A 144,179-nucleotide genomic window follows, 5' to 3' on the forward strand; every position below is an offset into this window, starting at 1 on the left:
AGAACATTCTTTGTACAAATCTTTTGGTGCACTTTGATGATGTTGTTGAGGCTACAGAAGCTCATGCTTGAATGATGTCCCTATGGACATGCTTGCTCGTTCGTTGATTTGCAATTAGTTCTTGTTTCTTCTCAGATTCTCTTCTTGCTATTCCCATCAGAAGTAACCATCAATAGGATCTTCAAGTTCACCACTATTTTGGTGATTGCCAAAATTTTCATCTTTATTGACGAGGTTGATGAGTCAGAAAAGAAAGATGCAATTCGGAGTGATTTGATAACGAATTGGAGGATTAAGGGAGCTTATCATCAATTTTTTTTTTTCGCTTCAATTTCTTTTTTTTTTTTTTTGCGTGCCTGCTTTTCGAAATTTCAAATAATCTCCTATTTGAGTTGAGGAATGACATCTTTTTAAATCGGAAGAAGTCTGAGCAGATGTAGACTTTGCCTTCTATTGAAAGGATGACGAGAGTCCAAAGCCTAGTAGGCCTCTTTAGTGTGTGCACACGATTCTTGTACTTTAGAATGTTCTCCTTTCTCAAAAATCTTTACATACTATGTGTCTTCCATTTTCTAATGAATGTATATGCTAAACTAAAAGATGCATGATATTTGTTTTCTGCCTAAACTTTATCATTCATTTTTTTTACTAAAAGGAAATGATGCATGATTTTTGCTATATATTTATCTTTTTTTTTTTAAATAAACTATCCTATATGATGCTTTGAATTTTGGGTATATAGAAGGGAATTAAAATTTTATCATATTTTTTATTAATATTTATTTGTTTGTAATTCTTATCTATTTGAAATAAATAAACACAAACAAATGCAACACACATATGCTCAAACAAATGTACACCCGCGAACAATCACGTTTAAATTCTTGGTCTGTGGTCTCTGCAAGAAAAGTGCATTGTATAGGATAGTTCTAATCTCGCTGGTCTTAAGGCCCCCAAGGTGCCCCCATTATAGGGACCCAGTATCTCTGTCGCCGTCACCTGGCAAACTCTAAGGTTTGTCGCAGTATTTCGGGCTAGAGTAACCGGTTATCACCTTGAGTGTGATTTCCGACAAGGCTCGCAGGCTCCAAGGCCAAACTTGGGCCGGTCGTACATCAACCACTCCCTATGTTTATTACCCTCATGCCCCCGGGTGTAGGGGGAACTGTTGCGTGCAAAGGATTGTGTATAATTTTTATTTCAAACAAATGCTGAATTTAAATAGGCAAACAAATATTAAAGCCAAACAAATAAAGCAAACAAAGTAAAGGGGAAAATATTTAAATTATTATTTTTATTTTATTAACTTCATCAATTAAATGGGCTTGACCCTCTTTAAACTTCCCCAGCGGAGTCGCCATCTGTCGCAACCCGAAAATTTCCGATCTTGCGACTAATGGTTTAAACATCCTTTTAAAGATCTCATCAATTAAGGAATGCCCGGACACCAGACTAATCCTTAATCAATGGTTTTGAAAATAGGTTCTATGGAGTCGCCACCAATGTTTTACTCAAAACATTGGAAAAAGAAAAGATTTTTAAAAGATCCAATAATGGCCTTGATAACCAGAATTGGGTTCGGGGGTCGGTTACGTGTAAGGAAGGTATTAAGCACCCTTACAACGCCCTAAATCGGTACCCTATGATGAAGTTAATGCGATAAGAAATAATAAATTAAATATTATATCCCCTTTTATTGATGATTATTTACATGATTTAAAATTTAAATTAACAATTGACTCTAAAATATCTACATGATTGTTCTTATTATAAACAATATTTATCAAATGTAAGAAATAAAATAGAGAGAAGAAAATTGATTTGAATACCTCTTGAACGAGCTCTATTAATCTTCAAAGATGGAGATTTGGATGCTTTTTGGCAACCCTTCACACTACAATGCCTCACAAAAGTCTCAAGAAATACAAAAAGATAGGGGAAGAGAGAAAAAGAGAGAAATTTCGAGCTATAGGAAGTTTGGACGAAATTTTGGAGTCCGGAGAAATGAGCCCCAGCTGTCTATTTATAGACTTCAGGAAGGGGGTCCAGAACGGCCCGTTCCAAAACCGGAACGGCCGTTCTGGATATGGCCGTTGTGCCTAAATTTTGTACCCCAGAACGACCCATTCTGAAATCGGAACGGCCTGTTCTAGGGGGACCAGAACGGCCCGTTCTGGATTCAGAACGGCCCATTCCGGGGCCAGAACGGCCCGTTCCAAAATCGGAACGGCCCGTTCCAGGGTAACCAGAACGACCCGTTCTGAAATCGGAACGGCCCGTTCCGGGGGAACCAGAACAGCCCGTTTTGAATTCGGAACGGCCCGTTCCGGGCCCCTAAAAAATCCCTAATTTGTCTTTTGGGTCCCTGACATCCTATATTGTTGTTTTGTACCTCCCGGACGAAATTGGGTGTCTACACTCCAGTATCAAAAAGAGCTGTGGTTTCTAAGACAAAATCTTCAACAACAATCTTGATATTGATGAAGAATTTTTGAATGGTTAACCGATTTATGAGACCTAAGAAATCACTCCAATCAACTTCATTATTTTGCTCCATGGTTAACCAATTTCCTCCATGGATTGATTTTGAATGGTTAACCGATTTCCTCCATGGATTGATTTTGCTCAGTGAGCAGATTTTTTGAAGGAGATGAGGAAGAAGAGGATGCCTTAACAGTAAGACGACGAGAAAGGGAATGGAGGAAACTACTCATGGTGTACTAGTATCTAGTATCATTACCCTCATTTTAATCCTTATACAAGCTTTGCCATTGTCTATATTTGTCCGTACTATTAAGCAAAATGGCTTAGCAGTATCAAGCTCAAAAATTAGTCTTTTCCAAACAAAGATCTGGTTTTTGGGTCACATTATCCATCAGGGAAAAATTACTCCTATTAGTAGATCCATAGAATTTGCTGATAAATTCCCTGACAAAATTACTGATAAGACTCAACTCCAGAGGTTCTTAGGGTGTTTGAATTATGTGGGAGATTTCATTCCCAATTTAAATAATATTATCAAACCTCTGCATGATCGTTTAAAGAAAAATCCTCCTTCTTGGAACAATGATCATACTACTTCAGTCAAACATGTCAAACAATTGGTCAAAAATCTTCCTTGTCTTTCTTTACCAATCCCTCATGCCTTTAAGATCGTTGAAACAGATGCATCTGACTTAGGCTATAGGGGTATCCTCAAACAAAAATTAGGAGAAAAAGAGCATAATGTTGCTTATACTTCTAAACATTGGAACCCTGCACAGCAGAATTATTCAACTGTTAAAAAAGAAGTTTTAGCCATTGTGCTTTGTGTTTCAAAATTTCAATCCAATCTTTTAAATCAAATTTTTTTAATTAGGGTTGATTGCAAATCAGCCAGAGAAATTCTACAAAAAGATGTCAAAAACCTTGCATCAAAACAAATTTTTGCCAGATGGCAAGCAATTTTAATTGTTTTTGATTTTGACATTGAGTATCTCAAAGGCACTTCTAACTCTCTACCTGACTATCTAACTCGTGAATATTTATAGAATACAACAAATGCCTAAAAAGGCAATTTTGGCCTCAGCCAGAGGTTGAGGTAGAGGAAAACAGGCGACTTCTCCCAGGAAGGAACAACCTATGGAACCATCATCTCTGGTTCTCAAACTTTTAGAGTCACTGACTCAACAAAATCAAGTTGCCGAGTCATCTACTCAGCATACCAATCAACCAGTTCTCAAGCTTTTAGAGTCACTGACTCAGCCAAACCAAACTGCCGAGTCATCTACTCAGCAAACCAATCAACCACAAAAACAAACTAAGCTTGATTATGCCATACCAATTTCAATCTCAACCCTCATGGGTCTTCAAAACCAAAGTCTTACTTCAATCCCAAATAAGACTTGGGCTGACATCATGTCAGAGGAAGAAGATGAAAAAGAATCAAAAGCTTTGGATCTCCTTATTGGGAAAACTCTAGAGAAACAGATCCAATCCACCTCCCAAAGTCAAATTGCAATCCAAACCAAATCTCAAAAAGCTCAATCCCATTATATTCCCAAGAATAAATTCTGGGTTATCACTCAAATGGAGTCTGAATTTTGGGATAAAAACCCAAACAAAATTTCACAAAAAATTTTCCCTGAGGGTTTTCATTTTAAACCTCTAGCCCTCAACAAAACAAGAAAGTTCTATGAGTTTATCCTAGTTGATACAGATTCTGTAGCGATCAAGCATTATAAGGATCCCAAAGATCCTTCTAATGTAACTCATACAACCTTCCAAATTTTAAAGGTTTTAACACCAAGCCAGTTTGGCCAAAACCCGAGTACTACTTGGAAATTTTCAATGCTTTTTGACCCCATTGGGTATAACTACTGGGATTATATTGATGCCTGGAGTAAAACATTCTGGTATCAAAATAAGACCAACCGTCATTCATGGCTTATATATTTCAAACGAAACGTCCAATATAAGTTCCCTAGTTGGTTTCTCCAATGGTGGGACTTCTTTGGTCCAATTGAAGAAATCCTTCCATCACCAGCAGATGAAGGGTTTAAGATCTTCAAATCCATGTATGATAACCAAAGTACATGGATCCCAATAGATCTTCAATTCTTTTCAAGCTTCTCACTATCATGGATACATTCATGGCAGTACAAATTCGGAAAAGCTCAACATCCATTGCAACCTCCTCCATTGCAAATAAATTCTTATGTCAAATGGTGGAATTTATTTGATGCAAGTAAGGCAAACCCACAAGAAGTGAAAAACTGGTTTGTCTCTAATACAAAGTATTTAAAATTGGCTGATCCAGAAACATCATTGTTTCTCAATCAAAAGGCAAGAATCACAGCGTCATTGGCGTCTGCAAAAACAAAAGAAAGTTTTGCTAAGAACCTTGAAGAAATCTTGGCTCTACTAAAAAATGAAGGAGAAACTTCAAAATCCTCCTTACCCAGTTCATCAGAGTATACAACTTCTCTAGATGAATTTTATCAAAATGAAGATGACTGCTTTGGTATAAACCTAGCAGAAATCTGATAATTATCAAATCGTTTAAAATTAATCATGATAATTTTATTTAATGGTGGACATATTCACATTACATATTGTGAATACCCTGCACCGTATATCATTGTGGCTATCTACAAATATCATTCCAACCCAGCAATGTATGTAGATATCTACCCTATCTGAAGAAATCAACAGTTCTAGTCAAGATACCGGCACTGTAGCTCACTTATGAACAGTTCAGGTCAAGTTACTTGTTCTGTAGAAACAGTGAATTTTTAGTCTTTAAAAAGGAGGCCTCGACCATGTTGTGAGGTACCCTTTCATTTTGTAACATCCTAGAGAGAGAGATTAGAGAGAGAAGCTCTGAGATATTTCTTTGTAAGCTTTTCTGTTAATAAAATCTTTCTTTCTTCATTTGCTTTCTTTACTTTCTTGCATCATCTGAAGAGTTTGCGAAAACCTGGGATTTGTAAGCCTGATTCGTCAGGTGTGCCCTTGATACCCAGTATTGTGCGGACTACCGCCGTGTAAATCTGGTTCATTTGTTGCATCTTTCCTTTTTCCCCTTTACCCTCCTAGATCCACTTCGGGACTTCTGGTATATATATATATATATATATATATATATATATATATATATATATATATATATATATATATATATATATATATATATATATATAAATTATTGAATTACATGACACATTGATTATTGACGTGGATTATTGATATAACACACATATAATGACACGATATAATATGACACATCAATAGTCAATATATCATATCAACAATCAACATACTATGTTAGTAGTCAATATGTTATGTCAAGTAGTTAATGGTCAACCAACAACATTAAAAGGTCAATTATCAAAAGTCTTGTGAATTTTAAAAGACTTTGCAAGATTTTCATAACTTTTAAGACTTTGTAGAATTCTACAAGATTTTAAATCAAGATTTTAATAAATTCTGCAAGACTTTTAAGTCAAGATTTTAATGAATTCTGCGAGACTTTATAGACTTTGCAGAACTTTGTGAATTTTTAACATATGATAAAAGTTCAAGATTTTTTTTATACATTTAAATTTAAAAAGAGTCAAAGATAAATTTTTTTAATTTTTAATTATTTTCAATTATTCACTCGCAAAGAAATATTTTTAGTATTAAATTCTAGCACAATGTCTTATGTTAATTTCCTTTTAAAAATATAAAAAAAAACCCTAATTTTACAATATAAAAATTTAAAAAAAAATAAAATTCATAGTAAAAAAGAAAAAAAATAATTGTTGAGTCATAAAAGGATGAAGGATAACAGTAATAGTAACAAACTCAAGGGAGGAAAATAGATTGTTGTTTTTTTGCTAAGAGGGTTCTTTCCCCAACTAAGATCCTTTCTCATCTCATTCTACTCACATAAAACCTAACTCAAATTCATCTTTTATATATATATATATATATATATATATATATATATATATATATATATATATATATATTATAATAAATCTAAATTAATTACAAGGTCTTGAAGATCTACAATATATCAATTTCAGCTTTTACCTTTCCTTTTTCTTGACATGTGTTATAAAAAAATTACTATTTAAAAGTTGAAATTTCTAACATTTTTTTGTTATATATCTAAGGAACAAATTCAACTAAATAGAGCAAAATAAAAGCAACTCAATTAAAGAGAATGGAGAGAAAAATAGAGCAAGTCAATGACACTGTCATTTACATACTAGAAATTCACCAAATAGGGGAATGAAAATGGAAACAGTAGTACAATATTATATATGAACAGTAATGCAGTATTATTAGTAGCTAGAGAAAAAATGGAGAAGACAAGAGCATAAAAAAAAAGATGAAAAACTCACTTGGAAATTTTAGAAGCACTTGAAAAATCATTTCAAACAATCCTCCAAATTCTGATGGATTTGAATGAGATTGTTTTATGAAATTGGTATTAACAGAAACTACTAAAAAGTCCTTTAAAATCTGTCTAATAGAACAATCTTTTAAAATACTTATATTTTTTAATACAATGCATTATTTTTAAGTTGTAAAAAGTCTCAAATGAATATCAATAAATTTTAGTGAACACTTTAAAAATTCTTGAAAATTCATATTGAATACCATTGGATTATTTTTAAGTGACATAAAATCTTGATTAAATACCAATAGACTTTTTTACTTAAATTTTTTTTTTTACAATCCTATGAAACCCTAAACCAATACACCTCTTAAATGATAAAATTTATAAAATATTATAAAAGATAAACGATGAAAAATACAATTAAACCTAAATTATTAATACCATTTTAGTTTAATGGTGCCTTCGCCGACTTGCACCAACTCCTTAAAGTTAAGTTGTTTTGGTGATCCTTCGTTACAAACAAAACTTGCGTATAAGCTAAAGTCATTTCCCTTTGATTTTTCACTTGCCATTCTTTTTTATTTGTTATAATATTAGTATAGATCTTTTTTTAAGGGAAATAGAGGTGCACTACAAAATCAAAGAGTGTACTATTAGAATTGGAGTAGTATAAACAAGATTTTAAGTTCAAACTCTAATATTGTTAATATAATTTTAATAAATAAAAAAATCATAAAGTGTGTCATAATTTATAATTTCTATGAAGGATTAAAGAGTAGTATTTATGTAACATCCAAATTTTTACAAAATGTAACATAAGTATTTTATTAATAATTTTTATATTTTATTTTTTTATTAATAAGAGCTATTTAATATTTATTTAATTATTTGATACATATCAAAATATAATATAAGGTATTTTATTAAATATTTTATTTAATTAGTTAAGAGGAAAGGGAGTTAGTAATTAAGTTTAACTATTTTAACTAACTGAGGGTTAAGGAAACGTTAAATTTTAACAGAAGGGGTTTCTGATCAGTTTGTACGTTATCTTATTTTCATGTACGCGCTTATGCTTCAGAGCTTGAAGAACCTGAAGGAGAAGGAAACTATCTCGGAGTTGAAAGACCACCGTCCAGTGCTTATCAAGACAAATGAGTAGTAAAAAACCTCGTTCTAGGTATGCGAATGTATGTTTGGTAGTGGGATTGACCTTCAATCTTGTCTCTATTGTATATCTATGTGTAAGAGATTTTTCCTAAATGTGTCTTTTTCTCCTGTGTTTCTCCTTGTAGGTTCTTATTGATGTAATTAGTATATATGTATGAGTAATGTTTGAATTTGGCTTGTAATTGCAGATTCTGGTGTTCGTATGGGTTTCTAAGGGAAACCATAAGAGAATGGATTGGTAGTTGTATGAGAAAATTGTTTGAAGATATAATTGTATGAGTAAGTTGTATTATGTTGAATTTTTATTACATGATTTAGAACAATTTCACCAATTGTATAAATAAATTGATGATTTGGGATGAAAATACAAAAATTGCACATTGTAGAGTTTTTGATTGTAGAAATCATGTTGAGCACCATTTTTGGCATTGAGAGTTCCGTTGGTAGAGAGCTAGAGGTGTTGTTGGTGACCCCTATGCCAAACGTGAGTCGCACACTGAGCATGACTCAACCACACCAAGTGCCACTTTTGATGTTGAGTGTTTTGGTGGTAGAGAGCTAGAGGTATTATCTATGACGCCATGTTGAGTGTGAGTTTAACATTGAGTGTGGCTCAACCAGAGAGTCAGAGTTACTCTTTGGAAGCCTACGTTGAGCACCCAATTAGGCATTGAGGGCCAGTTGTGTTTCTTTGCTTATTTGTTTAATGAATTCTACTGGTGTGATGTGAATCTTATGCTACTTCTCTCGTGTGATCTATGAATGGTAGTAATGTGATTTCTTGAGCTATTCATTGTTAACCTTTAATGAATATAGTTGCATTGTTGATTGCTATATCGAGATAGTTGATGATTATGTGATATGAGATAAATTTATATAGCTAAAATGACATGATGAATTCATATGATAATAACACATGATAATGTGATATGATAATGCATAAAGTTTTGATTTACATGCATCATATGCATAAACTTTTTTAAGGGTATGATATGGAATATCCTACTAGGGAAAACTCCTGTATGTAAAAGCTTGGGGATTAGTCCTTAGGAATAACTTGGTTTGTAAGTCTAAAACTCACCCATTGTATGCATAGGATGTATCTTGTATAGCTCAACTATCTTGTGTTAAGTCAGACGAAGCAATTCCCAACAAGGTTTTGAACATGACAAATATAATATATATTGTTATTTCTAACATGTGTGTTAGTGTTTCAGATAAATATAAGAACAGACAAAACTAAAAAATGAAGTACGTGTTATTACAAAAACTATGATCAAACCAAACGAAGCCTAGTTGAGCTATACAAAACATCAGACGATGGTTGATCAAGCATCAAGACTAAGCATGATCAAAAGCCAGATGAAAATACAACAAATACAAGACAAGGCGTACTACTAGGCAAAGTCTTGAAGTATCATACGAAAGGCCAAAACAAGTATCAAATAAGGCTAAATCAAGAACAAGACAAAAGTTGGTTAAGCACCGGATGAAGTCCGTACAAACATCAGATGAAGCTTAATGGTCAACCAGACAAAGGTCAACAAAGTATCAGACAATGGATAACACAAGACGAAGAAACGTTCTAGACGGAATTAAAGTCTTCCATCTTCACAATTGACCAGACAGAAGGAAAAGTCAAAGTCTACTTCTCAAACGAAGACTCAAATTTGAGATGCATTACCAGACACAGACGAAGAATACTGAAAAGCGTCTGAAGTCCACTATTCACAACAAGAGATATCAAATATCGTCTACACTCAAAAAAGAGCACACAAAGTCATAAAATTTGTGAGAAGAAAGAAGAAAGATAGACAAGCGCGTATCCACAAGTCAAAGCATGCGTGTGTCAGAAAAAGTACACCTACTTTTCAGAAAAAGACAACACCTCTGCAGCTACAATGACGGAGAGAGAACAGAAATACCTAGGTTATGATTGATGTCAGAAATAGAAGTGAATTAACTACACAAAAGACTTCACGTAACACAGATTTAGTAAGCAAACATTTAATGCAAGAACAAATGCATTAAATGAAAGATCTATATGGCCATGAATGAACTACTATCTACGCCAATGGGAAGCTCCGCTCCAACGAACACTTTCAAACTTAATCAACGGGCAAATTTATCACGAGACTATAAATATCAAGACTTAACAAGAGAAGAAAGAAGAAGAGAAGCAACGAGCAATAAGCAAAAGCGAACGTTAAAATGAACTTACATCTCTTCCTGTACAATCTTGTATATTTGTGTAAATCTAAGATAGTTTATCTTAGCGAGTGTAGAAACCATCATATCCTCTTTGTGAGAGTAATACACACACTCAAAACACATATCTCTGTAAAACTAAGGTTGCATACCTTAACGAGTGTAGAAACCATTCTATCCTCTCACACTATACACACACTTAAAACATCTATCTGTTGTAAGCCTAAAGAGGCTAGTTGAAAGAATACTTGGGGAACCAAAAGTGGTTTAAGAATACTAGTGCTGATGAGTGAAGTTGGCGAACCATGAGTGGTTGATAATACTTGATGAACCAGAAGTGGTTTAAGAATACTAGCGCTGACGAGTGAAGTTGTCGAATCAGAAGTGGTTGATAATACTTGTAATCTGTTGTGATTAGTGGAACCCTTCGGTTGAAGTAGACTGGACGTAGCTTAGGTTGAGCGAACCAGTATAAAACTCTTTGCACCTTTTATCTATTTCTCAGACGTAATTTTTTTTAGCTGATATATCATACTGAAAATTTTGTCCACTGCTTAATCTTCACTGCAACTATCTTCAGACAGAAAATACATTTGCTTAACTTATTATTTTAAGAAATATTTTCCTTGTGCAGACGATAAACTCTCAAACGCAAAATCTTTTGTTGAGCCAACCTTGCACAGGTTTTAAGTGTTCTAAATAATATTTTTATTAGACAAAAAAGAGTCTTTTTGCGAAAATGATTTTAAAATTCCTTCGTTCACACACACATTCAACCCCCTTTTGTGTGTTTTTTCCGCTAACTTGAATTGGTAACAAAGCTTGACCCCTTGGGTTGAGCATCTAACACTGCAGGGTAACATAACGATCGATGGAAAATGAAGGACAGGCTGTGAACCGCCCACCTCTCTTTAGAGGAACAAAGTACGACTACTGGAAACAAAGAATGATCCCATTCTTTGACGCATGTCATATAGACATCTGGGATGTCGTAGAACAAGGAGACTACATTCCACTTGACGAGGCTGGTAAGGAGATACCTAAAGCACGTTGGAATGAAGAACAAAAACAAAGATTCGTGTTGAACTCCAAAGCCCGAAATGCACTCATGTGTGCTCTGTTTGAGGAAAAGTACACCAAAGTACATAGCTTCAAGAGTGCCAAGCAGATGTGGGATACCCTAGCTCTAACCTATGAGGGATCATTGGAGGTAAAATGCAACAAGCTAAGCTTGTTGGCTCGTAAGTATGAACTCTTTGAAATGGAAGAGAACGAGTCTATCCAAACTATGTTTGGAAGATTCCAAACTATTGTAAATGAACTCTCTTTTCTTGGTAGAACTTATGATAATTTTGATCACATTAACAAGCTGCTTCATAGTTTACCCAGGAAGTGGAGACCACAGGTTATAACCTTAAAAGCGTCCAAGAACCTCGAAAAGCTCTCGTTGGAAGAACTCATAGGGCTACTCAAAGTCCATGAGCTGGAGCTACAAGAAGATGACGCTGGAAGAAAACACAAGTCCATTGCACTGAATGTGCAAAAGACAAAATCTACACCATCATCTTCAAAAGCCTTAAAGGCGGAAGAAGCGTCTAATGAGAGCTGTGGTGAAGAAACATGTGATTCAGACAACGAGATATGCTTCTTATCAAGAAGGATCCACTCTATGATGAAGAAAAAAGGAGGGTCACGATGGAGAAAATTCAATAGAACTCCAAGAGATAAGGCACAACTAGTATGCTTTCAATGCAAGAAACTAGGACATTACAAAATAGAATGTCCATAACTGGAGAAAGAGAAGGAGAAAAAAAAAGAAGAAGCCGACCTTTCACAAAAAGAAGAAGGCCATGATGGCCACCTGGGAAGATTTAGACACGTCATCGTCTGAAGATGATGAAGAAGCAAATATATGTCTCATGGCAGACATAGACTCATCATTGGAATTTGATGATGAAGAGGTTAGTAAATCTGACTTTAAATCTCTTCAGCATGCATATAATCAACTTATGTCTGATCCGGTAAAAATTTCTACAGCTTATAAAGAACAGAAGAAAAGGATTTCTGAATTACTTGAGGAAAACCTTTTACTTAAGAATGAAAATGAAAAATTATTGAAAAAGTCATAAAAAGGTTTTGAAAAATGTAATACAACTTCAGAAGAATTAAACATGCTTAACAAAGAGATTGATTTACTAAAATCAGATTTATCAAATTTCACCCTAGGAACTAAGAATCTTGAACAAATTTTAAAATACTCTAGGAGCAGCGATGATAAATCAGGAATAGGATATGTTGAACCTAAACCTGAAAATAAATCAAGTACATCTGCATGTTCTACTTATGGGAAGCATGGACATTCTACGTTCAAGTGCAGTCACATGCACAAGAAGAGGTATTCCAAAACCTCAAACGCTAACACTCATGGACCCAAATCCATTTGGGTACCAAAGACTGAAATAATACCTGTCGCAGATCTATTTAACAAAGAAAAGAAGTGTCCATTCATGGTACTTGGATAGTGGTTGCTCGCGACATATGACGGGTGAAAGGTCTATGTTACTAGACCTTAAATCTAAGAAAGGAGGCCAAGTCACATTCGGCGGAGGGAAGAAAGGACAAATCATGGGGATAGGTAAAATAGGTATCAGCTCCTCTATTTCCATTGATAATGTCTTATATGTTAAAGGATTAACACATAACTTGCTAAGCATAAGCCAATTGTGTGACAGTGGTTATGAAGTATCCTTCAAAAAAAAAAATGTATTGTTAGTTAAATTGATTCATCCATATTATTTACGACTAACAGATGTAACAACTTGTATAAAATAATGCTTAATGAGCTAGAACATCAAAATGTTGATTGTCTAGTCTCATATGAAAACTAGTGGCTTTGAGACAAGAAGCTTGGTCATGCAAGCTTGAGATTAATCTCAAAGATGAAAAGCATAACCTCGTAAGAGGTCTACAGAGTTTTGTCTACTAGACGAGTAGTTTATGTGAAGCATATCAAAAGAAGAAACAAATTAAGAGTTCATTCGAAAGTAAAAATCATGTATACACCTCAAGACCCCTTGAACTGCTCCACATAGATCTATTCCCACCAGGACTGCATCTGTTAGTGGTAAACGATATAGACTAGTCATTGTTGATGACTACACCAGATGAACATGAGTATTGTTCATAACCCACAAGGATGAGTCCTTCAAGGTATTTTATGTATTTTGTAAAAGGATTCAAAACGAAAAAGGAATATCAATTGCATCTATAAGAAGAGATCATGGGGGAGAGTTTGAAAATGAATAGTTTCAAGTTTTTTGTGAAGAAAATGGAATTAAACATAATTTTTCAACACCCAAAACTCCACAACAAAATGGAGTTGTAGAGAGAAAGAATCGATCTTTACAAGAAATGGCCATAACTTTATTAACTGATTTTTCAACCCCAAACACTTATGGGCAGAAGTAGTTAATACCTCCTACTACATTCAAAATAGTATATATATTAGGCCTATTTTGAAGAAAACTCCCTATGAATTGTGGAAGGGATGAGCACCCAACATTTCGTATTTTCATCCATTTGGATGCAAATGCTTCATTTTAAACACTAAAGATAATTTAGGTAAATTTGACTCAAAAACCAACGATGGTATTCTACTTGGATACTCTGAAAGGTCAAGAGCCTATAGAGTCTTCAACAACAGAACCAGAACTATTGAGGAAGCTATTCACGTAAAGTTTGATGAAAACAAGCATGATAAAGAAATATCAAAGCTAGGAAATTTCTTTGAAAACATGCAGGTGAATAAAGACCAGACGAAGAAGCTTGAGTCTGAAGAAACTGTAGTTCAACAGGATGAAAAAGAGGAAAGAGAACCACTCAATCGAAACTAGCAGATGAAAACTCATCATCCACAAGAGTAGATCATTGGTCAAGCAAAGGATGCAGTAAGGACTAGGAGCTCATTCAAAACACATGCACAAATTGCACTGTTGTCCCAGGTTGAACCAATAACCACAGACGAAGCTTTGTTAGACGAAAGTTAGGTTCAAGCCATGCAAGAAGAACTCAACCAATTCCAGAAAAATGATGTCTGGAAACTCGTTCTAGTACCAAAGGATATGATGGAATCATACTTGGGAATGCAAGAGCTGACACACTCAAAGATCCAAGAGGAGTTGGCTAGACATGAAGGTTTGGGCCAGTCAGGGCCCAATGGGCCTGATGGGCCTGGGAAGGCCCAAGTTGAACTTTTCATGGGCCATATTTTGTTATAGCTATTTTCATATGTTTTGTATACATCATGTTAGTATAGGTATCATATATTTTGGTCTTGTATTTTGGACCACATAGAGTAGCATTTTAGGTTTTAGGCTTGTTGGGCCTAGTTTTGGGCTTCATGGGCCTTTGGGCTTTTGGTACCCAATATTGGGCTCATTTTCATTCTTGTAATTTTTCCTTTCCATTGTAATTGCTGGACCAATGTATTTAGGTCATTAGAATAGGAAAATACAAGGAATACTAAAGTAGGCTAATTAGGTTAAACTAGGTTTAATTTGGAAGTCATTTAAGTTACATTTGAGTCACATGTTTTGCACCATTGGTGGCTGAACATGTGACACTCAAATTAACCCTAAATGACTCTCAAATCAGACCTAGATACACATTAGGTACCTAAAATTTCGGAGTAACACATGGGAGCCAAAATTTGAATTCAAATTTCAAATTTGAATTCAAATTTTGGGCGCCACATGTCACCTTTGAGTTAGGCGCCCAAAAATGTGCAAAACCGGTTGCTACTTAAGCTATTCCTTCACCTATTGTATTCACTTTTGAATATATGAGATTTCTGAATTGAATTCAGCCATCTTCAAGAGTCACCGAAATTCCAAGAGAGAGCCATAGAGAGTGCCTTCAAATTTCCTTAGGAAAACCTAGTTTCCTTCTCTTTGAAGTGTGCAATCCCTTGAGTGCTTGAGCTTGGATACTTCCTTCAAGGCTTAGGCCTTCCTACCTACGAGTTCTCCTATTTCTTTGGTTCCTCAATTCGTGGTCAACCTCCATTGAAGAAGATCCGTGCATAAGGAGAGCTAAGGAGAAGTCATCTTCCACTCCTCCTAACCTCTTCCATCAATTTTGGTATCAAGAGCAAGGTTCTTCAAGGAGATAAGTGCTTCATCTTTTTGTGTATGAAATTTGTTTTCAATGTGTTCCTCTTGTCTTGATTGAGTTTCTTTTTGGATCTATATGCTTTGAATCACATTTTTGTTCCATAGATCCATTGGTTGATTGTTTTTGAATTTTCTTCCACAATCAACATGTTTAGGACCTATTAGCTTGTGCTTATTTTGATTTTCTGAGTTTTCTCCATTCTAGTATGTGTCCGTGATTGGACTCCATGCATTGCATTAGATTTTGGTTTTGAATCTATGTTTTGTCTTAGAATGTTTGTTTAGTCCTTATATGTTCAAAAACTCCTTGAATAGCATGTTGACCTAATTTCTCTTTTAAGTGCATTGTTCATTTGTTTCTTTCGGTTTTGCTTTCTCTTTTGCCTACCTATATGTGCTTTTCCTTTTACCTTTTTGAGTTCATAATTTGCTATTAGTTCTAGCAAATTTCTTTAGAGTTAGGTTTCCATTGTGTACTTAAGTTTTCAATTCACTTTCCATTGAAAAATCTTATAAAAATTTGTGTTACCTAAAAAAATTTCAAGTGTTTAACCCTATTTCTAGTGCACTAATTTTGTGGATTCAAATTTAAAAAAAAAAAAGAGTTAAGAGACTGAAAAACAGAGGCAAAAACAGAGCCTAAGGTTCAAAAAGTTCAAAAAGAAAGAATACAAAAGGAATCCAAATACAAAACCTAAAACTAGTGCACTAGTTTCATCATTTTCACTTGAATTTTTGGTTAACTTGTAGTCTCGGTTTCTATAGCTTGGAATCATAGAAAAATTTGAAACAAAAGGCAATTACCTTCTCTGGAATCTTAATTTGAATCTAGAAAAAGAAAGAATAAAAAAAATTATATAAAACAAATTAAAAGGAAAAAGCCGAGAGGTGTACAATCTGAAAAATCTACTTGATTCCTTGTTATTATTTTGACTACTATTTGTTCTATACTTATCCAATTGCTTTCAAAAAAAATTTGTTTTGTTCATCTACTCTAGTACCTATCTAGGAACCTTCCTAACTGTGTGCTAGCTTTATTTGGAGTCTTAATTTTTAGTTTTACTTGTTGAACCTCTTTGAGTCTTGTCTTACACATATTACTCTTTATTTTGGTATAAGCTTTTCAAATTGTGCTTTTGTTGCTTGTCTTGTTTTCTTTCCTTAAATTCCCTGTGCTGGAAGTGGCCTCAAATCCTTGCTCAAGGATCAAGCATTGCTCAACAAAGAGTAGGAAAAGTTTGGACACTAAGACTACAAAATTTTGACCTAATCTAGTGACCTAGCTTTTCCTAAACTTCCTTCACTTGAGTGACCATTCCTTTCACCTTGTGAGGCAGCCACCATTAATCTCTTTTGTTGTGTTTCTTTTGCAGGTCCAGGAGCATCATATTTGAAGGATTAGTGGCGGATTAAACACTTCAATAAGTGTTAGAAAATTTGAACATCAAATCCGTCACTAATTGGTTACCAAAGCCGCCATTTATTGCTTTCTAGGCTAGTTTAAATTTTGCAATCTCTCTTGTATTTTTAAACCAATTTGTAAAGCTTGGAGGGAGTATTAAGAAGCTGGTCAGGTATATCTAACTCCTTGTTAGCATTTTCACGTGTAGTACTAGTGGAAGTGGCTTGGAAATTTCATATGTTTCAAGCTTCCACGTAGGGCAAACCGACTAGTTGATTATCCTTGCTTCCTTCAAGTGTTTGAACTTTAATTTTGTTTACTTTGCTGCCTTATTACATCTAGAATTGTGTAGATTTATTTGCTCACGTTTAGTTAGCTTCAAAAACAAACCAAATGTGAAAAGCATTCAAAAAAAAAATTTGTGAAAAGTTTTGGGGAATTAAAAGTACCACAAAAGAGTTTAGTGATTTCCACTTGAAAAGGCTTGGTTATTAAGTGGCTCTTTGTAGCTCACCTCCCTTGATAGTGCAACTTGTACACTGAGACTTCCAAGTGCTATTTTCATTTCTAGAAAATATCAAAAATATTTTATATCTTTTGCATAGCATATAACATTCTTATTGCTTAATCATGAGTCATCATTCTCCAAGTAGTAGTGACTTTGATACTCCTAAAAGTTTTAAAAGAATTGTCAAGGAGGTTGAAGCACTAAAACTTTGGAAGCATGAAGAGGTACTTCAAAAACAAAAAGAAAAGATTGAAAGAGAAGTACAACTTCTTGCTTTAGAGGAAGAGATACAAAAGATTAAGCAACAAGAAGCAAAACTTTTAAAAAAAATACATAAAAACAAAAGTCCAAAAAGTTCTTCAAAAAGTTCCACTAAGAGTTCCAATGACTCTCAAAGCCAAGAGTATGATGGTAGTTTGAATATGGATGCATACTACCAACCTAGACCTAGGAAAGTCATTAAGGAACCCAAAGTGAGGGAATCAAGGGTTGATCTCCCTTACTTTCATGGAAAAGAAAATGTGGACGCCTACTTGGATTGGGAGATGAAAGTGGAGCAAATCTTCACTTGTCATCAAGTAGGTGAGGAAAGAAAAGTTCCTTTGGCCACCCTAGCTTTCCAAGGACAAGCCGTGTATTGGTGGACATCCTTGGAAAGAGAGAAAAGACTTCACAATGATCCTCCCATCACTTATTGGAATGAATTGAGGAGTGCTATGAGAAGACGGCACATTCCTTCTTATTATAGTAGGGAGCTTATGGATAAGCTCCAAAGACTCCAACAAAAGAACATGAGTGTAGAGGAATATAGACAAAAAATGGAGTTGTATCTCATGACGGCTGGGATAAGGGAAGAAGAAAGATTGACCATTGCTAGATTTCTAAGTGGTCTCAATTTTGACATGAGAGATAGGGTTGAGTTACTCCCTTATAGGGACCTTGATGATTTGGTCCAACTTTGTATAAGGGTGGAACAACAAAATTTGAGGAAAAATCCTTTCAAAGGCAAAACTCAAACTAGCTCTTACATCAAGAAAGAAGACAAGAGGGAGGGTCAACATGACTCTTCTACAAACTCTAGTAAGGGTCAAGAAAAAGAAATAAAAAAAGAAAATGATAAAAATAAAAATGTTGTCACTTCTAGTAGTAAAACTAGTGACATCAAATGCTTTAAATGTCTTGGGAGAGGCCATATAGCTTCTCAATGTCCAACTAAAAAGGTCATGATTTTGAGAGGACAAGACATTTATAGTAGTATTGATGAATCTAGTTCTACCACTTCAAGTGATAGTGAGAATAGTGAGGAAGATCCTAAAATTGAAAAGTTATATCCTGTTGATGGTGATCTTCTTATGATCAAAAGGCTTCTTGGAAGTCAACCTTGTCCCACTTCACTATCTCAAAGAGAGAACATCTTTCATACAAGATGTTTGGTTTACAAAAGAACTTGTTCTCTCATTGTTGATAGTGGTTCTTGTTCTAATTGTTGTAGTACAAGGTTGGTTAACAAGTTAGCCCTTACCACTATTCCTCACCCACACCCTTATAAACTTCATTGGCTCAATGAAGGTGAGGAATTGGAGGTGAATCAACAAGTGAAGGTCAAGTTTTCTATAGGGGATTATAAAGACAAAGTTCTATGTGATGTGATCCCTATGGAAGCTTGTCATATTTTGCTTGGTAGGCTATGGCAATTTGATAAACAAACTATACATGATGGCCTTACTAACAAAATAACCTTCACTCATAAAAAAAAAAAGGAAATTGTTTTTAATCCTTTAACACCACCCCAAGTGTTTGAGGATCAAAGGAAAATGAAAAGAAAAAGAAATAAAGAAAGAAAAGAAGGAAAGAGTGTGGAAGAAGGGGATTCCACTAAAACCTTTGTGACTAAGGAGAGTTATTTTATGACCAAAAAAGACTTGAAAAGAACTCTCTTTATTCATAAAAGTTTTGACTCTTATCCTAATGCTGCCACTAATCTTAAAGTTGAGAATGAGGAACAAAATAAATTTCAAGCAAAGAATTCTCAACTTCGAGATATAGTGAAGAAGGAGTGGACTATTCCTAGTGTTACTCCTTATACTACTTCCTTGAAGGTGCACAAGGAAGGAAGTATTTATTTGAATTTCATAAAGCACCCAATTTTCGATTTACATTATTTAGTAGATACAACTTGTAATAATCTATATTCTATGTTTGATCTTATGGGAAGTTTTTACTCTTTTAAACTTAATATGTTTCCTTCCCTACAAGATAAATATAGCTTATATGATTATGAGTATCTAGTAAACAATCAAATCCAAAATTGTTTAGGGCGTTTTCTAGTAGTTTTTTCTTTATATTTTAGGAAAAGCCTAGGTTACCATTTAGGGTACTTTAGGCAAGATATTGTAGTGTTTAAAAATCATTCTTTTCGTTGTCTTAGTCATAGTGTTATCACATTTTTAGGTTTTACTTCTAGGTTATGCTTAGGAGAGGAGCCTATTTCTCTTTTTAGAGAGTCTAATATTTTATCTTTCTTTGTTAGGTTAGATAGTAGGACTCCTCTTAGGATCCATGATCTTTTCTCTTACCATGTCATTTCTTATTCATTGCATGTTTTACATGTAGGTACTAATTTTTCTTCCATGCATCCTCTAGATTTGAGGACAAATCCTTTTCAAGAGGGAGGGGATGATGGAATCATACTTGGGAATGCAAGAGGTGACACACTCAAAGATCCAGGAGGAGTTGGCTAGACATGAAGGTTTGGGCTAGTCAGGGCCCAATGGGCCTGATGGGCCTGGGAAGGCCCAAGTTGAACTTTTCATGGGCCATATTTTGTTATAGCTATTTTCATATGTTTTGTATACATCATGTTAGTATAGGTATCATATATTTTGGTCTTGTATTTTGGACCACATAGAGTAGCATTTTAGGTTTTAGGCTTGTTGGGCCTAGTTTTGGACTTCATGGGCCTTTGGGCTTTTGGTACCCAATATTGGGCTCATTTTCATTCTTGTAATTTTTCCTTTCCATTGTAATTGTTGGACCAATGTATTTAGGTCATTAGAATAGGAAAATACAAGGAATACTAAAGTAGGCTAATTAGGTTAAACTAGGTTTAATTTGGAAGCCATTTAAGTTACATTTGAGTCACATGTTTTGCACCATTGGTGGCTGAACATGTGACACTCAAATTAACCCTAAATGACTCTCAAATCAGACCTAGATGCACATTAGGTACCTAAAATTTCGGAGTAACACATGGGAGCCAAAATTTGAATTCAAATTTCATATTTGAATTCAAATTTTGGGCGCCACATGTCACCTTTGAGTTAGGCGCCCAAAAATGTGCAAAACCGGTTGCTACTTAAGCTATTCCTTCACCTATTGTATTCACTTTTGAATATATGAGATTTCTGAATTGAATTCAGCCATCTTCAAGAGTCACCGAAATTCCAAGAGAGAGCCATAGAGAGTGCCTTCAAATTTCCTTAGGAAAACCTAGTTTCCTTCTCTTTGAAGTGTGCAATCCCTTGAGTGCTTGAGCTTGGATACTTCCTTCAAGGCTTAGGCCTTCCTACCTATGAGTTCTCCTCTTTCTTTGGTTCCTCAATTTGTGGTCAACCTCCATTGAAGAAGATCCGTGCATAAAGAGAGCCAAGGAGAAGTCATCTTCCACTCCTCCTAACCTCTTTCATCAGGATAGAACGATCATTGGTATGAAATGGGTGTACAGAAACAAACTAGACGAATCAGGAAATGTCGTAAGGAACAAAGTCAGGTTAGTTGCAAAAGGCTACTCACAACAAGAAGGTATTGACTTTACCGAAACTTTTGCACCAGTTGCTAGGATAGAGGCAATTAGAATATTGCTTGCTTTTGCTGCATTTATAGGCATGAAATTATATCAAATGGGCGTTAAAAGTGCATTTTTAAATGGAACAATTTTAGAAGAGGTTTATGTAAGCCAACCCCCTGGTTTTGAAAACGACTTGCTACCATCACATGTTTTCAAATTAAACAAAGCATTGTATGGACTAAAACAGGCACCACGAGCGTGGTACGATAAACTAAGCTCTTTTTTAATAAGTAACAATTTTATAAGAGGTAAAATTGACAACACCCTGTTTAGGAAAGAACTAAAAGCATTGTGTCTGCGCTAGATTTCAAGTAAGACCTAAGGAGATACACTTACAAGCTGTTAAACGTATTTTAAGATATCTTAAAGGAACAAATAACCTATGAATCAGCTTATATAGAAGCCATAATTTTTCTCTATTAGGATATTGTGATGCAGATTACGCAGGGGACAAATGGGAGAGAAAAAACACTAGCGAAGGATGTCATTTTCTTGGATGATGCTTAGTATCATGGACTAGCAAAAGGCAAAGTACGGTTGCCTTATCGACTTGCGAAGTTGAGTATATCGCCGCAGGATAGTGCCTCACGCAATTGCTTTGGATTAAACATCAGTTGGAGGACTACGACATCTATGAGAATAGTATTCCTGTACTTTGTGATAACATTGCTGCAATTAGCATCTCTAAAAATCCTGTTTTGCATTATAGGACTAAACACATAGAGATAAAACACCATTTCATTAGAGATAATGTACAAAAAGGAACCTTCAAACTAATATATGTTAAAATAGAAGAACAACTAGCAGATATATTTACCAAGCCCCTTCAAGAAGATAAATACATCTGGATGAGAGATAGGCTAGGAACAATAAACTGTTGTTTTGTCTACACCTCTTTCTTTTTTATAATTACAAAGGGGGAGAAGTAGGAAAAGATCTATCAAACTTGTCTAAGGGATAATCAAGTGAGGGGGAGAGCATATACTAAGGGGGAGAGCCTTAGAACCCTAAACCCTTAAATGCTTAATGATTGCTCTAATGTATGATATGAAATGCATGAACTTGATAAATTGTTTGATATGCATAAACTTGTATGTATGTTATATTGTATATGAAACAAATTGATAGATTATATTAGTCATCATAAAAAAGAGGGAGATTGTTAAGTCAGACGAAGCAATTCCTAACAAGGTTTTGAACATGACAAATATAATACATATTGTTATTTCTAACATGTGTGTTAATGTTTCAGATAAATATAAGAACAGACAAAACTGAAAAATGAAGTACGTGTTATTACACATACTATGGTCAAACCAAATGAAGCCTGGTTGAGTTGTACAAAACATCAGACGATGGTTGATCAAGCATCAAGACTAAGCATAATCAAAAGCCAGACGAAAATACAACAAATACAAGATAAGGAGTACTACCAGGCAAAGTCTTGAAGTATCAGATGAAAGGCCAACAAAATCAAACAAGGCTAAATCAAGAACAAGATAAAAGTTGGTTAAGCATCGGATAAAGTCCGTATAGACATCAGATGAAGCTTAATGGTAAACTAGAAGAAGGTCAACAAAGTATCAGACAATGGATAACACAAGACGAAGAAACGCTCTAGACAGAATTAAAGTCTTCCATCTTCACAACTGATTAGATGGAAGGAAAAGTCAAAGTCTACTTCTCAAACGAAGACTCAAATTTGAGATGCATTACCAGACATAGACGAAGAATACTAAAAAGCATCTGAAGTCCACTATTCACAACAAGAGATATCAAATATCATCTACACTCATAGAAGAGCACACGAAGTCATCAAATTTGTGAGAAGAAAGAAGAAAGATAGATAAGCGCGTATCCACAAGTCAAAGCATGCGTGTGTCAGAGAAAGTACACTTACTTTTCATAAAAATACAATGTCTCTACAGCTACAATGACGAAGAGAGAATAGAAATACCTAGGTTATGATTGAAGTCAGAAATAGAAGTGAACGAACTACACAAAAGACTTCACGTAACATAGATACAGTAAGCAAACATTTAATGTAAGAACAAATGCATTAAATGAAAGATCTATATGGCCATGAACGAACTACTATCTATGCCAACGGGAAGCTCCGCTCCAACGGACACTTTCAAATTTAAACAACAGGCAGATTTATCATGAGGCTATAAATATCAAGACCTAACAAGAGAAGAAAAAAGAAGAGAAGCAACGAGCAATAAGCAAAAATGAACGTTAAAGCGAACTTACATCTCTTCCTATACAGTCTTGTATATTTGTGTAAATCTAAGATAGCTTATCTTAGCGAGTATAGAAACCATCTTATCCTCTCTGTGAGAGTAATACACACACTCAAAACACATATCTCTGTGAAACTAAGGTTGCTTACCTTAGCGAGTGTAGAAACCATCCTATCCTCTTTGTGAGAGTTATACACACACTCAAAATATCTATCTGCTGTAAAGCCTGAAGAGGCTAGTTGAAAGAATACTCGGGGAAGCAGGAGTGGTTTAAGAATACTAGCATTAACGAGTGAAGTTGGCGAACCAGGAGTGGTTGATAATACTTGGGGAACCAGAAGTGGTTTAAGAATACTAGCGCTGATGAGTGAAGTTGGTAAACCAGAAGTGGTTGATAATACTTGTAATCCGTTGTGATTAGTGGAACCCTTCGATTGAAGGAGACTAGACATAGCTCAGGTCGAGCGAACCAGTATAAAACTCTTTGCACCATTTATCTATTTCTCAGACGCAATTTTTTTTAGCTGATATATCATACTGAAAATTTCGTCCACTGCTTATTCTTCACTACAACTATCTTTAGCGGAAAATACACTTGTTTAACTTATTATTTTAAGAAACATTTTCCTTGTGTAGACGATAAACTCTCAAACGCAAAATCTTTTGTTGAGCCAACCTTGCACAGTTTTTAAGTGTTCTAAATAATATTTTTATTAGACGAAAAAGAGTCTCTTTGCGAAAACGGTTTTAAAATTCCTTCGTTCACACAACATGTATTCTTAGACTACTCTGTATTGCTAGCGATAATATATCATGTAATGTTTGACTGATGCCACATGCATGATACTAAGTAGTCTTTTTCCATTACATGTGCATTGAAATGTTATATATTAATTAATTATTATGTCATGGATGAGTGAATAGTGATATTGTTACTAACCTATCCATGTTATGTACATTTGTATGCCTTGTTTGTGTTTGACTATCAGGTGTGCATTTCTACACCGTGAGCTAAAGTGAGATATTTCTCACTCCCTTTCTTTTTGTGTTATTTTCCTTTGGATGTTGTGAAAGTGATCACTAACATGAGACTAAGGACATTGGTGATGAGACTTAGATATTAATGTTGGATTTTGCTCTGATAGGACATGCGACATTAGAACACAAATAAGATTAGATTAGGATTCAATTATTGTTAAATTATTTTGGAAATATTAGTTTTATTCATTTTGTTATTTCTATTAAATATGCTATTTTGCTCAAGTTATGAATGTGATACTCTCTACTTGAACATGTTGTGGTTTTAATTTTAAAGAATTGTTATTCGATTTTCATTATATATGTGTTATGGCATGAGGGGTAGAGAGTGTCACAATTTAGGTTGTATGTGCACTAAAAGTTAAATCATTTGTGCTCAAATCAGTGTTATTAAACCTGATTCAACCTAATCGGCTGAACTAAAAACTAGGTATGCTACTGGGTCGATTCAGTTGTTTGATTAGTTATTGTAACAACTTGGACACATCGAAATAAGAGGGATCTAAAAATTTATATAGATGTGAAATTGTGAATTAATTAGAATTATCTATACTAACAAGATGCATCTACTTTTTAGTAGATCATCACTTAAAAATTTCACAGTTAAATGTGCTTGACTTTGAACGATTTAGAAATGTGTGACCTTTTGAGAAGTTTTCCAAAAAGTGTGAGTGGGGGTAAAACATACTGAAAAATATTGTGATAATTTGTGGAGATAATCGATGATCCTAAAGACAGTTGAGAATCTCAAAAGGGCTATCCATGGAGGTTCTGACTAATGCAAAATTGTATGAAATGTCATTATGTGAAATGTCATGGAGTGGAGCTACTAAGACTCAGTTCTTAGGTGTGTCACAATTATGCTATTCACTTGGTGGCTAGTCCCAAATGAACCGATCTCTAACATACCTCCTTATGTTAAGAATTAAACATATCAATTGTGAAGTTTGAAGGGTTAAAATCTACGAATGGTCCAATAACATTGTTATAGTAAATGATTTGATAGATCCATAATAATCATTAAGATAAATTTTAATATCATTTTAAGAAAGTTGATTATAAGTTTAACTCAATTTTACAAAACTAACTTGTAATATGAGAATTGATTCTCACTTATATACTCTATTTCGATTATCTCATTAGTCGATGTGAGATTATAATAAATGGAAAAATTTTGATAAAGAAAATCTCATTAAAAATAATCAGTTAGCTTCTCCACAAAGTTAAAAAAAATGTTAGTAAAAAATTTATTAAAAAAAAGATCATTTTCTTTTGTGTGAACTCTAGTTAACCAAAAAATTAAAATACTTTTTTTTTTCAAAAAAGTTAAAATTAAAATATTCTTTTTTTTTAATTTTTTTTTATACTTTTTACTTTGCATGTCATGCTAAGTTACACACAGTTCCGTTACGCTTAAAATATTCTTTCTTCCCCTTTTTCTTTTCTTTTTTCTTAACATAAATTTATCTTCTCAACTACGGGATGAACCACAACCAGTCGTTGGTATATTAGTTAGGTACATCACAAATGTACGTATAAAATTGATGCCCACTTTGAAATCATATATGCTTTCTTTATTTTGAGAAGAAAAACCAAAAATAGTTACTTAATCAAGAAGGAATAACTTCTCTTTCGGAGACAATATTCATCTTTGAAGAAAATGCAATTATTGGCAACCAATCACATTCTTTAAAGTATATCAATTGTTATTGTATAGTTTTTTTTTTTTTGTGGTTCAGTTATTTTTTTTATATTTAGCTATTTTCTTTTAGTGAGACTTATAAAACAAAACAGATTTTATTTAAGATAAATATCACTGAATTTTTTTCCTCCTATAACTTTTCATGCATATTAATCTTTGGTTATATCTCAAGTCTGTATCTTCTTCAATGAAAATGTGGCTTTGACTTTCTTCACCTCCTGCTGAATACCATATGATGGAAGATTATTATGCTGAAGAGAATTGGTAGGATGGTATATTCCAGAACTCATCGGTCTATAATTTAAAGGATTGTTAAAGGTTTGATAATCATTAATACGTTTATTCTATAGATATAAATCTAATAAAATTAGTATAAATAATAATATGTAGAGAAAAAAAAAAAGAAATATTTTTGTATTTATTATAATATTAATTACATTAATTTATCTAAATTTAAAGACTAATTTAAATGTTAAAATGTCTTTTATTGATATCCTTTATTTTTCTTCCTCGGATAATTATGTTTAGGACTACTTTAATTATTAAATGTAAAAATGATATAAAATAACTTTTTTGAATAAGTGCAACCTAATTTGAAAAGAAAGTTATGAAAGAAGAATAGGAGGATAAAAATTAAAGATAAGGATTAGGGATGGCAACGGAGCGGGTCGGGTACGGGTTTTATGATATCCGTTTCTGTTCTTGCGAGTCAATATCATCCCTGTTTTTTTATCCGTACCTGCCGAGTATGTGATTTTCATCCCTATTCCCGTTCCCGTCGAGTATCGGGTATATCCGTACCCGTACCAGTCAATTTTATTTTATTTTTTAATAAAAAAATAATATTTTTAAATTATTTTTTTATTATATTATAATTATAATTAAGTTATTTCTCTATCTCATATTATAATAAATAATCACACATAAAAAAATATTAAAATTCTTTATAATTAAATTGAAAGTGAGTATTAAATCAAAAATGAAAACGGAGACGGATACGAGGGGATTTGATAATTGAAAGGCTATTTTATTATAACGATTGTTATCTTTAATAATTTTCTTAAGACGTATGTATTAGATTAAATAAAAGCTACAAACTTTTGGAACCAAGATCATGTGATATAATTAATAAATATTTTATATCTCTAAGCACATATATATATATATATATATAAAAGGAGACATGTCGAAAGAAGTTAACATTTTAAATAAATTTCCATACTTTTAACGATTAGTTTTTTATTTTCGGTTGAAAATACATTTTAAAAATTTGAAATAGAGGGAATATTTTAGAAATAGTTAGACAATGGTACGCAAAGTTTGGTCGAATAAAAGAATAAAAAAGAGAATGAAAGTAGGTAATAAGAGAACAAACAATGAACAGAATAAATAATGGGAGGAAAAACATTGTCTTACCTATAATCTCTTTTTCATTTTCATCATCAACCATTAATATTTGCAGAAGAATCAACAACAATAAAAGAACCAACAATTTGAAACACTGAAAAATAGGATCTACAATAGATGGTCGCATAGGAAAAAAAGCTAAAAGAATAATATATAAATATATATATATATATATATATATATATATATATATATATTGGTCCTAATTAGTCTAATTAATATTCAAAATACACATATATTTAAAATATTATTTTAAATATTTTAATTTAAAATAATCTTAATTACCTTAGTTACAAAATACACACATATATATATATTGATCATAATTAATTTAAATATATACTTGTTTTAATCACTTTTATTACCATTAAAATTATTCTCTAAAATTTAATAAACTTATTTACTTAAAATATATCATTTTATGAATTTCAATGAATTTAAAAAATAAAACTAATGTATTTGGACAAAAATAATGAATACGATGATGATACATAGGGATGGCAACGGGGCGGGGCGGGTACGGGTTTCATGATACCCGTCCCCGTCCCCACAAGTAAAACTCATCCCCATCCCCGTCCCCATACCCGTCAGGTATGGATTTTCATCCCCATCCCCATCCCCGTCGGGTATCGGGTATACCCGTACCCGTCAATTTTTTTATTTTTTATTTTTTTTAAAAAAATAATATTTTTAATTTTTTATTTATTTATTATATTATAATTATAATTAGGTTATTTTTTTATCTCACATTATAATAAATAATCATACATAAAAAAATATTAAAATTTTTTAATATAATTAAATTAAAAGTGAATATTAAATTAAAAATGAGAACGGGGACGGGTACGAGTACGGGTACGGGGCGGGTAAGTACGTACCCGTACTCGTACCCGATTCAATATATCGGGTTTTACCCGTACCCGTACCCGTACCCGTACCCGTACCCGGTCAAACCGGGTATTCCCCGTCAAAGTCGGGACGGGTTCGGGTATTACCTACGGGTACGGGTATATTTGCCATCCCTAATGATACATGACATTTGCCTACATGGCAAAAACCTAAATTTTATAATACATAATATAATAATAGATTATTATTATTATTATTATTATTATTATAACAATGATGATGATATATATGATATATGATATACATTTAAAAATTATTTAAAATAATGATCATAAATAAAAATTATCAAATCGTACAAATATTTTCTAAAATTTAATTCAATAAATTAATTATTGTAATCTCGAAGTATTCTCTAATGATTAATAGATTGATTTACATAGAATATATCATTGTTATAATCATCTTAATGACTATAATTAAATATAATAATATATTTTAATAAAATAATGAATTAAAAAATAAAACCAGTGAATTTAAATGGAAAGGAATGAATATGGTGATATCACATAGCCTTAAGGTAAAACCTCTTTTTATAATTTATACTATTAATACAAGTAAAATTTTTTATAATTTTATTAACTATTTTATCCCTTAATTTCTAAAACATGATATTTTTATCTCATACATTTATTTATTTAGTTTTTATTTTTTTATCTACTTTTTTCATAAATTTATTTTTCAAATATCTATATCTTCTAAATAACTATTTAAAATCATCCACATCCTCTAGTAAATAACTACTCACACATATTTAATTTTAATTATTTATTTTATTTTATTTTTCAACAAAATATACAGAGACAGCAACAATTATTTTAGGCTAATATATAATAATAAAAATAGATAATAGATAGGTATGATGATCTGAACTTAGTTGTGTTTTGTCAGGAAAAATACATTATAGATCATTACGATAATTATATATAAATATATAATAATTTCATTAAAAATTAGTTTACACTTTTAGATCTGTATATTTTTAATATTTTAATCATATTGTATTTTAAATATTTTAATTATAAAAATATTTAACAAAATTTAATTAATTGATTATCATATTATATAAAGTTAAAATATATATAAGATTTAATGATTTAATTGATTGATTTAATGAAAATATATATTCATTGTAATTATTTTAGTTATTATAATTGCATATTTTACAAATTAAAAATAATATAATTTTTTTTCTGACATTTAGGCGGGAAAGAAGGATAAGACTAACAAAACTTTTATATTTATTTTTTAATTTATAAATTATTTATTACTTAAATGATTGAAAAAAAAATAAATTAAACAATAATATTTTAAATTTATTTATTACCTAATAACATTTTTTTTAAAGATAGGAAAAATTACAAAGATGGTCGCAATGAAGATTGAACCTAAATTCTCGTGCTTCTAATTACTTCAACCCCTTCCCACCCAACCACTAGGCTAACCCTAGTGGTTCAATAACATTTTTATTTGGTTTTATAATGCGAAATAAGAATTTGTAAGTAGCTATATATTAGGAAATACATTTTATAATTAAAAAATGAAACTGATTATGACTTATATATAAATGTCAATTTTAATGAAATATATTATAATTAATGTTAATTGATTCTTTAATAATATGATTTATATGATACTAATTAAAATTAATTTAATGAAAAATATTTTTCATTTTTGTAATTGTATATTTTAATTAAAGGATTTCAATTTTTAGATATATTGATATATTTTAATCACATAATTATTATAATCAGAAAACATATATAATAATTATTTGTATATTATAAATATTAATTATCATGAAATATATTATCATTAATATTGATTAATTCTTTCATAATATAATTTATATGATTATTAAATTTATTTATTATGTTATTAATATTCAAACATTATAAATGTGATACGTGTCATCCGAATTTCTATAAACATGTAACATCTGAATTATTTATAAATTCGTAAACATATTTATAATAATAGGTGATTTTTTAGATAATTTGCCTAATAAAATTCACAGCATATGATATGATATAGTTTTAAAAGTCATAGGTAATTCTAGATTGTTTGCACAATTAAATTCTTTACCATAATAATATATCCAAATAAAACTCTTATTAATTACTCATAAATAATTACCCATCAATCAGTGCTAACATGTAATATTTTTTGTTTGTCATGTTTTAATCGGAAATATTTTTTAATTATATTGATAATTAATTTCTATTATACAACTTAATTGATTTTCCTTATAATAATTTTTCTAAGGACTTCAATTATGTTTTTTCAAAACAAGAAATTGGTGTAATAAAACAAACACAAAATGAAGAAAATTACAAATTCATCCTTATATATTAAATACGAATAATTATCTCTTCCAATAATGTTTATACAGAATTTTCTTTAATGAAAGAGTTTTTATGAATTTTTTTTAACCTCTTATTTATTTTAATTTATCATAATATAAATTATTTATCATAACCAACTCCTATATATTAAACATGAATCTCTATCTCGTTGTTAGAGTGTTTTTAAGAGATTTTTTCTAGGGATGTAAGCGGGTACGAGTAATCTGTGAATTCGAACTAACCCAAACCAATCCAATTAGTTCATATTGGATTTTTTTCCGTGTTTGAGTCAAAGTCAACCCAAACTGATCAAAACCCAGTAGTGTATGGGTTGGGTAACGGGTTTTATGTTTTCAACATATTAGCAACCCAACCAAACCTAGTAATATATAATAATAATAATAATAATATTTGTGTTATAAAAGGAAGAAAAATAGAGAGAACAAATAAGACAATGTGAGATGGAGAAAAGAATATGATTAGTGTATTATCTTTGGGAGAGGACTAACCTATTTATAAATATACATGTGGTAACTGAATAATTACACAAAAAGGGAATAATATATAACGGAAATATAAATGGTAATGATTGATAATGAATATTGGCATCCACTAATTAAGTCACTAATTATTATTCATAACACTCCTCCTTGGATGTCCAATATTTAGAATGTGCCTCATTAAAACCTTACTAGGAAAAACCCTTTGGGATAAAAACCTAGTGAAGGAAAAAGAGTACATCGTTCATAAATATTTATTTTTCCCCCTCATGCATACAGTCTTTAAGACGATGGAGTCCAATCTTGTGTATCAATTGTTCAAAAACTTTTCTTGGAAGTAACTTTGTAAAGAGATTTGCTAGGTTGTCACTTGAGCGGACTTGTTGAACATTTATATCACCATTCCTTTGAAGATCATGAGTAAAAAAGAATTTCGGTAGAATATGCTTTGTTCTATCCCCTTTGTGTATCCATCTTTCAATTGTGCAATACATGCAACATTATCTTCATATATAACTGTCGATATCATTTTTCCAGAAGATAAATCACAAGTTTCCCATATGTGTTGAATCACAAATCTTAGCCAAACATATTCACGACTTGTCTCATGTAATGCTAAAATTTCAGCATGATTAGATGAAGTGGCTGATATGGTTTGTTTTACAAATTGCCATGAAATGGATGTACCACCACTTGTGAACAAATATCCTGTTTGTGATTTACCATTATGAGGATCTGACAAATAACCTGCGTCTGCATAACCATTTAGTTCTGGTTTGAGAATATTTTAATATAATAACCCCATATCCATTGTACCTCTAAGATAACGAAGGATTTGTTTAACTCCATTCCAATGTCTTCGTGTAGGTGAAGAACTATATATTGCTAACAAATTAACAGCAAATACTATATCAGGTCGTGTATAATTAGCAAGGTACATTATTGCTCCTATAGCACTAAGATATGGTACTTCGGCACCAATTATTTCTTGACCCTTTTCTTGGGGTCTAAATGGATCTTTGTTAACATCTAAAGATCTTACAACCATAGGAGTGCACAATAGATGTGATTTGTCCATATAAAACATTTTAAGTACCCTTGTTATATAAACTTCTTGATGCACAAGAATTCCATTTTCTAAGTATTCAACTTGCAGTCCTAGACAAAACTTTGTCCTTCCTAGATCCTTCATTTCAAATTCTTTCTTTAAGCAATCTATTGCTTTTGAAAGCTCTCCAAGAGTTTCAATAATGTTGATGTCATCTACATAAACTACAATTATGGCAAATCCGTTTTCAGATCTTTTTATAAATATACACGGACAAATTGGATCATTTTTATATCCTTCTTGTAACAAGTATTTACTTAGTCGATTATACCACATACGACCTTATTGCTTTAGCCCATATAGGGACTTATTCAATTTGATCGAATAATCTTCTCTAGAAATTGCATCGTCAGGAAAATTAAATCCTTCTAGGAGTTTTATATAAATGTCAGCATCAAGAGAGCCATATAAATATGTTGTAACTACATCCATTAGATGTAAATTAAGTTTTTCATGTACAACCAAACTAATTAAATATCGAAAAGTGTTTGCATCCACTACAGGTGAATGTCTCTTCAAAATCAATATCGAGTCTTTGTGAAAAACCTTGAGCAACTAGTCTTTCCTTGTATCTCGCAATTTCACCATTGTCATTTCGTTTTTGCACAAAACCCATTTGTATCCAATTGGTTTTACACCTTTTGGTGTACGTAGTACTAGTCCAAAAACTTTTCGCTTAGCAAACGAGTCTAATCTTGCCTCAATTGCATCTTTCTATTTTGGCCAATCATTTCTTTGTCGACAATCATTAATGGACTTTAGTACTTGATCCTCAATATCATTTATTACATTTATCAACATTAATAGTGTTTTAATTTCATCGTATTCCATTCATGACATAATTTATTGAGATCTCTTCATTTTCAATAATTTCAGGTACCTAAGTTTCTTCTAGAACTGAAATATTAGTTATGTCGGAGGAATCTTTTTAAGTTTTTACATCCTCAATTTGGTCATTTTGCTCTTTAGCTTCCTTTTTTATTCGATGATTCTTATCCTTGGAACTAATTGGTCTACTACGCTTCAGGCGTATTTGTGTCTCGTTTGTAGTATTAAATTGTCCAATAGGGACTTCGACTCTTATTGAAGCATTAGCCGCTGGTAAATATGACTTAGTCACCCTTTTTGGATTTGTGAATACATTTGGTAATTAGTTGGCTAGATTTTGTAAATGAATTATCATTTGAACTTCTAGTTCACATTGTTTTGTACGAGGATCAAAATGAGATAGTGATAATTCATTCTAACTAATATCTTTTTCTAGCTATTTGTGTTCTCCCCCTAATGTTGGGAAAATCAATTCATTAAAAGAATGAGATGTGAATTCACCAGCATTATCCAAATGAATTTTCTTAATTGGATAGTCAGGAAAATGAGCTCTTAATCTAATTAGTTGAGCTAATAATCTCGCAAACGTCTGGTTGCGAATTGATAATAAACAAACATGTGACCATCTTGTTGATGCATCAATTTAAATCATAAAATATCTAAATGGTCCACATGGGGGGTGTATTGGTCCACAAATATCACCTTGTATTCGTTCTAAAAATAAGATAGGTTCATCCCCAATTTTTGCTGGAGATGATCTGATTATTAACTTCCTTTGGGAACAAGTAGTACATGAGAAAATATTTAATTGAAGAATCTCCTGGTTCTTCAATAAATGTCCACATGAATTTTCAATTATTTTTCGCATTATAATAGTCTTAGGGTGACCCAACCAGTCATGCCAAACCTCAAAATTATTTTGATTTGTAAACTTCTGGTTTACAATAATATGTGTTTCAACTGTATTAATATACATGCAATACAGTCCATAGGAAAAAACAAATAATTTTTCCAATACTTCCTTTTTATTCAAGTGGGTTTTTGTGATATAAAGATATTCTACATTTCCTTCATTGTTTGTTTCAATATGAAACTCATTTAAACAAATATCCTTGAAACTCAATAAGTTTCTGTAAGACTTAGAAAAATATAATGCATTTTTAATATGAAACTTCGTGTCTTTTAGTAATAATATATTAGCTCTTCTAGAGCCTTCAATTATATTTGTAGTATCATATAACATTAATTTCTCGCATTATTGAATATGAGAAGACAAAAGTTAATACATTAAAACATTCACTTCGAGAAATGAAATAATGCTAGTTAAAATGGTCTCTTGCATAAAAAAAATCTCAATATTTTGTTTGTCTTCAAGAGACAATAAACCAACTAAGGATATTTCTTAATCCTTTTATATATATATATATATATATATATATATATATATATATATATATATATAAAATATTGCTACTTCTAGAGTAAAATAGATGTATGAAAAATATAATACATTTTTCAAATTGAGAAATCATTATAAAAATGACATTCTTGTTATGTATCTTTAGACATCAAGAAAAACTCATGATCTTTTCAAGAAATCACACAAAACCTAAATAGGCTTGAGAACACGCTTTGTTAATCATAATTTTTATAAGTGCCTCAAATATCATTCAACATTATAATTATGACATTACAAAATTATTCCACCCGGTGATGACCTCATTTATATCATAGGATCAAATACAATATAATATATTTATATCAAATTTTTTCAATTCTGGTGAATTTTATTTTATTTTTCACTTTTCATATTATTTTCTCACTTCTAGTGAGAAAATTTATTCTTTCGGTTTCATTTTTTTTTTCACCATTTTCCCACTTCTGGTGAGAAAAAAAAAACTTAATGTATGAAGAATTTTTATTTTCACCATTCTTCTTTGATAGTGTCTTATATACATATTTGAAAAATGTATGAAGAATTTCTTTATTTAATAGTGTCTTCAGGACTACTATAATGTCTTCAATAGTACTTTGATTCATAACAATGTAAACAATACAAATATTTGATAAAATTCTTATTATGAAAAATGAATAGCTAACCTTGAAATTTTGTCTTAAAAAATATGACTTTCTTCAAGAAAATTCTTCACAGCTTTCTCTTGTAGTTGCAACACCAATAGATAAAAGACTATCGTGCTGATAATGTGTTATAAAAGGAAGAAAAATAGAGAGAACAAATAAGACAATGTGAGATGGAGAAAAGAATCTGACTAGTGTATTATCTTTGGGAGAGGACTAACCTATTTATAAATACATGTGGTAACTGAACAATTACACAAAAAGGAAATAATACATAACGGAAATATAAATGGTAATGATTGATAATGAATATTGACATCCACTAATTAAGTCACTAATTATTATTCATAACAGTTTGAATGATTATTATTCAAGATAATTCTCACTATCACTCTTACTTAGTAACAAGTTTTGTATTTTAGATTGATAACATTGTAACGATATGATATATTTATTTTAAATTTTATTTTGTATTAATTAATGTTGATTTTTTGAGTTGATAATAATGTAACAAATTAATAAATTTATTCTAGAATTTAATTTGTATCATTGTTTGTTTTATAGGTTAATAACATTGAATTTGTGACAATGTATCAAATGATTTATATTTATTTTAAAATATTTAAATTTTTATAATAAATAAATAAATATAATTATATTCACTCGATTAATCCAATCCAACACGTTTGTGATTGGATTGGGATGGGTTGGGCTAGATTTTTAAGAAAAATTACACAAATCCAACCAACCCAACCCATTAAATTTTGATTGGGTCGGATAACGTATTTATCTAAACCCGGTCCAACCCAACCCGCTTACACCCCTAATTTTTTTAATGAGAGAGTTTGTAGAGTTTCTTTTAAGTTCTTATCTAATTCGATTTTTATCTATCATAATTATTTATGAATTAAATATTAATATTTTAAATAATTATCTACGAATAAATTTTTTTTACAATATAAATTATTTATCATAACTCTAAAAATATAATGTATATGTTTAAAAATATCTATTTATACAAATTTTAAATATGATTTATATATTCAATTATAGTTTTTATTCATATAATTTATTATAAAATTTAATTATATATAGTAAACTTACTTATTTATTACACATACTAAAATATTAGTTCAAAATATAATTTATCCAACTCTATGACTATACATTAAGCATTTCTAAATATTTTTTTGATGGGAAAATTTTAGAAATTCTTTTAATCTATTATCTATTTTAAAATATAATTTATCCAACTCTATGACTATACAATATAAACTATTTATAATAATTAAAAATATAATTTATTTATTTAAATAATTATTATATAAATTTTTAATATAATATAATTTATATATTTAAATATAACTTTTATTTGAATATATTATTTATGAAATTTTTTAATTATACATAATGAATATTTAACAAGTATAATTTATATATTAAAATATTACTTGTATAGAAATTAGGAAAGCTATATTAATAACTAGTATTTTAACATGTACATATCACATGTTAAATATTTATTATATATAACTAAAATCTATAATAAATTATATACACAAATAAATGCTATATTTGATTTATATATTATATTAAAATTTTTGTTAAATGGATGTTTTAAATATATAAATTAGTTTTTTAGATTTAAAATAAATAATTTATATTGCGGTACAAAATTATTTTTATCTACTCATAATTTATTTAAAAAAATATTAAAATTTAATTTATAAATAAATATAAAATTAATTAAATAAAAAAATTTAAAACCTTTCATGATCTTCAAAAGTATTTTTTGTAAAATAATTATTTACTTTGAATATATAAGAGTTTTTTTTTCTTTATCATAACCCTGACTAATTAAGTTATCAATACAAAATCAAATCAAACTCGTAAACCAAATTCTATAGAATGTCTTTATTAAGAGAAAAATATCAAAGTTCTTTTTTTACAAGCCGATAATGAATATCCTTTGATTTTCTAAAGATCGAGTGATTATTAATCCAAAATTTGAAATTTAGATATTGTAACACTATAAGTTATGATAGTGTTATATTACTCCTAGTTGTTTATGCAGCTAAGTTGACATGTTTGTGTTGAGAGACTCGTGGGCCTGAGGATCCCTTTAGAGTTTCAGTGTTGTTGAGAAGGGGTTCTCTAGGTAGACACCTAGTTTGACCTTGAAAGGAAGATTATATAAGGTTTCTATTTTAAGCAGAGCCTCATAAACTTTTTCTCTTAGCTTTCTAGAAAGAAGATTTTAAAGAGAAGGTCTCTGGTTCATGAGCTCTTTTTCTCCTAAACTTCTTCTCTTCTTCTTCTTCTTCTTCTTCTTCTAATTCTCTTCTAAGTGATGTTGTTATGATTTAGGTAGTGGAAACCTTGAATCAAGTCTTTGAATTTATTATGGAGCCAGTCGTTCTTCTTCTACCTTGAAGCCAAGTTACCTGAGGTAAGGGAAGCTAGATTCTTGCTTTTGTAAGACTTGTTGAGTTGTTGAAAGTTGCGTTGGTTGTATCTTGCATAAATTCATTACAAAGTTGTGACTGAATATGGATCAAAGTAAGGAATGCTGGGTTTTGAGAGTTGAGGTTTTAGGGGTTTTGAGAAGAATGAGGATGATTTGAGTTGATTTTTGGTTGCATGTTGATTTTAAGTGAACTTTTGAGTTTGTTGTGATGTATAATTGTTTTTTTGTGTTGCATGTGTTGGATTTCTACTAGATCTCAGGTTTTGGCTCAAAATCATATTTTGCATATGTAGAATTCTAATGTCGCGCCAGGCGCACCTTCAAGGCACTAGGCACTATTTTTAAATTGAGGCTCCCTGTCTCAATCATGTAAGGTGCAAGATGGGTGGCGTCGGGCGTGAGGAGAGAGACTCGTCTCAAGTTGGAATGACGTTGACCATAGTTGAATGGTGCCAAGCGTAGTTGAATGGTGCCAGTTTTGGATGTCTTGAGAGCTCTCTAACTAGGTGACATCGAGCCTAATGTTGTGTGGCACCTAGCATGGCCAAGCTAGAGCTCTCTGTCTGGATTTTGCTGGGCATCATGGTGATGACGTCAGGCGAGACTCAAGTAGAGACTCTTGGCCTAAGAAGGGGCTAAGCGTGGTGTTTTACCATGCTAGGCGTGATATTTCAAGGGCCTTTACCTTAGTGAGTGCAAGTTATGTAGCTAGCTAGGCATAGGTGAGGTACAGAACTTTGTTCATGGATGACACCGGGCACAAGGTGAGTAGCATCAGGCTTGAGTTGTTGAAGTAAAACATGATGATTGGTTGATAAAGTGTTGATTTCTTGCTGGTTCGAATTGTTATATGATAATATGATGAATGAGTTATTGAGATGAAATAGTATATGATGAGTTAGTTATGAGTTATATGTTGTGTGTTGACCATGTTGTGTGTTGATTGTGTAGTTATGTTGAGAATATGATGTGTTGTTGAGATGCATGTTGATCATAATGTTGTAAATGAGTTGTGATGATGAAGATATAAGTTGAAGAGTTGTGTGTTGATTATGTTGTTATGTTGAAAATATAATGAGTTATTGTGTTGTTGTGTTATGTTGATCACTTAGAATTGGGAGAGATGTTTTCAAAAGTTACATATCCCATGATGGTGTGTTGTGGTGCTTTGAGAGTCCAATTTATTAAAAACCCTTCTTGGAAAGTTGACTCTTGAAGTGAATGTTGTGTTATTTCTCCTCTAAGACTTTGTTAGTATCGTGTGTGGGCAAGGTTGAGGTGCACATGTATGAAGCGACCACAGTATAGGAGCCAGATTGAGCTATATTGATTACAAATGACCAACTGAGTTAAGTACGAAGTCGGGAACTTAGTTCCTAACCGAGTACCGAAAGGTTGTAGTATTTGGTGGGTAGTCAATGGACGAATTCCATAAGAGGCTTGGTTAAGCTAGTTAATGTCGTGATAGGCCTGTACCCAATTGTTCTATTATGACATTAACACTATATTTCCTTGTTTAAGTGGCGACATCCAAGAAACTGAGTTGTTGTGTTGTGGATTTATATCCAATTTGTTGTTGATCTAGCAAGCCCAAAAATATTACCTTGTGTTGTCGATTTGGTAGGATCCAACCACTTAAACTACTCACCCTGTGTTGTAGGAGATCTCCAAATTGGAATGTGTGATGACACATATGCGATGCTGTGTTGACCATATGATGTGTTTGAGTTGGTTGTGTTGTGCTGAAGAAAAGTTGTAGTGTTGATATGTGTTGTATATTGTGATGACTTGTTATTGTGAAGATAAGTTGATGTGATGTTTCTATGTTGTGTGTGTGTGTGTATATATATATATATATATGCATCCATGTTGCTCCTTTTTACTCTAGTTTAAGCATGGCAACGGGGCGGGGCAGGGCAGGGGTGGGTTTTATGCTCCCCGCCCTCGATACTTGTTGAGGGTAAAATTTGGGTACCCATCCTCGTCCCCAACGGGGTTCGAGTTTTCCCGCCTCGCCCTCACCCCCGCTCTTGAACTTTTTTTCTTTCTAATAAATATGAAAAAAAATAAAAATAAAAATAAAAGAAAAGCAAGACAATACAAATTTTTACATATAAAGGTTTCTAATTTTGGTTTATATATATATATATATATAAGGATAATTTTTTAATTATATTATTAAGTCGGGCGGGGGCGGGGCGGGTATTAACATCCCCGTCCCCAATTTTACCAATCGGAGAAAACTGAACCCGGTCGACCCGGGTTTTTCCCGTCCAAATTGGGGCGAGTTCGGGCGGGTGCCCATGAGATTAGGTTAGAATGCCATGCCTACTCTAGTTTATCATTGCATGTTTCCATATGGTGTGGACTGTGATGATCATACATGATATGGTAGTAGGGGAGGGATATAGTTGAAGAGTTGCTGTGGAGGCCACTAGGTGGCATAGGAGTTTGAGAACATTTTGTTGACTACCATACAGTGGTAGTTTTGTATAGAAACAGTAGTCACTTAACCAACAACTTAGGATGTATGGGTAACATTACTATATTCATATTACACCTAAATAATTAGTTGATTTTCCCTATATATGTATATATTTATAATATTATACAGGTTCTAGTATGTGTATATTTATAGTCTTAAGTTAGATGTTTTCCATTGTTAGTAGTTGTATTGTATAGTGTAGAGACTAAATCGAGTCGTTACAAATATATGACTTTTTCGGTAAATGATCACTTCATTTCTTATTAATATTTAAAATTTGAGTAACGATAAATATTATTGTCATTTATTCACTTGATAACAAAATATAAAATATATAATTAAATTTAAAGTAATTTATTAAAATAATAAATAAATGAAATTTACATTATAAATTATACATATATATTAATAAATGTATTAAATTTTATAATAATTATATTTTATTTTTTTAATAATTTTATAATACAAATATATTCATAAAAAAATTGTATGTTTAATATACATATTTTAACATTTATATTATATATTTATAATTATTATTTGTAACTATTAATAAAGAGAATATTTTTTAAATAACCACTTTCTGTAATGACTTACTTTAGTTCCTACACTTAATGACTTAGAATTGGCAGTGTAAAACACAATTAATAACTTAGAGTTATAAGTCTACTGATAATTGAATATGTACCATATATAGGGATGACAAAATGGACCCTGACCCTACAAGCACTCACAAAAATATCCACATGTGGGACACAGAAATACCCACTTATATGGAGATGGGTACGAGACAAATATAGATCCACAAAATTTAGTGGGTACGAGTACTATGATATCTAACCTACCTTGCCTCATAGTTATATATATATATATATATATATATATATATATATATATATATATATATATATATATGAGTGTGTGTGTGTATAATTACTTAATAATAATTTATTTATTTAAATTATATTATGATATTATAACTAAAACCTTGTTTAACCTAATTTTTTCTTCTTGTAATCTTATGTCTTCATCCACCCACTATGTCATCGCTCGTCATTTGCCTCACGTCCCACCTTCCATTGCCATCGCTTACCAACCTTGTATCGTCCTTGCTCTTGTCTCTACCTCGTGTCGCTGCCTTGTGTCATTGCCTTGCAACTTTGCATCACTATCTCATGTCACTATCTCATCACCTCATGTCCTTGTGTCACCACCACGTTGGGTTTGCTAATTGTTGGAAGACTTGTCAGTTGTAACTTCATATAACACCACCTTTAGGCTGTTAATTGTTAGATTTAAAGGTTTCTAATTATTCTCACATATGCTTTATTTTATTTGCTAATAAAAAAATGTTTTGTTTTATTTTAGGAAAGTTTTATGTTCCAACTTCAGCAAAGGTAATGGAATAGAACTAGAGAATGTATGAATAGGTTATTCTATATTTGTATTGTATTATTTGAAGAATGCTAGTAGTTTAATTTGCCAAGAATACATAAGTAAAATGAGGGGTGTGGGTGCGGGTATGGGCACATAGGTACCCAATGGGTATGGGGATGTGGATTAAAATTGCTACCCACCTGGGTATGGGGCGGAGTACGAATATTATTTTTAAACATGGGTATAGGGGTTAGTACTATAAGATCCTACCCAAACCATACTTACTGTCATCCCTAACTATATATCATTTATATGAAAATGAAACAACTATACAACCATATGTGATATAAATACAGTAATCTAGTAAAAGTAAATTATACAATCTAAGTTATTGATCAAACAACTCCCATACAAAGTATTGCATTATGGTAGCATCCAAAAATATAAGCAACCTCACCATCCTCTTGATAGTCACCTCAGCTACAACACCTCATACCTATCCCTTCTTTATTCTCATACCACATATGATCATCATAGTCCAAATTACATGAAAAACACATAAAGGTAAGCTATAATCGAAAGGGACAACATATAAAAACCATGAAACATCAACAATATTAATATATCAACACATCTTCCTTGTACCTTCAACAGTATCAACATATAACATCACAACACAACCGACATATATCAACATGAGCAACTCAGTCTACTATAACATAATATCAACTTGAACATTACTACATTAACATCTTAGATTTTTCATCACAACAACATAGTATATATAACATAGCAACTACATGTGTCATCACGCATTTCGACTAGGAGATCTCCTACAACACAAAATGAGTAGTTTAGGTGGCTTGACCCTACTGAACCAACAACATAGAGTGATATTTTTGGGCTTGATAGATCAACAACAAATTGGATATCGATGCACAACATAACTTGGTTTCCCAGATGTAGCTATTTAAACAAGGAAGTCTAATACTACTATCAGGTAGAATAGTTGGCTATAGGTCTATCATGACATTAGCTAGCTTAACTAAGCCTCCTATGAGATTAGTCCATTGATTAGCCTTCAAATACTATGCCTTCTAATACTTGGTTAGGAAGTAAATTCTCGATTTCGTACTTTACTCGGTTGATCACTTGTAATCAGTATAGTTCAACCTTGCCCTTATACTATGGTCACTTTATACATGTGTACCTTGACCTTGCCTACACTCGATACCAACTAAGGTCTTAGAGGAGACTCATTTTTCCTCTTCATGGATCAACTTCTCAAGAAGGGTTTTATAACAAATTAGAATTTTAGAGCACCACAATACAATATCCACACAATGTGATATGCAACTTTAAAAACAATCTCTCCTCTATTCCTAGGTTGTTCATCACAACTCAACAACACCATGCCTAAATGCTTAAAACATCTCAACATTCATCATCTCAACAACACAGCAATGCCATGCATATAAAATAGGCTTAAATATGTTCAAACTACCCCCAATTAGGTCAGTTTTCAGATTATTACTTATTAATTTTTTTTTGTTTTAAATACTTGACTAATTTTTTTTTTTAATTTAGTACTTGATGTTAATCCTTCTCTGTTAAGTGATAACGTGGCTGACAGACTGCCACATCATCACCCAATAGTGTCTGGCACATCATCTAAAGGACTGCCACATGGACATTTAGATGACGTGGCAGACACTGTTGGGTGATGACGTGGTAGTCCTTCAATCATGTCATCACTTAACAAAGGGGAACCAACGTCAGGTACTAAATTGAAAAAAAAAATTAGTCAAGTATTTAAAATAAAAAATAATAAATTAATAGGTAGTAATATGAAAACTGGTATAATTGGAGGTAGTAATCTAAAAATCGTCACTGAAGGACAACCTATTTTGAGGCTACCATATTTCGATGACATAAATTACACTGAGTGGAAGGAGCGTATGCGATATTCATACAATCCGTCGACTTCAAACTTTGGTTTGTCATAAAAAAATGGACCAAAAATTCCAACAAAGATAGTGAACAATGAAGAAGTGGAGAAAAGTGAAGATGAATACGATGAAGAAGACATGAAGCACTTGTAACTAGAAGCAAAAGCAACAAATGTGTTATTTTGTGCCATGAATTAAGATACTTTTGAAAAAAATTTCAAGTGCGGCTTAAATATGTTTAAACTATCTTCAAGTATGCCATTTTTGTATATATGTGTGTGTGTGTGTATGTATGTATGTATGTATGTATTTATGTATGTATGTATATATGTATGTATGTATGTATGTATGTATGTATATATGTATTTATGTATGTATTTATACCTATATATAAATTATATAACTATTAATAAAGGAAATATATTTTTAAAATAATCGTTTTTGTCTCCATTTTTATTAGACTTTTTTATCCATTATGATTATACTCGTTTTTTCGTCTCTATATTTTTTAAATGATTTTACGCTTAAATCTTTGAATAATAAAAAAATAATATTAAAAATTAACCACTAAAATAAGCTAACTTTTTCTAACTACTCAAATTCTCAAACACCTTTATTATTTAACCTAATTTTTATTTTATTTTTAAATTTTTTAAATAAAATATATTAAAGGGGATACTTCCTTTTTGTTTCTAACTTTTTTTAGACATTTATACTCCTTTGTTATATAATTATTTTTCCACCATCATATCTCTCAAGGGTAAAATGAAAGAAAAAAATATGTATATATAAAAAAATAATTATCCATTTTATCAATAATAACTATCCTCTTATTTTGTAATTGTCTTTAATCTCCAATTTTGTTTAAAATTATTTTACTCTCTTATAATTATATATCATCTCACTTGATTTATATTTTTTAACCTTTATTATTTTTAATTTTATTTTTAAACAAAATACATAATGGCACCAAGTGCCTCTACCCCCACTAATTTATTATAAATTTTAATAATATTAAACACAAATGTCTTTTTTTACTTGAGAGCATTTTTGAGAACCTTTTTTTATGAAAGTATTTTTAAGGGCCTTTTTAACTTTTTATCTTATTGACTAAATTTCACATTTTTGTTCTTCTATTTTTTATGTTATTAAATTTTGACTTTGTCTTGTGATTTGTCATCACTTTTTATTTTTTTTAAAGAGAATAAACTTAAACCCATTTCATTAATGATAATAGAAGCAATAATTAAAATAAAAAAAACATGATGACCAGTGAAAAATCTTAACATCCTAACTAAAGAGTGAACGATACACTAACTTGTCTTTGAATGAACCTAAGTTCTAATGGGTATTGAGTAACAATCTACATTGATTTAGGATAAAACCATATTTAGAGATGTATTTTTGTGGATCTAGATAGATCATCCACGACTTGTTTAAAGTTTGACTCTATGGTTACGTTCCTTTGACCTATGTCAATCATCCATGATTCTAGCCTGATTTATCAGCCACAAAAGCACCATACTCATTTTGAATGCAAAACCCATAGCCAAAACTTGTAGTATCTTGAAAGGTTATTGCGTCTACATTGCATGTGAAAGAGTTTGCCTGGGGCTTAATCCAGCCAGTAATTGGTATGAGATCATTTTTGGAGAATTTGAGATCTCCCTAGCTTTTGCTTGGTTCCACTTGTTAAAACTTTGTCTGATAAGGAAAATTGATAAACCAGGTGGGGTTGTAACTGTGTTCCAAATTTATCATTCCTTCTCCACCAATTGCACCAAAGCATGAATATTAGGTCAACTATATGAGTGTTAGTCATGTTTTTCAGGAGTTTGAATATGAATTCCTTAATACCTTCTCCAGCTTAAGTGACATATAAGAATACAAATTAAAAAATAACATATAAAAGATTTTTATTTGTTTGTATTTTTATGATTAATTCGTATTTCTTTTATTAATAAAAATTTTATTTATATTTTTAAATTTTTTTATTTTTAAATGTAATGTTACAAAATGTTACATCATTTAATGAATAAATATTAAAATTTAACATTAGTAGATGTTAATTTGATAAAACGCTAAAATTCAGTATTTTTAAAATTAGAGGAACTAAATCTCTCTATTTCAAAATAGAGAGATCAAATTGTATATTGATGAAAATAAAGTGATAAAAAATGTAATTTAGTTTTTATATATCATAATTATTTATAAATTACATTTTAATATTTTTAAAACAAATTATCGATTAATAAAAATAATTTTATTTTATCATAAATCTAAAATATAATTTATATATTTAAGAATTTTTTCATATATAAAATTTATATATTTAAATATAATATATTTTTTTTTGTGAGTTTCAAAATAGTAAACCCTTAAAAAAAAAAGTAAAAATGAGTCGTGAATATAAGAACAAGGGATAGGGAGAAAAAGAGAAGAAAAAGAAAAGACTAATTTGGTTGGAGAGGTAAAGTCCGAGAAGAAAAAAGCAAGAGTTAAGTCTCAATAATAGAATAGAATAGAGAGAATATTCAGACGCAAACTCTTTTTCCGCCGGTGGATTTCACATTTCACTCACATATTTTTACCATCTTATTATTTTCAGCGCAAAAAACATTGTCTTGGCAGCGTAGAAAGCGTGAAGAGAAAATAAGGAAAAAGTTTTGATTCAACTTGGAAAAGGCTGAGAAACAAAATCTCCTTTCCTTTCACCGATATCCTCGCTAAGGTGTTCATCCAAAAAAGAAAAAAAAAAGAAGAAAATCTCAATCGAAGTTCGTTTCTTCTCTCATTCCTCCAGGTTCGCTTATTTCTCTCTCTCTCTCTCTCTCTCTCTCTCTCTCAATCTGATTCGCTCATTGCTGCCAGAAATCGCGTGCTTTCGCTTTTCTTCTCGATCTACTGCTTCCGGATTGTGGATTTTTTCATTCTCGGCAAGCGATTTGCAATTTGAAAAGTTGTTCGGTTTTCGGATAATTGTTCCGCAGTCCGTTGTTTTTCTTTGCTCGATTTCGCGTTCGCGGCTCGCGATTTCGGATTTCGAGTTTGAAATTTTAGTTCTCGTTGCGGCGATCTCGGATATTGTGTGATTTGATTTGATTTGGTTTTGTTTTTTTTTTTTTTTTTTTTTGCTGTTTAGCTGATCGTGATTGTGTAATAATAAAAGAGCGTGCACGTAAGAGGATCGTGGATTGGTGTTTCGTTGTTTTGTTTAGTTCTGCATTTGCTTGTTGTGAGAGCAAGGTCACGATTTCTGCAACTATGAGAACTTCATGGGCGGATTCTGCTGACAATTCAGCCAATGGTTCTGGCAATTCCAATGCCTGGGCTCCCCGGGCAGCATATGTGCCTCCGCATCTTCGCAACCGGACAATGTCGTCTGAGGCTCCGGCGGCTGCGGCGGCGGGGACAGCGGTGGCAGCTTCTTTGCCGGCGAATGACCGGGTGAATCATGGTGGTTCAATTCCCCATCATGGGGGTTACTTTAAAGCGGATAACGGGCGGCAGGGTTATGGTTCTGGTTTTCAGAGTGGTGGTGGTGGTGGCTGGAATGGTAGAGGGGCGGGGAGGGACCGAGGGAGGCGTGAGGTAAACCCTTTTGAGAATGATGAAGCTGAGGAACAATCTTTAGGTGAACAAGAGAACACGGGGATTAACTTTGAGGCCTATGATGATATCCCTGTGGAGACTAGTGGGGAAAATGTGCCCCCTCCTGTGAACACATTTGCTGAAATAGATTTGGGTGAGGCATTGAATCAGAATATACAGAGATGCAAGTATGTGAAACCGACCCCAGTTCAGAGGTATGCCATTCCGATTTCCCTTGCGGGGCGAGATTTGATGGCCTGTGCTCAGACTGGGTCTGGGAAAACAGCTGCCTTTTGCTTCCCTATTATAAGTGGGATCATGAGGGAGCAGTATGTTCAAAGACCGCGCGTAGCACGAACTGCTTTTCCGCTGGCGCTCATCCTCTCCCCTACACGGGAGCTTTCATGTCAGGTGCTATTCTGATTTTAGATTCTGGTTTGTACTACTTTCATATGTATACCTGTCTACCCATATCCTCAAGATGCAAAATGATCTTATGCCGCAGATACATGATGAGGCCAAAAAGTTTTCTTATCAAACAGGTGTCAAAGTGGTGGTTGCTTATGGAGGAGCACCAATCAACCAACAGGTTATTTTTACCCATTATTTTAACCTTTGCCTATATACTTTGTTCCGATTGTTTTATTTACTATCATCTCCTTGACATTGGGGTTTTTACCTATCAATATGCATGCAATATTTATATGTGCATAGATTTGTTTTAATTAGGAACATAACTTATTAAATAAAAATCATACCAATTTTCATTTCTAGCACGGACAAGGTTGTGTTGAAATGAACAAATTTGGTTTCTCCGAAGGGAGTAAGGTTGAAGTAATATCAATTGTTGATAAGAAAATTAATGATTGATATTATGTATGTGCACATAATATCAACAATTTCCTGTTGAAATTGTGGCTGCCTTTTCTTTTTCTGTTATTACTTGTATATACTTTATCCATGCCGTCTTACTAATTTCCTGTGCTTTAAATTCATATGAATTCATGTTATGCTTGTGGGATTAACTTACATACCTGCCACCAAATCTGCTTTTTTTTTTCAATGATGGGCCACCTGCTTATATAAGGGCCAGAGTTTTGAGAATTTGTGTAATAGTGTATTTGGAGAAGAGGAGTTCTTTGTCATACGAGTGGGTGGTAGAATGGATAAGAATTAACCAAGTGAACAAGTAGTTAATTATGCTTGTTATTGTCTTCTAAGTCTCATGTTCCCTATAAAAATTTGGTTTTAGCAAGACGGTTTTTTCCATTTTTAGTTTAAGGCTCGCCCCTCTTATTAACCTGGCTTTTCAGTGTTAGTATGATAGTTCCACAAGTATTTGGTAACTTTTTATTGAAACTCTATGGTACTGTTTCTAATGATTTCCAAGACAAAAAATCAGTCTCTTGGCTTGTACTTTTTTCTAAATTCATGTTACAAGATTTTATTTAATGTGGACTGGAAATGTAATTTGTATTAGATTCTTAGTGGTGTTTTTGTTTGGTTTATATAGAGCGGGTAAATGTAGTAATGTTGTTTGTTAATTCTTAACATAGTGAGACCACATCTACTGTTGCTGGGTGGGTATGCACTCCTTGTGCATGTCTTTTTTGGCTATTCTGTTAGTGGTTCTGTACTTTTGCATACGCACTGCATTGACTAGATAATAATGTTCTGTTGCATTGTCCAGCTACGGGAGCTCGAGAGAGGTGTTGATATTCTGGTGGCAACTCCAGGACGATTGGTGGATTTGCTTGAGAGGGCCAGGGTGTCATTGCAGATGATAAGATATTTGGCTCTTGATGAGGCAGATCGGATGCTGGATATGGGTTTTGAGCCTCAAATAAGAAAGATAGTTGAACAAATGGACATGCCTCCTCCAGGCATGAGACAGACACTGCTGTTTAGTGCCACATTTCCCAAAGAGATACAGGTATCTTGTCACTCTAACTTGTGCATTCTCAAATTGATTGTTTCTGAATGAGGAACTCCCCCCTAAAAGAAAGAAAAAGTTTGTCACTCTAAATCGCTCATTCTCAAATTGATTATGTTTTTTCATGAGGAACTCCTCCCCTCCTCCTAAAAAAAGGAAAAAGCTCAAAAGTACTTTTGTAAATAGAAATTTTTTTTCGGGGAAACTTGATTTTTCCATTTTTTCCCTAAAAGCTGGAAACATTTTTTCTTTAAAGATGCTAAAAAATCTGTTTACTCTAAAAATAGGCATTTTTCTGGTATTTTTCTTTTTTGCTGCTGGCGGTATATATAATTTGAAATAAGAAAAGGAAGTGTTTTTAAGTTTTCACTCTTCTTGCACTCATTGAATTTGAATTTCCTTATTTGAGGTGTTTGAGAAACTGCTTCAAAACATAATAATTATACCTCAACAGTAACAAACATTAAAGTGGGGAAAGAAGACAGCATTGGGTTGAACAAAGAGAGAAAAACTTATTGTATATTTCAATTACTTTGTCTCTTTTACATAACTGAAATATTGATCACTTTATGGAAAATTCCTTTACTTGGTATGATGATCAACATGGAACAATTGCGTATAACTTTCATACTTTGCCCTCAAAGAGTGTCTAGGTGTGAATTTGGCAGTTTTCTCCTTTGCCCGAAATTTCTTGTTAATAGCAACCTCTAGAACCTTGATTTGGACATCCTTAATTTGGCAGAAAATCAAACACGTCTCTTTCTTTTTAAATAATTGAATGGTGTTAACAATGCATCCTTAGATTTGATACAATAGTTCATAGAGAATATTCCAAATTCAAATTTTGTTTCATTGGGATTCCATCCCAATGCTATTACAACAGTCTGTTATGTAGATTCATATGTTTCTATAACCAAGCTTTTTTGAAATTTATATCATTGCAAGTGTCGCTTGATTTGGGAAGGTGAAAGTGTTGATGCCTTTAACCAAGATGCGTTGGTTTAGAAAGTGCAATATATATAGCTTTTGGAAAACGTTGGGGAAATGTTGAGTGTGATGCTTTCTAATTGTCACTAAGATACTTAAGTTTGGTTGTCTTTGACTGTGAAATGATTTATTTAGGCTTTGTTGCTGAAGATGATGCCATGTATATGAGATAGAAACTCCAATCAATAGGTTTGAGTTGTTGACAACCATGTTGAAATATGCTAGATGTAATTTTCTTTTAGCTGCATGATATAAATTATAATTGTCATTGTAATGACTTATTGAGATAGCACATGTTACAATCTTCATTTGAATGCAGAGACTTGCATCGGATTTTCTTGCTAGTTATGTGTTTCTGGCTGTTGGAAGGGTCGGTTCAAGTACTGATCTAATTGCTCAAAGAGTAGAGTATGTGCTTGAGTCAGACAAGAGAAGCCACCTCATGGACCTTCTTCATGCTCAAAGGGAAAATGGAATTTCTGGCAAGGTAAATTGTCACCTGTACACACTGCTGCTCTTCTGCCTTGGATTTGTGTATGCCATAAATTCACTATTTTTAAAAAATAATGTTGCACTGGAACAGCTGTTTGCATTAGAGTTATAGGGTAGGTAGATCTGAGTTGCTGATTAAGGATTGTCGGTGGTTTTTTGCAGCAAGGTCTGACATTAGTTTTTGTGGAAACAAAGAAAGGAGCTGATGCATTGGAACACTGCTTGTGTGTTAATGGATTTCCAGCAGCTAGCATTCATGGTGACAGAACACAACAAGTGAGTCTGTTTAACTAATTGAAGTTTATATATAAAATGTAAAACATGTCAGCATTCTGATTACATTAAAATTATCTTTATTTTCTTCATTTATTTTATGTTACTTTGTTGCTTATATAGTGCCCCCAGGGGCTTGAATTGGTTTCGTCTAAATGAATGAAATTAATCAGAGTTTGACTTGTGTGTCATGATGAAGTTTGACATTGCCCATGAGATGTTAAAGGGATTATAAAAATTTAACAGCTCAATTTTTATATAAAAAAAATCTAGGATCAAATTTAATATTTCCCATCCATGACCATAGGAAGGGGATTGGCATCACAAATCTGAATTTTCTCATTCAATAAAAAAAACTACTGTTTTGTTTTTTATTATAATTACGCGAGGGATTTCAAATTAACCATGAAGCTCATCTCTTAAACCCAATTCCTATTTTGAAGGAACTTCTTTAATTTACATTTTAAGATTGCAATTTCTGAGGAAATTCTTTATTCAATTTTTAAATTTAGAAGAGAGGAAATCATCATGCCATCGTCATTTCATTGAATAATATTGAATGGAATTTCTTTAATTTATATTTTAAGTTTGCAATTTCTAAGGAAATTCTTTATTCAATTTTTAAATTTAAAAGGGAGGAAATCATCATTTCCTGGAATAATATTGAATGGTACTTCTGTTTCTCAGTTGACTTTTCTAGTACTTATAATGTCCTCTTTCCATGAACATATAGAATTTATGCTTTGAACTTTCAAATTACCTTTTTCCTTTTTTCGGGCACAGTAAGTTTTTTTGGTTTTTAGTTGTTGGCAATCATATTCTGCTCCATTCTTTTTATGTGAGGATTGAAATCAACGAAGCTTTCCATAGATTCTATTTACAATCAAGTTGTCCTTGTATATATTTCTTTTGTTCTGTGTATTCCTGACAGTAAATGTGTACAATGTAATGGTTTTGTTTGCAGGAAAGAGAACTAGCATTGAGGTCGTTCAAGACTGGAATTACACCAATTCTAGTGGCAACGGATGTTGCAGCCCGAGGTCTTGACATCCCACGTGTAGCACATGTGGTTAATTTTGATCTTCCCAATGACATTGATGATTATGTGCACCGGATAGGAAGAACAGGACGAGCTGGCAAAATGGGATTAGCAACGGCCTTCTTCAATGAAAGCAATTTGTCCTTGGCTAAACCATTGGCTGATCTGATGCAGGAGGCAAATCAAGAAGTACCTGCCTGGCTCACCCGATATGCGGCAAGGGCTGCATACGGTGGTGGCAACAGAAATAGAAGGTCAGGGGGATCCCGTTTTGGTGGCCGCGATTTTAGGAGAGACAACTCCACTAATAAAGGAACAGATTACTATGGGGGAAGTGGTGGCGGTGGATATGGCAATTATGGTGGAGGCTATGGTCAAGGTGTAACAAGTGCTTGGGATTAGATTAGTGTCGCGTCACTAATTCATTCTCACATTGATTGTATATAAATTTCAGACTTTAATGGTGAAAAGCTGTACTCAACCATGTCTTGCCTGAATCCATGCATTCCCTTGTCCTTACTGCATGAAATCTTTTATCATAGGAAAGATTTACAATTGGCTTGGTTTTGCTGGTTTAGTCAAATAAGGTGGAGAAATGCTGCATTTGGAGAAGACAAAATCTGTAAGCAACCCAAAAATTTCTGACTGGATGACTTGTCGGAGAGTCTATAGAAGTGTGTGAGGTTGTAAACAGATTGGATGGAAGAGAACAATGAGCAGATATTACTGAGTTTAAATGGTGAGTAATGCTGTTATGTATTTTGTTAGGGTCCTTAGCCTTTGACAGTTAAGTCAGGAGGAGTTATCCCCAATTAGCATGCACATATTATTGATTTGATTATTCTATCAACTGAACGTTCTGCGCTTAATTACCTAATCTTGTCTTTCCTTTTCTAGAAGTATCCATTAAATCAATTCTCTCTCCGAGTGACTTGACTTAAAGTATTTGGTATACACAAATATTTTAAGCTCATTAATTATATTTTTTTTTTTCTAATGTTTATTACGGAACTTAATCCAACTTCTGAGACCAACTTCTGAGACTGAATAAGGTTTGATGAAAAAAGAAATTGTCATCATGTCTCACACAACTTTTATTTTATTTTTAATTTTTTTTAATCTTGTTTTAACATATTTTCCAATCATTTGTATGTAATTTGAATTTGAATAAGAATTACTTTATAATTAATCAAGATGCTACATTTTTGTCATCAGTCTCCTTGGTCTCAATTTAGAAGTGTTTGTGGGATGAATTTAGAAAAATTTATCCTAAATTTTATCTAATGTTTTGATAGAAATATTTACTTAAACCTGGATTTATCTAACTGAAACTCGATACTATATTAGACAGGCTGCGTTTACTTGATTTGATTAGTCGACATAATATATGTTTAATATCGGGTATAGTGATTTGTAAAATTAATACATAAAAGGTTTTAAGTTTGTTTTTATTTATCAAGTATAGTATTTGTGTGAATTTAGTATCTCAAGTTTTAATTGAATAATTTTAATTTTTCAAGTATTATAATTGTATAATTTTGGCCCTTCAATTTTTATTCGAGTAAATTTAGTCTTAAAATATAATAATTGTATGATTTTGTTTATCAAATATTATAATTATACAAATTCTTACTTATTTAAATTAGATATATTAATAATTTTAGTAATAATATATATATATAATTTAATACATATATGAAAATTATAATATATGTAACTTAAATAGGTCAAAAAAAATTATAAAATTATGATACTTGAGATACTAAAATTGTAAATTGTAATATTTAAGAAATTAAAATTGCTTAATTAAAATTTGAAGATCAAAATCTCACAATTACCGTACTTGAGAAATTAAAATTGATTAAGTAGAATCTTAGGAACCAAAATCACTAAATTGTTATACTAAAGGAATAAAAATACAATTAAGTCTACATAAAATTATAATTAAGGTATAACTTAGACTATATATTCTAAGATAAATAATATTAATATATAAATATATAATATTTTGTTATACAAAATATTGTTCATTAATTCAATTTTTTTTATAACAATGTCCTAAATGTGTCTTTATATCATGTTTAACTTCAAAGACTCAAATATGTTAAAATTAACTTTTGGTTGGATTAGACTAGTAATTCAGCAAATTAAAAGATACCTGTGTGAGAAAGGATTAAGTTATTCCAAGAATCATTTAAAGGATTTACTCTTCATCTTCATCTTTAATTATTAGAATAAAAAAAATGAAAAGTGAGATGAGAAGTAACATTTTTTGAGTTGCTCTTATGATAACTTGACCTTTCCTTTCTCTTTGTATATAACAACCTAAAATTAAATTGAGGATTAGGATTTTCTTTTATCTTAATATTATGAATATGTTTAATATAGCCTTCGGTCAGCTACTTATATTTCAATATAGGTTTTTATTATGCGTATTTAAAATAGACAAAATAAATTGAATTATGACATTTCGTATCTATCTTTGTCAATAATAAAAAAAAACAGACATTTTGTATCGATAGGAGATTGGCTTACTCTTCATTCTGACTACTCTATTTAGTAAAATCTTGAAAACAGAAGAAAAAAAAAAAAAAAAAAGAGCTACTAGAAATGGATTAAAAAGGAAGAAATAATTTAGAAACCTTAATAAAATTCTTTATAATCATTCTAAAAATGTCGTTTCCTGTTCTATAAATGGTTATGACCCATTCTAGCTCCATCTAACTTAGTCCAAAGTTGATTTTGAGAAGTCTAACTTTTGTAATTGAAAGGCTCACAAAATTTTCAATAGTGAGAAAAATTTGTATGTATCAACATCTTTGTAAAGCATGTATTCTCCATGCAAATGGCCACTCAATTTTTTGAAATTCTCCCTCCTTTTGCTACCATTAAGAACAAGTGATCTATTGTGGACCAGTTGGTTTTATCGGTATAAGCATGTTTGTCCAGTTTTTATCTTTTTCTGTTTTTTTTTTTAAGTATTTGTTGGTACATCAACAAGATTCGAGACACACTCCCCACTAACAATGAATCAATATCTTAACACTGTATCCTTTGTATTATGTTGTCACAGGAATGGTTTCACATGGAGTAGAACTAAGAACAACAAAAACGAAATGGGACCTCTTACACATAAAGGTAACTACAAAAATTTAATTTATTAAAAGGTAATTTCGTCTATTTGCTAAAGGGTAAATTTGACAATTCAAATTACATGTAAAAAAAATAAATTTAAAAATTCATTCAACCAGTGTACATCTTAGATATCAGGTGTCTAAAGTTTGCTAAAGAAAATCAATTTGGTGCCTTAACAGATAAGAAATATCCTCTATTTGCTTGTGGTCATTCAGTCTTGCAATAGTTTATACATCCTCTTTCAATATCTATTTCCCTTCACATTTTTCATTAACTACATTTCTACCAATTAATTAATAATACTTGTTTATTTATACTTACACTCCACCTAGGCCTTCCCTTGAAGCAAACAATAACATTCCCCAAGTTGCGATTCCCCAAGAGAAAGTTAGTAAGCTTCTTGGTGATTCAACTTGTCACTCAGCTGAATTAAGAACAAAGATAAAGGAAGCACATCCAAGCCAAGTATTCAAAGATTGTGTCTAAGCTCTCTACAAAGCTCAATCTGGTAGGGGTGGCAAAACAGGCCAGTCCGGCCCGCTAATGGCCTGTCAAAAACAGGTCGGATCGGGCCAACCTGCCAATAAAAAATGAGTTGAAAACGCTGACCTGCCTTGTCTAAGGACGGGCTGGCGAGTAGGCGGGTCAACCCACATACCACAAAAAAATTGCAAAAAAAAATGGAAAAAAATATATTTTATGTTCAAATAAAAAAAACTACTACAAATAAATAAATATAATCATATGAAGTTAAAAATGCATACATATTGTACATAATATATGTTCAACAAAAGTAAATTACAAACTTATAACAAAATCAAATAGAAATTAGTTCACTTACACCAAAATTAAAATCAAATTATAAACTTACAAATTACTAATAATCTAATTTTTTTGATAGCCTACAAAACAAGTCCATTACTTATGCAAACAACTGAAGCCCAATTACTTATGCGGATTGGAGGGTTGTGGCGGGCCAGCCCGCCATTTGGCCCGACAGATTGGCAGGTTTGGCAGGGCGGGTTTGGCGGGTTGAAATGATGGGCCGGGCCCGCCAATTTTTGGCGGCCATAGGGCCAGCCTGTGGGTCAGAGCCCATTTTTCCATCCCTACAATCTGGACATTGATTCCTCAAAATCCACTCAAGACTAATCTTTTTGTTGTTTCCAAAAACGGGAGAACATATATTATGTATTTTTGAATCTTTGAATTTTTTGAACTTTATGCAATGTGTTAAAAGGAGTCTTTTATTTAAGATCATTTATTTCTAAATTAATATAACTCTCATTATGATATAACTTTTTCTTTCGCTATCTTTTATTTAATCTTTTTCAACAAAGAATTGATCTCTTAACTTGTAGATGACTGGTTAATTTTGTTTTCACTATTAAGGAAGCAAATTGTTTCGCTAGTTGTTTAGTTACTCTTATTTATAGGATTTCGACAATTTTTTCCCTCTTTGAGGATTTGCCTTTTTGAAGCCTTGCCACTATTCTGACAAGACTTGATAACCTTTTCGTAGGTTCATATTTTCTCTACCCTGAGCAGGTCTTGGTAATAAAAAAAATATATAACTTTTTTCTATTACACATATATGTTGTGACCATACATTTCATTATATCTTAAAATATTACAATTAAGGGGGAATTATGATCTCTTTGTTAGTTCAAAAGACGATCTTAGATCCCTCAAGTTATAAAGTTTAATGATAACAAACATAGAATTCTTTTTACAGAAAAGTTTTTTAGATCATTTATTAAGACCAATGAGTACAAAATGAATGCACCAAATAAAAAGTCTACTAGACTAATCACTTCATCTATTAGACATTTATTTTGAATTCATATTATTTAAGATGTCTAAAGTAGAAAAGTTTTTTAGATCATTTATTAAGACCAATGAGTATAAAATGAATGCACCAAATAAAAAGTCTGCTAGACTAATCACTTCATCTATAAGACATTTATTTTGAATTCATATTATTTAAGATGTCTAATAACTAAATCAATCTCTATGTATATGATTCCTTAACAGATTGAAAGAAAAAACTTTCTTAGTACACATATTTAGATATCTGGCAGGTACAATTAACCTAAGTGTATTCTATGAGAAAAATAATTATTTCAGGTTAGTAGGATTTTGTGATACATATTATATTGGTGATAGGATTGGAAGCAAAAGCACTGCTAAAAGCTATCACTTCTTGGGTTCTTGTCTCATTTCATGGGCAAGCAAAAAGCAAAACACCATAACTTTGTGTACAACTGAAGCATAATACATCTCTATAGCTAATTGTTGTTCACAATTACTATGGGTAAAGTATCAACTGGAAGACTATTATAGTCTTAAGCATACTATATTTGTTTTCTATGACAACACTAATGCTATTAATTTATCTAAAAATCTCATACAACATTCTAAGGCTAAGCACATAGAGAAAATATATCATTTCATTTGTGATTATGTATAAAAAGGAATTTTTATATAAAATTTACTAATATTGATCACCAATGGATTGATATCTTTACCAAAGCTCTAGTTAAAGAACGTTATAGGTTCATTAGAAAGTATCTTAATCTAAAATGCATATTAGACTAAGGATTGTCTTACTCATATTTTGCTTCATCTATCATGCATCATCTTATGCTTATGTGGACATATTTGCTTCATTTAACTCATTAATCTGATGCATATTATTTTATATATATATATATATTCTCTAATGTATCAATTTTTTTTCTAAAAATGTATATTTGGCATTTAATGTAATGAATGTTTTAAATGATTACAAAATGAGGATTTCAAAAAGGAATGCATGGCATAGTGGGATGGTTAGAAGTGTGTCACATCAGGCTAATTTTCTTCTCTCTCTTTATCCTTTCACCTACCTAACATGTTTTCGACGAAACAAAACCACCTAAACCCACTGACATTCAAATACTTAAATTTTTTTTGCCTTATCACTTTCATGCTCTCATCCCTATCAATTGCTCTGACATTCGAATCAGACACAAACCCTAACAAATAGCTTCCATAACTAACCAGTTTGTGGTAACAAGGTTCCTATCGATGAGTATCTTCAGACTACATTTCTTCTTGGCAAGAGCATCACATTAATGCTATTGCAAGACGAAGGCTACCTAGTGAAGCATTATCTTGACAAAGCCGGATAAGCAAGTTTTACTAAACTCAAGTGCGACTGATACCATGCACCTTATGCCTACTTTTTGGGCATTGACAATGATTGATGGCAATGTCATTGTGGGTCAGGTGGGTGTATACACCCAATTTTGTTTGGACCTATAAATAAGGAAATGAACTTCTATTATGAAAGGAAAAAGCTCCCAATGCATGGAAACAATATGATATGACAACAAAGGGGCTTGAAGCCCAACAAGTTTGGTTTAGTAGCCTAGAACGGGCTATTCCAAAACTGGAACGGGCCGTTCCTAAGCTGAAACGGGTCATTCCTAAACTAGAACAAACCGTTCCAAACTACTAAAAAGACTTGAAAAACCTAGCTGAGAACGGGACAGAACGGGCCGTTCCAACATAGACTGTTATGAGTTATGTGCAAGTTTGGAACGGGTCGTTCTAGAACTAGAATAGGCCGTTCCAAATTCAAATTTAACACACAACAAACTGACTCAGAACGGGCCGTTCCGAAACTGGAACGGGCTATTCCAGTCAGTTCTGACGTCTATAAGTAGAAGACTCGAGCACTGTCCCAGGGCAAAAAAATTCATCCAGAACTCCATATAACTAAAAAATTCTCTCTTTCTCTCTCTCTTCTTTTATATTTCTTGAGATTTGTGAGGTATTTGTGTAGTGTGTAAGGCAGCCAAAAAGCGCCTCAAATCGTCTATATTTGAAGAACATTAATAAAGCTTGCTACTAGGTATTATTCATCAATCTTTTTCTCTATCTTCCGCTTCTTTTATTTTAAATAAGGTTATAATAAAAGTAATCATGTAGATATTCTAGGGTCAATCGTGTTCTTGGTAAAAGGTAGTGAAACTTGATCGAGTTTGATTAAGAACTAGACGTACTCTTCATAATTGAGACGAATCAATATAAAAATATTTTATGTTCTTTTGACTTACTATTTCATTTGCACTCCTATAATTTTGCTACTACTTCGCTGTTTTGAAAAAGTATAAGTTTTTTATTAATATTATTCAACCCTCCTTTCTAATATCTTTTCTTTCTGCACATCTTTTAATGGTTGTATTTTAATTGTAATAAAAAAATACTTTTGAAACAAGAAAGATCAAGTGTATATAGATGAAATGTTTCTATTTATCAAGAAATACATGAAGAAAATGTTTTTATTAAAGAAAGGAACAAATTATATGCATAGTACATATAAATAGACTTAAATGCTTCATTTAATATTCATGAACATTTTATCATTTTTCTTTATTGCCTCTCTTAACAAAATAAGGACTAAAACTTCTTGTGATTAAATTAAAATATATACATTTATATGGTTTTTATTTAGAATTTAAACCATCTAATAGCATAGCTAGTCCGTAGCTTGAATAATTGGAGGAATGGGTAGAGGAAAAGGCGAAGGTAGCGATGGAATGGATGAAGAAGATGTTTGGTGCAGAGAGACAGTGCCAAAGGTTTTGAAACTCGTCTGCTCCACATTGCCTCTCTCTCACACAGACCTCGTTTCTCTCCTCCTCGTCTCTCCCTCTCTCCATCGCACCCTTCTCTCTTCTCAACCCCTTTGCCAGGTTCTCTACCCTTCAACTTTCATTTTCATTTTCATTTTCACTTTTCTTTAATTTCTTTTTTATTTGCTTTTCGCTTTCATTTAGTCGCTCAATTTTCGTGAGTTAAATAACGCGGGGAATCGCCTTCTAGCTGCTCTTTCTCTGGTTAGTTTGTTTATTTAATCAACCTTTGTTTCATCACGTTGCTCGATTTTTCTGTTTTTTCTTCAATTAACGCTGCACTAAGTTAGTTAACTATGTAATAATAAAGGTCTTTGCTTTTAAAAAATAAATTATGGCTTTTGATTTGACCTAAATTTTGTTCTTTGGGGTGAAATTTGATGCATTTTTGTAGCCTAGGTATAGCTCTGTCAAGCACATTAACCTCGAATTTGCAAGAGATGTTGAAGACGCGCATTTCATTGTTATTAAGGATAAGGTAACTTATAGTATACTTTTTTATATATATGTTTTTCTATGAATTTGATGTCCATCTATATATAAGGATGGAAGATAGTGCTGGGGGCTTGGGGTAGTATGGCCTGATCTTAAGTTCAAACTCTGCTGTCGTCATTGTAATTCTCATGGATAAAAAAAAATATAAGGATGGAAGGACCGTGCTGGTTTGACTGGAAAACAATGTCATACAAATTTGTTAGTGTATTGCTCTGAAAAGATGCCTGTATTCTTATATTTTCTGACTTTGTGATATAGAATTTTGCTTCGAACAATTACGAACATCTTAGAGTGCGGAAAATTGGCATATTTGCTAATCTGATGCCTTCAGCTTGATAATGTTGATGCATGAGTTTGAAGGGTGAAACTGATATGGTATAATCTGGTTTTGGATTATTTTTTCTTTTTCTTTTGAAATTTGGTTAGTATATCTTGTTGAGTTGTTAATGCATGTATCAAATGTAACGTGTCATTGTGATTTTATTGAGTAATAATAAGAGAAGAAGATATTCAGGTCAGAATATTCCAGTAATGGGTATACAGATCATGGGTTGAAGTAGAAGCAGGTGTTCATCATACCTAATACAAGATAAAGATATGGGTACGGCCATAGCAGTATCATAGATTATGAATAGGCATCCACTATCTGATTGCAGATTAATGGGGTTAATTGACTTGCTTGTGGCTAAAATTTAGATGTCTTATTTGATTCTTCTCTGTTGTAATAACTTATAATTCCTTTTAGACATTTATAATTTGATTTTATTGATAAAGAACTAAAGAAGGCAATCTTAGTTGACAATGATTGTGCAAAAATTTTATGATGTAGAATATAATTTGACTGCTATTCTAACCAAAGATTTTTAAGCATTTCTAGTGTTTTAATTCTCTTCAAAGCTTGGAGTCTTTAAATCTGAATGGCTGCCAAAAAATATCGGATACAGGAATTGAAGCAATAACCAGTTGTTGCCCCAAACTAAAAAGCTTTTCGATCTACTGGAATGTCAGGTGTTTTAAACTCTTCTTAATGTTTGATGTTTAAGATAGCAGTTGATGATTTTTTTTTGGATTCAAAATCAATCCTTAGTAACATACTGAAATATGAATCATATTACAGGGTAACAGATACAGGATTACTACATATAGTGAGGAACTGCAAATACATAATTGACTTGAACATAAGTGGATGTAAGGTATGATACCTTGGATTTGAAATTTTTTCTTTCAGTATTATTAAGCTAATATATCTGTATGTCTCAAAGGGTTTATGTACACTCAAAGGGTTTTTATGCATGCATAAACAGAAAGAATGGTATCCCATGTATGTACATTTAATTGATGCACCCCTTTGTTGCAAGTCTGCTGGTTTGAAAATGTAATTAAGTGCAGACAGTAGTTTAGTTCTGGCACTTAATATTGATTTAGGGGTTAAATGGCAACCAAAAGGAATTTTAGTGAAAAGTTCTAAAAACATTCTACACAGGTTACTAGATGGATGCATTCAAAAGCAGCTCTTTCCTTATTAAAACTATTGTCTATTGTTTCTGTTAGTGTTGTGGCATCACCTTATTAATATAATTAAATTCTATTTATGTATTACATTTTTAGCATTTTCTATGAAAATATTTTTTAGCTGATATAGGATCTAGGTGGGAAAGAGAAAGAAACAGAATGACAAAGAAAAAAAAAAAAGAAAGAAAGAGGGGAAGAAGGAGAAATAGAACAGAAAAGACACAGAGACAGATGAGAGAAACAGAGATCAAAGAAACTGCACTGCACTGCTATTAATATTCCAGTCTGTCTAAAATACAATAGCCCTACTTTACATATAGGCAGCTACCCAACAGCTATGAAATCCTATCTAACAGCAGTTGAGTAACTAGCATTCTTTTCCTATATATATTTTACATAACACAAACATTGCAGACCAGAGCCTAATTTTTGATCAATCTTGTTAAGATAATTCTATAAGATATAATTTAGATATACTAGTTTATCTTCTCCTAATTTCTAGTTTAGTTTCCTTAGTCAGTTTTATCTAAATCCCTAAACTTTAGAGATTGATTATATTTTATGCCTATTTATTTTATTGTACCCATTCAGATTCAATAATAAAAAATTATTCATATTCAAGTTGGTACCAGAGCACTCTGGTCCAGGAACCCTAATAATCCAGCTGCCAACATCTAGGATTTCTAGGGTTTTCGAGTTTTGTCTGCGGTTGCCGGAGTTGACACCGCCTGCACACTCAGAGGTCGTCGATCGGCCTCTCCGTCGCGAGCCACCGTCAGCCACTGTCTCACATGCTCTCACGCGCGGTTTTTGTTGATGAAGCTCGCCTCACGCGCCGCCCTCCCAGCCTCCGTTTGCGACGCGATTCACTCCGTTGGACTCGCTGGCCCTCCCTCTTCTCGTTTTGGCCCTTTTCAGGTTGTGGGTCACACACTCTAGGTGGTCTGTTGGTAGTCGTTTGGTTGCGGCCTCGGAGTTTCATGGTCATTTGGTTGCGGCCTCGGAGTTTCGTGGTCGTTTGGTTGCTGCCTTGAAGTTCCGTGGTCGTTTGGTTGCTGTCTCGGAGTTCCGTGGCTGTTTGGTTGCTGTCTCGGGGTTCCGTGGCTGTTTGGTTGCTGTCTTGGGGTTCCATGGTGGTTTGGTTGCTATCTCGGAGTTCCGTGGTTGATTGGTTGCTACCTCGGAGTTTCGTGGCTGATTGTTTGCTGTTTTTCTTCTTTTTCTCTTCATGGCAGAGATTCCTAAGGAGAATCCAAAAATTGAATCTTCCAAAAGGGGGCTGGTCTCCTTTGCCTTTTCTGGATCACCTACTATTACATCTGAAAAGCTTAATGGTAAAAATTATTTGGATTGGTCCACTGCGGTTGAAATGTGGTTTTTAGGTCAGGGTCTCTATGATCATCTTACTAAAAGGGCGTCCGAAGTTGATAAAGAGGTGAGAGATGAATGGCAACGGGCAGATTATCAACTTGTATCTCTATTGTGGCAGTCCATTGAGCCTAAATTAATGGTGCATTTTCGTCCGTACAAGACATGCTATGATATTTGGAAGAAGGCTCGAAATGTCTATGCCAATGATATCCAAAGAATATACGAGTTTGTTCATGGTCTGGCAACTCTTCGTATAGTTGATAATGATTTGCCAACGTATTTGAATCTTGCTCAATCCACTATTGATGAGCTCAAGCTAATGTTGGTTAGTGATGATCCTCAACAAATATTAAACAAACTTGATAATATGTTTATGGTGTTTATCCTTCAAGGACTCCACAAAGATTACGGATCTGTTCGAGATCAAATCTTGACAAATCCTGTCATTCCTACAGTAGAAGAACTCATAGATCGACTGATTCGGGTCCCTTCACCAGAGGCAGATCCTCACACAGAATCTGAGTCCTCTGCTTTTATCTCTAGTACAGCTGACCGTGGAAGTCGAGGGCGTGGTCGAGGTCGTGGTCGTGGTAAAGGGGGTAGAGGAAACCTCCATTGTACCTACTGTCAGAGAGATGGACATACACGAGACATGTGTTATTCCTTGCATGGGCTTCCGAGCAAGACAGCTAATGTGGTTCAATTTCCAACTTCAGCTCCAGAGCTCAAGATTGAACCGGAGGGCAATCATCCAATCACATTATCTACCGATGATTATCAAGAGTATCTTCAATTGAAGGCAACTAAACATGCCTCTTCTTCCATCACTGTTGCTCATACTGGTAATTCTACAGTTTGTCTCTCTCATTCTACTTCTATTGGACCTTGGGTTTTGGACTCCGGTGCTTCTGATCACCTAACTGGTAATGCCTCCCTTTTCCCTAACCTATCATCACCTAAAACTCCACATCATATCACTCTTGCAAATGGGTCAAAAGTTCAAGTCACTGGTAATGGCCAAATATCACCTCTCCCATCACTACCATTAAAATCTGTTTTACTAGTTCCTGGATGCTCCTTTAATTTGATTTCTATAAGTAAGTTGACTCGGTCACTAAACTGTGTCATAACCGTCACTTTTGATTCTTTCTTGATACAGGACCGGAGTACGGGACAGACGATTGGAGTCGGATCTGAATCACATGGTCTCTACTACCTTCAGCCTTCTACCTCTACCATATGTGCATCTGTTGAGTCTCCTGGTTTAATCCATCGTCGCGTGGGTCATCCAAGCTTGAATAAATTAAAGAAAATGGTACCTCATCTCTCACGGTTGGTGTCCTTAGAGTGTGAATTGTGTTAATTAGGGAAGCATGTTAGAGCTTCTTTTCCCAATAGTATTAATAGTCGAGCTATGTCTCTTTTTGATGTTATTCATTCTAATGTTTGGGGTCCTAGTCGCATTCCTTCTCTTTTAGGACATAGGTATTACGTCACCTTTATTGATGATTTTTCTAGATGTACTTGGATATTTTTAATGAAAAATCGTTCTGAGTTATTCAATATTTTCCTAAGTTTCTATTCGGAGATCAAAACTCAATTTGGCAAAGTAATTCGGATTTTACGAAGTGATAATGCTAAATAATATTTTTCAAATTGCTTCAAATCATTTATGGCTTCCTATGGCATTCTACATCAATCTAGTTGCCCTCATACACCTCAACAAAATGGTGTAGCTGAGCGAAAACATAGACATATTGTGGACACTGCTCGTACTCTTTTAGTGAATGTCAATGCACCCCCAAAGTTGTGGGGCGATGCTGTCCTCACTGCAGGGTATTTAATAAATCGAATGCCATCGTCTGTCTTGAATGATCAAGTACCTCATTCCCTATTATACCCATTGGATCCCCTTTATTCTGTTCATCCTCGTGTCTTTGGCTGTACTTGTTTTGTCCATGACCTTTTCTCAGGACGTGCTAAGTTGTCTGCTCGGGCCATCAAATGTGTGTTCTTAGGATACTCCCATGTCCAAAAGGGGTACCATTGTTACTCTCCTGCTATGCATCGATTTTATACCAGTGCAGATGTCACTTTCTTTGAAGATACACCATATTTTATTGCCACAGATGTCTCTCCGGTTGACGTAGATCTCCTCTCTCAGGTATTGCCTATTCCTCATTTTGATCATAGTGTGCCTCCTACCACACCTGCTACTTTAGAGGCACCAAATCCTCCCGCACTGCCAGGGTCTGACCATCTTCTACACCGATTTGAGATAACCTATGAGTGTCGATCACATACTGTTGTTCTTCCCAATGATTTTTCAATTGAGCCATGTGATTCTATTCCTACTTCAGTCTCCTCACCTACTCCGGCCCCACCTAACTCAGTTGACTTGCCCATTGCTCTTCGTAAAGGTAGTCGTTCTACTTGTAATCCTCATCCTATTTATAACTTTCTTTCATATCATCGTTTGTCTCCTACCTATTATGCTTTTGTCTCTGCTATTTCCTCTATTACCATTCCCAAGACAGTACAGGAGGCCTTAACCCATCCAGGATGGCGACAAGCAATGATTGATGAGATGATAGCTTTAGACTCCAACCACACTTGGGTACTTGTCCCACCTCCGCTTGAAAAATCTGTTGTTGGTTGTCGGTGGGTATTTAATGTTAAAGTGGGCCCTGATGGATAGGTGGATAGATTGAAAGCTCGTCTTGTGGCTAAGGGATACACGCAAGTATATGGTTTGGATTACAGCGACACCTTCTCTCCAGTTGCGAAGATGGCCTCAGTTCATCTCTTCTTAGCTATGGCTTCTATGAGGCATTGGCCTTTGTTTCAATTAGACATCAAAAATGCCTTCTTACATGGTGATTTGGAGGAGGAGATTTATATGGATCAACCTCCTGGGTTTGTTGCTCAAGGGGGGTCTGGTCTTGTATGTAAATTACAAAAGTCCTTGTATGGCCTCAAACAATCACCTCGTGCTTGGTTTGGTCGGTTTAGCAAAGTTATACAGTAATTTGGAACGATCCGCTGCGAGACAGACCACTCTGTCTTCTTTAGACGCTCATCGACACATAGATTTATCTATCTTGTTTATGTAGATGATATTGTGATTACAGGTGATGATCAGGAGGGCATCAAGGCTTTGAAGCAACACTTATTTAAACACTTTCAAACTAAGGATTTGGGCCCCCTACGTTATTTTATCGGGATTGAGGTCGCTCAGTCAAAGTTTGGTATTGCTATTTCTCAGAGAAAATATGCCCTTGATATTCTAGAAGAGACCGGACTTACAGATTGTAAGCCAGTTGACACTCCCATGGATCCTAATGTGAAGCTTATGCCTAATCAGGGGGAGCCTTATCTTGACCCAGGGAGATATCGGAGATTAGTGGGAAAATTGAATTATCTCACCATGACCAGACCTGATATATCCTTTCCTGTCAGTGTTGTAAGTCAGTTTCTTAACTCTCCCTATGAGAGTCATTGGCTTGCAGTTGTTCGAATCCTTAGATACATTAAAAGATCACCAGGAAAAGGACTTGTTTACAATGATAGAGGACATACAAACATTGTTGGATATTCATATGCAGATTGGGCAGGTGATGCAAGTGATAGGCGGTCAACATCAAGCTATTGTGTCTTCATGGGTGGTAATTTTGTCTCATGGAAGAGTAAAAAGCAAAGTGTTGTTGCACGATCAAGTACAGAAGCAGAATATCGTGCTATGGCTCACACCACAAGTGAGCTCTTGTGGCTAAAATTCTTAATTCAAGAGTTGTAGTTTTGCAAGGTTGGTCATATGGAACTAGTTTGTGATAACCAATCAGCTTTATACCTCTCCTCTAATCCAGTTTTTCATGAGAGAACAAAGCATATAGAGGTTGACTGCCATTTCATCAGGGAAAAGATCCTCTCTGGTATCATCAAGACCTCCTCAGTTTGTTCCAAGGATCAACTTGCAGATATCTTTACTAAATCTTTACGAGGTCCTAGGATAACATATATATGTAACAAGCTAGATGCATATGATATATATGCTCCAGCTTGAGGGGGAGTGTTAAGATAATTCTATAAGATATAGTTTAGATATACTAGTTTATCTTCTCCTAATTTCTAGTTTAGTTTCCTTAGAGCATCTCCAGTCGGAGTTGCTTATAAGCAACTCCCAACCACTTTAAATGGGTCCCACTGTGCCATGTCACTCATAAGCAACTCATACTATATTTTTACAACTTTTGCTCAAATGGCAATTGCTTATAAGCACCTCAACTTTTTTACAACTCATATTACACTTTTTACACCTCAATTTTTTTACAACTCATATTTCAATAATAATAAAAATTACATAATAAAAAATATAACAAAAATTTTAATAATAAAAAGAAATTACATAATAAAAAAATACAAAAAATTACAATAATAAAAATAAATTTATTAATAAAACGAAATACCAAAAATTACAATAATAAAAAAAATTACATAATAAAGAGAAATTACATAATAAAAAGAAATACCAAAAATTACATAAATTAAAGTGGAAAACTAAAGTGTCAACTTTAGAGAAAATAGGAAGCAACAATAAAACTAGTCTAACATAAATTAAAATTACAATAATATTTAATCTCCTAATTTGCGCCTAATAAAATTACAAGCCAATTCATGATCTTTGAGTTGCTTCTCAGTCATTCCAGATGTGTCTTTCATGAGAATTTCATACATTGCATTAAAGTTAGCTGCTTCCTTCGCTTCAGCCAATTTCTTTACTGCAACACTTCTTTCTAATATTGCTTTTGCCATATTATCCAACTCCTCTTTGTTGGAAGATGTTTCGCCAACCTTTCCTTTACTTTTTCTCTTCGCTGCTTTTTGACCTATTGGACGAGACATTGGTGTTGTTAGGTCATATTCTTCACAATCATTGGCTGCATCTGTGTTAGAAGACATTGAGTATTGCCCAGATTTAGAAATCTTTGATCGTTTGGAAGAGCTCTCCATTGATTCAGATTTCCATTTTGGCTCATCTCTTAATAATAGCCATGCATGCTCAAAATTGAATTTTTCACCTACATCTTGCGAGTAAATTTTTTATGCATTTGCCATGATGTCTTTTTCTGAGTTGCCACTTTTTTTTTATCACGAGCTTGTTTATAACATCCAACAAATAATTGAACAGCTTTATTGATTCGAAACCAACGACTTTTTAACTGACCTGGATTTCTTACTGGAAATTGATTGCGATTGTTGTTGTAATTCTCCTTGATTCTAATCCAGAAACTATTTACAGTTTGATCAACTCCAACAATTGGATCCTTCGAAATGTTGAGCCATGATTGAATAAGTAAATTATCCTCTTCGACAGAAAAACTTACACGTGATTTTTTTTTTAGTAGATATTTCTTCTCCTTGTTGCCTTCCAACATCAAGTGTGATGTTCTCTAGCCCTACTTGAGACTCGGATACGAAACCAATTGGTGAATCTGTTTCGGAAAAATTTGAAGGCCTAAATTATATTGGGATTGGTTGGTATCGGTGGTGGATACATAAAAAAATGGGGATTTGGAAAATTATTAGTGGTTGAATGTGGTGGTGGTGGTGGATACATAAAAAAATGGGGATTTGGAGAATTATCATTGGTTGAATGTGGTGGTGGTGGTGGGTATGTAAAAAATTGAGGATTTTGAGAATTTTCATCGGAAGGGGTTAGAGGTGGTGGTTGGTTTTGTAAAAAATTAAAATAACTTTGAAAATTAAATTGATTGGGATCCATGGTAGAATATAAAAAAAAAGATACAAATGAACAAAAATAAAATAATTTTTTTTGTTGTGAACGAATAGTAAATGTTAATAGTAAAATTTTTAAAATAAATTCTAAACTTGAATAATGAAATGCAAATAAACCGAATAATAGAGTGCAAATGAACTACGCAATGTGAAAAACAGAGTACAAATGAATTGAAAATTGAGTGCAAATGAATTGAAAATTGAATGCAAATGAATTCAAAACTGGACATCAATTTATACATACAAGTCCAACGGCTCTTTAACGTCTCTCCAACGGGTATCCAACGGGTTTCAACGTCTCTTTTTTCTTATTTACGATTATCAAAGTCTTTCACCCTCTATTCACGTTTATTCTCCTACACTCTCCATTCACTCTGCCTTCTCCCTTTCAACGTTTATTCTACATTCACCATTCTCCTACACTCTCCTACACTCTCCATTCACTCTCCATTTCAACGTTTATTTTGCCCTCTCCCCTCACTCTCCCTTCACTCTTTCTTCACTCTCTCTTCTCCGACTGGCGCGCGGAGGGGTCACGGGCGACGGTGGTCGCACGCGAGGTGGAGGGGTTCTGGCGCTCGCGGGGCGGGGGTGGTGCCCGCGCGGGCCGCGGGTCTGGCTATATGGAGCAGAGGTGGTTCCCGCACGGGGCGTACGGGGTCGCGCACGGGGGCTGGAGGGGTTTCGCCGGTGGCTTCTGGCGCGCGGGGCGGAGGGGGTGGCGAACGGGGGGCGGAGGGGTTTGGCCGGTGGCTTCTGGCACGCGGGGCGAAGGGGTTCTGCCAGAGGGTTCTAGTGCGGGGTGGAGGCGGTTCACATGCTGGGCGGAGGTTGTTCTCCAGCGGGCCGTCGGAACTGGTTGAGCCGCGCGCGGGGCGTACGGGACATGCCGGAGACACGCGACCGGCGACGCGCGAACGGCCACTGGCGACACGGGCCGGCGTTGCCAAACCTCCCCGGACGAACAAACAGGAGGTGCATGGTTTTTTCTGTTTTTCTTTTTCATAAATGTGGTCCACATAGATGAATTTCAACCATTGAAATTCTTCTTGTCAGTGCTAAGGACTGTTGCTTGTACAAGCAACTGAGACAAAAATTTAAGAAACTCACTTGCCATGTAGGATAGGTCCAACGGGAGTTTCTTACAAGGAACGTTGCTTAAGACGTTAAGCACCCTCCGCTGGAGGTGCTCTTAGTCAGTTTTATCTAAATCCCTAAACTTTAGGGATTGATTATATTTTATGCCTATTTATTTTATTGTACCCATTCAGATTCAATAATAAGAAATTATTCATATTCAAGTAATCTCATCACTAAAACTTTCGGTATTGAATTTTGATGTATCAAACATGCCCTAAACCACGAGTTGTCTTCGTGGTTAAGGAGGTTTACTCCCTACCTTCACTACACGGACTAAAAACCTTGGTCCTGCACCGGGGTGATTTAATCTATCTAAATGTACTATATTGATGTTTGGGGTGAGCCCTAAGTTAAGATTGCCCAAGGAGTATACCCTTACCATACCACAAATACCTAAATAACTCCACAACTTGTCAGAAGATAATAGTTCTAGCTCATGGGTTTGCATCTACCCAAAATTGCTTTGCAAGTAGTAAGATTGTCATTGGATGTTGAGATTTTAAGCATCTATCATTCAACCTATCTTTTATGGTCTTGTGCACTTGTAATATGCTTCCACGGCGACCACTCAGTTTTAATTACAGTTGCGTTAGTTTCTACTTACTCTGCATCGTTAATTTATAGCTTTCTCCGCATATGCAATTCAATGTAAAAAAACAAGAAATGAATCATACATAAGCTGCATATATGCCTTTAACAAATTTCCTACACTTTGGTAGCTTTAATCCTTGTGAGTAAAGTACAACCATCAATTTCTGGAATATTCTCTACTATATAATTAAATGTTTTTAGTCTCTTTATTTTGACGGGATATGGAATGGTATTTTGGTATTTATCATCTTAATTCAATGTCATATTTACAGTTGTATGTTAAAATGTTGAATTGAAATTTGTCATTTGGAGTTGGTACTTGTATCTTCTGGGGTCTGAACATAGTACTCTAATAATTGCAGAATATTTCAGACCGAGGCATACAACTTGTTGCTGATAATTATCCAGAATTAGAGTCGCTGAATTTAACTAGGTATCTCCAGTGATTTATAACTGATTTTGTGAAATCTTGCACATTATGGGATTATGAATGCCAGTTTCCAAATAATGAATCAGATAGGCATTTCTTTGGGGAGGCAGGGCAACGGATTTTGTTCCTAGTTGTATGCCCAATGCAATTTTTTCACCTAAACTTTAACATATTAACATTCCAAACAACAGTCTGTTAAGATGATGCAAATGAACACTGGATCTATTAGGGTTCGAGCTGTGAAAGAAATCATAAATGATACGGTGAAATCGTTATTATTGATTAGATGAAATGTTTGTACCATGAGATAGAAATATAGATGTAACAGATCCCATGATACTTGATCTTTTGTTTGATGCTTAGGTGTGTCAAAGTAACAGATGAAGGGTTGAAGAGTTTATTGCACAAATGTCTATTTCTTCAGAGTTTGAATCTCTATGCACTGTCAAGGTAGGCATTGAAACTCAACATTTAGTTCAAGTTGTCTTGCCCTGGAATTGGATTAATTCAGAGCATTACTCTTATTCAGTTTCACAGATGAAGCTTACCAGAAAATATACCTTCTAGCACGTCTCAAGTTTTTGGATCTTTGTGGTGCCCAGGTAAAAAATCTCGTGTTTCTGCAGATTTATCTGCACACTATCTAATGCAGACTACTAAATACATAAAAGTCTGGCTTGCAGAATCTTTCAGATGAAGGACTCTCCTGTATTTCCAAGTGCAAGAACCTTGTATCCCTCAATTTGACATGGTAAATGAATCACCAATCTGAAAATCTATCTTTCTCATTATGTAAAAAGTAAAGGATTTGTATATGATTTTACCATAGGTGTGTTCGTGTGACTGATGAAGGGGTCATATCCATTGCAGAGTGTTGCATCTCTCTTGAATTTCTAAGGTATATCTAAATTGAGAAATTTTTAGCACTTACACATTCGCCATTCAGTATTAGGTGGTGCACTCTTGGCTTTTGAAAAAAATTTGTTGGCCTAGTCATATTACAAACATAATAGGGCATGAATGTTGACTTCTTTGTTTCAGTGAGGAGCATTTTAATGTCCATTACTCCATGTTTTCTTATAACACTTGCACATGGCTTTCATTTTCCCAAGTACTGCCATTTTTTTATAATGGCCTGAGACCTGAGTAGTTAGTTGGTTTAAAAACCCGTAGCATGCAATGATAGTATACTTCTGTCATTTCTGTTGAGCACAAGATACTTGTTTAGCCTACTGCATTTATGGTGCGGCTAATTGTGTCAAGTCGAGACTTGGGGACAGGGTCCCCTAGCTGTTCGTTGGTGAATTTGGCTGAATTTGGGGACAGGGCCTAATCGTTACATGTGAATGTGAAGTAATGCATTGTCATCCGGTGAGAGGAGTAAATTTTAGTCATATAATCATATAAGGAGGGTTAACATTGTTTCAGTTAATTTTAAGGTCTGTTTGGATAAATTTCTACTTTAGTACTTATATGAGAAAAAAATAGAAAGAAAAAAATGAACTAAGCTTCTCCTTAAGTTAAAATTAGCTTATCTATAAGCTAATTAGTAGAAACTCTCTTATTATATAGTTTCTCCAAAAATTTATTTTTTACGCATAAGCTAATTTTAACTTATAGAGATTAATTTTATGTTCTTTTTACTAATTCTTTTCTCATAAGCGTGTCTAAAAAAATTTATCCAATCAGACTCTTAATCTTTACTATCCATTTCTATTATATAGTTGAGATTTACTCCTTTCACAATCTCATCTATCACCTGAATATATTTCCTATAAATTATGTGTGTGTGTTTAATTGTTATCCAAAAATCACTTCTCTTGTTGATATCTTGAAAGGACGTATTTGCAGCTTGTTTGGAATAATTGGTGTGACTGATAAATGTCTGGATGCACTCTCGAAGTCCTGTTCCGACAAACTTACGACCCTCGACGTTAACGGGTGTATTGGCATTAAGGCAAATTTCTACTTGAAAGTAACTCTATATTTGTGACAAATTACAAGTATTAGGTGGAGTAGTGTTTTAAACAGTTCGTTTATTCCTTTGCAGAAACGAAGCCGCGAAGAGTTGCTAAAGTTGTTTCCATATTTGAAATGCTTTAAAGTGCATAGTTGATGCGTGGTTGGCGGAAATATAGTAATCAAAGCTGTCATTTTGTCAATTAAGGCATATAACATGCATAAGTTCTAAATTTAATCACAATTTTTTTACCATACCTCTCTGTATGTTGTAATTTTTTATTATTATACCAATTTGTAGTAACAACAAATTTATTGTCCTTTAGGTTTGGGACACTGAAAAACCTTGTATCCAAGTAATTTTGCTTATCAGAATGATAGTCTCTTTACTTATGGCGCAAGAACGCAAGAGGGGGTGATCCTTATTATCTTGATTTGATTCTCTGATTTCTCTATTTCTTTTTAAGAAAATAGAGTTGAGTTCTTCTTCCACCCGTACATCAAATAGAATATGTTGAGCCAAATCTTGATCGAATCCTTGGAGCAATCTCATTTTTTATAGATATTTTGACTGATGAGTATGAAGAGCTAAGCTGCTACTTATCTTGATTGACCTGAAATAACATGGGCATTTGGAAAAATTCTCAATAGATATTTATTGGAAAAATATGAAATTTATTATATTTTATGTATGTTAAAATTAATTTATACGTTTTAAACACTTTTCTAGTAAAGTAATACGGCTTAAACTTTTAAAGAAGTTTATGGATTTAACTTTTCAAAAATTGTTGGATAGATGTTTATTATAAATTATATTATAGTTAGTTTTAGTTGTTTATAAATAATTATTATGAATTTTATTCAAATTAACCTATTACAAAGTCAAAATAAACTTGTGTTTGTACAATAATGTAAAGACTGTCGTAAGTGTGAATCAACTCTATCGAAAATGTGAGTCAACTAATATAAAGTTACTTTAGTTTAATTAGTAATATCAAATTCAAGTTTTAGGTAAATAATTGTGTAAATGTATACATAAAGAATTTTGTTGTCAATAACGATTTTATTCAATTTGAATTAAAAGTGACTAAGTTTGCTAACTTATTTTGACGTGTGGAAAGGGAATTATAAAATATAGCTTATCCATCCTATTTAGTGGGATTGATAGGTTGACGAATTAATCATGTAAATCATTTAACCCATCCTATTAAGCATCTTATTTAGTGTTATGTAAAGTTTTTTAAGTTTTATAATAGGATATAACTTCTCACCGGGTTTGCTTATAAAAAAATTGAATAATACCTCTACTTGTGACTATATACTTTAGTCAAAAATTAAATTTTATTCTTAATTAAAAAGTATAAATATCGAACTATTTATCCTAATGACTTATATATCACTAATTTAAAATATTAAATTTTATTCTTAATTAAAAAATATAAATATCAAGCCATTTATACTAACGACTTATATATCACTAATTTAAAATATGAAAAGTGTTAATGATGTATTCTTTAATATATTGGATAAAATTTAATAAAAATTACAAAATTATGAATTTGACTCTTTAAAAAAATGAAGCCCATAATTAACAATGAAAAAATCTTGTACCTACAAATATCGACAAATAAAATTCATTATAAATAATAGGTGGGTAGCCTTAATGAATATTTGCAGATAGCAAGTACGATCATTTTTTAACCGTTTGGGATAGGTTTGGTAGTATTCACACCTATGATACATACTAAGTAAAATTACTTAAATATTCATATGTTTATCTTGCATACCAACTTGGATTAACATGAGTGTTGAAGATTCACATCGCTTATCCAAGTGACTAAAGATTGAATCCAGACTCGTAAGAGTGCAAAAAACTCAGGTTGAGAAGAGGTGCCTACCTATTTTGGTATTTGTCAAGCCTTTAAGAAAGATTGTCCCATGTTTGATAAAAAATCTCCTTTGTAATGAACAAATAAAAATATGTTTATCTTACATTTTTAATATTTCAACAAAATTAACGTTAAATACAAGTTGAAAAATTAATATTAATTGTTTATCTTTAACATTTTAATAGAATTAACTTCAAATATAAACTTAAAATTATTTATACTACTTTTTATTTTTTAAAAAATCACAAATATTCATAAATATTTATGTATATTTATAAAATTCATAGATACCCACACAAGTATGACTAGATAGAACGAATTCTTATATGGTGGAATAGATACTACCTATCTCACCATTGTCATTGTCATCCCTACCCATAACTTAAATTTTCGATAAATTTCAACTCTTACATTTTCTTTCAAAATACTTATAAATGCCTAATAGGACAGGTAGGTGTAGAGAGTAATGGTCATAATGTTATTGTCAAGGCAAAGTCTACTATGAACCATTGTGTCAATGGTTCATTGATGGAGAAGGAATATATGATCCTTAGATACAAACAAATGGCTTAGATTATAGCATATATTATTAATAAAAAATAATAATATTAAATTATCTTAAAATTTAAAGTCTTTTTTAACCCTTAAGTTAGAGAACCTTCAAAATTGTACTTTTGCAGCCGCAATAGTATTTGTTCTGTAAACAAAAAGTAAACATCCCCAAATCAGATGTGACGTACAATAATGTGAAGCTCAAATCAAATGTGACGATGTGAAGTAAATATTTTTTAATAAGTTAATTTTAATTTCATTTAAAAACTATAAAATAACAAATAATTTTTTTAAAAAATATACGGTAATTATGCAATTATAATAACTTTTAAATGTAAATTTAAAACTTTTAAAATACAAGCCACTTGTATATTATTTATTAACAATAATGTACTTTTTCATAATCATAATTATTAATGTAAAAATGTTAATTGTATATAATTTTTAAGTTTAAACTAGTATTTTAGAATTTGCATCTCACATGTTCAATATTTATTATGTATAGTTAAAATTTACAATAAAGTATATATATAAGTATTTTTAAACATATAAAATATATTTTAAATTTAAGATAAACAGTCAATTCTTATATATTAAATACAAACTTCTATTTTACGCTAGAACGTTTTGTTAGATATTTTTCTTCTACGAGAAGGTTTTTAGGATAGACTCTCAATAAATTAACATCTATTAGTCATTAAGTTTTAACTTTTATTCATATGTAAGTGATGTAACATTTTTAAACATAACACTTAGAGATGAAATTATTTTTTAGAAAAATATGTACATAAATTTATTAATAAATAAATATTAATCATTCATTAAAATAGACTAAAAAAACTATTTTGTATGTTATTTAAATTTTAATTTTTAATATTTACATGTTACATTATTAAATATCATCTCACTTAAGTAATAACAAATTATTTAATAATATCAAAACTTAACGATCAACGAATATTAAACTAATAATATGATCAAAATCTCTTGTTTTTAAAAATAAGAAAACCAAATGTCTATTTTAAAATAGATAGAATAAAATTACAAATTAATAAAAATAGACTTAAAAATACAATTTAACATAGACATTAAATAAAGACTATGTTTCACACTTTCCTTTTAATTAAAACAAAAACAAAAAAAAAACCAAGAAATCTTCAATCGTCTGAATGACTTTGAAAGAAAATTGGACAGTATCCCCACATCCTTGAGCGCTAAACTAAGTCACTCATCTCAATTGCCATAGCAACTTGCTTCATTACTTAAAGATACAAATCATGAAAAATTATGGCTTCATTTAATGGCAATTCCTGAAATATACTGCCTTCATTCCTATATATAAGACTTCACTAATTAATTCACTAAAACTAAAAAAAAATATTTATATAATTGATAACAATAAATTTGTACTATTTTTTTCTTCTAAAATTACCCATATTACTTATCTTTTCTAATTAATATTCATACATTTTTCAACTAATTAGATTACACTCCCTATATTATTTCTTACCTTTCAACTTCAAAGAATTTATAATTAATGCTTTTTATTAAATTAAGAGAACAATTTAATTAAAAACATTTTAATCTAAAAATAATTAATATATTGAACAATATAAATTTCAATTTATATTAAAAAAATAATTATTCTAAGTTAAATTTAATAAATAACAGGTAATATTTGAGTACATGATCCTAGTAATATATAAATTATCTAGATTATTATCATCCAAATAATACATCATCATACACACCACATTCTATAAGTTGATTTAATTGGCGAGGCTAATTTCAATAATTTTAGTGATCAACGATAGCAAAGCAGTCAAAGGTGCGATCGAAATAGACGGTTCTCCCAACAAATCATTCAGCAAAAACATGATTTGCATTTTATCGAGAATTATAATTGAAAAATGGTAAAGGTTTTTCTAGTAACACGGGTTGAATGTTCATTTGCCGGCAATATATTAAAAAGGGATTGAAAAAAAACTCAAGTATTTGACTTGTCATGCCCTTTTTTACAGTCACTAATAGTATGCATGCCTTCCTATGTTGTTACAATTATAGCAACAGTTCATATCTCACCCCATCTTAAGCACTCACCTTCGTATTGTGTTGAACTCTTCTACTTCATTATCAATTATGACATTCCAAATATGTCAAGTTTCTGACGGACAGGGCAAAATAAAGAGTTACCCAAGTTTCGAGCCTTAGGCCCTAGATTGAAAGGACTTTAGTTGTTTACTAGGATGTATGGAGCCAATAAGCACATGTGAGAAAATTCCCTTTTAAAAGGAAAAAATTATGAAGATTTGGGAGTCGGGGTGAAGATAGAGGCAAAGTCAATAAGGCATAATCATAATTTTTTCTATGAGATAAAGGTGACATGATACATAGCAGATCATTGCAATGAGAGAACCCCACATGGAGACACCCGGAAAAGACAGGCATGATCTACCATTTTTACAAAAACCTTACCAACCAAATGCTTCTTTCAGCCTTTTTCTTTATGTGTCTCTGAAACTGACCTACAAGGATTCACAATCAGCATCAATAAAGAATTAAACAATACTGAAATGCATGTGATACTGGAGCAAGAGGTGAAACACAGGAAATGACAACAATTTTGTTCAATCAGCATTTTTCAAAGATCAATGGACCAAAAGGTCACGTGAAATATAAAGGCTGAAGATTCTTTTATAACCATGTTTAAATTTATCTCAAGTTCACACCAGCATCTCAGAGAAGACATCATAAGAAAAGGTGGCTCTTATTTTGTATCATGACAATTTCCATAATGTTCATGTCAACATTTCTTTGCACGTCAAACAGCTGGGACATAGATCAACGTTGCTCGTCTTTAAAAAGTTCAACAAAAACGGGGGAAATTCAAACACTGCCTACTTTGGAAATTCCTCGATGCCAAAAACAACATTCTAAGGAGTCAGACAGTATAACATGGGAGCAAAACAGATTGTTTGAAATTTTTAGGACACTGCCAACAATGTGATTTCTATTTCCCAAACCAAAATTGTAAGGCTCTACTTCGAGTTCTGCCAAGTTCTAGCCTGTCATATTTTCATCCATTACATCCGTAGTTTCAACTCTCACACTCACACAACCTTGTCACCTAAGTTTTTCAGCTAATAAACCAGACAACAATAATCTCCGGCCTTCAGAATTTTTAAATGAAACAAAACCAAAAGAAAGTCCAAGGAAAATGAAAGCAAAACTTCCAGCACAGATGAATTTCTAACTACCACACCCCTGAGCTATAGAAGTAGTGTGACATGCATAAATTGATAAAAACAAATGAAAATGCCTATGGCCATTTATCACAATAAATTTTAATCAAGCTGTGTGCGTGTTGTGGGTGGGGAGGGGATTGAGGATGGTGCCTACCTTAAACTGTCAACGCCTAGATTTATTCTTGCAACAGCGAAACTCGGCTAAGAGTGCTATGTGATCTGAGGACCATTCAGGTGAAGGAAGTGCAGTGTCCTTCCTCAAACTCTCCTCATCCAGTAACTCCAATAATGACTCCACAACCAATGAATCCGCTGAAACCACAAGCCATATCAGGACATCAAAATATGACTAAGATATAGATATTAATTTATCACAATGATATAACACCATGCTCACCAGTGTAAAATATGTAATCTAGAGTGCCAATAAAATCTCTAGTGACATTTGTAAATAAAGGTTCATTTGATCCACCATCCAGTCTCCTTTTATGCTGCTCATATCCAAGGCCAACTGTTCTTGCAAAAGATGAGTATGCACTGACCTAAATTTGAATTTACAAATAACCAATAACATTAAATCAGGTGAAAATCTGATACAAATACAGAACTAAAATTGGAATTAATTGGATAGTTAATGAATACATTACCAGTGGTAACTGATGAACCAACTTGCTGTGTGGACGTAAAATGTTTAGCGGGTCAACCACTAAATCAGGATGTGAAGGATCTACCTTTCCCATAGCAAGAAGTGCATGAGGAGCACTGCAACAAAGTTCAGAATAACCTTTATACACACAAATTACTTATAATAACACAAGACCCTTACAAAATAAAATAAAAAACAATGATTTTTCCATAAAGAAAATAAGTCATCAAACCTTCCCGGAACAGAATTAAAATCTCCACAAACCAACATTGGAATGTCTGCGCTAGCAGCAATTTTCTCCAACCCTTTTAATAGAGTATGCACCTAAAATAGGAGAAAATTAGAAACTGTAATATTCAAAACAAACTGATCAGTGTGAACAAACTCAAGAAAATGATTTACCTGCCAGAGTTTCACATCCTTTAAATCTTGTGGAACGTTTACATGTGTATTCGCCTGAAAGTCCACGAACAATTAGTTAAAAGTACATTTACTAAAAACAGTAGTTTCAAAATAATTAGTTACATACCACCATGACAACATTTGGAATATTAATCATGAAATTTCAAAATATTTTACAAATGAAAACAAAAAACAATGAAACGGAAGGAACAATCATATAATGCACATTGGTCTAGGTCCACATTCTATTGTACCCCAACGTCCGAAAATGCAACCAACACAGGACAAGCCTAGCACCAACTACATCATTCAATTAATTCACAACACCACCAGCTTTCATCCTATCCTCAACATGTTTCATACCTATTGTAGCTTACACGCTATAAGAATTCAAAATGATTTATTGTTTTCATAACAAGTATCCAAACACACTAAAAACTTCTTTAACCTAACACAAGGCATACTTAAATGTTTTTCAATCATTACAACCAAACAAAACAAATTTCAACTCATACACTTCTTATCAACTAAAAAAACGAAACAAGCAAAAAAAAAAACACGGTTCACTCGTGAAAAAGCCCTAGCACTAGCACACAAACCACGTGAGGAACAAAAGTCGATACTGGGGGCATGGACATACAGGAGAAATGTCGTATCTATCTTAGGAAGATCAAAATTATGGTCTTTAGAAAACATCAAAACCACACATAACTTGATCTACTCTATTTGAGATTTTATAGCCAATATGAGCAGGGGGCACTCAGCACCTGTACTATATACACTACACAGAGATTTTATACCAGATCAACAAACTATCAGCAAAATAAGAAGCCACAACAGCCACCAGACAAAAAATTCTTAAATGCAATAACAATCATGGAATCGGGGGACCATAAACAAATGGAATAAACAATAGAAGAAAATGCTAAACAAAAAAATACACAAGAGCTTACCACACAAAGAAGTTGTCTTTTCCCAGCATTGTTATCAAATGGCTGATTGTTAACTTTTGCTTCTAGAACCACTATTAGTGCAACATTATCCTAATGCAAAGAAAACTTGGTAAATAACACTTTACAAGAAACAACAATTTTTTTCTTCTGAAAATCGAAATGTAATATTTGGAAAAATAAGTCACCTTAACCAGTCGATTCAAGGCAGTTTTCTTCTGGGTGGTTGGAATTGTAGCTTCTGTCAAAGACTGTGCAGCCTTGTTAAACTCAACCTGCATGCAAGTATACACCGTTCTAATTTGTGTACAAAAATAATTGAACTACCATACACAAAATCAATTCCCAACCTCATATTTCTTCACATGTGAAAATCTGTCTCTACGGAAAAATGTTGCACAACCATCAATTGTATTTGTGTTGCCACTGTACACCTGTAAACCCAAAGTAAACAGGTTAATATTTAAAATATTTTTAAAATTTATGATCACAAGGACCAGAATATTGCAACAACCTCGTTAGTTTTTCTCTTGTAAAGACCATAATAGCCATGTTTGTCCAGCTCAGGAGAAAAAAATTCATCGAAATGATCACTTTGAACCTGGAGGAAAAAATGTTCTCTGTTAGGTAATATAAAAGCTATTGGAATATAGGATGAAAACAAAAATTTCTAAGGGATTGAGTTGACCTTGTATAGATCAGCAGAGAATAAAAGATTATAACAAAAATTCCAGCATTGCACTTGAACAATCCCCCCCCCCAACCCCCGCACACAAAAAAAAAACGCACATGTGAATGGAAATTATGGTAATGTTTATTGTTACTTAAATAATTCATAACAGCCAATCCATTTACAACTGTTAGATATGCTTGGTGTCATTCAATAATCACATCTTTTTAGAAACCAACTGCAGTTGAACTTTAAGGATGACTTCATCCAAGTGAAATAAATAATTAATTAGTAGCAACAGTAATAACCAAGACTTCCAATTAAGTGGGTCGTCTACATGGATCAGAAGATGCCATAATGTTTTTCCATAAATCATAGTTATAGACAAAATATAAAAGGAACTCTACCCCTTCACGTTCAACACTATTGGACTAGATGCATAGATAAATGGTGGGTGACTCCTTTATAATGGATCTAAGATAGACTTTGATACTATATCAAAAAGTGCGATTGAGTCTAACTCAATATCACAAAATGAACTTGTAAAATAAGGATTGCTCCTCACTTTTGTACTTTATTATCTTGGTCTTATCTCTAACAGATGTGAGAATCAAATTTTTCCCAATAATTTTCTCCAATTGTTTTTCTTGGTATTTCTCTGCCTCTAGTAATTAGGCTACACTGAATTTTATTTATTCTCCTTACCGGGCCTTCTACAACCACAAGTCTTCTGCATACATGTCCAAACCAACTATGGCTCTACCACCTTTCTACTACAAGTGCTACTCTAATTGCCTCTCTAGTTAATTTAACACCATTCTCATTAAAAAAAAGTTGAACAACCAAGTAATTAAATCAAGTTTTTCAACCAAAATCAGAAGAAAGAACATGTTCATGTACCTCCTGAAGACAAATAATGTCTGCACGGTAAGCAACAATTTCTCGTAACAAATTTTGTCTGCGATATGGCCAAGAAAGTGCCCATGAAGGGCAGTAATTGTATAGATCATTTGAGGCATATGCTTCAGACAATATATTGTATGATAGAACAGTAAAAGTTCCTGAAGATGCCATTCTCCCATCCACATCTAAATGCCCCATCCCATCAACACGTACCACTCGGCGTGGAATAGGTGAGGGAGCAGGAATGACACGTGAAGTTAGTATGGTGTTAACATGGCCCACAGGAAGTTTTGTCTCTGCATCAACTACAACACACTCAAACTTAAGAACATGACCAACATCATCAGCAGTAGGAGTATAAGTCTTAGCTCGTCCAACTTCAAACCAAGTTTCCCCACTTCTTTGTGTGATAGCTGCTGGATACAAAGGTGTTACCGACCCATTTGTCAAGCTAGCACTTGATGCAGAGGCAGATAAACCGGAATTGATTGCCCCAGACCCAGTACTATTAAAGCGCCCAAATACCTCCTCCTCCTCATTCCCATTTTCATTGAGAGCACTTGCAGCACGATCATGTAAGACACGATGGTGTTGCCATGCATCCGAAAAACATTTTGTGGTGCAATGGTAACTCTTGGAGAGAGGTATTTTGGCTTTAAGACAGCCTAGGCATTGCAGTGTGGCTTGCTCTGATGGATGTATGCTACAGACAGCAACTTTTTTATCACTCTGTACACGGTACCTGCCAAAATGGAGGGCCAAAGGATATAGAGTCAAACAATATAATAAGTCCAATTTCTAAATCAGATTAAAAGAAAGTATGTAAAGGCAGCATATTTGGGATCAAATTTATATTTCATCTAGTCTAACGATGAGTAACAAATATGTTGGTTCATGAGTGACATTTAAAATTGAGAACATACCAGCTAAGCCAAAACATGAAGAAAAAAAGAGGATGGGGTGTTAAAATACAGAATTTGAACCTTAATATCTTTCTTGGCTAGACATGAATTAAATACAGAGCATATTCCCCATAAAATTTGCCATGACATAGTAAAAAACCTAGATATATGCAAGTTGGTTACAAGAATGCTTTGAGTTCCACTTATTCAGAGGAAGTTGGTGTGCCAGTGTGTCTGCCTCTATACACAGGCACACAAGATACCCCCAACATCTTGAATTCCTAGTTGGGATGCTGCATGCAAAACCATTGACATGTTGGATACCAAGGAAATAGGAATCCAAGATGTCTCAACACTGTTTGGTATTTTATGAATATTTTTTGTTACTTTAAATTGCAGCACCAATCATGAGAATTGAATAACAGAGTATATCAAATACCAGTATGAGGATGATGATCTACCAAATTTCTCCTTCACAACAAAATAGAAGAATAACATAATTAAGTTAAATTATATACAAATAATATAAATTTTAGTGTGATATCTTTCAATTTTAATTAAATATAACAATCAGAAAGTTGCCATCAAAACTATTCTCACATATACTTAGACCTCAACTCCACCTCTTCTAAAATAAATAGTGGAAGAGTTATCCCATAATCCAAGATGCAAAGCTTAGAGAGCAAATGTGATCTATTGATAACATTACATAACAAATTAATGCAGGTTAATCTTAACATAGAGAAAAACGCTAGTAGGGTATAGGAGAAGGATTGTGTTAGGGTCATAGCAATCAACGTAAAACTTGTTAACTTGAATAAGAGTAAGATAGATTATATGCATTGCAATTTTAGTAAGAAACAGGAAGAAAATGACTCGATGGTAAAAATTGGAGAGGATGTAATACCAATAACACGTTTCCAAGTCTTGGTACCAATATAACAAAATGATGGCAAATAATGAAGGTGTCACACACAAGATACAAGCAAGGAAATTAAAATGGAAAAAGGCATTAGCGGTTATTTATGACAACAATGTACTTACCAAGCTCAAAGAAGTTTTATTGTAGAGTGCTATACGACTAGCAATACAACTAACTAGCTATACTCAATGACAGTGAATGTTGGGCTTCAAAGGGACAAAACAAGAGAAAATAGCATAAATGAGTAGGCATACAAGAAAGAACAAAATACAGAATGATATACAAGAAAATATTAATGTGACATCTATTGAAGAAAAAGTGATAGAAAATCAGTTAAGGTGATTTAGACACGTGAAAAAAGGTCAATGGAGGATATTATTAGAGGAATCTCATGGTGATAAATATTCCTAAAAAAATTGATTTTTAACCGAAACCTAACGACATCATGTAATGCACTAGCCTCACCTGGTGGAATAAGATTCCTTTTGTCGTTATTGTAAATGTTAAAAAACACAGACCGAGAAGACTAAAAAAACAGACCACAAATCACTGCTTAATCAATGCAGTCCAGTATTAATTACAAACCGCCATGACAACATTTAAAATATTAATCATGAAATTTTGGAATATTTTATAAAAGAAAAGAAAAGTGAAATAGAAGGAAAAAATCATACAATGCAAAGGTAGGTCCACATTCCATTATACCTCAAAGCTTGAAAATACAACAAGCACAGAACAACCCTAGCACCAACTAGTACTACATAATTCAATTAATTCACAACACCACATGCAGCACAAGCTTTCATCCCATACTCTTAAGTGCATCTTTGATTAGTCATTTAAAACTTTTTTTTTTCTGCATCAATTAATACTTTCCCTATGATAGGTTACAAGTTATCACTGAATTAGCCATGACTTTTTTTTCTCCTTTCAATTTTCATTCATAACACAAATCCAAACACACTGAAAACTTCTTTATCCTAACACAAGACATACTTAAAAAATCCCAATCATTATAACAAAAACAAAACAAAATAATGCTCCGCCAGCAGAAGCCACTTTAAACATAAATGAGTCTTTTGATTATCAGTTTGAAGATTCAGCTGAACCCTCAAATACACAAAGTTCAACTCATTCACTTATTTTCAACTCAAACAAAATGAAACAACCAACCAAAAAAAAAACCTAGCACTAGCATGCAAACCAAACAAAAGCCGATACTGATACTGATCCAAATTCTCTTTGACCAAAAGTAAAACACCGTTAATCTGCAAAAAAAAAAAAAAAAAAAAGGAACGAACCACTTGTAACGCAGGAAATGGCCATCTAAGGGGGCGGTTTCGGGAACATCGTCGGTGGAAACGGTTTTGTCGGGGCGGCGAAGGAGAACGTAGGGTGTGAGTTCGCAGCCAACAATGGGAATTTCAGAAGGAAGGTGCACGCGCACCACGCTCAGCATGCTTCACTCTTCTTCTTCTTCTTCCTTTTCTCCACAATAACAATCGTCACGGCGCAATAACCCTATCAACAATCGAACACGGCGGCGGATACCTGGCGGATCCGCCATTACTTCACCCGATTACCCGCCAGCCTTGCAATCGGATCTCAGGATTCGGATCCAAACTTCGAGAAAAACGGTGACGGATCGATGATGACTAGGTTAGGGTTTTACTGCAGAGAAAGTGCGAGTAATCGCGTGCTTTTGGGTTTTTTTTTTTTTTTTCTTTCTTAGGTTCTTTTCAATTCGTGAGAGGATGATGAGAGAGAGTATTTGTTAATGACAATGGTATACGGATACGATTACAAAGAGAATACGACGAGGATACGTATCGAATTTGGTTTTGTTGAGGCAAAATTTGTTAATTGAACAAGAACAATGTTAAAGCCAGTTAATTCATGCTTTCGTCAAAAGTAATAATGACGATTAATATTTGTAACTTGGGATTATGTCTAAAAGAAATATACACTTGAAAATCAAAAAACATATATAAAAATAAAATATATATTTTAATATAACATTTATCAAAAAAAATTAATCCTTAATTCTATTTTTTTTTAAGTTAAGTACATCCCATGTCTATATATTAAACAATCCACTAAAGAATATAAAATCTGCAACATGTCTGATTATTAAAGATAAAATAATTATATAGATTTATAATCTAAGTAATTCTTCATTCAATTGTGAGATTCTTATAATAATTAATTATAATTACGATCAAAGAAAGACAGATAAGTTTATAGTTCTTCCTCAATTTAATCATTTAAATTTTTTAATAGCATTTTAACCCTATCTTTAGATAGATACAATTCTCTGTCATTCAATGTATCAAGGAATATAGTTTTTTTTAGTGTGTTAACTTAATTGAATTTTCATTATTTTTAATAGAGTCAAAACTCACATATGTTCAATTAAGTCAATATCATTTAATTTGGTGTTCTAATAAATTTACTTAATTTAGTTTTCATGTATTTAATTGTTTTATTCAACTTTCAATATTATATTTTATTTGTATGTTTTTTTTTTTGTTAATTTGTATTTTTCATATGTAACACTTGGTCAATAAGGCAAGTAAGATCTTGCTTAGTAACACCTTTATTTCATCGATTATTTATATTTTAATTTAATTATAATTTAAATTTTTGTTTAATAATAAATTACTTAAATATTTTTTAATGTATATAAAATGGTCAAATTTTGATTTTGATCATTATAAAAAATCTTTAATTTTTATCACCATAAAAATCATTACTTTTTGTAAGTGATCATGTCATCATATGACACTTATTAATATATTTAGTACCATCTTAACATGTAACTCTGCTAAGTTTTCTTTAAATTCTTAAAATAAACAATATTTATATATTCAAATTGAATGTTAAGGACAAAAATATGAGTTTTGGAAGAATAAAAATCAAATAAAAAATAAAAAGACTAATATCAAAATTTATTTATTTTACATTGACTAAAAATAATGATTGCAAATTATAAAGAATAAAAAATATAAACAAAAAATTATAAGAACTAAAAAAAACTTATATATTTATTAATAAGTTAGTGGTTCGAGTAAAATTATACTTTGTTCATCTAAGTAAGATTTTGAATTCAAACATTATAGATAAAATAAAAATATGACTAAAAGAGGAGGCCTAATAAAATATGATGAACTAGATTCTTTGATAAAAATTAATTGTTAGCAAAATTAATAAATATTTCACATTAATGACAAAATTTTAAAAAATTATTTATTTTTTAAAAATATATTTAATCAATGATGTATTTATTTTTAACTTTTTATATTTTTAAAAAAATTATTATGTATTACAAACTAAAACACACATACACATATATGCGCGCGTACGCGCACATACACATAATTAATATATATATATATATATATATATATATATATATATATATATATATATATATATATATATATATATATATAGGAGGGTTCAAACGACACCGGTGTAATTTTTACTAAGTGTTACACCGCTCAATAACTTTATATTAAATGTGAATTTTAAAAATTCAACCGTTAGATGGAAAGTTCATATCTCTTATATCATATATGTCAAATTTTGTTAAAATTGAACAACAACTTGAAGGTAATCAAAGTGTTCATATTTTAGTATATTTTAAAATGTATATATTATGTCAATTTTGTTTTATGAGAATGAAGTATCAAATCATCTTAGATTAATATAAAATTTGATATATATGATCTAAGAGATATGAACTTTCAATTTAACGGTTGGATTTAAAAAATTCACATTTAATATAAAGTTATTGAGCGGTGTAACACTTAGTTAAAGTTACACCGATGTCGTTTGAACTCTCCTCATATATATATAATACTCCTTCCATTAAAAAAAATTATTGTTAGGAACTTTTTGTATTTTAAAACTACCGTTATTTTAAAAATTCAAAATTAAGATAATTTTTTCTTAGTTACATTCTCATTTAATAATTATATAGATAATCAATTCAAAATCATCTCAACTACCTACAATAACATTTTTCTCTTTTCATCACCTTTTTTCAAATCATCTTTATTTTTTATTAATTCTAATTTTTTATTTTTCTGTTAATTAAATAATCAATTAACTAAGGAACTGATTATTTAGAGAATGTTTGGCAACAAACATATTTTAACTTGAAATTAAGTTACTTATAAATTAAACCTAAAAACACAAAACTTAAAAAAATTGTTAAAATTTATTTTTTAACTTAAAAATTCTTTTTGAACTAAAAGTTGATTAGTAATTTAAAAAAAATTAAATTATTTAAAAATAAAATAGAGTATCAACACATACATATTAAAATAGAGTATGGACTCTTGCTTCATACACACGGATAAATCATGGAGGGAGTGTTTTATTGCATGTTTAAAAAAGTATTAACAATTTTATTACAACACTAAAAAAAACTTAATTTACTATTATAGAGGAATAACATATTAATTAAATATAAATATATTTATTAATAAGAAAAATAGAAAATAATCAAATAGACTTACTTTTCAATATAATTATGAAGTTCAGTTTACAATATTTACATTTTGGAACTTAAAGAAGTTTTTATAGAATAATTAAATTGTAAAAAATCAAATAAATTTCATTTTAACTAAAAGAATTTTCACATTATTTCATCAAAACCAATTTTATAAAGTTTGTTAATTAATCATCTTCTACAAATATTGAAAACAAAATTAAGTTGGTGAATAAATAAAATCTATCTATCATCTATATTACACATTACTTCTTTTATCTCAAAATAATTATCAATTATGATGTTCTACTCATAGAAAGACAAAGAAATAAATATACGAGAGAATAATAGTATTTCAAAATTAAACTTATATAATTTGATAAAAAGTAAATAAATGAGAAAGAACCTTAATATTAAAGACATATATGAAAAAATATAATTAATGTTACTTTAAAAAATTAAAATGACAAGTACTTTGGAATAATTTTTTTTTTTTTTTTACAATAGATGGAATGTAAAAAAAGGTTTTATCGTGTAGGCCAATTTCACGTGAAATTATACTGTATTCATTTTTTCTCATCTATTTTTTTATTAATTTCTTTTCTTAATTTTTTAATTCATAAAATCACATAAATTTATCTAATTATAATAATTAAATTTATTATAACAGATATTGTTCCGGTATATGCTTAAAAGTCCTACATCGCTTAGGAGTCGAGGCTAAGGATAATTTATAAACACCCTTCCTCTTTAACTCACTGAGGTGTCTTTTAAAGGATAAAACTGTGACGGCCCAACGAGCCAAAACAGACAATACCTCGAATGCGGTAACCTTCACGATGACAGCGGACTTAATGTAAGAACATTTGGTGCTAGAAGAAGGGCCTAGGCCACTCTTTCTCCTTAGCATCGACTGGGAGCTTGTTCCGGTATTGCCTAAAAGTCCCACATCGTTTAGGGGTCGAGGCTAAGGGTAGGAACATTTGGCCCTAGAACAAGGGCCTAGGCCACGATGACAATGAACTATGGTAGGAACATTTGGCGCTAGAAGAAGGGCCTAGGCATCGACTGAGGAGCTTATTCCGGTATGCCTAAAAGTTTCACACATATATTTTACGGTAAGAACACATATATATTATAATAATATTAATCGATATATATTTTAATTTGAATTAACCAAAGTCATTACAACTAATATAGTGTAAATTCTTCTTATTTTTATTTCTTCAAAATATTATTTTTTTATATAAACACATTATTATATTTAATTATAATAATTAAGATTATTAAAATATATATATACTATGATAGTAGACTTAAAAATGTTTTTAGTCTTTATAAATGAGGTGTTTTATATTGTGGTTCATTTAAAAAATTATTTTTCATTCTTCAAGAATTGAAATTATTAATTTTAGTTCCTAGTATTATACTTGTTAACAAATTTTGTATTTATTATGACATAGTCAAATGATCATCCTACCACTTACAACTTTATTTGATATCATATTAGCATGTGATATTTCTAAATTTTTCTATAAATCTTTAAAACAATATCTTAAAATAAAAATTAGGAATAAAAATAGTAACTTTAGATTTTATAGACATAAAAGTAAAAAACAAAAAAATTGATAAGGATCAAAACTAAAATGTTCTCATTCTTTAGAGGCAAAAAACAAAACTTTTGAATTTTAAAGGGATAAAAATCAAGAAAAAAAATTATAGAGACTAAAATTGAAACATGTTTATTTTATAGAGATTAAAAATATATTTAACCATCTAATTATATATTTTAATTAAATAAAATGATTAGAAATAACATGTCAGAGATTTTTTATTTTATTTTATATTTTTGTTCCATGGAGACTTCTTTGTATGTTTATATAAAAGTAAATCAAAATTAAAGGTCTTTCGATATGCTCATTTTTGTTGGTTTCTTTCTTTGATATGATTAAAGGTCTATTGTGTTATAAATGGATATTTTTATTATTATTTCATTTATTTGTGTGTTTAAAGCATATTTTTCTAAAATTAAAAAAGGTACACAATGAAATTATTTTATTATTTTTAATTTTATTTTCGTCTTTTATTGTAATATCCCTTTTTCTATTTTATAATTGTCTTTAATTTTAAAAATTAAGTATTTTATGAAATATCTCATTTTTGTATTTTGGACATTTTTGTTGAGGATATTAAAAATAAACAATTATTAGTTTTATTGCTCTTTATTTTTTTTACTTTCAAATTTTCTAGAATAATCTTTCATTTTTTTTAATGCTTGTTAAACCTTATTAAAAGTTTTCTATTTTGTTTTCAATCAACAAATAATGAATTTGATATGAACAAACTCATTGTTTTTATTTTTGTAGTTCTTGCTAGACATATTTTTTTAAGTATCCTAGAAAAGCCTTTGAGATCAACTTTATCAATCATATCAATCCGGACAAGACATCCCAACCTAGTTATGTATGGCCAACTTAATCACTCACAAGCTCACTTAGTTACAATTAGGTCGATTTAGTCACACCACTCTGATTTGATCATACTTTGGGTGCTAACTTTGCAACCCACACATGAACCAACAGATTGCACATCATTACAAGCTCACAAGACATCCCAACCTAGTTATGTATGGCCAACTTAATCACTCACAAGCTCACTTAGTTACAAGTAGGATAACAACTTTTTCTCTCTTACCTCTTACAATGGTCACTGCAAGTAAGGTCTTGCACCCTAGGTTTGACACATTTTCTCTACTACTCATATTGTTACACTGGCATAATTCTTAGTTAATTGATGATTAGAGTGCTTGCAAATGGCTTCCATCATTACCTTTCCATTGCTTGGACATTTGTTCGGAACCAACATTAGAACTACTCCTGAAGGTTCCTTCATGTTCACTATCTAAACATTGTTATAATTTATGAAAAAAAAATTTCCTTTTTTTCTTGTTAGGATGGTGAATAGTCAAATGACTCACATCACCCAACTCTAGCTCTTTCCCTTCTTCCTTTGTTAAAGGAAGGCATCAAGACTTCAATGACACTAGAGGAAGTTTATTCTCCTCCAGTACCACAACTTGTCCCACTTGTAGTGGGATCAACATGGGCATGTTCCATCCCTCCATGGTAGGGATACCAACGCTCACTCCATTATTTATATTCATGGTTGAGGTTGTTGCCCTATGATAAGCCCAACCAGCTAGAGACTCAAGATAGGCCCAAACATTTAATTAAGAAGCCCAATTGGATGAATGAATTTGAATTATAAATTCTTAGCTTGTTTTATTTCTCAACAGCTATTTTAGGAAGCAATGTACTAGCCGTTATTATATTTCCCTTTTGTATTTAAGAAGCGTCTTCTCTTGGAGAATGACATGAATGAAGTATTGTTTTATTTGCATATTAATCTTAGTCGTAGATAGGTAGAGTTAAAATTAGATACCTATCATTGGTGCTTTCATCATGCCCCCTAAATCAACCAAGGATTTGGAGGATTCTATCCAAATCATGGCTGAAAAGTTTGCTACTTTCCAAACCCAACAAGATAATCGTACCGAGCAACTCCAATTATCCATTGTAGACACCCAATTTCGTCTGGGGGGCATACAAACAAAGAAATGGACGTCTATTATCAAGGAAAGGAACTCCCAAAGCAGGAAAACAACAAGACAGGACATCAGAGGGCCGAAATCCCAAAACTAGTTTTAGTGGCCCGAAACGGGCTGTTCCAAAACCGGAACGGGCCGTTCCGAGCCACCTAAAAGGTTTAAAGACTCTTGGTTGGAACGGGCCGTTCCAAACCAATCCAAAGGCCTAAAAAACTTGGTCTGGAACGGGTCGTTCCTAAACAAGAACAGGTCGTTCCAAACTGTTAAAAAGGCCTAAAAACCTAGTTTGGAACGGGCCGTTCTAAGCAAGGGAATATAGTGTTAATCTCAACTCCGGAATGGATCATTCTTAGTTCAGAACGGGCCGTTCCCAGGTGCGTGATTAACACACAACGTTCGGATCCAGAACGGGCCGTTCTAGAATTGGAACGGACCGTTCTGGCCACTTTCTGATGCCTATAAATAGATAGCTTGGGCACAGTTCTCAGGGCTCCAAATTTCGTCCAGACTCTTTTTTCTTTTTCTCTTAGAGCTCGAAATTTTCTCTTTTTTTTTCTCTCTCTCTCTTTTGTATTTCTTAAGATTTTGTGAGGCATATTGTAATGTGAAAGGTTGCCACAAAGCACCTAAAATCTCCCTATTTTAAAAATTCAATAGAGCTCATTCAAGAGGTATTTCAGTTAATCTTTTTCTCTTTTTTTTTATTTCTTATCTATAATAAATATTGTTATAATAAAAACAATCATGTAGACATTTTATGATTAATTGTATAATTTAAATTTCAAGCATGCAAATAATTATTAATAAAGGGGATCTAATATTTAATTTATTAATTCTTATCACGTTAACTTCATCATAGGGTACCGATTGAGGATGCTGTAGGGGTGCTTAATACCTTCCCTACACGTAACCCACCCCTGAACCCAATTCTGGTTACCAAGGCCATTATTGGATTCTTTTTTAAAAAACCTTTTCTTTTTCCAATGTTTTGAGTAAAACATTGGTGGCGACTCCATGAACCTATTTTTAAAACCATTAATTAAGGATTAGTCTGGTGTCCAGGCATTCCTTAATTGATGAGATTTTCAAAAGGATGTCTAAATCATTGGTCGCAAGATCAAAAATTTTCGGGTTACGACATCCATAGACGCTCGTTTCAAGGCAATCACTAGTACCCTCAATAATATCATGGAAAAATTCACCGCCCTCCACATCAGCCAAAACACTGCCAATTCACAGTTTCCGCCTAGCACCATCCATCATACCCCTCCTAATTTTGCCAGTGGGACCTGATGGTTCCATGCACATCACCACCCCTCCACACCTCACTACTCCACCATTTCATAATCCTTTTCCTCCACCGTCTCCACATTTTCCACCCTCAAATCAACTTTGTATTCCAAAGCTCCAACTCCTTTCCTTTGACGAGTCAGATCCACTTGATTGGGTCTTTCAAGCAGATCAATTTTTTTCCTACTACTAAGTTCCACCAGACCAACATCTTCACATAATGGCATTTTATATGTAAGGTGATGCCTTAGTTGGTTCAAGTGGTTACACAACAATCATCAACTCACCGATTGGGAATCCTTTGTTCGGGCTCTTGAGCTTCGTTTTGGCCCATCATCTTATGAGAGCCATGAAGTCGAGTTGCTAAAAATTCGCCAATATACTACTATTTCTAAATATCAACTACGTTTTGAATGTTTATCAAATAGAGTTTTTGGTCTTTCTCCATCTACACTCCTTAATTGTTTCTTTTCAGGTTTGTTACTGGAAATTAAAAGGGAACTCGCAATCCATATGCCTCACTCCATCCATCAAGCCATTGGCCTCGCCAAATTGATAGAGGACAAGATTCGTGATTCTAAGCCTAAACCCATCCCACGATCCCCACCTACGACTTTGCCTTCCACCCCGCCACCTACCACCTCTCTTCCAGTCAAGAAACTTACCCCTACCCAGATGCAAGATTGTCGTACGAAAGGTCTGTGTTACAATTGTGATGAAAAATACTATCCTGGCCACAGATGCACTCCCAAACAATTCCTTCTTCTCCTAACTGATGAAGACCCACCCATTCTAGACTTGTCTGAGACCTCCAATCCTATGTCATTAGATCACTCATCTATTTTAGACACATTCGATTCTCTAGCTGTACATTTTCAACTCTCTCCTCAAGCTCTCACTAGTCAACTTTCTCCACAAACCATTCGTTTTCAAGGTTCTATTCAAGGCCTCTTGGTTACGGTGCTTATTGATACACGGAGTTCCCATAATATTATGCAACCCCGCATTCTCATCATTTACGTTTACCCATCACCCCAACCCTATTATGGTTGGCAATGGTGCTCATATTATTTGTTCAGGATTATGCTCTAATGTTTCTTTGTCTGTGCAACAACATGTTTTCACCGTTCCAACTTACCTCCTCTATTTAGGGTGCTGATATTGTTTTAGACATTGAATGGTTGCGTACATTGGGTCCTATTATTTTTGACTTTTTGGTTCCATGCATGACTTTCACTTAACACGACACCTCCATCACCCTCATAGGGGACTCTACTTTCACTACCCAATCTTCCACACCTCAACAGATATGTCATTTACTCCACACAGATTCCGTTGCTTCCTTACACTTATTGTCTTTTGACCCTATTCCACCATCGACTCCATTCCCAACCACACATCCAAATCCCAAAATCCATCAATTACTTCAACAATTTTCTTCAATTTTTGATACACCTGAAGGCCTTCCCCTTGAACGACCACATGATCACAATATTCCCCTCCTTCCAAATTCCGCCCCTATCTTAATTAGACCATACAGATACTCACATTCATAAAGAAACCATGACTACTATTATCAAGAACTACTATCTAATGGCCTCATTCGCCTTAGTACTAGCCCTTTCTCCTCTCTGGTGTTACTGGTTTGCAAAAAAGATGGCACTTGGCGTTTTTGTGTCGACTATCGTGCCTTAAATGTTGTCACTATTAAAGACAAGTTCCCTATCCCCACCATTGATGAGCACTTGGACACCATTAATGAGCACTTGGACAAGGTAGGGGGTGCTACTATTTTTTCCAAGATTGATTTACGCTCGAGATACTACCAGATACGCGTCAACCCAGCTGATATCCATAAAATAACTTTTCGCACTTAGAATGGTCATTATGAATTTCTTGTCATGCCTTTTGGACTTAAAAATGCCCCCCTCATCTTTTCAGTGTAATGAATAATCTTTTCAGAGTGTAATGAATGATCTTTTACGTCCTCACCTACACCTGCGTCGTTTTGTCTTAGTTTTTTATTTATGATATTTTAATTTATAGTAAAACTTTTTCTGACCACTTACTTCATTTACAAATTGTTTTGCAGTTACTAAAGGATCATCAATTCTTTGCCAAATTCATTAAGTGTGTTTTTGCTATGCCTACTGTTCATTATTTGGGTCATGTTCTATCAGCTCAAGGGGTTCAGCCCGATCCAGATAAAGTCATTGCTATTCTAGATTGGCCAACCCCGCTCTCTCTCATCGCACTCCGTGGATTCCTTGGCCTCACCGGATTCTATCGTTGATTCGTTCGACATTAAGCGCACCATGCCGTGCCTCTCACGGATTTATTAAAGTCTACATCTTTTCACTAGAATATAGAAGCAAATATTCCCTTCAAGCTTGAGACTGATGCGTCTTCTTTCGCCGTTGGTGCTGTCCTATCCCAAAACCAACACCCTTTGGCCTTCTTTAGCAAAAATCTTTGTCCCCGCATGTAAGCTAATTTTGTTTACACTAGAGAAATGTTTGCAATCACTGAATCAATCAAAAAATGGCGTCAATTTCTAATTGGAAGACATTTTCGTATCTTTACTGATCAAAAAAGTTTAAAATTCCTCATGTCCCAAACTACAAGGGTTTAGTTATGACATTGTTTATCGTCCCGGGAAAAAGAATCGTGTTGCTGACGCCTTGTCTCGATGTCATCATCCTACTTCAACATCATTAATTTTCATGGCAATTTCTTCGGCGTTACCAACCATGTTGGATGAACTGCGTTGCTTTTACTCCTTGCACCCGGCAGGAATCATTATGAAAAACAAGATTCAACAAGGATCAGACACACCAGATCTTCGTTTTCAATTTAAACAAGGGCTTATTTATTTTAAAAATAGAATTGTTATACCTGATCATCTTAATTGGCGTTCTCTACTTTGTACTGAATACCACTCTACTCCTCTTGCACGTATTTCTGCTTCTTTTTCATGGTCGGGGCTTCGCAAGGATCTGAACAATTTCATACAACATTGCTCCACCCTGAAACTGACGGCCAAACTGAAGTTCTCAATAGATCTCTTCAAGCATACCTCCGCTGTTTTGCTAGTGAGCATCCTCATCGTTGGGTCCAATTTTTAAACTTTGTTAAACTATGGTACAACTCAGCTTGACACTCAGCCATTGGCATGAGTCCGTTTGAAGCTCTATACGATCGACACCCACCAACACTTCTCGACTACATTCCTCAGCTGCATCATTCGGCTACTGTTTCAAACACCCTGCAACAACGCCAAGCAGTGATTCAGAAACTTAAGGAAAGTCTTAAAAAGACTCGTCAACGCATGCAAGATCATGCTAATAAGGGTCACCTTTGAATCGGGCACATGGGTCTGGCTTCGTCTTCAACCTTATCGACAACATTCCGTGGTGCGTCGTCGTTCTCAGAAATTAGCTCGTCATTTCTACGACCCTTTTAAAGTTCTTCGTCGCATTTTTCCCCCGGAACCTCACACTCAATTACCTTCAACACTTTTAGTTCCAACACATCAATGCACAACACCAACTTTAAAACATAACTCTACTTCCACTGCCTTTATAGCTGGCTCGCATGTTCCCTTTGAAAATCCCTCCAACACATCTCCACCATTAGATTTAGGCACGATTCGTGCCTCGGACCCCAACATTCCATCTTCACCGTCCCCAACAAACACACCTTCACCTAATGATGTGACCTCTATTGCCACGTCAACCATCCGTTCAGCTTCTCCACGTGATTCTTCAAAGGCCTTTGAGGACAAAGTCCATAGTGAAGGAATGAGTATTGATAAGCCCAAACGTTTAATTAAGAAGCGCAATTGGATGAATGAATTTGAATTATAAAATTAGATACCTATCACCCTGCTTTAGCAACATTGTGGCATTGTGGAGCAATAAAGATGTGTGATTGAAGAACTTAGAGTGAAGATAGATACTCTCCAATTTATTGTCAAAGATAGGTGTCCATGTTAAGTGTATTTGGAGATGTCTATATTACATCATTCTCTCACTCCAACAATGAAACAACTTTTGCCACCACCTCCACTTTCACTTCACTATGCATTCAATAACACAGTCTCATTTATAACACCGATATTTACATTCATCATCTCTAATGGTGATGAGATAATTACTTTTAGTTCCTTGATTTTTTTTACAAGATTCTGAGTTTTCAATGGAGAATGTATGTAAATTACATAGATTTAAACAAGCACTGCACAAAGGACTTGTACACTTTACCATGCATTGATAAGTTAGCAAATGGTTATTTCATGTATATATTCTTGTCATTTATGGATGCTTTTCCAGGTTATAATAAGATCTGTTGTGATTAGAGTGATTAGAGGAACAAAGAGAAGACAACTTTTATAACAAAAACTTATAAAATTATACCTTTTGGATTGAAAGAATGCAAGGATCCCTTATCAGAGAATGATGAACCAAATCCTTCGATATTAGATCAACAAGAACATAAAGATATTAGTTGATGATCGTGTTAGATTGGAAAAAAGTTAAAATAATGGTAATTTAATATTTTCTTTTTAAAAAAGTGAAAGTATAAAAACAAATGCTTTTATCGATATATTATTTGTTTGAAAGCTAATATTGCATAACTTTAAAAATATCGCATAACTTTAAAATTGAAATACTCACTCTCTTGAAATTATTAAATTAATTTTTTTTTAATTTTTAAATTGGTTGGATGATGGAATTTACTAAATGAAGTTTTAATAGATACACATAAATTAATTATTTATTTTGATCCAATCCATTTAAAAAACTATCTGTTCCATCTTTTTCCATCCCATTCCATCCCTAGTTCTAATCAAGCATTTTATTAACTCCCGTTCTCCGGTTACATTGTGTTGCGTTGCGGCTATTGTTCAAAACTCAAATTACACAAAAATACGACAAAAATAAGAAATAATGATAATTTAACCTTGCATTATGGATTCATTTTAATAATTTTTACCTTTTATACTATTTTCTAAGAAATTAAAATTAACTTCAATACAACAATTTTTTTTTTAAAAACTAAAAGTTAAATTGTACTTACATAAATTAATTTGAACTTAGAAAGATATTTATTTTACTAATATATTTCCTTCTATACAAACTTGTAAGGAAATTGAAAAAAAAAAAAAATTAAACTTTGAAAACATCGACGGACTAAATTACTCTTGCTTCATTAATTTAAACCGCAAATCTTAAAAGAAATCATGCCTTCATTTAATGGTAGTTCTGGTTGGATCGGCCTATATGAACATTTAGGCACACGATCCTAGTAATATATAAAACATCTGTTGTTATTATTATTATTATTATCCAAAATAAATATTACATTATCATACACACCACATCCATAAAATAAAGTTGATTTAAGTGGCAACAGTAATTTCAATAATTATAGTGATCAACGGTGGCAAAGCAGTCAAAGGTTTGATTGTAATAGAGGGTTCTCGGCAGAAATCATTCAGCAAAAATATGAATTGCATTTCATCGAATTATAATCGGAAAAAATGCAAATGATTTTCTAGTAACACGGGTGGAAAAATCAAGTGTTTAACTTGTCATACCCTTTTTTACAATCACCGAGTATCTCTTCCTATGTTGCTACAATTATAGCAACGGTTTAGATCTCGTGCCAATCTTAAGCAACTCACCTTCCTATTGTGTTGAATTCCTCTACTTCATTATCAATTATGGCATTCCAAATATGTCATGTTTCTGACGGACAGGGCAAAATAAAAAGAATTATCCAAGTTTCGAGCCCTAGGCCCCTAGATTGAAAGGACTTCAGTTGTTTACTAGGATGTACGGAGCCAATAAGCATGTGAGAAAATTCCCTTTTAAAAGGAAAAAATTATGAAGATTTGGGAGTAGGGAGGAATATAGAGGCAAAGTCAATAAGGCATAATCATAATTTTTTCTATGAGATAAAGGTGACATGATACATAGCAGATCATTGCAATGAGAGAACCCCACATGGAGACACCCGGAAAAGACAGGCATGATCTACCATTTTTACAAAAACCTTACCAACCAAATGCTTCTTTCAGCCTTTTTCTTTGTGTCTCTGAAACTGACCTACAAGGATTCACAATCATCTTCAATAAATTATTAACCAATACAAACCTTAAGACAAAAAGTACACCCAAACTTGTACGAATGTGGTACTGGAGCAAGAGGTGAAAAAGACAGGAAAAAACAACAAATTTGTTCAATCGGCATTTTACAAAGATCAGTGGAGCAAAAGGTCAGGTGAAAACAAGTTTGAGGAGTGAATAATCTCAGAGAAGACATTAAATGAAAGAGTGGCTCCTATTTCATATCATGACAATTTCCATAGTGTTCATGTCAGTTAACATTTCTTTGCACGACAAACAGCTGGGACAATATCAACGTTGCTCATGTTTAAGAAGTTCAACAAAGGGGAGGGGAGGGGAAGAGAGGGGGGGGGGGGGGGGGGGGGGGAGGGATTCAAAGGCTGCCTGCATTGGAAATTCCTCAAATGCCAAAGGGAAAACAGCATCCTAAGGAGTCAGATACACTGCAGTATAATATGGGTGCCAAACGTCAACAAAAATTGATTTCTATTTTTACGACACTGTCAGCAAAGTGATTTCTATTTCATAAACAAAAATTGTAAGGCCCTACTTCAACTATTGCCAAGTTCCTCCATCTAGCATTATTTGAATCCATTACATCCTTACTCTCAACTCTAACACTCACACAACCTTGTCACCCTTCAGCTAATGAAAGTGAAAACTTTCAAGTTTCAACATAAATGAATTTCCAACTACCAATTCCCAGCTGAAAAAGCCTTGAACCATCCATAAAATGATAAAAAGAAATGAAAATGCTACTGCCCATTGATCTCTCTCTCTCAATAATTTATAATCAAGTTGGGTGTGTGTGTGTGTTGGGGGAATGGGGTTAAGGATGGTGCCTACCTTAAACTGTCAACGCCTAGATTTATTCTTGCAGCAGCGGAACTTAGCTAAGAGAGCTATGTGATCTGAGGACCATTCAGGTGAAGGAAGTGCAGTGTCCTTCCTCAAACTCTCCTCATCCAGTAACTCCAATAATGACTCCACAACCAATGTATCCGCTGAAACCACAAGCCATATCACGTCATCAAAATGTGACTAAGATATAGGTATTAATTTATCACAATGACATGAAACCATGCTCACCTGTGTAAAATATGTAATCTAGAGTGCCAATAAAATCTCTAGTGACATTTGTGAATAAAGGCTCATTTGATCCACCATCCAGTCTCCTTTTATGCTGCTCATATCCAAGGCCAACTGTTCTTGCAAAAGATGAGTACGCACTGACCTAAATTTGAAGTTACAAACAACCAATAACATTAAATCAGGTGAAAATTAGATAAAAATAAATACAGAAGTAAAATTGAACTTAATGGTGTAAAGTTCAATTAATACTACCAGTGGTAACTGATGAACCAACTTGCTGCGAGGACGTAAAATGTTAAGCGGGTCAACTGCTAAATCAGGATGTGAAGGATCTACCTTTCCCATTGCAAGAAGTGAATGAGGTGCACTGCAATGATGTTCAGAATAACCTTTACACACTCTTCCAAAAACAAAAACATTGATTGTTTCCATAAAGAAAAAGAAGTCATCAAACCTTCCTGGAACTGAATTAAAATCTCCACAAACCAACATCGGAATGTCGGCACTTGCAGCTATTTTCTCCAACCCTTTTAAGAGAGTATGCACCTAAAATAGGAGAAAATTAGAAACTGTAATATTCAAAACAAATTGATCAATGTGAACAAACTAAAGAAAATAATTTACCTGCCAGAGTTTCACATCCTTTAAATCTTGGGAAACATTTACATGTGTATTTGCCTGAAAAGTCCACAAGAATGAGTTAAAAGTAGATCTTATAAAAACAGGACTGGTACTATACGCTGTAAAGAGATTTTATATCAGATCAACAACCATCAGATAAATAAACAGCTACAATAGTCAACAGATAAAAAAATTCTCGAATGCAACAACAATCATGGAACTGGGGAACAATAAACAAATGGAATAGACAATAAAAGAAAATGCTAAACAAAAAATGCACATGAAAGAGCTTACCACACAAAGAAGCTGTCTCTTCCCAGCATTATTATCAAATGGCTGATTGTTAACTTTTGCTTCTAGAACCACTATTAGTGCAACATTATCCTAATACAAAGAAAACTTGGTAAGTAACAGTTCCAAGAGACAATAATTTTTTTTTCTCTGAAAATCAAAATTGAAATGTAATCTTAAGAAAAATAAGCCACCTTAACCAGCCGATTCAAGGCAGTTTTCTTCTGAGTGGTTGGAATTGTAGCCTCTGTCAAAGACTGTGCAGCCTTGTTAAATTCAACCTGCATGCAAGCACACACTGTTCTAGTTTGTGTACAAACATAATTGAACAACCAAACACAATCAATTCCCAAGTCCCAACCTCATATTTCTTCACATGTGCAAATCTGTCTCTACGGAAAAATGTCGCACAGCCATCAATTGTATTTGTATTGCCACTGTACACCTGTAAACCCACAGTAAACAGGTAAACATTTAATTTTTTTTTAAAATTGGTGATCACAAAGACCAGTATATTGCAACAACCTCGTTAGTTTTTCTCTTGTAAAGACCATAATAGCCATGTTTGTCCAGTTCAGGGGAAAAAAACTCCTCGAAATGATCATTTTGAACCTGGAGGACAAAATATTGTCTGTTAGCTAATACTAAAAGCAAATGGAATATAGGGTGACATCATAAATTTCTATGGGTTTGAGTTATGACCTTGTATAGATCAGAAGAGAATAATAGATAATAACAAATTTCCAGCATTACACAAATCATGGTTATAGACAACAAAAATGGACCTCTAAATTCTTTTAATGATTTTCTCCTACAGTTTATGCCTCTGCCTCAACCCTAAATCATTTAATTTAGTCTCCTTACAACTACAAGTCTTCTACTATATTAAGGCTGCATCAACTTTCTATAATAAGTGCTACTCCAACTTCCTCTCTAGTTAATTTAACACCATTTTCCTTAAAAAAGTTAAACAGCCAAGTAATTAAATTAAGTTTTTCAACCAAAATCAGAAGAAAGAACATGTTCATGTACCTCCTGAAGACAAATAATGTCTGGAGAGTAACCAACAATTTCTCGTAACAAATTTTGTCTGCGATATGGCCAAGAAAGTGCCCATGAAGGGCAGTAATTGTATAGATCATTTGAGGCATATGCTTCAGACAATATATTGTATGACAGAACAGTAAAAGTTCCTGAAGATGTCATTCGCCCATCCACATCTAAATGCCCCATCCCATCAACAGGTATCAGTTGGCGTGGAATAGGCGAGGGAGCAGGAATGACACGTGAAGTTAGTATGGTGTTAACATGCCCCACAGTAAGTTTTGTCTCTGCATCAACTACAACACACTCAAACTTGAGAACATGGCCAACATCATCAGCAGTAGGGGTGTAAGTCTTGGATCGTCCAACTTCAAACCAAGTTTCGCCACCTCTTTGTGTGATAGCTGCTGGATACAAAGGTGTTGCAGCCCCATTTGTAAAGCTAGCACTTGATGCAGAGGAAGATAAGCTGGAATTAATTGCCCCAGACCCAGTACTATTAAAGCGCCCAAATACCTCCTCCTCCTCATTTCCATTTTCATTGAGAGCACTTGCAGCACGATCATGCAACACACGATGATGCTGCCATGCATCTGAAAAACATTTTGTTGTGCAATGGTAACTCTTGGAAAGAGGTATTTTGGCTTTAACACAACCTAGGCATTGTAGTGTGGCTTGCTCTGATGGATGTATGCTACATACAGCAACTTTTTTATCACTCTGTACACGGTACCTGCCAAAATGAAGAGCAAAAGAATATAGGGTCAAACAACATATTTGGGATCATATTTATATTCCATCTAGTCTATAACCATGAGGTAACAAATATGTGCATGGTTTATGAGTGACAATAAAAATCCAGAACAAACCAGCTAACCCAAAACATGAAAGAAAAAAAAAGATGGGGTGTTAAAATATAGAATTTGAAACTTGACCATTTGAATGATCATGACAGTTTCAAGTTACAAATAAAGCAATTGGCACTCATACCTGAAGTATATCTTTCTCCACATGATCATTTGAATGCATACAAATTAACCATGAGGAAACATTAAATACGAAAACTATCTACATAACACACTTATACAAATTGAGCAGCCTTTAATTATTCAGTTTTTTGCACCAAAAACCATAACCTAGCAATCAAAAGAATTTCAAAAACTATTGGATATTGTCCGCCTTGCGTTCCCGTTTAATCTAGTACTGGATGTGCTTACTAAAAACACAAGATTATCCCAACAAACATGCTTTGTCAATTATGATATAGTTTTGATTAAGGAATCATGGGAAAACCTTAAATTGAAACTTGTGCTTTGGATATGAACATCGGAATCCAAGGGGTTTAACTAAGAGTAATATAGATTATACATTGCAATTTTAGCAAGTTTTGAAAAAAGAGAATGACTTTTATTCTCACTAATTCTAAGGCCCTTTGGTCAAGATATTTTTCAGTTGTTTAGTTGGTACAAATTATTCCCTCCTCCAGTTTTCTTCTGTGATGTGTCTATCAATTTCAACATGTTTCATTCAGTCATCTTGAACACGGTTGTAAGCAATGCTAATGGCTGGCTTGTTATCACAATACAACTTCATGGGAAAATCCATTGTCCTCTTCAATTCTTCTAAAACTCTTTTGAGCCACAGAACATTGCAAATTCCTTGAGCCATTGAATCATTGATATAAATTCAGCCTCAGCACTACTTCTAGCAGTAGAACTCTACTTCTTGCTCCTCCTCAGACCAAATTACCCCATAGAAATCTGCAGTACCCGGATGTAGGCCTCCTATCTATAAATGATCCTGCCCAATCAACACTGATATACACCTTGACTCCTCTCTTCTCATTTTTTTGAAGAGCCCTTTTACTGGTTTTCCTTCTAGATAGCGAAGAATCCGATACACAACTAGCAGTCAAAGAAGTTTTATTGCACAGTGCTGTATGACTAGCTATACTCAATGGCAGCGAATGTTGGACTTTAAAGGCACAAAACAAGAGAAAAATAGCATAAATGAGTATGTTATGATTAGTGTGTGACTATACAAGAAAGAAAAAAATACAGAATGATTATATACAAGAAAATATTAATGTGGCACCTATTGAGGAAAAAGTGATAGAAAATCAGTTAAGATGATTTAGACACGTGAAAAAAGTCCATTGGAAGAAATTATTAAAGGGATCTCCTTGTCATTAATATTCCTAAAAATGTTATTTTTTAACCTAACATAATGACATCTTGTAATGGATGTAGCTGACGTCACCTAGTGGGATACGATTCTTTTTGTCCTTATTGTACTGTTACCTCAGAAAATGACTAAACAAGCAGGCCACAAATCACTGCTTAATCAATGCTATCCAGTATCCAGTATTAGTTACGTACCTGATCTCACCTAAGGCCTGTTTAGATAAACTTCTCTAGAAGCACTTATAGGAGAGAAAAATATGAAGAGAAGTTGAAATAAACTTTTTTATAAGCTAAAATTAGCTTATGCATGAGTTAAAAGTAAGATTTTAGTGAAGCTAATAAGAGAAAGCTTCTTCAAATAAGTTTATACATAGCTAATTTTAACTAATGAAAAAACTCATTTTATTTTTTCGTTTTACCTTCCTATTTTTCTCTCCTAAAAGTGTTTCCAGAGAGGTTTACTAAACAGACCCTTAGTGAGATAAGATTCATTTTGTCGTTATTGTAATTGTAATGTTAAGGTTAAGTTGTTAACACAGATAATGACTAAACAAGCAGACCACAAATCACCACTTAATTAATGCAATTCAGTATTAGTTACATACTGCCATGACAACATTTGGAATATCAATCATGAAATTTCAAAATATTTTACAAATGAAATCAACAAAACTGAAACGGAAGGAAACAATCATATAATGCGCAACAGTCTAAGTCCACATTGTATTCCGAAAATGCAACCAACACAGGACAACCCTAGCACCAACTACATCATTCAATTAATTCACATCACCACCAGCTTTCATCCTATCCTCAATGCATTTCATACCTATTGTAGCTTACAAGCTACAAGAATTCAACATAATTTTTTTTTTTAACCTAACACAAGACATACTTAAAAAAAATAAAAAATTCAATCATTACAACAAAAATAAATAAATAACAAATTTTAACTCATACACTTCTTTTCAACTAAAAAAAAAAACACAGTTCACTCGTGAAAAAAGCCCTAGCACTAGCACGCAAACCACGTGAAGAACAAAAGCCGATACTGATACTGATCCAATTTCTCTTTGACCGAAAGTCAAACACCGTTAATTTGAAAACAAAAAAAAAAAAAGGAACGAACCACTTGTAACGCAGGAAATGGCCATCTAAGGGGGCGGTTTCAGGCACATCGTCGGTGGAAACGGTTTTGTCGGGGCGGCGAAGGAGAACGTAGGGTGTGAGTTCGCAGCCAACAATGGGAATTTCAGAAGGAAGGTGCACGCGCACCACGCTCAGCATGCTTCACTCTTCTTCTTCTTCCTTCTCTCGACAACAACAACAACAATAACAATAACAATCGTCACGGCTCAATAACCCTATCGACAATCGAACGCGGCGGCGGATACCTGGCGGATCCGCCATTACTTCACCCGATTACCCGCCAGCCTTGCAAACGACGACGGATCGATGATTGATGGCGGGGCTGGATTAGGGTTTTACTGCAGCGGAAGTGCGAGTAATCGTGTTTTCGGTTTTTTTTTTTTGTGTTTTTTTTTTCTTCGGTTTCTTTGTATTCGAGAGAGAGGGTGGTGATGAGATATTTTTTTTTATTGTTATTTATGGAGAAATTATTGGATTTCTTTTTTTCTCGTGGCTCTTGGGTACGCTGGGGTGGAGTGTGGACTATTACAAAATGACTAAAATTACATGAATGATAAGTTTTGTTGCTGTATAAATAAAATTTGGCTTTCATATTGTTTAGTTCGCGTAAAATAAAGAGTTTATTGTTTTTAACTTTGTTTCTAAAACAAATGATTTTTTTTAGAGTAGGACAAAATTTAGTTATAACTTTTTGAAATACGATTGCTAATTAATTAGAGTTAAACTTTTACTTTGTCAATAAATATATATATGTATATTAATAAAATCTACATTAAATTAAATATATAATATCAAGATAAAATTTTAATTTTAATTAAAAAATAACATAACTGTATCTAAGTTTTGTTTTTTAAATAATATTTAGCTAAAAAATAATCATAATTTCTGAGTATAACTTAGTCCTTGATTATGAGTTTTAGATCATGTTCATGTAAAATAAATGACTCTTATTCTGACTAATAGAAAAAATATCTTGGAAATAATTTTTTTTAATTAATTGATGAATAGTTTTCTTTATGGTATATAATTATTTTTATGGTAATTAATCAATTTTTATATATTAAATACAAATATTTATCTTGCACGAAAATATTTTTAGAGTTTTTTTTATAATAGGATGTTTAGAGATTTATTTTAATTTAATTTTTATTTATCATAATTATTTATGAATTAAATTATAATATTTTAAAATAAATTATTAATAAATAAAAATAATATTCTGTTATAATATAAATTATTTATCATAAATCTAAAATATAATTTATGTGATTCAAATATCTATTTATACAAAATTTAAATATGATTTATATGCATATAAATAATATTTATTTATATATAATTTATTATAAATTTTTTTAAATATAATAAATACTTAATCTAAACATTGCATGTCCTAAAACACTAGTTAAAAGTAAAATTGAAAATAGATGGTTAACACAAAATAATTTTCTTTCATTATTAGTATAAAAAAAAATTATTTTATTTTGATCTAGTCTCTATCGTTAGATTGACCTGATCATCAAACGAAATAAATTAAAAACAAAAATAACCAAAACTTGTGGAAAACAAAACAAAAATAATTGATCTTAAAAAATTTAAATAAAGTATTAAACTAAAAAGATTAAAATAAAAACAACTTAAACATTTATGTAAACCAAGATTTGTAAAATTTAAACTTTTATATATAATAAATGCACTAATAGTCTAATATAGAATAAAAATCCTAATTTTTAGTGACTAATTAAATAAATTATAAAAAAAATTAAACTTCAAACATAAAAGTCTGAAATATAATAAACAAAGAGTAATAAAAATAAAATATAAATTAAGGCATAGATATTAAAATGAGTGACAATCAATAACTACCTATAATAAAGTAATCAATAACTTTTATGTCAAACAATTTATTTAAAATATTTGGGATTTAATATTTTTCACATTATATAGAATAAAATAAGGAGTGCATATTATTAATAATAAAGTCATCAATAAAATTCTTAATGATATTAATGAGTACAGTCATTGATAACATATATAGACCATTAACATTAGTCTAAAGATTATGGAAAAGGGGTTGAAATAGATGCATGAAGACTTAAGTTCAATCTTTATTATTATCTTTGTAACATTTTCTATGAATTTAAAAATTGATAGCATATTTTTGAAATTCATAAAAGTAGTTGTGAGTTACAAAGTTACAATTGTAGTTGTCTATAAGAGCAACTCCAATGGGAGTTGCTTGTCCCATGAAGCAACTCAAGTCCCGGTTTCTTACCATTGGAGGACTCTGACGTGGCAACATGAGTTGCTTGAAGAAGAGAGAGAGTTGCTTCCTCAAGCAACCGTTCCTTACCAAATTTCAAGCAAATCTTATTAAACATATTTGGGAACGTTTTGGAAATAATAATGATGAAAATTAATTTTGTATAATGTCTATGCATTTATTATTATTTTACTTTGTTTTTAATATCTACTTATTGTATATTTTTTCTCGTAATTTATTTTCTTTCATTGTAGTGAAATTACCCTTTTTAATAAAAATTTAAAATTGGTTCATAAATAATTAGAAAAAAAATTCTAAAAGTTAAATTTTTTAAAGTTTCTTACCATTGGAGTAAATTTGTGTTTGAGTTGCTTAATACTGACATGGCACACTTGGGACCACTTTTTTCATTTTTCAATGCATGAAGCAACTCAAATGAGTTGCTTCCATTGGAGATGCCCTAAGACTCTTTATTTACATTAGAGTTCACCCACAATTTAATCATTATCTATATCATCTATATATATTATAAGAGGAAACAAAATATGTAACCGTTTTTCCACAAAGACAAGATTTATAAAATTTAAACTTTTATATATGATAAATGCACTAATAGTCTAACATAGAAAAAAAATCCTAATTTTTATTGACTAATTAAATAAATTATAAAAAAAATAAGCTTCAAACATAAAAGTCATGTAAAAAAAAAAAAAGAAATATAATAAATAAAGAGTAATAAAAATAAAATATAAATTAAGACATAGATATTAAAATGAGTAACAATCAATAACTACCTATAATAAAATTATCAATAACTTTTATGACAAACAATGTATTTAAAATATTTAGGATTTAATATTTTTCACATTATATAAAGTAAAATAATGAGTGCATATTATTAATAATAAAGTCATCAATAAAATTCTTAATGATATTAATGAGTACAATCATATAGACCATTAACATTAGTCTAATGATTGTGGAAAAGAGGTTGAAATAGATGTGTGAAAACTTAAGTTCAATCTTTATTATAGTCTTTGTAATATTTTCTATGAATTTAAGAATTGAGAACATATTTTTGAAATTCATAAAAGTAGTTGTGAGTTACAAAGTTAAAATTGTAGGTGTCAATAATACTCTTTATTTACATTAGAGTTCACCCACAATTTAACTATTATCTACATGGTCTATACCTATTATAAGAGAAAACAAAATATGTAACCGTTTTTTTTCTTCTTCAATTTTTGAGTTGATTATTGTATTCCTTATATATTACGAAAGAAAAATATATAACTTCTTAAATTTTGCCTAAATAACTACTCACAAAAGTCTATCTCATTACCATATTTTATTTTATTTTTTAAAAATTAAGAGGCATAAAGTGTCTCTTTTCCTTGTTATAAAGAAAATACTCCTTTAAGGAATTAAATTTATCCCCATTTTTATATTAACTTGTTTACCTTTTTATTTTATTTAGAAATTTAAATTATTTTTTCTCTTCCAATATTATTTTTGTCTAAAAATTACTTATCTTTTGTAAGTAACTACCCACTTTATATATTTTTTTTTTTAAAAATAAAGAATCACAAAATATCATCATCATTGGGAACTAAATTGTTAATAATGATATGATAACACCATTAAATATTGAATGTTAATACCAACAATCAAGTTGTTAGTAACAACATGTTGACCATAAGATCAACGTATGATACATTTGGTGTAATTTATATCATTTTTTCTTTTACCTTTCTAGATTTCTCTCATATCTCAAATCTCACATGTTTTATCAATTCCTTAATCTTTGATCTATTATACAAATTTGTGGTTAGAAAATTTGAAGGTATATTTATCAAATTTGAAAAGTTTAAATTTTAATTGTATTGGGTATATTTGTTTAACTCTTGATATTCCATTTTATTTGTATTCTACTTTTGATAATTTTTATTTTTCATTTGCAACACTTGGTCATCAATATGAGTTGGATTTTATTTAGTAACACCTTTATTTCGATGATTACTTAGTTCTTTTTTTAATTATGAATTAAATTGTTGTTCAGAGTTCAAATATTGATATTGGGTATAAAATAAAATATGTTAGGAAAATAATATTTATTTTATATGCACTCTATGACACCCATTACTCTCAAGATAATATTAAAATATTTCAAATACAATAACCATAATAGTCTTCAAATTCAGTAATATGGAGAAAAGAGAGACACTAAAAGTGGTTGAATAATGTCAATAAAAAAAACTCACACTTTTCAAAAATAATGAAGTAGTAAATTTATCAAGAAGTGCAAACAAAGAGTTAAGAAATTGAACACAAAAGATTTTTATATTGGTTCGTCTCAACCATCGAGACTATATCTAGTTTTTGATTCAACTAGCTCAAGTTTCACTATCTTATACAAAGATACAAGTATTTTTTCTCCAAACCACTTCTGACTCAAATTTAAGTGTTCTTTGACTTACCTTTTCAATCAACCACTCAAGTATTTTTTTAACACAAACTCTAAAGACTATAACAACCAAGTATTCTTTTGATACAAAGTCTTTTTATGTAACATGCTATTTTTATATTAAAATTATATTTTGTTAATTATTAATTATTGTATTTTGTTATAAATATTGGGTTGGCTTGGATAATTGTTTTAATTATTTTTATATTTACATGGGTATATTATAAAATTTTATTATTAAATGATTTAATTATTTGTTATTATTTTGAGGGGAGAGTTTTATAACTAAATTTAATTATTTTAATTATTAGGTTAAGAGGGAGTTATTTTTTAAAAGGGGTTCTTTATTAGTTTTTCATTTTATGCTCTTTTACTCTTTTAATGTACACTTACTCTTTAAAGGCTTTAGAGAACCAAAACTAGTGGGAGATCACCCCGAAGAACCAGTTCCTTCTTCTAGTGCTCATCAAGGTAAAGGAGAGTGAGTAGTCTCGCTTTAGGCATGAAATGTATGTTGGGTAGTGAGATTGACCTCTAATCCCTTATCTGTTACTTGTATTTTATGAATGTAGTTTTTTCAATTAATTGTATTATGTGTTTTTGGTCTCCTTTACGATTCCTCATTATTCTATTTGGTGTTGTGTATTTTTTTTATGCTTCGAATTTCATGATTAAGCCAATATTTGTGTATTTTGGATTGCATGTGGGTTCCCGTAAGAACCCTAAGGGAATACGTTTAGGTATTATTGTGTGAGTAGTTAATAGAAGTATGTAATTATGTGAAATCCTTGCCTTTTTAGATGTATAAGATTATTATTTTGGAGTATTTTATTGATTGAGTATCTAAATTGATGGATTGAGAAAAGAATACAAAAATCCCAAGTTGTAAGGTTGCTTTTCGCGGAAACGATGTTGGGCGTCATTTTCAGCATTGAGCATCACGATGGTAGAGAGTAGGGATTGCTCTCTATGTCACCCACATTGAGTGTGAGTTTCAAACTGAGTGTGGCTCAATCAGAGAGTAAAGGATGCTTTCTAAAGTCTTACGTTGAGCACTATTTTTGTAGTCTGTGTTTTCCTCTCTTTTGCATGTAATGTCACCTACTAACTTCCATGGGTGTAATGTGATCCTTATGATGTTTATTGTTAATGCCAATTGATGTATGTAAGATTGTTAACATTATGAATGAGAATAATTGATCAAGTGAATGATGTGCTACCTTGGTATATTGATGAGATTATTGTAACAAGTGAATTAACATACAATTGTAAGATGTATTGTTATAATATGATGATGCATTAGGGTCTTTTTTGGCTTGCATCATATGCATAAATGCTTTTGGAAGGGTACAATATGGAATACATTGTCAAGGAAAACCTCCTAGTGTAAAAGCTTAGGGATTAATCAATAAGGACAAATGGGTTTGTGAAACCTTAATTTTGCCCATTTGTGCTTGAGGTAGAACTTGTGCAGCTTTGCTCTCCTACCTAGACCCTAATTGTATATCCTCTTAGTGAGAGTGTATCGAGGGTGTCACCCGACATGTATTTCTAGGCTACTTTGTGTATTGTCTTACAACAATACACCACGTGATTGATTTGATTGGCACCATATGCATGATTACTTGTAGTTCGTGTCCATTACATAATGTATGTGAATGAATTATTGTATTGACTTGTATGGTTATGTGAATTCATATTGTGATATTAATTAAGTTGCGGTTTGTTGTGTTTTAAATTGTAACAGCCCAATTTTCATAGAATGTACGAAGGCCTAGAAGCTCAATAAGGGTAATTTAGTAATTCACAGGGTGGTTTAGTAGCCCAGAACGGGTCGTTCCCAAATCGGAACGGGCCGTTCCAAATGACTAAAATGAGAGTGATTTTGTATCCCAGAACGGGCCGTTCCCAAACTGGAACGGGCCGTTCCAAAATACAAAAATCATCTACAAATTTTAGATGGGAACGGGGCATTCCCAAATTGGAACGGGGCGTTCCCAAATTGAGAATGGGCCGTTCCAGAGTTAAGAGCGGGCCGTTCCAAAATATGACCGTTGTGAGTATTAAATGCACCCTAGAACGGGCTGTTCTGGTTTGAGAACGGGCCGTTCTGGATGTAGTTTTTAGTCGTGAGTTAAGGGTCCAGAACGGGCCGTTCTGGATTTGGAATGGGCCGTTCTGGCGAAGCCTGATACCTATAAATAGAGTGCTCTGCCACTCCCAAAAGGCACACCTCTCATTTTCTGATTTCTTTTCTTTTGCTCTCTCTTCTTTCCCTCTACTTTCTGCTTCAGACCGAGGGGAACCCAGCGAGGGAGACCAACCAGATCTTGTGTAGGTTCAGCTTCTACATATCAAGGTACGGGGGAAAAAGGGATTATTTATATGTAGAGTTACATGAGGAAATTGGGTAGAGGAAGAGTCCCTTAGGATTATGAGCAATTTTAGAATTATTTCTGTTTGGAGAATTATTTATTTTATGTGATTCTGTATAAATTTAGGATTATGAATATATATTTTATTTGTAAAAATGATGCTCTAGGAGAGAGAACGAAATTATAGAAAAGTGCCTGTAAGTTAGGTTTTGGAAAAATTGGATTATTTCTGTTTGAGAAATTGATGATCCCATTAGATTCTATATGTGTTGAGGATTAGAAATATATATTTAATTTGTAAGAATGATGATTTGAGAGGGAGAACGAAATTGTAGAAAAGTGCCTGTGAGCTAGGTTTTGGAACAATTGGGGTTTTTACTGTTTGTGTTAAAATTATATTAAATTGATAATTTCATTTATTTTTATATTAATTTATGAATGTTATTATTGTATTGATTGATAAGAATTGATGATCTAGATGTGAATTGCTTGAGGGGTATGTAAACCCTTATTTTGTTGGACTTATCTGTTATGTATGTGATATGGAATTGAGTTATAAAGATGAGATGTGATGAATGTGAATATGATTATGATTGTGGTTCCTCACACTAATGACTAGGGATGGCACGACCCCTGGGTAAGTGATGCTACAGGGAGGGCGTGACCCTAGCATGGTGTGAGATGAGTAAGGCAATTAACACATATCACTTATGTCAAATATGGCAGCCCTGGCATAGGGTTAATTGCAAGAGATTGTGTGGATTGTGATGTGATTGTGGTTCCTCACATCAATGACTAGGGATGGCACGGCCCCTGGGTAAGTGATGTTACAGGGAGGGCGTGACCCTGGCATGGTGTGGGATGAGTGAGGCAACTAACCCGTATCACTTATGTCAGTTGTGGCGTGGCCTTGTCATAATGTTAATTGTAAGATTTGTGTGAATTGTGATGGATTGATGTAATTGTGAATTGAAATGTGAAGACGATGAATGATTGATAAATTATGATATATATATATATATATATATATATATATATATATATATATATATATATATGCTTGTAAATATTTCATTATGTAATGAGTTATGAAGAGATTATGTTGTGGTGTGTTTGTATGTGCTTTACATATAGATGTTTTCTTTTCTCACCGTATAACTTGTGGATGTTTTAGGTGAGGAAGATCCGGCTATGAGTGACATCTAGAATGTCAACCATTGAGTTGTGGGTGTGCTCTGATATTGTGACAATGGGATAGAGAATTCTAGGCTAAATTTGTATATGTATTTAGAGTTATACCTTCTCTTTTGAAAGTAATTTGTAAACTCTCAAGTTTTACTTTCTAAATTTCATTTTTAATTATTTTGGTTATTTTTGAAGGTTTTATGTGAACCCTTTTACCAACATTGAATATTTTATTCTTTAGTTTATTTACAAGAATTATTTATATATATGTGTTGGGGTAGTAAGGGTGTCATATAAATAATTATAACCTATTTCTTGATGGACTCCTTCCACCATGGGAGAGACCAAAATGTCCAAGGTGGGAGAGAGACTCCTTGCCACGACCAAGATGATGGCTTTAGGGGCTGGACTTTCCTTCAAGGGTGGAGAAATAAGAAAGGTGGGTGTGAAGGGTGGTGGTTGGGTGAATATGAGAAAAGGGAGGAGGAAGGTGTCTAAGTGGTTCTAGGTTGGCTCACTTCACCAAGTGGAGATGAAGGCCACACAATAAACCCTAAACTCACTCAAGGGAGGAGATAGGAGGGGTAGGCCGTGTATACCTAGTGACTAAGGAGAGGATTTGAGGCACAAAAGGCTCACTCAAATTCATATATTCTAAAGTCTTTACAAGGTGCATGGTTTACGGTATTTATAGGGGAGAGAGCATTTAGGGTTACATTTGGGAGTGTATGGCTGAAATTTACAATGCCAAATGCACTCCAAATGAAACCCAAATTAACCCTAGATGCTACTTGGTGGCCAAGGATGGAATCTTTGGGTTTGGCTAAGCTACAACTAGGTGCATGATAAGACCATGCAACTTAGGTGCCCTCTACTTGGGCCTAAGCCTTTCCAAGTCCAAAAATAGATCAATGCTCACAAAAAAAAATACGTCTAGGCCCTAAATAAATACCCTAGTCCAAAAAAATAAAATCCTATAATCTAAGGCACCCCATAATACAAGGGTAAAATTGGAAATACAAGTAAAAATAAATCCTATGACTAAGATACCCCAAAATACAAGGGTAAAATGGGAAATACAAGTAAAATAATTCCTATGTCTAAGATACCCAAAATACAAGGGTAAAAATGGGAAAATTAAAGACAAGGGCAAAATAGGCATAAAAGATAAATTCTAGGCTAACAAGGCTTAGGAGAGTGATTAATATACTTTATTCATGAGAAGCATGTCTCTAGGGTGTTATCTCCCCTGTCTTCTCCCAATCTCCTAGCCATGGACCTAGTGATGGGTCCTACATGAAGCTCCAAGGATGGTCCTCCATCATCCCCTCCTTCTTGAGAAGGATTTGACCACAAATCTTTAAGCTCATCCATTCCATTGGTACCTTCAAAAGATGTGAGACCATAATTAGGGAAATAAACTACTTAAAACTCAACTATGCAATCCTTAAGTACACAATTTGTTGAATGAAAGTGTTAGGGGTATTGAGGAAGCCAAAAGGCATTACCAACCAAGCACATAAGGAAATTTCAAAAATTATGGTGACCCCATGCAATTCTTTCATCAAATCGTCTACCTTAGGGATTGGGTGCCTATGCTTTATTTATTGATGGATTTCTAAAATTGGTGCACATCCTCCATTGCCATCTTTCTTTGGTACCAAAAGAATGAGGATGGCACAAGGGTTAAGGTTCTCTTGAACCTAGCCCTTCTTCTTCTCCAAAGGGAGAATTCTTTTCTTTTCTTTTCTTTTTGTTTTTGTTTTTGCTTTTCTCCTCTTCATCTTTCTTGGCTTTCAATTTAAGTTGATCCTCATTCACTTGTAAAGGTGATAGATGACACCACATAAATTTCTTTCCTAAGTGTTCGAAACTTATTTTATTTGTGAGGCCATCTTGGATTGTTTTCTTGTCAAATTGCCATGGCCTCCCAAGTAAGACATGACTAACCTTTAATGGCACTATGTCACATAAAACTTCTTCTTTATAATTGCCAATAGAGATTGGTATGCTTGCTTATTGGTTAACTACAATACATCTTTCCTCATTGATCCATTGCATTTTGTAAGGTTTAGGATGAGGTTTTGTAGTTAAGGCTAGCTTATCAACCAATCTAGTACTACAACAATTGGAAGTAGACCCACTATCTACAATGAGAGAACAAGTGTTTTCTAAAACCTTGCATTTTGTTTGAAACAAGTTCTCTCTTTGAGATTGGTCAATTTCACTAGGTTGATTGCTAAGAAGCCTTCTAACTAATAGTAAGTCTCCTTCACAAGGTAAGATTTCTTCCTCGGATTCTAAAACTTCTTCTTCATCACTTGAAGATGAGGAAGTAGCTTCATCAAGGCTACTATAATGATATTGGCCCTTTAAAAGCATGGTTTTCTTGGTGGGGCATTGTGAAGCAATGTGCCCATGACCAAGACACTTGAAACACTTGATGTCACTTGTTTTAGTGTCTTTGGAAGATGCTTTGAAAGATGATTTCTTTTTCTTTTTCTTTTTCTTTTTCTTTTTCTTTTTCTTCTTTGGGGTAAGGTTGGGAAGAGTGGCCCTCCTTCTTAAAACTCTTGGAATAAGAGGGAGTGAAGTCTTTTCGAAAAGTTTTTCTTTTAAGTTGATGCTCCACCCTTGAACAAAGTTGAACAAGTTCATTTAAATCTCTACATGGTAAAAGTTCAACTTTGTCTCTTATCTCAAGATTAAGACCACTTTGAAATCTAGAGATTGTGGTCCTCTCTTCCTCCCTAATCCTAGCCCTCATCATTAGCAACTCCATAGTTTACCTATATTCTTCCACACTAGATGACCCTTGTTTTAATCTTTGAAGTTTATCCATGAGTTCTCGATCATAGTATGGAGGAATATGCCTCCTTCTCAAGGCACTACGGAGTTCATTCCAATATTGGATTGGGGGCTCATGATTTATTCTTCTCTCCTTTTCTAAGGAGGTCCACCAATACATGGCATGCCCTTAGAAGCTAAGGGTTGCCAAAGAAACCTTCCTTTCTTCACTTATTCCATGGCAAGAGAATAATTGTTCCACTTCATTTCCCAATCTAAGTATGTTTCCACATTATCCTTGCCATAAAATGAGGGAAGAGTGATGTTGGGTTCTTTATTGGAAGACTCCCCATGCCTAGGTTGTCTTGGGTGTCTTTGATAGTAATCATCATTGTGATGACTACTATAGAGGCTTTCACTTGGAGGTTGGGTATGATGCCCTTCCTCCTAATGCACACTTGAAGGAATTTTAACCCCTTTGCCTCTTGGGGACCTAGGTGGAGAGACCCTTGGTTTGGATCCACTAACTTCCCCTCCCATAACTAACCTTACAAGAAGTTGCTTTATTTCTTCATTATTTCTAGCATTCTCTTTTTCTCTCTTTCTCAATTCTTCCTCTATTTTTAAATTTTCCTCCTCTTTTTTTCTCAAATATTCCATTAACTCTCTAAGCTCATCCCTAAAACTAGGCCTACTACTATATGAATTATGACCATGTACACTAGAATGTTCACTCATCTTTGATCCAAAAGGTTTTCACAAAAGTTTTCAAAAAGGTTTTCACAAAGAGTGAGTGAAAAAAAGAGTTTTTACAAAAAGTTTTTAAGGGTGCAAGATTGGTACAAAAGGCTTATGTGTACAAAGTGAAATATCAAGGGAGGTGGACTACTAAGAATCACTTAAAAATCAAGCCTTTTCAAGTAAAAATCACTAAGCCCTTTGTGACCTTTCTTACAAAAACAATTTTGCACAAAAATTAAGTGTGTGTGTGTGCACGGCCCCCTTAATAGGAAAATTGTAGCCTTCTAAACGAAACAAATAAGAACAAAGAGCCTAAAAAATTATACTATAAAAGCTATAAAACATGCAAAGGAAAGCAACTTAAAGCATATGCTAGTCGGATTCCCTAGGGTGGGAGCTTGTAGTGACCTTGGTGGTATTCAAGCCACTCCCACAAGCACTACTTGAGTTACCCTACAACTAATAAGGTTTAAAATGGCCAATTACAACCCAAAAATAATGAAAATCAAGGCCCAAAATACAAGAGGCCAAAAATTAAGCAAGAAAGAACAAGTAAGAAAGAAAGAAAATTAAAAGTCTTCAACTCCTCCAATTTGGCTCCCCTTCACAAGGAACAAACTAGGTTAGTCCTCTCCTTTGGTGTTTGCACTCTTTGAGATATGGTATCCTTTTCGAAAGAACTTTGGTTCCCACAAATTTAATCTCCACTCAATCCCCCAAAGAAATTTTGCTAAGGGTTTCTTGGAGGTAGTACTTCACCTACACCCAAAGATAACAAACCAACCAAGAACAAGAAGGAGGCCAAAGGAATAAAAATTGAAAATGCTCAATTAAAAAGATAAACTCAAAGAGATATTAATGAGACAAACTTAAGAGTTCCAAAGAAGACAAGCAAAAATTAAGACACAATAAAAAAGGCTCGCACACAAAGGAAAAGTCCTAGAATGGCACTAGAATGGAATTGAAACTTAATGGTTTAGCACTTGTAAAATTTTAAGTCCTTTTTGGTAAAGGTCCAACCACGGTTTTGTGTCTCGAAAGGGTCCAATAAGGTCCAAAATTTCAGTCCAAGTCCAACTCCAATGTGCAAGGGTAATTAGGTCAATGTCCACAAGACTAGCAACAAATCCTTTTGTTTTTTTTTTTGTTTTCTTTTGGCCTTTTTTGGTCACGTTTTTTTTTCAATTTTTCTTTCCAGATTTTTCTTCTATTTTCTTTTTAAATGTTTCTTGGTTTTTACACTTGTGGGTGATTAAAAATGTAGCACATATAAGGAGTCAAAAATAGAGAGATAAGTGGCAACACATGAGTGGGTATAGAAGCATTTTGTGAGTGGAGTGTGTCTTGTACTATTTTCTTTTGGTGCAGATTTTTTTTCAAATATTCCAACACTCACACACAAAATTTATCACTCACACATGTGCACAAAGGACAAAGGAATAATCATGTAATGATGTGCATGGAAAGGTGGCCAATCATGTATGTGTAGGAAGCAAATAACACATAAATTTCAACACAAATTTGGAGCATGCCAAGGACTAACCAACATGCATGAATGACCTCTAAAATGGTGCAGGAAATTTCAGCCACCTCATGGAAAAAAAACACATACATTCATATTTTCATTTGCTCATACATCAAGTTGGTGCATCATACATATAGTTTTTTTTGTCTTTTTGAGATGGGTGAGAGAAACACACTTTTGACAAAACTTAAAAGGTAAAAAGATCAAAAAGAGATGCAAAAGATGTTCTTGATGTTCATAATATATTTTTCCAGCACTCAAGAGCAAAAACAAAAATGCCACACAAGGACCTAAAACTCAAGAAAAACCCTAAAGCACAAAAGGAGGCTCATGAACAAGTAATGAACCATGGAGCAACATAAGAAGACATTTTTAATAAGGTTTTCATGGATGACAATGAGACTCAAGAAGACGCAAATGATGACTCAAAAGAGATAAAGACTCAAAGAAATGAAGAGGAAGCTAGTTACCCTTGAAGACAACCTAAGCTCTGATACCAAATGATGGACTCCTTCTACCATGGGAGAAACCAAAATGTCCAAGGTGGGAGAGAGACTCCTTGCCACAGCCAAGATGATGGATTTAGGGGCTGGAATTTCCTTCAAGGGTGGAGAAATAAGGAAGGTGGGCGTGAAGGGTGGTGGTTGGGCGAATATGAGAAAAGGGAGGAGGAAGGTGTCTAGGTGGTTCTAGGTTGGCTCACTTCACCAAGTGGAGATGAAGGCCACTCAATAAACCCTAATCTCACTCAAGGGAGGAGATAGAAGGGGTAGGCCGTGTAGACCTAGTGACTAAGGAGAGGATTTGAGGCACAAAAGGCTTACTCAAATTCATATATTCCAAAGTCTTTACAAGGTGCATGGTTTACGGTATTTATAGGGGAGGGAGCATTTAGGGTTACATTTGGGAGTGTATGGCCAAAATTTGCAATGCCAAATGCACTCCAAATGAAACCCAAATTAACCCTAGATGCTACTTGGTGGCCAAGAATGGAATCTTTGGGTTTGACTAAGCTACAACTAGGTGCATGATAAGACCATGCAACTTAGGTGCCCTCCACTTGGGCCTAAGCCTTTCCAAGTCCAAAAATAGATCAATGCTCACCCAAAAAAATACGTCTAGGCCCTAAATAAATACCCTAGTCCAAAAAAATAAAATCCTATAATCTAAGGCACCCCATAATACAAGGGTAAAATTGGAAAATAAAAGTAAAAATAAATCCTATGACTAAGATACCCCAAAATACAAGGGTAAAATGGGAAATACAAGTAAAATAATTCCTATCTCTAAGATACCCAAAATACAAGGGTAAAAATGGGAAAATTAAATACAAGGGCAAAATAGGCATAAAAGATAAATTCTAGGCTAACAAGGCTTAGGAGAGTGATTAATATACTTTATTCATGAGAAGCATATCTCTAGGGTGTTATCTCCCCTTGTAGACCCCTAAAATTGTCCGGGTCGGAAATAAGACTCGAAGACTCTCAAAGATCGAAAGAAAGTCAGCCAGAAGGACTCCTAGAAGACCATAGGATGGCTATCTGTAGGTTTAGAGGTCTTAGAGTACCTAAAAATAAGGAAGTGGGAGGTTTGGAGCTCAATACGGCCTCCTTGGAGTTCAGTACGGCCGTACTGCACATTTTGTACTACAATACGGCCGTACTGAAACCAATACGGCCGTATTGAAGTTTCTGTATTTCAATACGGCCGTACTGAATTCAATACGGTCGTATTGAAGTACAAAAACTCAATACGGGCCGTATTGAACCCAGGGGCCGTACTGCGCCTCATCCCTATAAATAGGACGTCATTTGGACGTCATTCCACACTTTTCCACACAGTTTTGACTCTCTCCTTGAGTATTCTGGGGTTTTTGAGCAGTGTTCTGCCCTAGAAATCGCTCTGAGAGTCAATCCGACAAAGTTCTTGAGTCACGATCCATTTGCTTGAGTCTCGAACTTAGTCGAAGGGAAATCTTTTGGATTTCCATAGTAAAAATTATTTTTTAGGAAGGAGCGAGCGAGCTTGTAGAGGGAGGGAGCGCCAAAAAGCCTCCTAAACTTCATTGATATATAAAAAGCACGCTTCAAGAGGCTTCTTCTCTAAAAATCCCTTCTTTTACCGCTTTCTGATTGTTGCATATTTAAATTCGTCATCATGTAGATATTTAATATATAATCGTTTATAATAAATAGGGGTAATTTAGTAATTTTACGCTATTATTTAATAAATAATCCGTCATAGGGAACCCGAAAGGGGCGTTGTGGGGTGCTAACACCTTCCCCGCACGTAACTGACTCCCTTACCCAACTCTGGTTGTAATGGCCAAGGTTGATTTATAAAATCAATTGCCTTAAATCTTTTTCCAATGTTTTGAGTAAAACATTGGTGGCGACTCCAAGAACCCTACCTTTTGCGAAAACCACTAATCCATAGAGGGTCCCGCTTGGGATTAATATGGATTGGTGAATCATTTAATAAAATTGGTAGCTCGACAAGGTCTCAGTTTGAGAATAAGTCGTTCTATCAATCCATCATTTTTCAAAATTTAAAACGAGTCCAACCATCGTCGCGAATGCCAAGGTCCGTTTCGGCGGGTGGCGACAGATGGCGACTCCACTGGGGAAGCCTCGAGAGTCAGTCCCATTTAGTGATGGATTATTTCTAAAATAATAGTTTAAAATTACTTCATTACCCCTCGCTTGTATGATAATATGTTTTATCTATTTGGCTTTAAATAACTGTTGTATGTTTAAATTCTCGCAATTGTTTGGAATACAAACTGTACACGAACCTTTGCACACAACAGTTCCCTCTATACCCGGGGGCATGAGTGGAAAGCCATAGGGAGTGGATGTTAGTACGGCCGGTTGTCGAATGGGTCTATAGGTGCCCGTAGACCGTTGTCGGAAAACATCACTCAAGGTGATAACCATGAACTCAAGTCCGACAGTGCGTTGGAACTTTCCATCGACTTACGACGAGAGGAATTGGGTCCCTATAATGGGGGCACCTTGGGGGCCTCAGACCAGTGAGAACAGTTAGAACCTCCTTGAATATGCACTTTTCTGCAGGATACCCCTACCTCGTGATTCGCTCGTGACTGTTCGTGGATGAGTGAATTGTTTGTGCATTGATTATGTGAAATTGTTTGAGCATACATTGCATTTCTTTAAACATACAACATTCCTATTCTTTTAAAAATAAGAATAAATAGGAATAAGAATCTTCCATTATACGGTGTTAACATCTACCTTCATCACATTCATATAGGTAGTTTCCCTTTTCACCCAAAAAATACCCAAATGAAAAATAAAGAAAAATATTATTTATCCAAACCAAGCAAAATCATGCATCATCTTAGGAACATCCCGAAAACATGATAATGCTTAGTTGAATAAACACTATGCATGCATATTCAACGCCATCATCTCATATCATGCATTTTTGTCGTAGATCATGGAGGGATCTAGGTTTGCATTTCATACATCCCTCCCAATAAATCATTAATAAACATTAATAAAAAGAAAGAATTAATCGATGCGTATGTTCAAAGAATGGATCGCACGCCGTTCGTTATCAAGTGTAAGCCAACAACCGTGCCAAGCGAACACACGTCAACTCCGTTGTTGGTAATCAAGACGAACAAAGGGGAAGGTCCAACACCGTTAAGGATCACTACTCCAAGGCCTTTTCCCTACAAATCAAATAAGGCTGTGCCATGGATATACGACATCCATTCTTCTGCCGACAGCGATATCTCTAACATCGCTGGACTTGGGGGCATGACTAGGAGTGGCAGGATCTACACTCCCGAAGATCTTCATGACAAAGCTCCCAAGAATAAAGGGAAAGAAAAAAGAAGAGAAAACCGAGGAAAATAAAGAATCCGAGGAGGAGACTGACGAGCTGTTAAAGTATATCTGACAGAGCGAGTACTCCATCGTGGATCAACTTCATAGGACGCCCGCAAAGATTACCCTATTGTCGTTGATCCTAAGCTCCGAACCGCATCGACAAGCTCTGTTGAAAGTCTTGAACGAGGCATATGTGTCGCATACCATCTCCCAAGACAAGTTTGAGGGGATTGTTAGTCACATCACGGCTAATGATCACCTCACTTTCACCGATGAAGAGATCCCCGCCGAGGGACCAAATCACAACAAGCCCTTGCACATCTCTGTAAAGTGCAATGAGTATCACATCGCAAAAGTCTTGGTAGACAACGGATCTTCCTTGAATGTGATGCTCAAAAGAACGCTTGATCAAGTGGCAATCAAGGGAGTCCAAATGCGCCCGAGCAACATGATCGTTCGAGCCTTCGACGGTTCTAAAAGAGAAGTGGTGGGAGAAATCAATCTTCCAATCCAAATTGGACCCACTATCTTTAATGTCGAATTCCAAGTGATGGACATTACTCCTGCATACAGCTGTCTCCTCGGCCGACCTTGGATTCATGATGCGAAAGCTGTTCCTTCTACGCTCCACCAGAAAGTCAAGTTCATAGTAGATGACAAGCTGGTGACTATACAAGCTGAAGATGACATACTCATCAGCAAGCCATCTGCCATACCTTATGTGGATACAGCGGAGGAAGCTTTAGAAACCGCCTTCCAAGCATTGGAAATCGCTAATGTTGAAACGTTTCCCCGAGAAATGAAGAAGGTAGCCTCCATGCTCACCAAGAACGGATACTTGCCAAGACAAAGACTTGGCAAGGATTCCCAAGGAATTCCCGAGCTACCTATTATCAAAGACAATCCGGGGAAACAAGGGTTAGGATACAACCCTAATAAAGATCAAAGGACGAAGAGGAACCAAGATCCTTCTCGACGTTCTTTAAGCCAGATCTTTAGGAAGGCCGGTTCACAAGCGTCAAGGCCGGTCATCGTCATCAAGTGCTCTTCTTCTTCCGATAGGGATGTATAGACCCGATGACTATTAGAGATTACTCCTCGGGGACAGCCCGACCCCCGAGCCTCGATAGGGCACATGTTTCCATTATGATTATAATAAAATCATTCTTTATTCTTTCTCATTGCTTCTTTTCTTGCTTATAATAAAATTCTAGACCACATTATTTTAACCCTGTTTGAATAAGCATGAATGAGGTTAAAATTGTCTTAATAACAATAAACCCGCATCATTTTTATGTGGAAGTGTGCGTGACAACTTAGAGCACCTTTCCTTGGCCTCGACAAGTGCCATCATGGATAAAAAGAAATCCTTTAAAATAAAAGAAGTTCGGCAGGAAACCCAAAAAGGGGGCTGCGCAAAAATAAGAGCAAAAGACCCGCTAGGAATCCTACGAAAGGGTGACCTAGGCAAAAGTTAGGGTTGCAAAAATGAACAAAAATCAAAAGTCCGCTAAAACGCCGCAAAGAGTTGTTTTAGGCAAAAATAAGGACAATCAAAAAATCAAAAAGAAATCCATGATGGTACCATGAACAGAATTCAAAAAGAAAAAGTTCAGGGAAAGCTATCTAAGTTGTCAAATCACAACAACAAGATTTGATTAACTTCATAAATGCTTAAACAAACAAGCCTAAAACAATAAGCCTACCTTGGCCAGCCATTCTTACAAAAACCGTTTTTCAAAATGAAAATAAAAACCCCTCTAAAACACAAACTTTCGAAAAATATATACCTTTCCTTTCTTTTCTCTCTTGTCCCAAGCGATTTTAGGATAATCTAGTGGAAACATGGAGATATAGTGGTCAATAGGAGGGTTGACATATCTTCTAAAAGAAGGGAAGAATCACTTGGTTGATAACACCAAATCTCAATATAATACGCATCATTCCTCGGTTACAGAAATCGGCAACGCACAGCCCGTCTAGAGGAATGGCAAAATACAAACAGAGAAATGCATCGGTTAATTCTTTTGAAAAATGAATCAAATAGAATTAGGTGCATCATACCGCATACATGCATACAGATGATAGGTGTAATGGAAGATCACTTATTCTCTGTTTATTCAAAAAAAAAAAAAAAAAAAAAATCAAACTTCAGAAAAAACAAATGCGCCCGTATCATGTTCAGTACACCCGTACTAAAAATAGGGTTATGAACAAATTTTCAAACTCAATACGGGCGTACTGAAATGGATATGGCCGTATTAGCCACAAAGAAATTTTCAAAGACCTCTTCATGAGGCAATTGCATAAAATAGAAAAATAGGAAAAATTGCTTGTGTATGGCAGCGGTCAACAAAAAAAGCCGCAAATCGACAGAAAAAGCAATCAAATACAGAAAAAGCCAAAAAATGACAAAAAAGGCAAAAATACAGAAAAAGTCAAAATTCGACAAAAAAGGCAAAGATTCCGCGTCGTACAGAATAACTGAGCCTGGAGAGGCTTGCCGAAATAATACTCATACAGAATAACTGAGCCTGGAGAGGCTTGCCGAAATAATACTCGTACAGAATAACTGAGCCTGGAGAGGCTTGCCGAAATAATACTCGTACAGAATAACTGAGCCTGGAGAGGCTTGTCAAAATAATACTCATACAGAATAACTGAGCCTGGAGAGGCTTGCCGAAATAATACTCATACAAAATAACTGAGCCTGGAGAGGCTTGCCGAAATAATACTCCCCAAGGGACATCTCAGCTTGCGCTCTTGGGCTGAACAGAAAATACAGCATTGTACAGAATAACTGAGCCTGGAGAGGCTTGCCGAAATAATACTCCCCAATTGTACAGAATAACTGAGCCTGGAGAGGCTTGTCAAAATAATACTCCCCAGAGACTTCTCAGCTTCCACGCTCGGACCAAATTCCCCAGTGAAAGCTATCAAAGCAAGATCAGCAAGATTCCCCAAGGGAGGCTTGATTATCCAAACAGAATATCTAAGTCGAAAGGACTTAAATTTCCTCAATGGAAGAGAGCTTTCCAACTCAAGCGATGAGTGAAGCTAAGCCTGAAGAGGCTTTCTAAATAATACTCTGGGATACATAAGAACTTCAAATCCCCAGTCGCCTACTAAGAGGCATCCCTAAAAGCAAATAAATCAAAAGATCAATAATCATTCCCCAAGTGGAATCCGGCTCTCAGCCAAACATCAAGCGTCAAGATGATCTGCCTAACAGAAGAGGCTAATCACAATCAATGACAAAATCCCCCAGCGGATAATAGCCTACTCAGAGGCACCCCTTCAAAAAGCAAAAAATCAAAAAAACATCAATAACCATTCCCCAAGCGGAATCCGGCACTCAGCCGAACACCGAACATCAAGATCATTCGCCTACTCAGAGGCACTCCTTCAAAAAGAGGAAAAATCAAAAAGATTAATAATCATTCCCCAAAGCGGAATCCGGCACTCGGAACATCAAGATCATTCGCCTACTCAGAGGCACTCTTTCAAAAAAAAGAAAAAAATCGAAAAGATCAATAATCATTCCCCAAGCGAAATTCGGCATCGAGCCAATCATTAAACGTCAAGATGATCCGCCTAACAGAAGAGGCTAATCAAAATCAACGACAAAATCCCCCAGTGGATAACAGCCTACGCAGAGGCAACAAAACCGGAAAATCAAAAGAGTCACCCGAATAAGGATAACCGGGATACTCCACCAACGTCGAAAGGACGTCAGCCAATCATAAGGCATCGCTCACATCAGAAAAGAGCATCTTTGTGTCTACACCCCAAGGAATCAGAAATTCCCCAATGGGTACCAACTACACAATGGAGAGTTGGGACACAAGAACCTATGAGTAACTGCACATCCCCTAGACGGATCCCTGCGTTATCCAGCCCTCAGCGGCATCAAAATAAAAAACAACCGTCGAAGCAGCATCGTGGACTGTGGAGACAAAATCATACGACAGAATCCCCTAGTGGATAACAGCCTACGCAGAGGCAATAAAACCAGAAAATCAAAAAGAGTCACCCGAATAAGGATAACCGGGATACTCCACCACCGTCAAAAGGACGTCAGCCAACCATAAGGCACCGCTCATCTCAGAAAGAGCATCTTCGTGTCTACACCCCAAGGAAACAGAAATTCCTCAATGGGCACCAATTACGCAATGCAAAATTGGGACACAAGAACCTATGAGTAACTGCACATCCCCTAGACGGATCCCTGCGTTATCCAGCCCTCAGCGGCACCAAAATCAAAAACAAATCGTCGAAGCAGCATCGTGGACTGTGGAGACAAAACCATCACAGAACCCTGGAGAGGGCAAGACTCACGCTACCAAAGTGACTAGAAGCACAGAGGTACGCAACCCTGGAGAGGGCAAGACTCACGCTACCAAAGTGATCAGAAGCACAGAGGTACGCAACCCTGGAGAGGGCAAACTCAGCTGCCCATGTTGAGAGGCAAAACCCTGGAGAGGGCAAACTCAGCTGCCCATGTTGAGAGGCAAAACCCTGGAGAGGGCAAACTCAGCTGCCCATGTTGAGAGGCAAAACCCTGGAGAGGGCAAACTCAACTGCCTCATGTTGAGAGGCAGAGCCTGGAGAGGCGACGACTAATACTCACCCTGGAGAGGGCAAACTCACCCTGGAGAGGGCAAGACTCACGCTACCAAAGTGATCAGAAGCACAAAGGTATGCAACCCTGGAGAGGGCAAGACTCACGCTACCAAAGTGACTAGAAGCGCGGAGGTATGCACGAGCCTGGAGAGGCGATGACTAATACTCACCCTGGAGAGGGCAAGACTCACGCTACCAAAGTGACTAGAAGCGCGGAGGTATGCACGAGCCTGGAGAGGCGACGACTAATACTCACCCTGGAGAGGCTACTCAACAATTTTCCCACCTGAAGACACTACAAGTCGGAAGGATGGCTTATTCCCCGGACAATTGGGTCAACTCCTTTACTTATCAAACGGTACACCAAAAGGCCGTTTGACTAAGTAAAGGGGGGGCAGCTGTAGACCCCTAAAATTGTCCGGGTCGGAAATAAGACTCGAAGACTCTCAAAGATCGAAAGAAAGTCAGCCAGAAGGACTCCTAGAAGACCATAGGATGGCTATCTGTAGGTTTAGAGGTCTTAGAGTACCTAAAAATAAGGAAGTGGGAGGTTTGGAGCTCAATACGGCCTCCTTGGAGTTCAGTACGGCCGTACTGCACATTTTGTACTACAATACGGCCGTACTGAAACCAATACGGCCGTATTGAAGTTTCTGTATTTCAATACGGCCGTACTGAATTCAATACGGCCGTATTGAAGTACAAAAACTCAATACGGGCCGTATTGAACCCAAGGGCCGTACTGCGCCTCATCCCTATAAATAGGACGTCATTCCACACTTTTCCACACAGTTTTGACTCTCTCCTTGAGTATTCTGGGGTTTTTGAGCAGTGTTCTGCCCTAGAAATCGCTCTGAGAGTCAATCCGACGAAGTTCTTGAGTCACGAGCCATTTGCTTGAGTCTCGAACTTAGTCGAAGGGAAATCTTTTGGATTTCCATAGTAAAAATTATTTTTTAGGAAGGAGCGAGCGAGCTTGTAGAGGGAGGGAGCGCCAAAAAGCCTCCTAAACTTCATTGATATATAAAAAGCACGCTTCAAGAGGTTTCTTCTCTAAAAATCCCTTCTTTTACCGCTTTCTGATTGTTGCATATTTAAATTCGTCATCATGTAGATATTTAATATATAATCGTTTATAATAAATAGGGGTAATTTAGTAATTTTACGCTATTATTTAATAAATAATCCGTCATAGGGAACCCGAAAGGGGCGTTGTGGGGTGCTAACACCTTCCCCGCACGTAACCGACTCCCTTACCCAACTCTGGTTGTAATGGCCAAGGTTGATTTATAAAATCAATTGCCTTAAATCTTTTTCCAATGTTTTGAGTAAAACATTGGTGGCGACTCCAAGAACCCTACCTTTTGCGAAAACCACTAATCCATAGAGGGTCCCGCTTGGGATTAATATGGATTGGTGAATCATTTAATAAAATTGGTAGCTCGACAAGGTCTCAGTTTGAGAATAAGTCGTTCTATCAATCCATCATTTTTCAAAATTTAAAACGAGTCCAACCATCGTCGCGAATGCCAAGGTCCGTTTCGGCGGGTGGCGACACCCCTATCTTCTCCCAATCTCCTAGCCATGGACCTAGTGATGGGTCCCACATGAAGCTCTAAGGATGGTCCTCCATCATTTCTTATATTATTACGTTTATATTTGTGTATCTTTGCTTGTGTTTGGCTACCCAACTACATTTTACATCATGAGGTAGAGAGAGATGTTTCTCACTCTCCTTGTTTTGTGTTGTCCTTCTTGTATGTTGTAGGTGATTTACATCTTGATGCTGAGGATATTGATGATAAGGCTTAGTACTTACGTTTGAGTTTATGCTCTGATAGGATGTGATATCATGGCTTGGTTAGAATTTGTGTTTCTTTTAGTTATGATTTAAGATAGTTGTTAAATTGCATTTTCATTTTAGTTGTCTATTGTTTTAGTTAAAATGTGGTACCTTCTATGTTGAATTGTTGAGAGTTCATTTATGACAAATTTGGTTACTCAGTTTAATTATATGATAATATGTTATGGTATGTGTGGTAAAGGGTGTTCACATTTAATGGTATTAGAGCCATGTTGATTCAAATCGGACTTGTGTGTTATGTATCATGATTGTGATTCCATGTGTACTCTGATTTGTGTTTGGTTGTGAATTGTTGCATGATTGTTTTCCTTTGTTCTTTTGTCTGCTTATTTTTTTTTACTTCTTGCTTATGTAAGAAGTTGTGGTTGTGGGTGGTATTGCTAGTATTTTTAGTGTTGGTGCGAGTAACAGTGGATGATGCTTTGTGCTAATCAACTAGAAACTGATGGAACAACTTTCAACTATACTTCTTGATTTTATGCAACTTATTCCATCATGTTATCCATTCGTTTGTCAAAATTCAATTATCATTTTCATGCAAATTTAACTTGTAGTCTTGTTTATATTCCTATTACCTTTAACAATGTCCTTTGCAAGTTCTTGTTGAAATTCTAGTTGATTTGATTTGCTTGCCTCTTAGTCAACTAGACATTATTCTTGGAATGTTATAGTTATCTTTCAATCATGTCCTACTAAACTATTTTGAAATATCCATTTCTTTTAGTGAGATTAAGAGTGTGAAATTTATGTATGCTAACCAAATTAAAACTTGTTTAAAAGAAAATGAAATGACATGCATGATTATTGTCTATTTAAAGCTTGAGAAGAAAAATTAACTGAGTGAGATCCTTTTAGTAAGAGAGTTACCTGAGATTTTCCCTGCAGATATGTCTAGCTTACCACTTGAGAGAGAGACTGAGTTTGTCATGGACTTAATACCTAGTATGACACCCATATCTATAGCACCTTATAGGATGTCACCTAAGAAGTTAGCCGAGCTTAAGAAACAAATAAAGGGACTTTAGGAGAAATAGTTCATTAGGCCAAGTGTATCACCCTAGGGAGCGCTTATCCTATTAGTAAAGAAAAATGGTGGGGGTGTAGACTACTGTCAACTTAACAAGGTTACCATTAAGAATATATGTCCTTTGGCTAAGATAGATGACCTTATGGACCAACTACTTGAGACTTGTGTGTTTAGAAAAATAGACTTGAGATTAGGTTACCACTAGATTCAGATGAAGTACGAGGATATTCTAAAGACTGCTTTTAGGACCTACTATGGACACTTTGGGTATTTAGCTATGCCTTTTGGTGTGACTAGTGCACCCGAAGTACTCATGGATTACATGAATAGAATCTTCCATCCATACCTTGATAGGTTTGTTGTAGTTTTCATAGATTATATTCTCATATACTTTAAGACTAGAGAAGTATATGTTGAGCATCTTAGAGTAGTGTTCCAAACACTTAAGGATAAATAATTGTATGCCAAGTTGTTTAAGTGTGAGTTTTGGCTGAATAATGTTAGCTTCTTAGGACATGTGACCTTTGAGGGAGGGATAACTATATATCCTTCTAAGGTAGATGTTGTACTCGAGTGGAAGGCACCTAAGTCAATATTTGAGATTAGGAGTTTCCTAGGATTAGGTAGTTACTATAGGCAATTTATAGATAACTTTTTTTAGGCTAGCCTTGCCTTTAACTAAGTTAACTAGGAAAAACAACCCTTTGTGTGAGACTTTAGATGTGGGAGAGTTTTCTAGAGCTTAAGAAGAGGTTAACTAGTAGGGATGGGAACAGGCCGAGCTATACTTTGAATATATAAGCTGGGTCTGTTCTACAAAATTAAAGCTGAAGTCTAACCTATTATCTATCATAGACTTTTTATATAGCTTTAGCCTAGCCTTTTTAAAGCTTGACCTGACCTATTAGCCTTTTTAAAATTTATTTATATTAATAATATTAATTAGGCCAATAAACTTAATTTATAAAAAGTCAACAAATTTATTTTTAAAATAAAATTTACTCAATATTATTAAAATTTAAATTTTAAAAGAAATATAGGAAAAAATGAATATTTTCTGTCAAAGGGACAATTCATGTGTAACCTTCATGATAGTGCATGTGAATGAATTCTTGTATTGGCTTGTTATGGTTATGTGAATTCATATTGTGATATTAATTAAACTACACTTTGTTGTGTTTTAAATAATTATATCTTGTTTATTATATTGCTATGTTTATATCTTTGTACCTTTGTTTATGTTTGGCTACCCGACTACATTCTACGATATGAATTAGTGTGAGATGTTTTTCATTCCTCTTGTTTTGTATTGTCCTTCTTATATGTTGTTGTAGATGACTTGCATCTTGATGTTGAGCATGTTGACAATGAGACCTAGTCTTTACATTTGAGTTTATGCTCTGATAAGATGTGACATTGGGGCTTAGTTAGGATTTGTGTTTGTTTTAGTTATTTTTTAACATAGCTATTAAATTGCATTTTCATTTAGTTGGATTTTGTTTTAATTAAAATGTGGTACCTTTTATGTTGAATTGTTGATATTCTATTTATGACATATTTGGTTATTCAGTTTAATTATATGATAATGTGTTATGGCATATGTGGGGTTGTCGCCACCGGCCCGAAACGGGCTTTCGGCATTCGCGAAGGATGGTTGGACTCGTTTGTTTTAAAAACGTGGATTGCTAGAATGACTTATTCTCAAACTGAGACCTCGTCAAACGAGCAATTTTATTAAAAAGGCTCACCAATCCATATTAATCCCAAGCGGGACCCTCCATGGATTAATGGTTTTCGCAAAAGGAGGGTTCGTGGAGTCGCCACCAATGTTTTACTCAAAACATTGGAAAAAGGGATAAGGCAATTGATTTAAAAATCAACTTTGGCCACTACAACCAGAGTTGGGTAAGGGAGTCGGTTACGCGTGGGGAAGGTGTTAGCACCCCACGGCGCCCCTTTCGGGTTCCCTATGACAGATTATTTTTAAAAGAACAGTATAAAATTACTAAATTACCCCTATTTATTCTAAGCAATTATAAATTGACTATCTACATGATGACAGTTTAAATATGCACACAGAAAGCAGTAAAAGGAAGGATTGAAGGGAAACCTCTTGAAGCGTGCTTTTATATATTGCAAAGAACTGGGAAGCGTTTTGGCGTTCCCTCGCTCTACAAGCCCGCTCCTCGCTCTCCTAGAACAAAATTTTAACTAAGGGAATCAAAAAGATTTCCCCTCGACTAGGTTCGATCCTCAAGCAAAATGGCTCGGGGCTCAAGAACTTCGTCGGATCGACTCCCAGAGAGATTTCTAGGGCAGAACACTGCTCAAAAACCCCAGAATACTCAAGGAGGGAGTCAAAACTGAGTGAAAAAGTGTGGAATGACGTCCAATTGACGTCATATTTATAGGGAATAGGCGCAATACGGCCTACAGGGGCAATACGGCCGTATTGAAATTTTTGAACTTCAATACGGTCGTATTGAAGTTCAATACGGTCGTATTGAAATTCAGAAATTTCAATACGCCCGTATTGAGTTCGCTGCGGTTGTATTGAAGTGTCAATACGGTCGTATTGACTTCAGTACGACCGTATTGAAGTGTCAATACGGTCGTATTGACTTTAGTACGGCCGTATTGGGCTTTTTCCCTCCACTTCCTTATTTTGAGCTATTCTAAGACCTCTAGACCTACAGAGAACCCTCCCAGGGCCTTCGAGGAGTCCTTCTGGCTGATTATCCTTCAGTCTTCGAGAGTCTTCAAGCTTTATTTCCGACCCGGACAATTTTAGGGGTCTACAGCTGCCCCCCCTTTACTTAGTCGGACGGCCTTTTGGTGTATCGGCTGACAAGTAAAGGAGTTGACCCAATTGTCCGGGTATTGTGCCGACCTTCTGACTTGTAGCGTCTTCCGGTGGAAAAATGTTGAGTAGCCTCCCCAGGTGGGTGCATACCTCGGCGCTTCTGACATCCTCGGTAGCTGAGTTTACCTTCTCCAAGGTCAACTTCACTCGACGCCCGAGCCGGAAGTTGGACATCAACGCGCCTCTGATGACGATGATGGTTGAGTACCGCCTCTCCAGGCTTAGCTTCACTCTTTGTTCGAGCCGGAAGCTAAGTATCCTTGTGACGACGGTGAGCAGTATGAGTTTTGCCTCTCCAGGCCTAGTCTCGCTCTTTGTTCGAGCCGGAAACCAAGCACCTTTGTGACGACGGTGAGCAGTGTGAGTTTTGCCTCTCCAGGCCTTGCTTTGCTTGTTGCCCAAGCTGGAAGCTGTAAGTACCGTCTCTCCAGGCTTAGCTTCACTCTTCGTTTGAGCCGGAAGCTAAGTACCTTTGTGACAACGGTAAGTGGTGAGTACCCCCTTTTCCAGAGATAGCTTCGCTCATTGCCCGAGCCGGAAGCTGCATACCTCCGTGTTTGTGACGACGGGGTAGCGTGAATATCTCCTTTCCAGGGATTCGTGATGATTTTGTCTCCACAGTCCACGATGCTGCTTCGACGGTTGTTTTTTTTTTTTTTTTGATTTTGTGCCACTAAGGGCTGGATAACGCAGGGATCCGTCTAGGGGATGTGCAGTTACTCATAGGTTCTTGTGTCCCAACTTTCCATTGCGTAGTTGGTTCCCACTGGGGAATTTCTGATTCCTTTGGGTGCAGACACAAAGATGCTCTTTCTGATGTGAGCGGTGCCTTATGATTGGCTGACGTCCTTTCGACGTTGGTGGAGTATCCCGGTTATCCTTGTTCGGGTGTCTCTTTTGGTTTTCTGATTTTGCTGCCTCTGTGTAGGCTGTTATCCACTGGGGGATTTTGTCGTTGATTTTGATTAGCCTCTTCTGTTAGGCGTATCAGCTTGACGTTCAATGATTGGCTGAGAGCCAGATTCCACTTGGGGAATGATTATTGATTTTTTTATTTTTTTTATTTTTTTCTCCTTCTACAGGGATGCCTCTTGAGTAGGCGACTGGGGATTTGGGGATCTTATGTATCCCAGAGTATTATTTAGGAAGCCTCTACAGGCTTAGCCTCACTCGACACTTGAGTTGGAGAGCTATCTTCACTGAGGAAGTTTAAGTCCTTTGACTTGGATATTCTGCTTGGGTGATCGTGCTTCCATTGGGAATGTCGTCGACCTTGCTTTGATAGCTCTTGCTGGTGATTTTGAGTCCAAGAGCGTGAGTTGAGGTTTCTCTGGGGAGTATTATTTCTGTGAGCCTCTCCAGGCTCAGTTATTCTTTGATGTGGGGGATGAGGAGTATTGTTTCGGCAAGCCTCTCCAGGCTCAGTTATTCTGTGCAAACTGATTGTTGGATTTTCTGTATCCTTGCCCTTTTTATTTTATTTTATGCAGTTGCCTCATGATAAGGTCTTTGAATGTGCAACTAATGTGTGTGTGATGCACAAATGCAATACAATTTTTTGTTCATTTATTTAGAAAAGTGAGTGGCTCTCCCTATCCTCTTCTTCTTGGAGGACTTTCTGTCATTGACGCGAGGGAGTATTTTTGTGAGCCTTTATGCAGGAGATTATGGATTTTACAGGAACCCCTCCAATTTTCTTTTATTGACCGATTATTAAGAGTTTCGTACAATTTTTAGAAACATCAATTTAAAGGCATAATCACAAGGTCAAGAAAGAAAAGAAACAAATGGATATTTTATTGATATTCACAAATGTTTATACAGAAAGATTTACAAAGGGAATTTCTGAAGAATGGCTGGTCAAGGTAGGCTATACATTTTTGGCTTAAACAATTATATCTGTAATTGTCGCTCTTCCCGTTTCCCTAATCGTTTCGGGTGAGATGCCTGAGCCAGGAGTGTAGATACTGCAAGACGCTTGCTTCTAGAAGATTATCACTCGGACCGCCTTTCGGTTTTCGGTTGAAGTGATCGTTGCTTGCTTTACTTTTTGCATCTTATTCTTTTGCCCCTAATTTTTGCCTAGGACGTGTCCTAGCGGGGATAATTTTGCCTTTGTTTTGCCTAGTACCCTTGTACTGGCGGGCTTTTTGTTTTGCCCTAACTTTTGCCTAGGATGCCCTTTTTGGGTTTTCATCCTAGCAGGCTGATGCAAGCAACGTCTTCAAGCATAATACTTCTTTACCACGTCAGCGTTGACTGGGTATCGAAGTTCTTCTCCGTCCATGTCTGTGAGAATCAATGATCCTCCGGAGAAGGCTCGCTTTACCACGTATGGTCCTTCGTAATTTGGGGTCCACTTTCCGATTTTGTCCTTTTGAGCCGGTAGCAATTTCTTCATCACCAGCTCTCCCTCATGGTAGACTCGATGATGGACTTTCTTGTCAAAAGCCTTTTTGATCTTCCTTTGGTAGGCTTGACCATGGCATATGGCGTTCAGTCGTTTTTCTTCGATAAGGTTCAATTGGTCGTGTCGACTTTGAACCCATTCTGCCTCGGAAAGTTTTGCTTCCATGATTACTCTCAGAGACGGTATCTCGACTTCAACCGGCAGAACTGCCTCCATTCCATAAACAAGGGAGAATGGAGTAGCTCCTGTGGATGTACGTACTGAAGTCCTATAACCATGGAGAGCGAAGGGTAGCATCTCATGCCAGTCTTTGAATGAGACAACCATCTTTTGTACTATCTTCTTGATATTCTTATTGGCTGCCTCGACTGCCCCATTCATCTTTGGTCGATATGGGGAAGAGTTATGGTGCTGAATTTTGAACTCTTTGCACAGCTCTTCCACCATCTTATTGTTCAAATTGGATCCGTTATCAGTGATGATTTTGTCGGGAATACCGTATCTGCATATGATATTCTTTCTGATGAAGGACGTTACCACCTTTCGGGTCACATGAGCATACGATGCCGCTTCTACCCATTTGGTGAAATAGTCAATGGCCACAAGGATGAACCTATGTCCGTTGGATGCTTTTGGCTCGATGGGTCCAATAACATCCATGCCCCACATTGCAAATGGCCAAGGTGAAGCCAACACATTGAGTGGCGTTGGTGGGACATGAATATTGTCGGCATATGTTTGACATTTGTGGCATTTCCGAACGTATTGGTAACAATCCCTTTCCATGGTCGACCAATAGTACCCTGCTCTGAGGATTTTCTTAGCCATTGCAGGCCCGGGAATATGGGTACCGAAAACCCCCTCATGTATTTCTTTGATTACATTTTGAGCTTCGACTTGGTCTATACATCTCAACAAGACCGAGTCATAATTCTTTTTGTAGAGGGTTTCTCCAATCAACAGAAATCCCATGGCCTTTCTTCGGATATGCTTTTTATCATTATCACTAGCCATATCAGGATATTCCCCTTTTGACAAATATTGTTTGATGTCATGGAACCATGGATGATCGTCAACAGCTTCATCTATCAGTAGGCAGAACGCTTGCTTATCGTGCCGCCGGATATTGATGATGGGCATTTCATGCTCCTTATCCAAGGCGAACATCGATGATAGTGTAGCAAGGGCGTCAGCAAACTGATTCTCCTCCCTTGGAATGTATTCAAAGATGACACTTTGGAAGAATTGTGTCAAATCTTTGATATGCTCAACATATGGTATCAGTTTAGGATTTCAGACTTCCCAGTCACCTCGTAGCTGATGGATGACTAAAGCCGAATCTCCAAATACTTTGAGTTTGAGGATACCATTGTTGATAGCCGCTTGGATTCCTAACGCGCAAGCCTCGTATTCGGCCATATTATTTGTACAGTCGAAATTGAGTCTTGCTGTTAGAGGGATATGCTTTCCTTGTGGGGAGATTAACACTGTCCCAATCCCTTGTCCAAGCATGTTGGAGGCTCCATCAAAATACATGGTCCACGCATCGTCTTTTGGTTCTTCATGTTGTATACTCATTATATGCTCATCGGGGAAATCATCCTGAAGGGATTGATAGTCATTGGTCGGCCCGTGTGCTAGGTAATCAGCTAAGGTGCTACCCTTGATGGCCTTTTGTGTGACATGTATGATGTCAAATTCTGATAATTGCACTTGCCATCGGGCAATCTTCCCAGTGATTATTGGTTTGTCGAACACGTACTTAATTGGGTCCATTTTGGAAACCAACCAAGTAGTATGCCTTATCATGTACTGCCTGAGCCTTTGTGTTGCCCACGCTAACGCACAACAAGTCTTTTCTAATGGCGTGTAGCGGGTTTCATAATCAAGGAACTTTTTGCTCAGGTAGTAGATGGCTTGTTCTTTCTTTCCAGTTTCGTCCTGTTGCCCTAGCACGGCTCCCATGGACTCATCAAGCACTGTCAGATAGAGGATTAATGGCCTTCCCTCGACAGGTGGCACCAATACTGGTGGATTGGCCAAGCACTGTTTGACCTTGTCAAAAGCTCGTTGACAATTCTCATCCCAAGTTTCGGAATGATTCTTGCGCAACAGCTTGAATATCGGTTTGCACGTGTCAGTCAACTGTGCGATGAACCTTGCGACGTAGTTCACCCTGCCGAGGAATCCTCTAATTTCTTTCTCAGTTTTAGGAGGAGGCATTTCCATTATTGCCTTTACTTTATCGGGGTCTACCTCTATGCCTTTTTCACTGACGATGAACCCAAGAAGCTTACCCGACCGAACTCCGAAAGTACACTTAGCCGGGTTTAGCTTAAGCTGATACTTACGAAGCCGATTGAATAATTTTCTCAAATATTGGACGTGGTCCATCTCGTCTTTTGACTTTGCGATCATGTCATCCACGTATACTTCAATTTCTTTGTGGATCATATCGTGGAATAGCGTCACCATCGCTCGTTGGTAGGTGGCACCCGCATTTTTAAGTCCAAAAGGCATCACCCTGTAGCAGAAAGTTCCCCAGGGTGTAATGAAAGAAGTTTTCTCGCGGTCTTCTATATTCATCTTGATTTGATTATATCCCGAGTATCCATCCATAAAGGAATAGAGCGTGTTTGTGGCTGTGTGATCCACGAGTGTATCAATATGTGGCAAGGGAAAATCGTCCTTTGGACTGGCACGATTCAAATCCCTATAATCAACACACACTCTAACCTTCCCATTCTTTTTGACGACTGGCACAATGTTAGCCAGCCATTCGGGATACTGGGATACAACCAAGAATCCCGCGTCTAATTGTTTTTCCACCTCCTCCTTAATCTTTAAGGACCATTCGGGCTTGATTCGTCGAAGCTTTTGCTTAATAGGTCGAAACCCCTCTTTTAAGGGCAACTTGTGTTCAACGATGTTGGAGTCCAAACCGGGCATATCGTGGTACGACCATGCAAATACGTCCTTGTATTCCCTCAACAATTGAATCAATTGCGTTTTTTATTCCATCACTGATACGGGTCCCAATATTGACCTCTTTCAATTCTTGACCCTGCCCCAAATTCACGGTCTCCAATTCTTCTTGATTCAGTTGGAGTAGACGAGCTTCTTGATCTAGCAGTCTTTGCAGATCCGGAGAGATGGTCTCCTCATCACTGTCCAACTCAACCCATTCACCCTCGGCTTTCGGATCCCGGTCAGAGCGAGCAATCACAGACATAATTATTTATTGGTTCTGTTTAGGTTTAGAGTTTATTAATATTTATGAGAGAGAGAGAATAGAACAAAATGAGAGAATAATGTGTGAAAGATGCCTTTTTATTGATATATGAGTGTAAAACTGTACAAAACCCTTTATTTACATGAAAAGGTCCTCATGATCTCGGGTACTGATCACGAGTCCCTAAAAGAAAAAAAAATGTGGAGGGGCCCTATCATGGCTTGCCCTTCTCTCTACTCCTGCTGCGGTAGAGGATTCTTGCTCACGTCGGGCGCCGTCGAATCGAAAGTGACCCACCCAGCGTCGATAAGGTCTTGGACCTTATACTTGAGAGCTCGGCAGTTCTCCGTTGAATGCCCTTGTGCCCCCGAGTGGTATAAACATTTGTCTTGTGGATTGTACCAATCGGGGTAGGGTGGATTCACCTTCTTTGGTGGAATGTAAGCTATAAGACGCGCCTCTACTAGCTTCGGCAGGAGATCGCTGTAAGTGGTCGGAAGTCTATCAAACTTCTTCACAGAGTTGTTTTGCGATTTGCCTGACTTCGAAGCGGAAGAAGACGGAGCGATGGTTACAGCGTTGACTCCTCCTTCTTTCTTCTTCCCAAAGGCCTTCTTAGCTTCATATGATTGGGAAGGCTTAGCCAGCTTCCCACTTTTAAGTCCTTGTTCCACCCTTTCTCCTATGGTGATGACGTCCGAGAAGAGTGTCGTTGTGTTCCCTATCATTTTATCGTAATAGGGACCAGTCAACGAGTTGATGAATAAGGACACCGTCTCCTTATCCGACAGCGGGGGCTCTATCTGTGCCGCCAACTCCCTCCAACGTTGGGCGTACGCCTTGAAGGATTCATCGTTCTTTTTACTCAAGGCTTGAAGATCAGACCTATCGGGTGTTAGGTCGATGTTGTATTTGTAGCGCTTGAGGAAGGCGTCGGCCAACTGCCTCCATGTGTGTACTAGATTTCCATCTAGCTGCATATACCAGTTGAGTGCAGTTTCAGCTAAGCTCTCTTGAAAGCAGTGGATCAAGAGCTTTTCATTTGTGGCATATGCAGCCATCTTGCGACAGTACATGGTGAGATGACTTTTAGGGCAAGTCGATCCCACGTACTTTGGGAAATCCGGCACTTTAAATTTAGGAGGGAATTGAATGTCCCTCACTAAACACATGTCGGCGGCATCCTTAATGTCAAAGTCATGCCCCTCCATAGCCCTTAGCCGATCCTCGAGGGCATGGAATTGTTCCTTTGAGACCTCGGGCTCTTTTATTATAATTCCTGCCCCAAGGGGTACGGCGTTTGGAGGATCTTTTTCATGCTCTTCCTCCTCTCCCTCATGATGGGACCCATGATCACTATGATGAGAATCATGGATGTTGTGATGACGCATGAGTTCCATCATTTGCGCCATCTGCTCTTTAAGCTGGGAAAGCTCGGTTGTGAGCTTCTTGTTTTGCTCTTCCAATGCTTCCATTTTCTTGATTTTCCGTGCGCGCGTAAGGACAAAGAGATGACCAGCCACTTTCTAAAATGAATGTTTAGTTAGTTTATTTTATGGAATGAATACACTTTTTAACATGAGCTTGATAAACCTCCATCTTTAAGGCGCTGCCTTTTTAAGACGGAAGTTTACCACCCTTCTTTATCTATGATTTCCCCCCAACAGAGAATCTCTATAGTCATGGGTCTCTTTCACTCATGTCAAGAGGTATTGGTGATCCTAAAATGTATGTTTTCATGAGGATGCATGATGTCTTATTGGTAATGATGTACATGCTCCTCACTTTTATTATATTTTCACACATGGTCTTTCCTCTCATGTCATGGTTTTTTATGCATGGGGATTATTTTTAGACCTTATCACGAGGTTATTTATTAATGCACAAACAATGGCACATAAGCATTTACACAAACAATTCACTCATCCACGAACAGTCACGAGCGAATCACGAGGTAGGGGTCTCCTGCAGAAAAGTGCATATTCAAGGAGGATCTAACTGTTCTCACCAGTCCAAGGCCCCCAAGGTGCCCCCATTATAGGGACCCAATTCCTCTCGTCGTAGGTCGATGGAAAGCTCCAACGCACCGTCGGACTCAAGTTCATGGTTATCACCTTGAGTGATGTTTTCCGACAACGGTCTACGGGCACCTATAGACCCATTCGACAACCGGCCGTACTAACATCCACTCCCTATGGTTAATCACTCATGCCCCCGGGTATAGAGGGAACTGTTGTGTGCAAAGGTTTGTGTGCAGTTTTTATTTCAAACAATTGCGGAATTTAAACATACAACAGTTATTTAAAGCCATATAATAAAACATATTATAATACAAGCAAGGGGTAATGAAGTAGTTTTAACTATTATTTGTTAAAAATAATCTGTCACTAAATGGGACTGACTCTCGAGGCTTCCCCAGTGGAGTCGCCATCTGTCGCCACCGGCCCGAAACGGGCTTTCGGCATTCGCGAAGGATGGTTGGACTCGTTTGTTTTAAAAACGTGGATTGCTAGAATGACTTATTCTCAAACTGAGACCTCGTCAAACGAGCAATTTTATTAAAAAGGCTCACCAATCCATATTAATCCCAAGCGGGACCCTCCATGGATTAATGGTTTTCGCAAAAGGAGGGTTCGTGGAGTCGCCACCAATGTTTTACTCAAAACATTGGAAAAGGGATAAGGCAATTGATTTAAAAATCAACTTTGGCCACTACAACCAGAGTTGGGTAAGGGAGTCGGTTACGCGTGGGGAAGGTGTTAGCACCCCACGGCGCCCCTTTCGGGTTCCCTATGACAGATTATTTTTAAAAGAACAGTATAAAATTACTAAATTACCCCTATTTATTCTAAGCAATTATAAATTGACTATCTACATGATGACAGTTTAAATATGCACACAGAAAGCAGTAAAAGGAAGGATTGAAGGGAAACCTCTTGAAGCGTGCTTTTATATATTGCAAAGAACTGGGAAGCGTTTTGGCGTTCCCTCGCTCTACAAGCCCGCTCCTCGCTCTCCTAGAACAAAATTTTAACTAAGGGAATCAAAAAGATTTCCCCTCGACTAGGTTCGATCCTCAAGCAAAATGGCTCGGGGCTCAAGAACTTCGTCGGATCGACTCCCAGAGAGATTTCTAGGGCAGAACACTGCTCAAAAACCCCAGAATACTCAAGGAGGGAGTCAAAACTGAGTGAAAAAGTGTGGAATGACGTCCAATTGACGTCATATTTATAGGGAATAGGCGCAATACGGCCTACAGGGGCAATACGGCCGTATTGAAATTTTTGAACTTCAATACGGTCGTATTGAAGTTCAATACGGTCGTATTGAAATTCAGAAATTTCAATACGCCCGTATTGAGTTCGCTGCGGTTGTATTGAAGTGTCAATACGGTCGTATTGACTTCAGTACGACCGTATTGAAGTGTCAATACGGTCGTATTGACTTTAGTACGGCCGTATTGGGCTTTTTCCCTCCACTTCCTTATTTTGAGCTATTCTAAGACCTCTAGACCTACAGAGAACCCTCCCAGGGCCTTCGAGGAGTCCTTCTGGCTGATTATCCTTCAGTCTTCGAGAGTCTTCAAGCTTTATTTCCGACCCGGACAATTTTAGGGGTCTACAGGGGTAGATGGTGTCACACTTCAGGCTTTAACAACCAAGTATTTTTTTGATACAAAGCCTCTTCAAGAACAACGAGTATTCTTTTATAGTTAAGCCTCTCCAGGCTCAAAACACATGAGTATTCTTTAACAAACTAGCCTTTTTAGGCTCAAAACAATAACACAAAGTTAAAGCTAGGTAAACTAACATTATTGTTTCATCTTACTATCAAGACGTGATACAACTAATTAAGTGTAAAGTCTTTTTACAAAAAGAAGGAATATAATTTTTTTTACAATAAATGACCTCCTTTTCTTTCTGGATTTCAAACATCTTTTAATAGGGCTTCAATGAAGATGATCATTTCAAATCCTTTGATGAGTCATTATTTTCCCTTATTTTCTTACCTTTCTGTACTTATTTTAATCTCTGATTTGTGCTTAATTGTTTATATTCTGCACTATTTTCTATTTGGGATTTAATTGGATCGGTAATTCATATTAAAACTAATTTGAGTTTTTTGAATCTAATTATTCTAATTTTTATTTTCAGGGCAGTTTAATAATTATCTGGGCTTGGAATTAATTTTTGAACTTCAAGAGGAGCTGCCATGTCATCTGCCATGTCAGCGCCACATCAGCAACATACTTACATTTTTGTTAACCTTGTATTATTCATTTTTGGGCCAGACACATCCAGAGGGGGCCCAATTTTGTTTTAGGTCATAGAAGTCTAGGTTAGGGCTGACTTAGCAGCCAAAAACATTAACATATCTTATGTGACCACGTTTTGGAGAGTTCCTCCCCTTCTTTTACGTTTTTCTTCTTCTCTGGTTTTGCTTCTCCATTTTTTTTCACGTTTTGCTCTCCAGCCACGTTTTGTTTGCTGGTTGTATTTTGAGACTGCATTTTTGTTTGAATGAATACAGATTATTAGTTTCTTCTTCTTCTCCTTCTTCCTTGCATTTTCATTTTCATTTCTGTAGAATGGAAAGCTAAAACCCTTGGGGTTGGCTCCTTGAGCAGATTGTAATCTCTATTTGAGGTTTTATTCGTATATGTATCTGTGTTATGCTTTCTTCTTCTTCATTGAACCTCTACATTGAAACGTTTTTGACACCTGTTCATGCTTAATGAATCAGGTTGCTCACAGGTTGCATAATCTTGTGGGGAGATTTAATGTTGTATACGTTTGCTTAATTCGTGTAGTGAAATCTTGAGTTAATCTTCGCTTAGTTGGTTAAGTCGGATGGAACAAGGATTAAGTTATGAACATAGAAATCTTTTGAGAACTAGGGATAAAAGAGTTGCAATCTGAACAGGGAGCCAATCCGTTTTTCAT

General features: G+C 34.2%; 5 protein-coding genes and 1 long non-coding RNA gene across 13 annotated transcripts; 4 read left to right on the forward strand and 2 right to left on the reverse strand.

Annotated features, from left to right (window-relative positions):
• Nucleotides 1-11,120: 11,120 nt before the first annotated feature.
• On the forward strand, nucleotides 11,121-12,038 carry LOC145949882 (uncharacterized). The gene has a single exon (XM_083060784.1). The coding sequence runs from the start codon at nucleotides 11,121-11,123 to the stop codon at nucleotides 12,036-12,038; it is 918 nt and encodes a 305-aa protein (XP_082916910.1).
• A 34,118-nt stretch (nucleotides 12,039-46,156) lies between these two features.
• On the forward strand, nucleotides 46,157-52,795 carry LOC109815125 (DEAD-box ATP-dependent RNA helicase 37). Its single transcript, XM_020379739.3, has 7 exons — nucleotides 46,157-46,414; nucleotides 46,754-47,613; nucleotides 47,708-47,791; nucleotides 48,893-49,135; nucleotides 50,442-50,609; nucleotides 50,777-50,890; nucleotides 51,852-52,795. Exons 2-7 carry the CDS (start codon nucleotides 46,876-46,878, stop codon nucleotides 52,326-52,328), a joined length of 1,824 nt encoding a protein of 607 aa, XP_020235328.1. The 5' UTR covers nucleotides 46,157-46,414; nucleotides 46,754-46,875; the 3' UTR covers nucleotides 52,329-52,795.
• A 6,771-nt stretch (nucleotides 52,796-59,566) lies between these two features.
• Nucleotides 59,567-73,471, forward strand: LOC109815938 (RNI-like superfamily protein). 6 transcript variants are annotated; one of them, XR_014427681.1, is made up of 13 exons: nucleotides 59,567-59,803; nucleotides 59,888-59,947; nucleotides 60,138-60,221; nucleotides 61,116-61,246; nucleotides 61,356-61,431; nucleotides 64,281-64,436; nucleotides 71,011-71,081; nucleotides 71,442-71,528; nucleotides 71,608-71,680; nucleotides 71,762-71,829; nucleotides 71,908-71,976; nucleotides 72,917-73,035; nucleotides 73,129-73,471. XR_014427681.1 is itself a non-coding variant. In XM_020380765.3 (13 exons), the coding sequence occupies exons 1-13, from the start codon at nucleotides 59,615-59,617 to the stop codon at nucleotides 73,192-73,194; spliced, it is 1,236 nt and encodes a 411-aa protein (XP_020236354.1). In that variant the 5' UTR covers nucleotides 59,570-59,614; the 3' UTR covers nucleotides 73,195-73,471. The 6 variants fall into 6 exon arrangements, 2 of the variants coding, with proteins under 2 accessions (XP_020236354.1, XP_020236367.1); XM_020380765.3 differs by having other exon boundaries at nucleotides 59,570-59,803; nucleotides 72,930-73,035; XM_020380778.3 differs by lacking the exon at nucleotides 64,281-64,436 and having other exon boundaries at nucleotides 59,574-59,803; nucleotides 72,930-73,035.
• Nucleotides 73,472-77,748: 4,277 nt separating this feature from the next.
• Nucleotides 77,749-85,909, reverse strand: LOC109815308 (DNAse I-like superfamily protein). Of its 2 annotated transcripts, none has more exons than XM_083059421.1 (12): nucleotides 85,420-85,909; nucleotides 82,292-83,036; nucleotides 81,236-81,322; nucleotides 81,072-81,155; nucleotides 80,910-80,996; nucleotides 80,725-80,814; nucleotides 79,772-79,825; nucleotides 79,602-79,693; nucleotides 79,371-79,485; nucleotides 79,121-79,265; nucleotides 78,878-79,035; nucleotides 77,749-77,998 (listed from the first exon to the last, which is right to left on the reverse strand). In XM_083059421.1, the coding sequence occupies exons 1-11, from the start codon at nucleotides 85,575-85,577 to the stop codon at nucleotides 78,887-78,889; spliced, it is 1,806 nt and encodes a 601-aa protein (XP_082915547.1). In that variant the 5' UTR covers nucleotides 85,578-85,909; the 3' UTR covers nucleotides 77,749-77,998; nucleotides 78,878-78,886. The 2 variants fall into 2 exon arrangements, with proteins under 2 accessions (XP_082915547.1, XP_082915546.1); XM_083059420.1 differs by having other exon boundaries at nucleotides 77,749-78,003; nucleotides 85,420-85,906.
• Nucleotides 85,910-94,802: 8,893 nt separating this feature from the next.
• Nucleotides 94,803-96,724, forward strand: LOC145949473 (uncharacterized). Its single transcript, XR_014427684.1, has 2 exons — nucleotides 94,803-95,285; nucleotides 95,603-96,724. It is a non-coding gene; the product is annotated as an uncharacterized LOC145949473 (long non-coding RNA).
• Nucleotides 96,725-99,440: 2,716 nt separating this feature from the next.
• LOC145949176 (carbon catabolite repressor protein 4 homolog 1) lies at nucleotides 99,441-106,500 on the reverse strand. Of its 2 annotated transcripts, none has more exons than XM_020380013.3 (12): nucleotides 106,001-106,497; nucleotides 102,677-103,421; nucleotides 102,170-102,256; nucleotides 102,006-102,089; nucleotides 101,839-101,925; nucleotides 101,648-101,737; nucleotides 101,357-101,410; nucleotides 101,187-101,278; nucleotides 100,985-101,099; nucleotides 100,730-100,874; nucleotides 100,487-100,644; nucleotides 99,441-99,620 (listed from the first exon to the last, which is right to left on the reverse strand). In XM_020380013.3, the coding sequence occupies exons 1-11, from the start codon at nucleotides 106,156-106,158 to the stop codon at nucleotides 100,496-100,498; spliced, it is 1,806 nt and encodes a 601-aa protein (XP_020235602.1). In that variant the 5' UTR covers nucleotides 106,159-106,497; the 3' UTR covers nucleotides 99,441-99,620; nucleotides 100,487-100,495. The 2 variants fall into 2 exon arrangements, with proteins under 2 accessions (XP_020235602.1, XP_020235606.1); XM_020380017.3 differs by lacking the exon at nucleotides 99,441-99,620 and adding an exon at nucleotides 99,730-100,083 and having other exon boundaries at nucleotides 106,001-106,500.
• Nucleotides 106,501-144,179: the final 37,679 nt, after the last annotated feature.

The sequence above is a fragment of the Cajanus cajan genome, chromosome 7 (assembly GCF_000230855.2).
Source record: "Cajanus cajan strain Asha chromosome 7, NIPB_CcT2T_4, whole genome shotgun sequence".
NCBI classification, from domain to species: Eukaryota; Viridiplantae; Streptophyta; class Magnoliopsida; order Fabales; family Fabaceae; genus Cajanus; species Cajanus cajan.

Excerpts from the sequence above, each read along its gene's own strand:
- LOC145949176 (XM_020380013.3), bottom strand. The coding sequence starts at position 106,158 with ATGCTGAGCGTGGTGCGCGTGCACCTTCCTTCTGAAATTCCCATTGTT. Across the intron at positions 103,422-106,000 it reads CATTTCCTGCGTTACAAGTG|GTACCGTGTACAGAGTGATA; the intron begins GTTCGTTCCTTT and ends TCATTTTGGCAG. Across the intron at positions 101,100-101,186 it reads TTTAATTCAGTTCCAGGAAG|TGCACCTCATTCACTTCTTG; the intron begins GTTTGATGACTT and ends ACATCATTGCAG.
- LOC109815308 (XM_083059421.1), bottom strand. The coding sequence starts at position 85,577 with ATGCTGAGCGTGGTGCGCGTGCACCTTCCTTCTGAAATTCCCATTGTT. Across the intron at positions 83,037-85,419 it reads CATTTCCTGCGTTACAAGTG|GTACCGTGTACAGAGTGATA; the intron begins GTTCGTTCCTTT and ends CCATTTTGGCAG. Across the intron at positions 79,694-79,771 it reads AGGATGTGAAACTCTGGCAG|GTGCATACTCTATTAAAAGG; the intron begins GTAAATCATTTT and ends CTCCTATTTTAG.
- LOC109815938 (XM_020380765.3), top strand. The coding sequence starts at position 59,615 with ATGGGTAGAGGAAAAGGCGAAGGTAGCGATGGAATGGATGAAGAAGAT. Across the intron at positions 60,222-61,115 it reads TCATTGTTATTAAGGATAAG|TGTTTTAATTCTCTTCAAAG; the intron begins GTAACTTATAGT and ends AAGCATTTCTAG. Across the intron at positions 71,977-72,929 it reads ATCTCTCTTGAATTTCTAAG|CTTGTTTGGAATAATTGGTG; the intron begins GTATATCTAAAT and ends ACGTATTTGCAG.
- LOC145949882 (XM_083060784.1), top strand. The coding sequence starts at position 11,121 with ATGGAAAATGAAGGACAGGCTGTGAACCGCCCACCTCTCTTTAGAGGA.
- LOC109815125 (XM_020379739.3), top strand. The coding sequence starts at position 46,876 with ATGAGAACTTCATGGGCGGATTCTGCTGACAATTCAGCCAATGGTTCT. Across the intron at positions 49,136-50,441 it reads CATTTCCCAAAGAGATACAG|AGACTTGCATCGGATTTTCT; the intron begins GTATCTTGTCAC and ends ATTTGAATGCAG. Across the intron at positions 50,610-50,776 it reads AAAATGGAATTTCTGGCAAG|CAAGGTCTGACATTAGTTTT; the intron begins GTAAATTGTCAC and ends GGTTTTTTGCAG.